At 42.8% G+C, this 144,179-nt stretch overlaps 1 protein-coding gene across 1 annotated transcript; it reads right to left on the bottom strand.

Annotated features, from left to right (window-relative positions):
- Positions 1-46,334: 46,334 nt before the first annotated feature.
- Positions 46,335-122,834, bottom strand: LOC147881421 (transcription factor jumonji (jmjC) domain-containing protein). Its single transcript, XM_087370167.1, has 33 exons — positions 120,326-122,834; positions 112,007-112,064; positions 111,770-111,892; positions 111,338-111,395; positions 110,944-111,080; positions 110,015-110,173; positions 109,702-109,788; positions 109,414-109,608; positions 107,608-107,760; positions 107,300-107,494; positions 107,112-107,183; positions 106,518-106,613; positions 95,371-95,478; positions 95,068-95,184; positions 94,757-94,964; positions 94,574-94,638; positions 87,896-87,954; positions 87,252-87,383; positions 86,973-87,120; positions 86,504-86,866; positions 86,192-86,377; positions 86,029-86,090; positions 85,842-85,920; positions 64,958-65,110; positions 64,659-64,798; positions 64,392-64,515; positions 64,153-64,226; positions 50,025-50,166; positions 49,787-49,933; positions 48,579-48,674; positions 48,386-48,481; positions 47,880-48,136; positions 46,335-46,833 (listed from the first exon to the last, which is right to left on the bottom strand). The coding sequence occupies exons 1-33, from the start codon at positions 121,672-121,674 to the stop codon at positions 46,551-46,553; spliced, it is 5,721 nt and encodes a 1,906-aa protein (XP_087226293.1). The 5' UTR covers positions 121,675-122,834; the 3' UTR covers positions 46,335-46,550.
- Between the last annotated feature and the right edge of the window lie 21,345 nt (positions 122,835-144,179).

Here is a 144,179-nt window from a genome sequence, read left to right as displayed (position 1 = left end):
TTTCCCCTCTTCCTTCTCTTCTTTTTCCCTCTCTTATTTCATCTCTTTTTCTCTTCTTTTCTCTTTTTTCCTCTCCTCTCTTCTTTTCATCTCTCTTTTTTCCTCTCTTTGCTTATTTTCATCTCTTAGGTAGATACTTTGTAGGGACTTTTGGGAAATGATGAGTTGAAGTGTGGGTGCACCAGTTCACTCTAGAGTTTTGTGGTATCCATATCACTTGTGTTGGTTTTAGGATGACATGCCCTCCCTCTATTGCCATCCATTGTTATATGATGATGTTTTCCCACATGGGTTGTTTTATGTGTGGTTATATGTGGGCATTTATGCATTGAATGCCTTGTATGAAGCTTGTATGAAAAGGTGGTGCCTAAGATCTAGAATTTGGGATTACTTGTCTAGGCCTAAGTTTTGTGAAGGGATGGGAGAGTGGTAAAAATGCATATGATGACGTGGAGAATTAAAAAAGGCATACATGAATTATGGCTACATGAGGATGAAGGCGAGGAGCTTTTGGATGGCGAGGTGGCGACTGGGAGTTTCGGGACTTGGCTAGGGATCTCTACTAAGCTGGAGAAGGAGGGAAGTTGGGGGGGGGGGGGATCACAGTGTGAAGGAGATAGGCAATGGAGGTGGTGAGCTTCTGAGAGCGGAAGGGTGACGTGCGTGTTTCAGGAGCAGGAATTTATTGTTGTATGTGAAGAGGAGAGCTCTATGATCAAAGGCACGCTGTGGAGTTGGGAGCTTTGGGACAGAGATAGATTCTCTATAGGAAGCTTGAAATTCATGGCAACACGGGTGATACGTGAGCTCAAAGGCTAGAGAGAGGAGTCCAGGTAATCGACCATGGCATTGGGTACGCAATGATCAGGAAGCTATCTTAGTGTGAAGGTGGTAATTCGACGATGAGAGCTCAGTGGGCTCTCTGAGTAAACAGTGCAGGACTGTGGCTAGTGCGTGACGGGTTGCAGGCAGTTAGTACTTGCTAGGAGCTTCTTGCACAGAGAGGTTGACGATGTCCTATGAGGGAGTTTTTTTTTTTGGCGGGCTGGGGCGTCACTACTATGGAAGGTTTGGAGAACATTGGGTGGTGGAAGGCTGCGACCTCCGTGAGGAGGAGAGGGACCTTTGGCTAGGCGGCTACTTGATTATAGCTGTAGAGACCTTGATTGTGGGAAGCACTATCTAAAATGTTGGCCTGTTGGTTGAGGCAATAACGAGATGAAGGTAATGTTGATCTGCATTGATTGAATTTTGCTATGCAATACGTATGTAAACTTGTGTGATTGTGAGGCAATATGCTCTGCATGGTGATGAGGTGTTTGAAGGAATCCAGCTTCTGTATCAATTCAAGCACGACTGTGTGGTTGATGGAAATATCGAGGTGGTGTGCTCTCCATAGTAGCTCCCATGACTCTTCAATAGCATAGTGTGCAAGTTTGTGATTGTTTGCTCGAATAGGCTCAAGTGCATCGTCTCTTCCAAGATTGTGAACAAAGTGAGCATGTTCTACAATTGCATGTGTTTGGTGGCTGGCTGTAGCAAATTGCTCGTTGTTAAACAAGGGAAAAGGCCTTGGTTGAGGTAATAAGACTATGGACTGCATAATGGATAAGGAATTTTGATGCTTTAATAGAGGAGACCGTAATGCATCAGAGCAAGGCGGATGGTGTCTTGCATTTACTTTGAGTTTATTGTAATTCTCTAAGGCAATGGGATGTTGATAGAAGTTATTTGAGTCCTTATGGGCAGTGGTGTGTGAGTGGAAGGGGAAGTGCAATTATGGGTGATCATGTAAAGGAGATGGGTTGCATCATTTCTAGTGCTTGATTTATAATCTTGGGAAAGATAAAATAATATTTCTAACCATGGTCACTTTGTGGGTAGTTGTCTTGTGAGTTGTGGAATTTTCAATATGACGTGCACTTCTCAGTTGTGTCAGGAGATACATGGCATCTAATATTGCATGTAAATGATGAAGAGTGGATTGATATGAGTTTGCCAGCTCAGGAGGATATTCCAGAGGAAATTTTATTTGGGATTATGTAAAGATGAGGATTTGGAATAAAAGTACATTTTGTATGTTGTCGAGTGGCTTCAATAAATGTGAACTGTGGATGTGATAGACTATAAAGGTATATATAGCTCTATTGTGTTTTTTTGCATCCAGCGGCCCAACTAATGATAGTGGTTTGGGAAGTTCTTAGGTGAGTTTTGGAAGTGGCCTCCCACCCAGAATCACTAGTTCAATCCAGTACTACATTTATTAACTAAGTATGGAACCTAAGGTAAGATGGGTTTTGGTGGGTGTCTAGTTCTAAGCATTATAGAGTCCTAGACGTGTTGCTCTACAGGTAGAATAATGCCTTGAGCCAACGCAATCTTGTGGGGACTATGTACCAAATCTTTGTTACATGAGCAGCTTTGCAACTACATCTAGTTGTACAGGCTCGAAGTAATCATACTGTTTTGAACTTCAATTGTTCTTGAATATACAAGTACTTGACCTTCATACTTGACTCTCATTTTTGGTATTCCTTGCAATACTTGTATTAATTCACTCAATCTCAATCACCCATCTCCAAGCTCTATCCACACCTACATAGCCCCTTGCATGCTCATGTTTGCATCCAAGCAAATGTTGCATGCCAAGCATACCCTAGAGTCCAAGAGAGGGCATATTCCACACCAAGCACTCTGATGATCACTAAGCACCATGCACATACCAAGCATTCAAGGGTACATTGGTCAACTGAGGGTTAAGGGGACAAGACCAAGGTAACGTGCACACACCAAGCATTGGATACATTGGTCAACCGAGGGGTGAGAGGACAAGACCACCATCAATATTTGGTGATCTTGTTGGGGCATGTGTTGTAAGAACAGGTGGAACGATTGAGTGGATTGAGCAATAGCAATAATATGCAGGTATGATTGCACAATCATTGAGAGAAATAGGTCATGCAAAGAACTTCAATCTTTAACTAATGCCTAACACATGCTTCGAAAGGTAGAATAGCTACACTACTAGGCAAGAGGAACAATGTTAACATAGGGGAACTTTATACCAAGGGCCTAAGGGTGGGGCATTAGCCCCCTCCTCCAACTTGGTGCGCGTGCAACAGGTCAGCCCAAGGCTACCTATTGCACACCCAACGGATTGGGGGAGGGGGATAATGCCGCCCCTTAATGTGGCCCCAAGGCCATTGCTAGCACAGCCCTGCTCGCCCATCATCACCACCTCTTGCAATGCCACGCATCCCCGCTCGCCTGCCATCGCTACCTCGCACTTGCGCGGAGAGAGAGAGAGGGGGGGGGAGATCGTGAGCGTAGCAGGGAGGGAGGAGTGGGGAGAGGGAGCGGAGCGGGAGGAAGGGGAGAGACAACGTGAACGGAGGGGAGAGGGAGGGGAGGGGAGGGGAGGGGAGAGGGAGCGGAGCGGGAGGGGAGGGGGAGAGGGAGGGAGGGAGACGGGGCAGAGCGAGAGGGAGCGGAAGGGGGAGGGAGAGGGGAGGGAGCGGAAGGGAGAGGGAGAGGGAGAGGGAGAGGGAGAGGAGACGGGGGCAGAGCGGGAGGGAGGAGAGAGGGAGAAGAGAGGAGGAAGAAAGGGAGAGGGAGGGAGGGAGAGGAGAGGAGGTAGGGAGAGGGAGGGAGGGAGGGAGAGGAGAGAAGGAAGGGAAGGGGAAGGCGGGAGGGAGGGAGAGAGTAGAGGAGAGGAGGGGAAGGGGAAGGCGAGAGGGAGGGAGAGAGTAGAAGAGAGGAGGGGAAGGCGGGAGGCAGGAGGTGGCAGAGGGAGGAGGAGAGGAGGGCGGAGAGGGAACACCAGAGAGGAGGAGGTGGAGTCGTTTGCCAATGGAGGAGGAGAAGGATGGAGAACTAGAGAATGAGGAGGGAGGTTGAGGCTACTAATGGCTACTAAAATTCATTTCACATGGGATTACACACACACACACACAATTTTTAGTGAAATCGTGCCACACGCAAGCATGCGCATGCGCATGCGCATGCGCGTTAAATGGTGAAAATGTCAAGCCATAAATGCATATGTTGGAATATGAAATATGCATACGATGCAAAAGCCTAACGGAGCTCCTTTTCAAGGGGGAGAGGGCAATTGACTTAATGCTCTGACATTTAGCATGACTATCTAAGAGCGTGTTTCCGCATTAAGGCATGGTTGCACAGAAATCAGGGTTTGAGTTTCTTTTTAGTTCACACGAAGGTGTTTGCAAGGAATTGTCTGCGGGCGTTCAGAGTCTGCATGTCAAAAATCTTATGTGTCGCAAGGGGATGCTGGTTTTTTCTTAAGCCCGTCCTTGGAGAGGCTCGTCAGAAAACTCAGAAATGCAATCATTGTTAAAACTTCACACCGTGAGAACGTTCGAAGTAGCAACCAAGTTTTAAAAAATTAAAAACCCAGAACTTTGCATGAACAGGCTGTAAAAAAGCAAACTATTTTATTAAGTACGAACCACAATGGTGCACAGTTGTATGTAGTCGCATTCGATGGCAATTCAGTACCAAGATCAGAAATGAAACCTGGGATGTAAGCTAATGCGATAACAACGCTATAATGCTATGACATTTAGCATGAACGAAGCACAATGGTATACAGTGTCTGCAAGATGGCAATTCACTACAAAAAATATTACTCTTCCTCCTCGCCAGCTTTTCGGAAACGATGCTGGGGGTGTAATTTTATACGACCCCAACGCTTGGTTCCTCTCTCTGTAAAAGGCCAATATCCCTTCAAAGGGAGCTCTCCGGGAAGTGGCTGCACCCACGCAAAAATCCACAGCTAAGTGATTCAATCTAATGGTAGATATACAATCCACGTTAGTGCAAAAGAAGATCGCATTATGTAACGTAGCTCCAAATAAGTTGAGCTTCCATCTAGAACGACACACGCTGCACCTACATAAAATACCATCTCCAATGTGATTTCGTTCAATTCTAGTAACATATCAGTCCGTAAATCATCAAATATTCCGTTGTCAGTAAGTAGCTGGCAGTGGACTACCATTACATTTGGGAACGTCCAATTTCGCTGCGATTCGTGTTTTCCTTCCTACAACAAGAGGGGATTCGTGTCAACAAGAACCTTGCATGACAGGTGGCTTTGTGGCCGATTCTATAATATCTATCTATTGTGTCCCTACTCGACCGAGCCTCCTCGACTGTTCAAGTGTTGGCAGTCCTCAGCAAATCTATTGACCCAAGCACATGAATCCGTGGAATGCTCAAGCTAGTCCGAGTCTCCTACGTCCATGCTTATAGGATCCATCGTCCATGAGTAAGAGTTTGTGGTGAGTTTGACTGATACAAGTTTTACGCAGGGTCCTGAGGCTTGTGCTGTGTCTAAAGGCTAAGTCCTTCACAATCTATCTATCTGATTCCATGGCCTAACCTTGTTTGAATGATTTTATCTGCAACGTCCTTGCTCTCGTCGCAGCACGGTGCACTATTCAGCTTCTCCCTGACATCAGAAGCTAGCTAGACCCACTGCCAACCCAAGACGAAAAGAGTGTCTCAGATCTTCATTTCTGGTTGCACATTTTGCCCGTTCCTTGCCTTTGAGGTACTGACAACACATGTGAATCGAGGCGCTGTAATCAATGAATACATTGCTGCAAATCTCCTCATTGCATGCCAGGGGGGTGCATACGACAAATGCACCCCGCATCGATCTATCCTGAGCCTTAAGGAGGACTAACACAACTGTCGCTGGGCACGAGCTCGACCAAACATGACACAGCACAGCTGAAATTTTCTGATCATAGATTAAGCAGCTAGCACCAGATTTGTAGAGGAAGAGCATAAATTCAACAGAGTGCGGATGTAAATAAGGTAGAAACAAAGGAGAGGACCTGAATGAGCCAGTAGACTCCGAAGGCAAAAGTCACACCCCAAAAAATCCCATTGAAAATACTGGTGGGATCGGGACGAAGCTTGGTGGAGATGAGATCTACGGGGGAAGCTTCAAGGGTTCTCACAGCCAAAGAGGGGATGATAGGCCGGACAGACGAGGAGGCAGCCATTTTGTCGCAATCCTAAAGCCAAGCCCACCTTTCTTTTCACGTATGTTAGGATGATGAAGAGGCATTGTCGCAATCCTAAAGCCAAGCCCACCTTTCTTTTCACGTATGTTAGGATGATGAAGACTAATTGGTCATCTATTTTAAGTATGGTTGCTTCCAGATAATGGGGGCTTCCTAGAAACGAGCAAGGTGGACGACTAAGTTCTTCTCGCTTGGCTGTGGATTTCACAGAGAAGCAATCTCGTTTGGCTGTTAGTTTCTCTATTTTAGAGACGCTCTGTTTCTTGTTTGAGGGAGCCAGGAGACAGGGACGGGAAAGAGGAAGAAGATCGGGAAGGCTCTGGAGCGTGAAGAAGGGAAGGAGAAAGCTCCGAGCTCTAGAGGAGCCCTTTGGCTCGTCCTCACTTTCCTTTAGGTCGGCCTCCAGATGATAGCCTTTTTCCTTTCCTCCAGGTGATTCTCGCCCTGTTCGTGGTCCTCGTCAATACCACCAACCTCTTCCACGATTGACCACTGGCTCAGAAGCTGAAGGGTGCGATCGATGAAGGAAGAGCTAGAAAATGCATTGGAGATGTATGGCGAGGGCATCGTAAAAGTTGTAGGAACTAGTCGTCTATAAAACCCTGCAATCAGGTAAAACGGAAACCGTGAAGACTAGATTTGGCATCTTAAATTTGGCATGATCTAGATTTCTCTCTATCGCCTCCAGAGGTATACTGGCGTCTGAGGCTGCCCGCACTCAAGGTCGTTCGTGTGAGAACGTAAAGAAAGACTGCGAAGCAAGAGAAACTCTGCGAGAGAGAGAGAGAGAGAGAAACGACGAAGAAGAGAAACGATTCGGTTACATTTATGGAACCTTGGGGGTTGCAAATCCGTTGCTTAGGACTGATCGATTCACATCTCACGTGTGTGAATGACTTGTAACCTCAAGACTTTGGTCTTAGATGTTCCGACACTCCCCCCTAAGACTAAAAGTCGAACTGAGCAATAAAGTCTAAATATAAGGCACAAGCACAAGCAGAAAGAAATGCAACATAATCTGTAACCACAGAAAGGACCACAGAATTATGGTCGATGACAAGGTAAACCTTAGAATCATCTGACTCTGGGCTGTTCACAAGTGGAGCCCAATGAGAGTTGCTGCCACTATAAGACCTCTTTTTATCAAAGGAGGGTGGCCTCATAAGATAGCTATGATAAGACTTTGGTGGAGATTGGAGAGGTGAGAGACCAGTCGATAAGCCGAATCACCAAGCTTGATCCAAGCTTGATCGTTGCTTGAAAAGCAGTCTGCACGGAATGTGTGATGGAACTCTTGACATTTGCCTGAACAAATTGCTGGACACGATTCTTTGCGCAATGCTCGACGGAGTTTTGGGAGTCTGCATGGGGCTCTTAGCCGCAAGTAGGCCATTAAATGGGCGTGCATTGCAGAGCAGTCGGAAAAGGACTTCGGCCAGAGCATCTGCAGCAAGGATGTCTGCCTGGGTGCGGGCCGCAAGGATCGAATGGTTGATGAGCACGGCGATGTTGTGATCGGCGAAACCAAATTGATCAACAAGGCTAATATGGATTCTGTGTCCATCGTGCATTATGCAACCATGGAGCTTCGCCTTGGTGCCAATGGAGTTACAGTCGACGAGGATAGCTTTCTTGGGACGACCGATACTTCTCAACAGAGCCGCTATTGATTTGACGCTAAGAAGCGAAGGATGACCATGGAGCAGAGAGGCCTGAGGGGTCTCCATCAAGGGAATCTTGTCAACACGATGAGTGTTTGGCGTGGCTACTTGAATTCGAACGTCATGGCCGAGTCGTTCTTGATAGAAGAAGGAAACAGAGTGTGCTCCTTGACGGAATGAGCACATTCATTGCGGGTTGGGCTGACTTGGAAGGATGCAGAGATGTTGGCGGCCTTCGATACTAAATTCGAGACACTAACCAAACCTTCCATTTGCCGCAGGAAGTAGACGCCATGGATGGGAGAGAAGAAGCTATCACAAAGGCCGTCTGGCTACCGTTGCAACATTGAGCAGGGGGATGTTGCTGAGCAAGGCTGTCAAGGAATCCTTTGTTGTCCAACATAACAGAAGCGGGGCGAGCAAGTAAGCTTGGAGGGAGGTCGCGGTACTGCAGAATGGAGGTAGCGCCATGCTTGTTGTAAGCAATGCAGGCTCATTAAGACAAACGACTGGTTCGATGAAGGCAGCAAGAGGCACAGGCCTGCTTGCAGGAGAATAGAATTGCGAAGCAGTCGGTGGGCAATCCCAAAGATTTTGGTCCATTAAGTCTGATACCATGTGAGAACATTGCGAAGCAAGAGAAACTGCGCGAGAGAGAGAGATGACGAAGGAGAGATCAGAAAATGAATTGGATGCGATTGCTCATGGACATGGTGGCATTTATGGAACCTTGGCGGTTGCAAGTGGGTGCTTAGGAGCGATCGATTCACATCTCACGTGTCTGAATGACTTGTAACCACACGACTTTGGTCTTAGATGTTCCAACAATTCATGCAACCTCTGTTTGTAGATTCAGGGTGTGGGGATTGCCAAATTCGCCGAATCAACATTGGAGAAATACTTTTCTCCGAAAGATCGACATTCGTTCCCTATCCGAAGTTGCTGTGGAGATTCGTTGAAAGCCTACAAAACGACGAGAGAAGCGCGCAATTGCTCGAGAAATGAGGGAGACAAACGAGCAAGAGAAAAGTCGAGGGCAAAAACAAGGATCGAATGCATAGAGAACATTTCACGTTCTCATGTGATCTATCAGCCGCGCATAATTGGCAGCTGCATGTCCACTGCGTTTAAACATCAGACTTGACTTTTTTCTGCGACCCATGGATAGATACAGAGCCCGCGATGCGCTCTGCGCTACGCCTTCAGAAGAAACATCCGTGCCCAAGCTCAATTTTGTACGTAGACAACAGTCTTCCTCGTAAGTTCGTGACTTCTTGAATAAAATCATTCATTTCCTAAACAACAACAACGGAAGCCTATCTGGTTGTCCCAGTAGGCCTTTCACATGTACACAATTATACCATCGCGACCCATTACTCTCTCAATCTTTTCCCTTTGATATTTTCTTTTCACTCAAGCAATCGAGTTCCTCCTAGAGGGTGAAGTTCTTTCTGAGGCGCACAGAGATTTGATTGCCCGTCCCTTTTCACAGGAAGAGTTTAAGGGATGCTTTGAGGGTCAAGAAACAGGACAAGTCCCCTGGTCCGATGGACTACCAGCCATTATTTTTGTGGAGTTTTGGGATGTGTTGGGCGGAGACCCAACATTGATGGCAAATGATGTTATGGGGAAAGGTCACCTCTCACAAGATGTGAACAATGGGCTTATCCGAATAGTCTATGCATTGGGGATTGGAGGCCAATATCAATGTTGAACACCTCATATAAGGTGATAACCAAAGCCCTCTCGTTACGGATTAGGGATATCTGTTTAAAGGTGGTTGACAAAGAGCAATGTGGGTTTGTGAAGAACAGGGATATATTCGATAATATTCTAAATATCAGCCTTGCTTTGGATTATGCTGAGAAGTCCAAGCAAAAGTGCCTGCTGGTTGGCTTAGACCTTGACAAAGCATAAGATTGAATTCGCTTGGATTACATCTTGAGGGTCCTAGACTGGCTTGGGTTTGCGCATTCGATGGGCTGACGCTACCGAATGGAGATCAACTTGTCACATAATTATTCGCAGATCACTTGATGGCCATATGTCAAGAGGAGATTGGCTCAGCCAAAGTATTGAAGCAAACCGTATCATCTGTATGCTAGGTATCAGGTTCTGTGTGTAGCTGGACGAAGTCCTTTGCAATGAGAATTGCTGAAGACGCCTCCCCTAAGTGGCTAAGAATAATGCCGATTAACTGGGTACAGGCCATGGAGGTAGTAAGATACCTGGGGGTGCCTATTGGGCTGGGCATCACTTAAAACAATGCTTTCAGTGGTTCAAGGACAGAATTAAACTAAATGAAAACATTGGCATGGGCTAAGCCTAGGATGGAATGCTAGACTGCTAATTGTGAAACACATTTTATCTACATCAATCACTCATGTAGCCATAGTCTGGAACTTCAAGGCAACACACTAGAAGGATGTAGAGAAACTACTACGGGATTTTCTACGGGCTGAAGTGGAAGGGAAGGGACAGATGCACTACATAGCTTGGGATGCCTTAAAGAACCAAAAACAGGAGGGGGGATTTGGGTTGCCAGATATTGCCTGCAAGAACATGTCACTGGTTGGGAAATGGCTCCCACGAATGTTCTCTGAGACAGCCCCATGGGTGATGATGGCTCGGTGGTTCATTGAGCAAGGGAGAGGGTTGAAGGTGGGAGTATGGAGAGGGCTACTATGGTATGAAAGACTGTTTTCAGACTTCCCCTCAAGAATCGTTGGGTCAGATATGGTGCAGGGGTAAGGGTTGTGTGAACAAACTAATGTGGAAGGGAATGGGCGGCTTGAGGGGCGATGCTAGCCTAAATGAATCAATCTAGTAGAGTAATGCAGTGAAAATAGATGGCTAGGCGATTTCCAAACAAGATATCCAAAAGGCTCGGAGCATACGCAGGAAAGGGCTGAGATACTAGTCACAGATTTGGATTCCGTCGAAGGGGGGTTGGGTGCCTCTAGGAGAGATCAGCTGCTCCTTTTCTCCGTCTGTCCAAGAGACTTCCCTGATGCACAGGATTCTCAAGGAGATTCCAGAACACTGACCATCGAATTGCATAGAGCAGAAAAGTCTAAGGGTTTCCCAGTGGTATATGGGTAAAACCTGCTTTAAAAATCTCTCAGCAGTAATATATAGAAATCTGCTGATCCAACAGCCTCTATATTTAGAGCTGAACAAAAAATGGCGTCTTCGCCCATACAACCGCTTGGTGGAAAAAAAGACTTAAAGAGATATGGAAGGGGTGCATGCTTGGCAAACTTAGCTTTATGGTGTGGAAAGTGCTACACCAATGGGTCCCCGTACTTGCAAAATTGGCCAAAAGTTTTGAGGTTAATCCCATATGCCCATTGTGCAATAGAGAAATAGAATCATTAGTCCACCTGATGTGGAGATGTACTTTGGTTCGCCGTGTTTGGGTACGAGTCGAAGCAGCTGTGAGGAAGAGTGGCCTGATGGGGAGGTTTCATGTGGGTTAAAACTGGAGAATGGGTTTTTTCAAGGACTGCTGACCCCCCCTTGCAATACAAGTTAATTTTATCTTAATTTTGTAAACAATGGCAGAAGCATAATACGGTCACAGTCCAGCGTTGTACCAACACCTTTTGTTGTAGCACAAAAAACTGAGAAAATTAGAATCGAAGATTGAGGTTCAAGGAACATGGACGTTTCTCTGAGGAAATAACTACCGATATAATTTTGGACAAATCGGGAGGGGGAAACCGTTGGACGCAATGAGACCTCAGAAGAGGAGCATGGTACAGGAGTGTGTTTTTAACAAATTGATCCAACTATGGACAAGGAATTCGACTGAAGCTGGGAGAGAGATGGGAAGAGGAAGAGGAGGTTGCCTATGGCCAAGAGGAGTCCGCATCCAAGCAATATTGAATCGCAAGACCTTGCACTTGATCAAAGCCGTGGCTATGTAGAAAGAATCCCGACATCACCATAACATCGTTTGGCTTTACACCGGCGAAGCTGACGATCTTCTCTCGTTGGCGTGAGTCTTTGGCTTGACTAAACTGAGCGAATGCGAAGCCTGCTCAGAATGCTCAGCTATGGCGCCATGAGCTCCTCTTTGCTTCCTTCATACACCTCTTCCCCCATCGTCATCGTTTTTCTCCCGTTTATGCTACGTGTGTGGCTTCTTCTTCAATTCCTTGATTCCATGCATCCTCTAATCAGTCGACCCTACAATGATTCTGTGAGAGAAAACTCCATATGCCTCGCATCATGTTGAATCAGTTGTTTCTTCGTGGCCTGTGTCTCTTCTAGGCTTAGTTTTGGAATCCATACCACAGGCGATGCAATTTGGTGCCTTACAGCAGTGAGCGATGTGACATGAATCAACTTTGGTTCTAGTCTTCTCAAGCGCCGTGCCTCTTGTTTTCATTTGAATTTTTATGATTGGGCTAAAGTTCTAGTTGCTATTTGTACTCCCTTTAAATCCTATGTCTTCCTATTTGTACCCCCATCTCTCTCTCTCTCTCCTCCTCCTCATCCTCTTCATCTCTCTCTCTTATCTTCCAATTCACTGCCTTTTCTACGCATCATCTCTGGGAGGCTACATGAATGAAATTCACTTTCTTGTAACTTTTAATCGAGAGATATTGGAAGCTTTATGCACTTGAGTTGTAGCTCCATTGTAAAAGATATTGTAAGCTTATGAACTTGAGTCGTATCTCCTTTGTAAGAGATTCAAAAATCTGCTACATTGCACCTATGTCGCACAATACTTAGATCTTCATCAATTAGCATCAACGAGTAGCATGACCCGTCTACGACGGGTTACAGACCCGCTTCGCTAGGTCTCAAAGTTGAGACCATAAGTTGCCTTTAATTTCGAGGAATTAAATTTAAGATTTTAACTATAACTTTAAGAAATTTTCAAATTGTATCTCCATTCTCTCTCTCTCTCTCTCTCTCTCACACACACACACACACACACCCACACACACACATACAAATCTCAACATTTGTAAGCTTTTTATTAAATTTTCTAATCAAATCCAAATGAATCCCTAGGAGTGCCTTTATTAATAATATGATCTAAATTAATTGAATTAAATTGACCGACTATAATCAATCATCACATTAATTATTATATATTGATTTTTCATTTGAAGGTATAAATAAAATATATATTATTTATTTCACACACACACACACACACACATGAAGAATTTTTATTTGAACGTTAAAATGACGTTAATTAAAGTCAAGTCCTAAAATTGAAGAAATGCAATTGTGGAGAAGCTTGTTTTTAAAGAAGAGGTGTGTGTATGATGATAATGTTTGTATGTTTGCTTAGGAGTGTGTGGGTTTTTTTGTGCATTGTGGATGATTGCATGTGTGTCTATGTGTAGGCCAATGCAAGTATATGTCCATGTGCAATCCAATATGATTGTGTACTCATGTACATGTGTGCTTGTGTCCCTATAAGTGTCTACATATGTTCATGTGATGTATGTGCACCTTTGAATGCACATGGCTAGAATATTTGCACCCATGCACATAAGTGTGTCAATTCCATCGATCTTGCACCATGTCTCTATCTGTATAAACATACATATATACACACGTACGTACATACATACGTATGTACATTTGTATGTACGTATAAATGTACATACGTGTGTGTGTTCACACGCACGTGTGCGGGTATGGCTAGAGGCTTGAAGGTGGTAGCTTGTTGCACAAAGGCCACGTGTCATTTCATGGCAATAACTCATCGCATGCCCACTCCACACACATGGTTGTCAAGCTTGTGTCTTAGCCTCTCTTGTTACATGTGGAGTCGTTTGAGCCTATCTTCTAGAGCCCTCACAATGTGCCACATATTTGAAAATAAAGCATAAACCCACCCTATTGCCTTGTTACCCACATGTGTGTGTGTGTGTGTGTGTGTGTGTGTGTGTGTGTTTGTGTGCGCGTATGTTTACTCTATCTCTTTCTCTCTAAACATGAAATGTATAAATATAAATAAATATCATATATATAATATTCTCTCTCTCATGCCTCCAAAAAGCGATAAAAATTAAATGAAAAGCATTTAAAAAAGGATTAATTTAAAAGGCAATTTATATATGTGTATATATATAAAAATTAAACATGAAATGTAAATATTGTATACATAATATGAAGTCTCTCTCTCTCTCTCTCTCTCTCTCTCTCTCTCTCTCTCTCTCTCTCTCTCGCCTTCAAAAAGAAATAAAAATTAAATGAAAAGCATTTGACAAAGGATTATTGAAAGGTTTTAAAAATGTTATGTGTGTGTGTGTGAATATATAAACTAAGCACAAAATTTTGAAAAAAAAATCTCATTTAAACCGCTCACTGCCGTGGCATCGCACGTTAGCAACTCGCCTCGTGGCTGTCTGACAGACAATGTGCATCCATGTGGACCGACATGTGCCTGCCTCGCAACCCCTCATCCAGACTATGCTTCCCCTTCTACTATTGATAAAACAGCAAAAGAGGTCAATCACTGTGCTCTGTCTATTGTGTTGCCAACTATGCTCTTCTGCGTTGCCATCCACTCTATCAGTGTGTAGCCAATCCTTCAGCTCCACTGTTCCAATCTGCGTGATTGTTCTTTGCTATGCACACTCCATCACTCGTTAGCTGTGAAGACCAGTCACCATGACACCAATCTATTCTCACATCTCTGGTTAGTCCCATTGCCAAAGTTCCCAACTCATATCTGCTTGCTGTCTACAGTCATGACTTGCCGCCTCTGAGTCCTCATTCGTGTTAGTAGATGGCTTCTCTCTTCTGCCTTGCTCCTACACAGTGATGCCCAAGTGCCTCTGCTATGGCGTGTCAAGATGGAAAGGGCACCATAACAACACATGGCTCCTAGCTCTCCCTCCACTCCACCTCTTATTGCCAAAGATATTTCTGTCCAACCACAGAAGGACACAATACAAAAGAGAGGCTTAGAGTCCCACCAATACATGTTCCTCTGACCTTACCAAAATGTTGTACTACTATCTTCTTGCTGTCACTCTCTGTCAGTGATCCCTTCCACCTTGCTATCTGGGTAGCCAGCCTAGGTGGCCAGCACCTTGAGCTAAGACTACAGCCCTTGTACGTCTCCTTCAGCTCCTATGTATAGGCCCAAGGATGGACCTATTGCTGCTGCTCCTTGCTACTGCATTGCCGCTCCTTCCTACTCCTGGATTGGTGCTCTAAGTGATGCCTTATGAGCCCTAGAAGGGGCCCTTTTATAAGGCCCAAAACCAACCGACCCAGTAGGGGGAAATGGGCCGACGCAGCAACCCCCCCTATTGGCTGACTTGCCTACTGGGCTGAGCCAGTAGGGCTCTATTTAAGGCCCCACGGCTAGCCCTTTTACTGCTGCTCTCGGCCACCTGGGTGCCTAGCATATCTGCCCTATCCCAGGGCCTATTGTAGGCCTGCCACTTGCCCTATCCTAGGGCCTATTACAGGCCTTTCTACTCTTGGATTGCTGCTCCAAGTGATGCCTTATGAGCCCTAGAAGGGGCCCTTTTATAAGGCCCAAAACCAACCGATCCACTAGGGGGAAATGGGCCAATCCAGCAGCCCCCCTATTGGCTGATCTACCCACTGGGCCAACCCAGTAGGGCTCTATCTAAGGCCCCATGGCCAGCCCTTTTACTGCTGCTCTTGGCCACCTGGGTGCCTAGCATATCTGCCCTATCCCAGGGCCTATCTGCCCATAACCCTCACCTATCTGCTCCATCTTCCCTGCCATTTGTCCAGGGCCTTTCCTACCCCAAACCGTGGTCCAATGCAAGCCCTAAGGGTTTGCCAGACACCTATAGATCTGCACCACAGCTGCACCTCCTTCCTGCCTTGGATCTGCCTTTTGTCAAGCCACGTGGACCTCTATATAGTCTGCTCCAAGCATCGGTACCAAGTTGTACCCATGCTGACAACATCGTGGTCTTTCTCAGTCTCTTTACGCAGCTTTACGCAGCCTGTTGTTGTCCATCTTGGTGCCAGGTACTCATTTCTTGTGTTGCACACATGGCTACCCATGTGTTGCCCATGTGGTAGTCCCCTTGCTCTGCTGTGAGGTGCTTGCCCATGTGGCACCCCCCTCTCTTTCCTTTTCCCGTGGGGCATGCTGCCCACAAAGGCATCCAATCAAATGCTCATGTGGTAGCCCTGGCCCTAGGTCCACCTCCCCCACGCTCTCCTCATTTGGGAGCTTACAGATGGGGAGATGGCCAACATAAATGTATTCCCAATAGGGCTGAATACAACTCAAAGAATAAGTATTGTATGGAGGGATGAACCCTCACTGTAGATAAGCAGAAGAGGGATGCTTTGATGCAGACCCTAATACTGCTGCTGCTGTCCAAAATGAAGGGGCCTGGAAGATGTCCTGGGCCTGGAAGACGCCAAGGATGAACCAGATTCGCTGCTCCTAATCCTAGCCTGTCCTTAGCTGCAAAATACTACTGTTGGCTGCACTCTTCAACCCTGGAAGTGAATGACGAAAGAGGCCAAGGCGGCTACCTTTTATAGGCTTCCTTGGGCCTTAGAAATGACTGACCAAGGCAAGCAACCCCTTGACCAAATCTGTCCCGACCAAGCTGGTCGGGCTGCATCTGCTCCAATCACCGACTGCCACGTTGCTGATGTGGCTATTGTGCACTAATGTGGTGCTGTCTGTATGATTGTCTGATGTCGTTGACTACCTATGTGACAGCCGACTTGGCTACCTATGTGGCAGCTAATGTGGTTGCTTGCATGGCAAAATGTGTGCTGGCTGTAGCCAGCATGGCCACGGGCTCTGCAGACTTCCATCACTCTCTCCTTTCCTCACTGCTTCCATCACTCTCTCCTTCTCTCTTTCTCTCTACATCTCCCACTCTTTCAAGGCACACCCACAGATCACTGCATCCAAAGGGCCACCCTCGTGTTGCATGCATTCAAAATAGGGTGAGAGAGAGAGAGAGAGAGAGAGAGGCTTTCAATGCATTCCAAGAGACAAATTTCGCGAAGGCAGCTCCTCAAGCACACATTATATTTTGCACGATAATATTTTGCAGATAGCTCTCTCTCGCAACTACCACAGGCTTTAGAGATGCAAGCATAGGTCATTGCATTTGGAGGGATGCCTTCATGCTGAATGCTTTCAAAACAATCCAGTGCTTGCTTACCTTGACCTTGTCAATGCATTCCAAGAGAGAACATTCTGAGCTGGAAGCTCCTCAAGCACACGCTTGGCATACATGTCCAAAAGATCATTGCCAAAAGACCATGGGCTTGGTCCTATTGTGTTGTTCCTGTGAGATCAATGCATTCCAAGACAACGAAAATTCCAAGAAGGGACCTGCGCACTGAGGGGGAGAGAGAGAGAGAGAGAGCATGACATTTGCCATACATGTCCAAAAGAGCAATGCCCATCACAGTATTATATCATAGCCCTCATGTTGCATAAGTTCAAAAACAGTCCAGTGCTTGCTCACCAGTGCTTGCTCACCCTATCTCTGTTATACGTATCCTGTAATGTATACATGTCCATAAGAGCAACACAATATGATATCATAGCTCTCATGATGCATGCGTCCATTGCCTGCTCACCTTGGCCCTGTTATGTGTATCCTGCGAGATCAATGCATTCCAAGAGAGAACATCCGAGAAGGGCGAGATTTCCAAATTCCAAGACACAATGCCCTAATCTTAAAATGCAAGCAAAAGCTTGCTGACCCAAATAAAATGAACATACTATGGATCAATATGAAACAAAAATATCCCCATGAATCTATACAAAAAGAAAATAACCTTCCTTAAATGAATATACTATACATCTCACTCTTGACTCCATACAAAACAAATATACTGGCTTCAACTCTATATAAAATGAATTTACTCCAAAGTCTACACAAAATGAATATATTGGCTCCTGGATCTATATAAAATGAATTTGGTAAGCAAGTAGGATTGCTAAGGAAGCGAATAGTTCTTTCAAAAACCTTCTTCAACCCAAGAATCAGCCCACGGCTAGTGATACTCATTGCTCTGCAAATCTTCCAACACTGGCTTTGGAGGCACCTCCCTTGATCCCATTGCTAATTTGTAGAGCTCAAAGGATGGTTCATTTGCCTCCTCAATGTTGGTGTAATAGGCAATGATGACTGTTATTTGCTTGCCTCCTACACCAAGGATGCAGCGTTGTCGATATGATCGCACCCATGCCTCCAACTATTGCAACCATCTTCTCCTTGCTAGAGAAGAGAAGCAACTTCACTTGGCTGACTGTATCATCAAGACCTACCACAAACTCAAGTACTAGCTATACATTTGCTCCAACTTGCCTCTAGACGTGATCATTACCTGTAGCAGCATGGTCTCTAGTTCTATCAGCTTGACTAACCCACTCCATGAGAAGAGATGTATTTTGATCACTGGCGCCCTGTAAGTGGGTCGTTGGATCGACTGATTCTCACAGCTTCTATTGCTATTGTAGACTGCTGGTATTCATGTAGATGCTGCAAACGTAGCATGCCTAAAGCCGTCTCAACTTCGAGATGGCTTTGTTGTAGGGAAGTTTCTGAATGGGGTGCTAGACAGTGAGCTACATGCAGTTGTGCACCAGCGATCTCCCCACCTCAAGCTTTTCCTAGAAATCGACCAAGGAGTTTCCCAGTCATTGGTGTTGAAATATCGAGGCAGATTTCAGAGAAGATGGGGTGATGGGTATCAAGGTCCTTGGCCAACGCCCTGAGTGTTTCTTGCGCCACACCATCTTTTGCAGCTACAGTGGAGGGCTCATTGTAGACTTGAGTGACTCCACCATGCCCTCCTTGTGTCTCCATCGCTAGCTCCTTAGATCCATCAATAGCCTTGCTCACAAATCTGCCACCTCCCTATTTGTGAGCAATGGAGAATTCGGCATTTTTGCAGTCGTTCGAGGGGTCTACAGAGAGATCTTCTTGTTGGTCGAGCCTCAGTTGCAGGGGTACGTGGTGATGAATAATTCTCAAGCTCGGCCGGTGGGCTAGGTGCTACTGAGATATGTGAGGTGACTATGAAGGGAGAGGCAGATCTCTTGCCGATAGCAGGACTTGTCTCTAGCAGCATTCTTGCAAGCTTTTTGAGGTTCGCTCGGCACTTGTGTTCTTCCCAATCTTCTCCCTCCCCATGAACGTTAGAGAACGCAGCACCCATCGAGCACTGGAATCACTCCTTGACTTTGCTTTGGTAGGAAGAAAAACCCTCAGGAGATAACCGCTACAACTTCATCAGCAAATCATAAAACTGTTATTTCTTTGCATTTCGACAAAACCTGTGAGCAAACTTGGAAATGACGTTGCTGCACACAAACGTCCGTGGATCCATCCATGGTCTTGATTCTGGCACCTCTGATCAGATCTCCTGGACTGCAAGATGTTCTCGATAACGGTAGATAGAGGTTGAAGTTTGATAGCGCTTTCCAATATGTGATTCTCTTCCACTGCAAGGTTGGCAAAGATCGGCTGCATCCATTACGTGACTTTGATTCGCCATGGGTTGGCCACGTGGTTCTTATTTGCTTTTGTCATGTGGAGCTTGCGTGAGTTGCTTTGTCTACCTTGGCTGAGGGAGACTTCACAGCTTGGATTGGAAATTTCAGGTGCGACTTGCAACTTGTGATCAAATGCGTAGCTGCAAATCCTACACATCACAACAATGGCGAACCTCCCACGTCCGTCTCATCCCCCAGCTCCACCACCCTCGGAAGCTCCCTGTCCCCATTGTTCTCGCTCCCACCGTCAGTAGCCATGGCGCCGTATCCACCACCGTTCCAACCTCCAGACCTCCGTTCCCCGCTGCTGTTGATTACCCCCCCCCTCACCATCACTCTGAACCTTCCCACTGCTACCACATTTTCAAACCAACGGGGAGAAAAATGGATAGATAGTTACCCTGCAATCCCTCGCACCGTTAAGGAGAGATATCATGTGCTCAAAAACTTCGCCCTTGTTCTTTGCTTGCAAGCTGTCGTTCAGATTAACTGGGCAAGGGGAGAAATCACTAAAGCCTTTCTCTTGTAGGAGTCGTGGGCTGCAAGGCAATGGAGGGCAAGTGGTCAACCGAGAAGAAAGAGCGCCAAATTCAAATTTCAAAATGTGCCTACCTCCTTTCTACTTCTTCCCAAGCTCCCCTTCAACTCCCTCTCCACATGACACGTGGCACATTCTTGCAACTCCCTCTCCACACGACACGTGGGACATTCTTGCCTCCCTCCCTCCTTAAGAAATAGTATAGAGGAGGGATTCAAAACCCAACATTTTAGACTTAGATAGGAAGTTAATTGAGCTCAAGGACAAAGACTGCTCCCTGCGAAATCTAGTAGAAAACAAGTGATTCATTAATTTTGGAAATTTTTTTGTGTTTTTGGATAGATCGCAAAAGTCCTTCCCAAACCAAAAATTGCTTTAGAGACACCTTAATTTTGTATTGATAAGGGAAAAATCATGCTATGAAATGAAACACTATTGTTCCTAATGAAGGCTCCAAAAAAAATACAAGTAATTAAAACTAGCATGACCATGCCCATTTGTTAATATTTTACATATTAAACTCCCAAAGATTCATAAGGGTTTGCATTATAGAATGACAGAATATTTTATGTGAAAAGCATTATGAAATCCTTCTTTACAATTTCTTACTTGCATTTAACTTGAACATTAAAACAATATTCGCAAAATACATAAATTCACATGAACTTGGAAGCCTCTTTCGTATTCCAAAGAATAGAAAGTGCCTTGTAGTTATACATCATATGCCTGTAAGACATATTAAGATTCTTTGATTCAAATTACATGTAGGATAAGATCATGAAAATGTTTCTCAAGAGAGGGCATATTCTACGCCAAGCACTCTCATGATAACTAAGCACCATGCACACACCAAGCATTGGGTACATTGGTCAACTGAGGGGTGAGAGGACAAGACCATCAATATATGGTGACGTGCACACACCAAGCATTGGGTACAGTGATCAACCGAGGGGTGAGAGGACAAGACCACCATCAATATTTGGTGACCTTGTTGGGGCATGTGTTGTAAGAATAGGTGGAACAATTGAGTGGATTGAGCAATAGCAATATGTAGGTATGATTGCACAATGATTAAGAGGAATAGGTCATGCTGACAAGTAATGAGCTATGGCATTTGCTTGGTTTGGCATATTATTGGGTGGAAGCACATTAACCCGCTCAAAAAAGCATGTCCATGGACGATGCTAAGAAGCACAATTGAATAGCACTTTTCGCTTTTTTTGTAAGTGAGCATAACGTTAATTGGCAGTTATACTCAGCCCATACGTGGAGTTGTCTCTCTCTTTTGAATTTGAATTACAATTACAGCCCTCAATCTTCCCCCCCCCTCCCCGTCTCTCTCTCTCTCTCTCTCTCTCTCTCTCACTCACTCACTCACACACACACACGCATGCACAGAGGCACAGTCTTCGTCTTACCTGCTCCATCACCAGCTCTCTCTCTAACAGAGGTGCAATCTTCCTTCTACTTGTTCCATCGCCAAGAATTGTCCTCCTCCCTCTCACTCACTCGGATGTTGCTACAGGAGACATTGTAGTGCCTGCAGCTCTCTCTCACACACACTCACACACAGGTGCAAGCTTCCTCCTCCCTGCTCCATCACCAAGAATTCTTGTTGAGGCAGAGTATTCTCTCATGTGGACTCTCTCTCTCTCCAAAGACACTTGGGTCATTGTTTGCTTAGGTGTATCCATTTTTGGTGAGGTTCAGGGACTTTTCTGTGTATAGGTATCTTGCATGACCCATAACTTATGCATTTCTCAATGGAATTCGGCAAACTTTGTCTTCAAGTTGTACACATTCCAAACTTGAACATGAGAGCAAAAAATTATGGATTAAAAATTTAGAAGGAGACCGTTAAAACATTACAAGTGCTATGTTGCATGTGAAGCATGCATCCTGAAGACCATTGTGAAGCATGCATCCTGAAGACTATTGTGAAGCATGCATCCTGAAGACTATAGGATATAGCAATTTATTCAAAATCATCAAAATTTTGTTCTACGCATACATGCAACCAAGTAATCATTCAAAAGTACACTACGTGAGCTTCTCCTCAACCCAAGGACACAACTAAATGAGAACATTAGGCATGGGTTAACGGGCCTCCAATGTTGTGCTAAAGTGATGCATACCCATTTGAGGGCATGCTCCATAACTTTTTTTTTATTTGTTGAAAACCAAAAAAAATTGAAAATACTAGCGGGACTATTGCATGGTGGTCTTAAAACATTGATAGTTGTTAGTATTGGTATTTACATTCACCCTAAAATGAAAGAAGTTGGAAAAGTGCAATTTGTGCATGTGAAAAGATCTTTTAATAAATCCAACACTATTTATAATTTTGAATTGTTTCTTTTTCCATGCACTTGCTTGCTATATGGCTCATAAGCATGTCAGAGGTCATTGCATTTAATAATACATAGCATCAAACTTGATAGCGTGCCCTTTGGCCTATTTGTGTTTTGAAGCATTTTAGGCCACATTACACTTGTTTGGGATATCCAATTCTGTTGACGTGTATCGCCAGAGGGGGAAAAACCGACAGTTGACATTTTGTTACTCCCTCGAATTTTGAATTTTCAAAGCTCCCGCCCATCAAATCTTAAAAGATTAAGTACCTGCAGTGGCCTAAGTGTAGAAGTCATTGCTATAGTGTGACGATGTTTTGGCATGAAAATACGAGAGTTTCTCCAAATAGAAAGGACATCTGTAAGAAGCAAATAGGATGCAAGGTGTTTCAGGAGCACATCATACACATGCTAGATACAATATGCTAGATACAATGTAGGTTAGTGGTGCCTAAACCAGTCCAATGGTTGTTTGTGATTGAGCTTTGGGATAGTTTACTTGTTTCATCTCTTAAACCAGGTCTTAAATGTGATTGTCCTAAACCAGCCCGGTGGTTGGAACATGATGCAACCATAGGTTGGTTCAGCTCAATCACCAGTTATTATGTGATTGTCATGAACCAGCGTGGTTGAACATATATTAGTTATTGTCCACCCAATGTCATGGTTGAGCAAAAATTAACATCAATATATTTTGCAATATATTGTTATTTTACTAAACCAACCTGATGGTTGGAACATCATGCAACCGTGGTGGCTGCTTCAACTCAATCACCAATTATGTGATTGTTTTGAACCAGCGTGCTTGAACAGACATTAGTAATTGGCCAACCTGGTGGTTGAAATTATTGTGTTTCTTAGTACCTAAATTCATTAAATTTAATTTCCTGCTATTCGGGTCATATGCCATTGTTAAATTGTGGAATTCAGAAATGAAAAACAATATATTGTTATTTCTAATGGTGGAATTCAGAAATGAAAATCAATATATTGTTATTTCTAATGGTGAAATTCAGAAATAAAATAATAACAATATACTTGTTATTGTCTAATATGTGAAGTTGAGACTGTCAGGCTAAACCATCTCGGTGGTTGAAATTGTGACAGTGTCCTAAACCATCCCGGTGGTTGAAATTGTGACTATCCTACGGTGGTTGAGTATCCTAAACATGTCCTAAACTAGTCTGGTGATTGAAATTGTGACTGTCCTAAACCAAAGAGGTGGTTGAAAATTATTTTGCTTCATTATATACATTAATTAGACTGTGTTTTGTCTTCTTTTAGTAGTAGCAAAAGGGGGCTCACTGTTCTATTGTTCCCGCATGTTGGGTTAGTAGACGGAGTTGTATCTTAAGTTTATGGATCAGAGTCCGGACATTTCAATTGGGTAGAGGAGACATGATGTGGAATTTCTTTGGGTCTAGCCATGGCAAGGGTGAACATGATGGATGCGGTGTTGTTATTCAGCAAGATCTGTTTAAACAACAATTACCATGCTCTCAAGAAAAACTCAATGATGCCCATGATGCTGCAACATGGCTTATAGCCAACCTCTCTACAGGTGCGCATTCAACATATAGTAAACAAAGCCTTAAGAATACTGTAGTACGCAAAGTGTTCCATGAAGTGAAAGTGGATGAAGTGCAAAAGAGAAGCCAGTACAATTGCGAGAAAATTAAAGGAGTTCGTGGTCTGCAAAGCATATGGGGCTTTTCAAATAACCAAGTGATTAAAACAAGAAAGCTTTCTTGTTTTTGCAGTGCGTGCATCATAGGGGATCATGATGATTGTGAGAACATTGCAACTGTGAAGGCATGGGAACGAGTTCAAGTTTTCCCTCTACATTCTAATGGAGTGACAAACAATGGAAAGACAAACGACTCACTGACTGTCTGGAAGTTTTGATGACCTCACCGACTATCTAGAAGAGGGGGATAACTTTGCAGTCGTCGCAACATCTAGGGAGAACGAGGAAGATGACCCATACTTTCTATTGCAGTGCACAAAACCTAAGTACAAGGTTTAGGAAACCTTTAAGGATAATTGGGAAACAACCTATGAGAAGTGGGATGTTGGAGTTGGAGCTTTTGGTACAAAAAAACATCCAAGAAAAGCCACAATTACGAACTGCTACATAAGAGTCCACAAACATGTGTGTACTCTCATCTAGTAAGAGCTATTAAGTTCCAAATGCAACTTATGCCACAATGAAAGAAGGGCAAGAGTGTCTTCAAATTGCAGGATTTAGACACACATGAGCATATCCTGGGGTTTCTTGGACCGATGGATGAAGACAACTGAGATAGTACTAAGAAAATGTATGTAGTTTGAAACAATACGTCCACTTGTCCTAGAAAATGGAATTTGTATTTGAGACTATGCTTCTTTTTAGTATATCCCAAACAACCACCGTGCTGGTTTTATTAAATTATTTTTCTAAATCCCAAATGGTAAATCCCATGCTTGTTTTTAGTATATCCCAACAACCACCACACTTGGTTCCCATAACAAATCCACACATCCTACAAATCCATTCATCTTGTAATAATAGAAGTAAACCACCGTGATGGTGGCTCTTAATATCCTAGTAGCAACCAATCATCGTGCTAGTGATAACTTATCCTGCACTACTATCGTGCTATCCGTACACTACTGTTGTGCTATCCTAAAATTTGTTGCGCAGTGCTATACTAAAATAGCCCCCTTTAGACTGTTTATTATTTTGTTAACCATCAGATTTCATTCCATGCTTGTTTTTAGTATATCCCAACAACCACCGCACTGGTTTCCCATAATGAATCCACACATCCTACAAATCCATTCATCTTGTAATAATAGAAGCAAACCACCGCACTGGTGGCTGTTAATATACTAGTGCAACCAACCACCGTGGTGGCCATGACTTACCCTGCACTACTACCATGCTATCCCTACAATACTACTGTGCTATTTTAAAATTTATTACACAGTGCTATACTAAAATAATGCCCTTTAGACTGTTTATCATTTCCTTAACCCCATCAGATTTCATCCCATGCTTGTTTTTAGTAGATCCCAACAACCACCACGTTGATTTCCCATAACGAATCTACACATCCTACAAATTCATTCATCTTGTAATAATAGAAGCAAATCACCATGCTGGTGGCTGTTAATATCCTAGTGCCACCAACCACCGTGCTGGGAGATAACTTATCTTGCATCACTACTGTGCTATCCCTACACTACTATTGTGCTATCCTAAAATTTGTTGCATGGTTCTATACTAAAACATTGCCCTTTAGACTGGTTATCGCTAATCGTCAAATTTCTCCATCGGGCTACTTAAAATATTTAAGTACTAACATGGAAGCAGGTCGATACAAAATCAGGTATTATGAGCACCATGAGAAAGTTGACAAGTCCAAGAAATGTCAACAAGATTTTTATTTTTCCAAAATACGATGACATTTTGTGGCTCAAGGAAATTCCAGACTCCCAACTATCTTATCAGCCTCTCTATAGCAAGCATCTCCCAACTCTTTAGGCCAGTGTGATGCACAATGGCAGACCTCTTCACACACTCGGATTACACACTGCTTGCTTGACTCTGCCAACTTATACGCCCAAAGTACTTAGCTCCTCCTTTTGCTAGGGGTCCTCTTCATCCTGGTCTTTGCACTCTATACATCTTCGTACCTTTAGCATATCCTACCAAAAGAAACCTACATCATGAGCTTGACAAGTACCTTAAAGAAGCAGGAAAAACAATAGCCACGGAAATTAATATTCACCGTCTCTGCCGACTCCAAGTAATACACCCACCACCAAAGTATGTCTCCTTATAGCTATTTTCCTCCTTCTTCCGGTCTGTTTCTGTGAGGTTGCCGTCCAACATCATTTTCAGATAGAACAAAAGCATTCCAAAGTTATTTGGGTATTGTGACATGAAGTTGGGGCTAATGAAACTTCACACACCTCTTAGCTTCCTACTCTTCCCAATCTTAATAATAGAGACCCTTATCACTTGCAAAGCGAGATGAAGAAAATATTTTCATGCAAAGAAAACCACAACATATCTTTCTCCTTGCTTCCCTTAGAGGAGAATGAATATGGTAACATCCCAAGTGGTATTGTAATCCAGCATCAGGAGAAGAAAAGGATCCACAGTGGCCATTATCTCACCAAGCCGGTTGGCGCCAAAGAGAAGAGTGATGCATTGTTGGAAGAAGATCTTTTGGCTCAACATGACATGAACTGATATATATCTAGGGGCTGATTTGGCTGGATGGGTAAATTTCAGGGAACATGGCACCTCCTTCATAGAAGCCTCTAGAAATGGCTCAAAATCATTCTACAAACTACTAGAAAACACAGAGGTCTATAACTTCCACCAAAAAACTAATATAAAAAATGAAAGTACATATAGGGATGTGTCTTGAAGTGAGATTTATACTGATATAAGTTTCATTGAAAATAGATAACCGGTTGAAGAGATATGGACATTTTACTGAAAGGGGGTAAAAACTACCATAGAAATAAATAGTCATACAAAGAGACTCGTAACTTCTTGTCTTAGACCTAATGCAAAAAATTGATTATATGGGAGGGAGACCCCTAAAGAGAATATATAAGTTTCATTGAAAACAGATAATTGGTTGAAGAGATATGGACACTTTATTGAAAGGGGGTAAAAACTGCCATAGACATAAATAGTCATACACAGAGACTCATAACTTCTTGTCCTGGACCCAATGCAAGAAACTAATTAGATGGAGGGAGATTATTAAAGAGAGCTTCGCGCTGATATAAGTTTCATTGAAATCGGACCATCGAGGAGAAAGTTATAGGCCAAATACTGATAGGGGGTTTAACTGCTATATTAACTGCCATCTGCCCATGCAGATTTCGCCTAAGCAAACTACTCCCTCAAGGCTCCATAATTATCGACGATCCAATACCCCTAGAATTTGCCTAAAAGAGAGGAAGAAGCTTGCATGGTGGCTCGGGAAACGGATGGACCATGTGTGCACAGTGAGCAATCGAACAAGAACTACTTTAGAGACTTGAATAGAGAGAGAAAAGAACATAGGAATGGAGACTCAAGGAAAATGATAAGAAGTGACTTTCATTGCCATGAGAGTAATATTCCACTCAAATATACTTAAAATACTACAAACACAAGGGAGAAGAAGAGGTTGCATACATACAAGAGGGAGCAAAAACTCCAAGACTACTCATAGAGAGAGAATAAACTAGAGAGAGATGGACTCAAGAGTCTACATAAGAGAATATCTACACAAGGGAGAGAATGCTCATGGAAGGGGCTTGAGGAGACTAGAGCTACAGCAACATGAGGCCTAATGGTGGGAGAGATGATGAACAAGGGAGAAGAGGACTCCTTTTATAGAGATTTTATCACCCTTCTTCACCCATTTACAATTGCTGCCTGTAGATTCTTTTCCCCATCAATCACATAAGCCCCTATGTCACCATCCATGTCCTTTTTGGCTACTCTTGCCATGTGTCCTAGCCCATAGGGACCCTCTCTTTTCCATATGTCCACATCCTCCTTATTCCACATGGGAATTCTAGAAGGATTCCTCTTGACTCCACACTCCTCCACATGCCTTCCACACGCTTGGCATGTGGCCTCTCTTATATTATTGGAACACATGGACATGAGTCCACCTCTTTATATGATTCACTCTTCCTATTTTCTAAAAACCCCATAATATCCCATACACAAATAACTCTCACCCCATACCAAGGTATTTATAATTCATACCTATAGTATTTACGATGATCCATTCCACTCATCCTCTCAATCCCATATAATTTCTTAGAAAATAGAAATAAGTGAGAGCCACTAGGCTATCTCTTGATACTCAAACTCTTATCAAACATAGAGAAAAACAATACGAATGCCAAATTAAATTAATCAATTTTTGGCGTCACATCTTTATACTCATTGGTGTGTCCAGGTATCACCATGCCATCAACATCCTCAAGCTGATAGGTTCCATTCATGAACTTCTTTTTGAGTTGATATGGTCCCTCCTATCGACCGATAAGCTTTTTGTCTAGCCAGTTGTCTAGACGGCTATCAAATCTCATTACCAAATCTCCTTCTGCAATATCTTTCTTCTTGCGTAATTTGGTGTCAAAACGGGCCTTGTACGTTTTTTAAGAAGCTTCCAAGTTTTGTAAGGCTTGTAATCTTCATTCATCCAAAGCTTCTAGCTGTACCAAGCATTGAGCATAGGCATCCTCCTATCCTTCTTTTCTTGCAACAGTATCCAAGTTTTGTAAGGCTTGTAATCTTCATTCATCCAAAGCTTCTAGCTGTACCAAGCATTGAGCATAGGCATCCTCCTATCCTTCTTTTCTTGCAACAGTAGTGTGAAGACTATGTATCTCCAATTCAATGGGCGAAATGGCTTCTATTCCATACACTAGTTGGAATGATGTAAACCCAATAGCTAGCTTGTGTGTGATTCTGTAAGCCCATGAAACTTTTGCCAAGTGCCTATCCCAATGCCTTTTCTTGGCATCTACAAGCAAATAAGGCTTCGCTTCTAAAATCATTTTGTTTCTCGGAACCAATGAACTCATCCACTCCAGATAAGATGTCACTTCTATAATTGAGTATATTGAAATCATCCACATTTGAAGTGATAGAGCCTGGCACATGGGCATGCTTTTTAGGTCCTTTGATATTGTAGTATACCTTGTCTTTATCATTGAAAACCACATGCCTCTTTCTCATGTTTAAAAATTGCATGCTTCATCTCATATTCTTGCCTACCTCATAGTAGGCCATACCATCATCAGTGACTTTTAGAATCCTCATCTGTGCAAATGACCATTGCTTCACTTGTTCAAATCCCAATACTTCACCTTCTGCTATAGTCTTATTTGCAAATGATCTAATTTGTAAAATGTCCCCTATAGTAAAATCCAAGGCGAAGCACTTTGTATTCTTGATAATGTCTGTTGCATAAGTCTCATCTTTTTCCCATGCTATAAATGATTTGTTGGATGTATTGTAGGGCATAACATCTCCAAGTGTTTCCATATCGCCACATTTATACTTTAGCTCAACATGTGCGCTAAGAATCTTTGATACAGTAAATGCCACCTTATCTTCGCCAAGTCTTCGAAAGTGGCAAACTGAATTGGGATCACTATCATGGATTGTAGGAAATGCAACTACTTCTCTTTTGCTACATAAAATCACATCCATCCCTGGAACAAAATCTATAGCCATCTCCTTTGTGAGAGTCCTATTATTGGTGGGAGAAGTTATCCGATCAAGTACTCATCAAATGGACATGCCAAGTTATCCTTTGCATGGTCGATCGAGCATTAAATATATTTTTGCTCTAGTGTCATGCACATCCATAAAAAAACACGAGCCTGCTAGGTATGTTATCCAATCAAGCACTTATGGGATGGGTGTGCCACTTTGCATGTAAGTCAATTCCACCTAGTTGAAGGTGTGTGCAAAGTATTGTGCCCATCGGATATGCTTTGCATTGTCGATCAAGCATAAAACACCGTTTCTGCCTTAGTGTCATGCACAACCATGAAAAAACACGGTCCTAAGTGTGTTAATCAAACAAGTACTTATTGGATGGGGGCTCCACTTTTCACGCAAGTCCATTTCAACTAGGTTGAGATGCGTGCAAAGTATTGTCACCATCAGATATGCTCTGCATGATCAATTACGCATTATACAATGTTCTTCCCATAGCGATATCCACATCTGCAAAAAAACACACCCTTAGGTATGTTATCTGACCAAGTACTTATCGGATGGGTGTGCCTCTTTGAAAAAATTTCAATACCACCTAGGTTAAGGCGTAGGAAAAGTATTGTTCCCATCGGATATGCTTTGCCTTGTCGATCAAGCATTAAATACTATTTTTGCTCTAGTGTCATGCACATCCATTAAAAAAACACGCTGCTAGGTGTGTTATCCGATCAAGTACTTATGCGATGGGAATGCCACTTTGCATGTAAGTCAATTCCACCTGGTTGAAGGTGTGTGTAAAGTATTGTGCCCATAGGATATGCTTTGCATTGTGGATCAAACATAAAACACCGTTTTTGCCTTAGTGTCATGCACAACCATATAAAAACACATTCCTAAGTGTGTTATTCAAACAAGTACTTATCAGATGGGGGCTCCACTTTGCACGCAAGACCATTTCAACTACGTTGAGGTGCGTGCAAAGTATTGTCACCATCGAATATGCTTTGCATGGTCGATCACGCATTATACACCATTTTTTCCCGAGTGATATGCACATCCGCAAAAAAACACACCCTTAGGTGTGTTATCTGACCAAGTACTTATCGGATGGGTGTGCCTCTTTGAGAACATTCCAATACCACCTAGGTTGAGGCGTACGAAAAGTTTTGTGCCCATCGGATATCCTTTGCATGATCGATCGAGCAATAAATACTATTTTTGCTCTAGTGTCATGCACATCCGTAAAAAAACATGCTGCTAGGTATGTTATCCGATCAAGCACTTATGGGATGGGAGTGCCACTTTTCATGTAAGTCAATTCCACCTTGTTGAAGGTGTTTGCAAAGTATTGTGCCCATCGAATATGCTTTGCATTGTCGATCAAGCATAAAACAACGTTTTTGCCTTAGTGTCATGCACAACCATGAAAAAACACGGTCCTAGGTGTGTTAATCAAACAAGTACTTATAAGATGGGGGCTTCACTTTGCACGCAAGTCCGTTTCAACTACGAAAAGTGTTGTGCCCATCGAATATCCTTTGCATGGTCAATCGAGCATTAAATACTATTTTTGCTCTAGTGTCATGCACATCCGTAAAAAAACACGCTACTAGGTATGTTATCCGATCAAGCACTTATGGGATGGGCATCCATTACCTTGGGGATAGTATGGCGTGGACATGCTATGATTTATCTTTAGCTTATGCACCACATCTTCAATTAGTTCATTTCTAGAAGAGGTTCCTCCACCAGTGAGAGATTCCAAAGGACAACCAAAGCGTGAACAAATTTGATCAAAGAGAAATTTTGCAACTGTGCTTACCTTGCTATTGACTGTGGCCTTGGCCTCTACCCACCGAGTCGCATAATCTGTGGCCACCAATAAATAATGCTTGCCCTGAGATGAGCGAGGGAGTGGTCCCACAACATCCAACACCCACCTCTCAAATGGTCCATATGCTGGAATAGGCTTCAAGGGCCCAGGAATCAACTGTCGCCTTCCAAACTTTTGGCATACTTTACAACTTTGACACCATTCATATACATCCTTATGGAGGCATGGCCAAAAGTAACCTGCATTAAGAATTCTCCTAGCCAGGTGCTCGCTGAAGCAAAAAGACCAGAGCATTCATGACACATTTCTAGGATTCTCCTAGTCTCCATGGGATGGACCACCCAATGGAGCACCTTGTATTTTCCCAATTTATAAAGAATGTCATCAACAAAGGTATAGGGACAAGCCTTCCTTACAAATCTCTGCTTTTGTTGTGGAGTTAACCCTCGAGGAAACATGCCTTCTTTCACATATTGTTGAACATCTTGCAGTTCTGTCCATCTAGTGTCTACCAAAGAAACCACCCCCCGGTCTTGTACTACAATGGCTTGAGTAGCTAACTCATCTGCCCGTTGATGTTCTTTTCTGTTAAAATGAACAAACTTGCAAAAATCAAACTGACTACATAGTGCCATAGCCTTTTGATTAAGCTCCTTCAAATGAGGACTTCTTGTCTTGTAATGCCCTTGCATTTGCTTTAAAATAAGCTGAGAATTTCCTCTTACTTCCAATTCTTTAACTTGACTTTGAAGACAACCCTCCAAACCAAGAATCAAAGCATTATACTCAGCTGCATTATTAGTTGTGATACCTGGAAGCTCTTGTCTTTTTGCCCACACCTCTTGACCTTCAGAATTCATCAAGACTATCCCCCTAGCTCCTTGTTGGCATGAAGGACTAAAAGCCCCATCAAAATATAAGACAAAAGCTATTGGTAGTGTCTCCCTTTCATCCTTAATGTCCTCCTTATATTTCTTTTCTTATCTGAGATTCTGCCCAAATCTGCCATAGTCCATGGACCTAGTGGTATTTTCAGTGACAAAAGAGAAAGAGAACTCTTGAAGCTCTGACAACCATTTTGCAAATCTCCCACCAAGATTAGCTTGCGAACTAGATATGCTAATACAAACTAAGAGGTAAGGAAGAAAAATGGCCAAGGTAAGAAATAGGAGCGAAACTTTCTGACTAAAAACACCAAAGAGAGGGCTTGCTACTCCATTTCTTCATACCTTGTTTCCACCTCTAAAAGCTATCCGCTGGCATAATAGATGGATTGCATTCTACCTGCCTCTCCTTTTTGTAGCAATACAACACCAACTGAATGCAAAGATACACTTGGATTTACATAAAAGTCTTGAGACCAATCAGGGGGCTTCAATATTGGGCCCTTACTCATGGCCTCCTTAAGTTGCAAGACTTGGCAATGCCATGATTGCTTAAAGCTTGTCAGGATCCATTTTCAGGCCTTCTTTAAACACAATATGCCCCAACAAGACTACTTTTGTTTGAGCCAAATGACACTTGCTAGGATTTAGACACCCTTTTGCATCATCAAACCTAGCTAAGGCCATCTTTAACTTCTCCATGTGATCTATGCACCGAGAATAAATGCAAAAATCATCCAAAAACACCCTTATGAACTTTCCCAAGTAAGGCTCGAGCACTTGACTCATGAACCTTTGAAATGTAGCTGGTGCATTGGTCAACCCAAAAGGCATCACTTTGTAAGCAAAAACTCCCCAAGGTGTGACAAATGATGTTTTCTTTTGATCTTCCTCCTGAATACAAATTTGAAAATACCCAGAATACCCATCACATACAGAATGCATCTCATGCCCTACTACTTGGTCTATTTCATCTTGGAATGGCAAAGGAAAACGATCCCTCTTAGTGCATGCATTCAAAGGACGAAAGTCCACACAAACCTGCCACTTATTTCCTTTCTTTGGTGTGACAACTACAGGAGATATCCATTCTAAATCATCAACAAGAAAGATGAATCCCACCTCAAGTAGTTGTGTACCTCTTTCTATAGTGCCTCAACTTGGATCACCCCCAATCGCCTTAAGCGTTGCACAACTGGCTTGTTTTCTAGCTTCAACTCAATCTTGTGCTATTAACAAATCAATAGATTACATCTCAAAGACTCCTTTTCTTCAGATTACATCTCAAGGACTCCTTGTTGAGCTCCCTGATTGTAGGCTCGGCCCTCCTTGCTCCTTTCCAAAATGGGACTGGTTCCTTCTTCTAGGGGCCCGACCCCTCCCTTCATGCCGCTTCCTCTTTCCTTGATTTGAGCTTCTTGGTTGCACGCTTGGCGCTTCTTGCTCCTTTCCTAAAGGGGGGTGTTTCCTCCCTTCACGCTCCTTTTCCTCGCAGTCATTGGCCTTCTTCAATTTGAGCTCCTTGTCTTTTGTATCTTGTACCCAAATGGCAAATTGAGCTGCAGCATGTACTTTCTCATCATAGATAGCTATAGGAGGTAAGCACATTTGATTTTTCCATGACCTGGGCAATGGCAAATGGCATTCTTTACATAGCGATTTTGTATGCACAAACACTCCAAAGCAAAAAACATGCACAAGGTGGTAGCACGTAGGCCATCAGATACAATAATCATCTATGATTGGGGTATGGCAGACCATGCATTTTGTACACTACTGCATAGCAGAATAGACATCTGATTTAACTATCGCAGTTGTCTATACCACAGTCTTGCTCTGCACATGATGAAGTTGCTTCTTGATTCCTTCCTCCCTCATCCTAAGGTTGGAGATGTTCTCCATCTCTTCCACTTTTTGCTCACTCTATGCAATAGCTTCATCTGAATCCCTCAACATCTGTTGAAGCTACTTAAATTGCTCAAAAACATCTTCATGGGCCGTTTCCAAGACTTCCACTCTAGTTTGGAAATCTCTCAGGATGACGGACTGCTTTTCATAATTGTTGAAAGCCACAGCAAGCTCGTGCATAGCCCTATCATAATCTTCTTGCAAGGTCTTGTAGCTTACTCTTTGGACTTCCAACAGTGTTTAGGAAAAACAACCCTCACTATGGTTGTTGCTTAAAATTGTTCCACCGTGGCTACCTCAACTTGCTCCACCATGGCTGCTCTCTACATCCTTCTCTCTACATCCTTCCTAGCCTAGAGAGCTGCCTCGTTGTCTTCACCCCAGCTGCTCTCTACCCCATCCTTCCTTGCCTTGAAGCTCTCTCGCAATTCCTGCATCACCTTTTTTGTTTTTGCATTTGCTCCTCCATCATCTGGTATTTTTCAATGTTCAATTCATTCTGCATGTTGCAAAGCCATTTCTAAATACCCTCCTTTTTGACTCTCTGATCTTTAAGATCCTTTCGCATATTTTCTAGCTCCTTGTCCACCATGTCCCCATCATTTCTCACTCCTTTGAGCCCATCTCATATCTCCTTCATGCGCTTCTCTACTTCTTCTCTTCTATGCCTTTCCATGTTGACCATTTTTATAGTGGCCTCAGCTTGCTCTTGTGCCTACAAGGCCCTCGCTTGTGCCTCCTCTATCTTGGCTTTTGCACCTTCCTTGAGACTTTTCTCAAGTTACGCTACCTTTGCTGCATCAGTGGCTTTCTCTTGTAGAAAAGTCACATTTGAGACATTTGCTTATTGTATTGGTCGAAAATTCCTTTGAGGGTAGATGCCATCAGGTGCGTTGCAACTCTAGCTGACTGAGATGACAATTGGGATTTTCCATCCATGTAATTCTTCAGGTTGGTTAACACGCTCTTAGAGATCGCCCTTGAGAAATATACATCATGTCCTTTTAGTTGCTCTACTCTTACTTGAACCTGCCAGAACTTACAAGTTCCTCTCGTATTAGGAAAGAAGTGAATGGTCTTCTTTAGCACATCTTGGAGATTTGTTGGCAAGCTCAAAATCTTGACTCCACCATGTTTACTAACCTGAGCATTGGGGTATACATCTAGAATATCCTCTCTCTTCCACTGCTTCTCAAGAAAGTGTGCTTGCAAACTACGTCTAGAAATTCCTAGAGCATTTTAAATCACACTTTTAAATCTTCTGACCTTGATAGACTAGTTGCCCCTCCTTCATGTGCACCTCCTATACCAACCTGGTGAAGTTTTGGAGAGCATCCGAATTGGGCTTTTGAAGAGTGACAGAGGAGCTCCCATATGTCACGATTTTAAGATTAGGGGAATTGTGCTATGTGAGGAGCTCCCAGATTGTTGTGCAGGGTCCATTACGAGAGGGGATAGAAGTTGTAGGAAGAGTGCAAGGGAGATAGAAATGGTCGAGAGGGATAGAAGATGAAACAGTGAAGGAAATGGAATAGTGGAGGTTCGAGTTTGCAGTCCGATTGCAAGGGAGAATGAAATGGTCAAGAGGGATAGAAGGGGGATAGAAGACAAAATGGTTAAGGGAACGGAATAGCGATTTGTAGCCTAACCACACTATCAAGGTGAGAGCCACCATGGTGGTTGTAGCCCACGACTACACTGTCAAGGTGAGCCACTGTGGTGGTTGGCCCAAATTTTGATTTATTCAAGGCGAAAGTACTGAGTTGTATGGTAATGAGTGATTAGAGGGGGTGGCATCTAAGATTCCCAACCACGTCTATGGTGGCGGGGCTAAGACCCACCGAGCTGGCACTTAATTACCAACCACCGTAGTGGCCCACAATTACTCATCTTCTAGTTACCACCACCAGGCTTGCATGCATGATTACTATGAGTGCAGTGAATTACCAGTCAATAAGCTTGCATGCTCAGGAGAGTACTAGAGTGCATGGTAATGAGGGATTAGAGTGATTAGGCTTCATGATTTACTTTTGTGGGAATTACTGCGCAATGGTGGTCGTTGCCATCAGCCACTTCTATCGTGGCTATGATTCAACTGGGTTGGTAGTTAAAATTACCAGCCACCACCGCTCACACACCACTGCGATTAAGCATGCATGATCACTACAAGTGCAGTAAAAATTACTAGTCGTGGGCTCGCATGCTCAGTAAAGTACTAGAGTGCATGGTAATGATTGATTACAACCATGTCTGTCGTGGCTACAATTCCACCAGGCTAGTAGTTAAAATTACCGGCCATTGCTCACCCACCACTGAGCTTAAGCATGCATGATCACTAGGAGTGCAATAAAAATTACTAGTGATCGGGATCTCATGCTCAGTAGAGAACTAGAGTGCACCATAATGAGTGATTGAAGCTTCATGATTTACCTTTGTGGGAATTATTACCCAGTGGTGGTGGCTCTGAGTAGCCATGTCTATCATGACTAAGATTCCATCGAGCTGGCAGTTAATTACCAACCACCGGAGTGGCTTGCTCACCCACTACATGGCATCTACTTCATGATTACCAGGGGGTGGTGCCTAAGATTCCATCGTAGTGGTCTACAATTAATATGGATGAAACCTTGGGCTCATATCTAATCCAAATACACAATCTAATTCAACAACTAAACTGGATCCAATACTGCCATAGCCTTCAAAAGGAATAGTGAATCCAGTAGCCCTGAAAGTGCCAACAAATCAACTAGCTCCACCATCCAATCCAATGAATTTGAATGCAGCTAGTTTGAAGTGTAAGTTCACAGAGTTTAAGGGTCACAAGAAGGACAATCCCAATAACCATGTGGCACAGTTTAAAGCCCACTGGTAGGTGAGTGGTTTTGATACTATGTTTGGAGATGCAAAAACACTATAGCAATTTGTGAGCACCTTGAGTTGTAGTTCCGTGAGCTGATTCAACTCGTATGGATTAGCCCGATTTGCTGATTATTATGAGGAATTGAAGACAACATTCCTACATAGGTTCTGTAAGCAGAAAAATCTGAATGATATTTGAAGGAATTTATGAGAATTGCACCAAAAAAAAATGATGGTGGAGGATTACGCACAGTTCTAAAATCTCATTGCACAGTTAGATGTGGCAAAAAGACCCACAACTAAGACCTTGGCAGAATACTTCAGTAATGGTTTATGGATAGAATTTTGCAATGCAGTGTGCTCATTAGAAACCGGTGGCCAAAATGGTTTCAATAACCTGGTAGATGCTATGAAAAGAGCTGAAAGGAGGAGAAAACTGTTCAAAAGTAGATCCAAGGAGGATGACTCTAATAGTGGGTCAGACTTGGATACAGATGAATCTAGTATTGATATGGATGAAGAGATGGAATCAGATAGTGAAGAATCCAACAGTGATTTGGAGGATGAAGACAATAAATCAAAGAAAAAGAGAAAACACAAGAAGCAAAATTTGACCAAGAAAGAGTCAAAGAAATATAAAAAGGACAGAAGAAGATCATTGGAATGGAGAAATTACTAGAAGAGAAACTAAAAAGTTTAGGAGCGAGTATAGCAAGTACCTTGCACTAACCAAAATTGATTACTTATAGCACAAATTAACTTTTATTAAATCGAATGGATTTATTTGATAAAATATAAAGTAGTAGAATAACGAGGGAATAACAAGATCAAATAAACAAAAATGTAATAAATTCCCTCACGTGATTTGAAGGCATGGTCAAGATCTTGAACTATACTTTCTCCATTCTAAGAGCAATTTTTCTTCTTATATAAGAACATCAAATTCAAAGAACTAATAAATACAACACCTATAATGGTAAATATTTCAATAAGCGGATAGAACTATCACATGATTCCATAGCATAATCAACACCTAGGCCTTGAATTGTAGACTGCTTAGAGTACTAACTCTTCTAATATAGGAATTTTATCTTAAAAATAATCTATAAGCAAAATACTCAAAATGAAAAATATTTCAATATGATTATAAGTTGCGTAAAACATGTCATAGATTACTTCATGCGACTTCATGGTAGGATTTAGGCCTAAAGCTTGCATTGATGTTTCTACATGATCAAAATTCTCAAAATTATTACTATCCTAAGATAATAATATTTAATTAATAAGAAACAAGAGTAGAACACTCACTTTTAATAAATCCATCGACTTAAGACATGTTGGTCTATTTAACATATAAAATAAGATCACGAGCCAATTCTTTAGCTACCTCATTAAATTATAAGCTCATCTTGGAGTTGAAATATGTTCTTTTTTTTTTTTTCTCTTGGACATTGACATCTACAATGAGACAATAATTTATTGAGTATATTTGTTCAATGCAATATATGACAATGAAAATAATTCATATCATGACATGGAAGATTGAAAAAGAGTGTAGCATCTATTTCAATAAATACAAGGTGTATCACTTTTATTCTCTTACATATAATTGAAGCAAATAACATAATTCCATTAAAATATTAAACACTTTACAAAAAATAAAATAAAATAAAAAATAAACATTTTAACCCCTTGTCCTGAGACATTTTGCTCTCCCATTCGTGCTCTTCAATGTGCACCACAAGATCACAACCCATAACACAGCATGAGATGTTACTTGCAAGATGGTACTAGATGGAGTGCCAAACATTCACTTGAACGCACTTGATTGCAATAGAAAGTATTTACAAGCAAGAGGGAGCAAGAATAGCCATTGACGTTTTCCTCATGGAACACACCTCCCATGAGAGAGACTCTCTCTCTCTCTCTCTCTCTCTATATATATATATATATATCTTTTAGCAACTTGTCTCTCTTTCAAGCTCCCTCACAGTGAAACTCCCTTATCTCATTGTGCTGACATCACAACATCTTCGAAAATTATTAAAGGGCGTGGGAGAGTATTAAAATCTCCTCTTCTTAGTAGTATTAGTGACCATTAAAACCTTGTCCTCAACTCAGATACAAGGACCAATGATACCCATGAGCCCACAGGTGAGTCTAAGAGCTTGAGATGGAAATTTTTATTTGAGATCTTCTAAGAAAATCTTTTTCGACACAGTGACCGTCATGTTGCAGGGAGTGGTGCCACCGTCCCCTTGTGTCTCCCCATCCCTTACATCTTTTGAGATATCTTTCCAAAGAATATATGACCTTCGTGCGTGGCTATGCAATCGGTAACCTTCATGACAAGTCACGATCTCTGAAGAGCAAAGGGATAGTGAAGCACAAGTCATAGTTTGATTCTTTAAGAGTCATCCTTTACTAGCACTATTTTTCAAAGACCATGAGAATGCCATGGATGGTTTCTCATGAAAAATTAGTAGGATGGCTATGGCAATCTATGGCCTCTCATTGCTGCACAATCAGTCACGTTCATGAAAGGGGGATCTTAGAGAAAATGTTTGACATGGTTTGGTTAGCCACTATCAAATCTTTTGTTTTCTATAAGGGCTGATGATTCCATGCACTCGAGTTGTTTTTGTTGGTTTTGGAGGTAAATCTTTGCCATCAGATGGAAATTAGACACCACAATGTGTCAAGAAGACTCTAATTCATACAATTTCTTGGATGCCTACCTCACTACTACTAATAGGGCTACAACAATTCTTTGACACAATTTGGTCAGCTACTACTGCTATCAAGTCTTTTGGCTTTTGCAATGTTTGATGAGTCCATGCAAGCCTCTACACTAGGCTAGATGCAGTACAATTTGTGCTTCAATGTGTGTAACACAAATTTTGTTAATGCATTCCTAACATGGAATATGGCAATATATATCCTTCTTTGGCATGTAATTTGTTAGATTCAAAATATAAACATGGCTATAATTCTTTGCCATGTAATACATATTTTGTTATATTTAGAACATAAACATGGTTGTATATATTCTACTTTGGCATGTAGTACAGATTTTTTCAAAACTTTCCTCACATAGATGGTGTTCGCATCAAATGTATTTTAACATAATCATTTTAGTATCGAGAGTAAAACAACGAATCTTTTTACACATTTCTCTTTTTAAAAACATGGACAATGTTGCATGACTATAAAATTGATAGTGGTGCTTACACCTGTTGTTTTCATAATCACAACACATGCAAAAATGAACTACTTTAAAATATAATGGCATACTACTAAATATTACAATATTGTCAAAAAATAGGATTTCTCCCGAGCCCACTAATCAATTTATAGGCACAAAAAGTATGAGACAAGAAGTTAAATGCATGGTGGATATCCCACATTCTTCCATCTGACTTTTGTGACCTGCAGCCTCTCCCACAACCCTCACCTATGTGACCTTCTTGTTTGATAGTCCCTCCAACATGGTATTCTACTAGTTCAAAGTCCTATTAGGTTTTTCAAATTTGTGAGCTCCACTGCCTTGGATTTTTCTTCCAATATGGTACTCTGTTGATCCCAAGTCCTGTCATGTTTTTCATACTTGTGAGCTCTTCTCTCCAAAGAAATTCAAAGCCAGTAATTATATACTGTGATAATCAATCAGCTCAAGCATTGGCCAAGAATCCAATATATCACTCCAGCACCAAGCGCATTGATGTCAGAGAGCACTTCATCAAAGAAAGAGTGTTACTTGGTGACATCACACTAGAGCATTGTAATAGCAAAGAGAATGTTGCAGACATATTTACCAAACCACTTGGTAAAGAGATTTTTGAGAAGCACCGACAAGCTCTTGGTTTGATGGATGTGCTTGTGGGGCGTTGTGTGAGGTATCAACTATGTGCACATGCAGTGTACACACTGTGCCTACCACAAGGAGTAATTGTGTCTGGCAAGGGATTGTGCCACGTGGTAGGGATGAGGTGGCAGTGCCCACATGGCAGATGACATGACACATCCTGACTATATCTGATGATGTGGTAGGTGACTTGGAATGGATAACATGGCAGCTGACTGTGCAAGGCAACATGGCACTGAAGGTGATGTGGCAGTCGGTGATGACTTGGCAATCTAATTGGATGCTTATGTGGCAAGTGGATCCACATGTCAATTGGATGATGTGGTAGAGGATAGGTCGTTGCTGATGTGGCAATTATGCCATGTGGAGGATATGGATGGCGTGGTAGCTTCAGGGCCAATGATGATGTGGTGGATTGAGAGTGACATGACAGTTGACGGAGGTGCTAATGTGGCAAAAGTGCCACATGGAAGATATCATGCCACGTGTCACTGGATTGACCAAGCCCTCCTATGTAAAAGGATTCTTCGAAATCTTTTGGTTACGTTCGAAATCTTCAAGATTCCATTCTCTCCTGTGATTGTTTGGAGGTCCTCTCACTGTTGTCAGACGAGTCATTGCTCGTGGCATTAGAAGTTGCTTGTCATCAAGAGCCTATCTGCCAGCGTTTCCTTTGCTATTTAAAGGATTCTGAAGCTTGAGGGCTACAAGGCCGTGTCTATGTGGGTTCGTTGAAGGAACTTGGTTGGTCCTTGACAACGTGTTGATGGAGTGGTGCTTAGGTCATCGTTTGGTGCCAGGAGCACTAGAGATGTCGTTAGAGGCTGATTGTGTCTCGTTGAGGGAGCCTCACCATTTTTTGTGATATCGCTTGGAACTCAGAGTCAGTAGGAGGCAGTAATCATGCATGGGCTGGCTGAGCGCTGGTGTAGTTCGCTCGCATCATTACACTTGTTGGTAAGGAAGCGTTGTGCTTGGAGTTGATAGTCATCTGTGAATACGAGCTCAGGTCGTCAATTAAAACTTCTTGATTTTTTGGCATGTCGTCGGGTCGTGAGAGTTGCTAATATGAGCCTGCTTGTAGAGTAGGCTTGCTAGTTATAGTCGATGAAGGGAGCTATTGTTGTGTTGATGGCATCTTCGACTGTTGGAGTAGTTGTAGGAGCCGTCAAGATTCGTTTGTCGATTGGAATGAATTCTTTCTCACGGGAGAAATCTGTCACAAAATACACAAGACTCTCCCTATTTCTGCCCCTCTCCGATCTCACACAAAGTAGACTCATCTCTCTCACAAAACAGAAATTCTCACTCAACGGAAGAGGGCTACCAATCGAAGAACACTCAAGAACTCTTAATCACTCAATCTCTCACACTCTTTGACACAAATCACAATGCCTCAGCGAAAGGCAAGAATGCTCTGATACCATGAACAAATATGGAGAGAGGAGAGGAGAAGAGTGGAGATGAGGAGAGAGGGCACAGCTAGAGAGCACACCACAAATGACTAATTGTACACTAGTATTAGTTGAAAATGATGAATATATACACACACCTTTAGGGCTAGGGTTAGGGTTTCCAACCCTTTCCTTTTTAGCATCCTTTTGGGTTAGTGCTATGCACATATGATAACATGATGTTGAGATTAATCCTCAACAAGGGGGCCCCTCCAAATTGTGGATAGGTCACAAAGGATACAATGGGACTTTACCTAGGGCATGGCATCTTGGTGACAGAGGGGGGAACATGCCTTCTTGATCAATGAAGTCACGCATGCATATGAGATTCATTGTTGATAGATGGTCCATCTAAATCACATGTTGCGATTTGGTGATGGATGGCCAAACTACCACCCTCATTGCCATGTGGTAGGATATCATTTATACCTTGGACACCATATAGGAGTGAGCGATGATGAGATTTTGGGAAACTATCATATATTTGTTTGTATGAATAAATTGTGTACAAATAAATATTTTAATGCAAATACTTAGAGATAAAAAATCCACAGAAGTTGTAATGTAGCAAGGTGTCATTTATAAAAAAATTAGGCCTTTCGTATTATTCATCCACTCTTTCTAATTTAGTCAGAATTAAATAGATAAGCTCAAAGCTCCATTAGCTAAGTCAGTGAGATCAAGTCTATAATTGTAAGCTTCACACTAATGATACTGTGGGAGCAAGAGTTCGATAGAACGAGGAAAAAAGGGGCTTTAGTGCAGCAAAAAGGAGTGATGTTGGTGGGATCACTCTTGACTGATAAAGAAATAGTAACAGGTGCAATATAAGAACCACTTGATGAAGGACCTTAGATTCTTGTTTTCTTTTCCTACACATCATCAGTGACTCATTTGTTGCCTAAATCATTATGACACCCTTGCTAACAAGCTAGTTTTGGATTGTGAGCCCTGCTAACCTATTCATTATCAATGATGATGCAGAGATGTAATGCTCCCTCTTGAAAAGTCTCTAGCTATGACATGACCTTATGCCGGTGACCTCACTAGCATGGTTTGAATTGGTACCTATCAAAATTGGACTTATGATCCATTATCATTCCTCTGTTTAAGTTAATTAACCCAAACCTTACCACTCATCATTCCACTCTAAAGAGGTTTAATTTTCAAGCCTCAATCACATGTTATCCCAAAATAGATCCTTTCCTCCTATTCTTTTTATAAGGAGGTTAAATTTATCAACATCTAGCAACACCTATGAGACTAGGTCATCTAGGGCTACAAACCCAAACTAAAACATATACGGCAAAAAAAAAAAATGTACTCACACCTCTTGCAAACAATTCATTTACCTTTATTAGATTATGTTTACTTTTGGAAATTCGTTGTGCAAGAGTGTATGCTCAACAAATGGCTGTCCCTCTATTGAGTGAGGTATCTAAAGCAAGTAATCATTGTTTTCAGTGCTTCATAAATGTCCTAATGAGGAAAAGCACCCCATCCATGCCTTACAATGGAACTACATTATTGTTATAAACCTTCTCGATAACCACTGGTCCTAGTCACATATGTAAATGCTTAGCTTAATATTTCATGGAGGGTATCATAATTTAGAACTAATTGTTTCCCTTTCAATTGATATAGGTGCTTTTTTATTTCCTTGTTAGAGCTACCTACATCAAATTGATCTTTGATCTCTATAATCATTCAAGGAATCAAAGCGAGTAGGATTCAAATTCCACCCACCAATGCTCTAAGGCAGTATGTAAGGCATTTATTTGACTTCAATAGGAATGATAAATTCCATGCCATAATGGCAAGTGTGAGGTGTAAACATTGCCGTCCATCTATAGAAGTATCATACATCTACACAACTACATAACTTCTTACCTCAATGTCAAAGATATAAACTTGTAGGGTTTTCTTTTTCAATGAAAAGACTTCCATTATGAAAAAATCCCCAAGAGCAATGCTCATGCCAAAAGTACATCATGCATGACATGAAAAACAAAATACCCTGAGTGGGTAAACAACTTGCTATCAAAAAGAGCTCCTCCACTCCCTGAGGAAGACAATCCTCCTGGGCAAAGGCCGCTCGAAAAGACCCCTGTATGATTGACCAAATAGCCATCAAATTATGTACATTGTCTGTCGAAATACTGGTCACTTGTGTAAGAAGGTGGACCTGGGAGCCATCGCTTGCCTATGTGCATCTAGATCTTCAAATGTGCCACACAAAAATGGACATGTGCAATCTCCAAAGAGAAACAACCAAGCGTCATTGAAGCAAAAAAGCCTAAGAGAAGCCATTGTGCCCCAAGTAAAAATAAGGGAGAGGAAACAAAAGTACTCTAAATTCTAGCAACCCCATTCTAGATTAACTTCCCATGTTTGCAATCCCGTAAACAATTCTAAATGGACTCCTCAACAAAAAGTCTCCCTACACGTGTATATTTTCACTCTTAAAATTGTGACACTCCAATAACTCTACATATATAAAATACATTAAGTTGCTATTTTATAAATCCTCTCATGCACATAAATGCATGTAAGTCCCCCCATTAAAGAAATACCCCTTGGTGCACTAAAGTGCTACGTTACATGTTTATGAGTGACCCCTTGGGGTAATTGCCAAACCCAAATGGGGTCACATTGAAATACTCCTTAACTTTGGACTAGTCAACCCCCCTTTTGAATACTTTCCACGTCAAGCAATTACTTTATGGGACACTTAGATTCTTTCTTTGCTTGCTTGATTTTCCTACCACTTCAATAATTTGTCTCACTCTTTTTTGGGCTCACTCACTTTTTCCTACTCGCTCTATGGACTGCTACCTCTCATGCTACAAAATTTGGATCGATAATATTGAGGCCCCCTTCTTGTGTGTGGAGGAATCAAGGTCTCTCAAGCCACTATGGCATCTGCAGAACCATCAAGCCTAATCTATAAGGAATTCCTTACGGCCTTATCCCTAGAGTGGCACCAACAAGAACAAATAAACATAGGCGCGTCAGGATCTGTAGAAAGGAGGGAGGCATAAAAATTAGAAGCAATGCATAAGAGGCATCGGGATCTGTTTGTAAATCCCCGTCTAAGTAGCCGAGGAACACTCTTTATTATGTCTTGGACCAAGAGTGACCCACCCTCCCATCTGAGTCCAAAACGACTCCCGTGCATGAACTGCTCTCACCAAAGGACCTATTGGTGAGCCCTTGCTGCAGCAAGGCGCTCCTGAACCCAAGCATCTACAAGCCGCATTTGCTCTCTGAAAATCTCATGCCTCCTAGTAGTAGCAATAGAAAGTCGCTAATTACAGAGACAGATGTTGCCACAAATGAAGGGGAAGACACCCTGTCCTATTTATGAGAGACTCAAATCTGTAAAACTGCCTCTGTAGGGCCCTCATATAAAGAATCTGGAATCTTAATACTAGCAGAACGGGCTCTTAAGCAAGGCTCAGAAACCATCAAAACCACTGGAAGGTGATCCGAGTGGAAACCATAGGTGAAATGCAAACAGAGCCACCTCTATCTAATGCCCAATCATCAAACCAACAATTTTGAATGTCTATATCCCTAAGGGATTTTAACCACATTAGGCGATGAGCCTCTAAGACAGGGTAAATGCTCACTTAGAGCATATGAAACATGACAGTCCTGCTCATCCGAAATTCCTACAGAAAAATATTGCAAATTTGAGAGCAGCCATGTAGAGGATGGCTGACTATCTACAAGAACCACACCCAAAGAGAGAGAGAGAGAGAAAGCTCGTCAAAGTTACAAGTTATGATTATCAATTTTATTTATAATGCTTGAACCCTTCCAAATTTTAAGAATACAAATTTTATTTATTTAGTTACCAGAATAGAAGATTTTATTTTAAGAATACAAACTTCCCTTCCAAATTTTTTTTAAAAAGCATTTGATAAGATCATTCATGTTCTGACTAACAGAACATAAAAAAGACTTGGGATGCCATCAATGCACATTCTCATGAATCCAATATCCACCTACTGTTGGTTTCCTACTGAGACTGATGTTTTCCTTTGCAAAGAGAATTGTGTGTTGCGACAGTTTTGTGGGGTCACCATCCTTATATTATGATATAGGCATCACCTTTTTGACAACATGTGGCTAAAACATTGCGATCTTTGGTTTCGACAGAGACTATATTCACAGAAAAAGACATCAAAATCAAACCAGGAAACACGAAATATGATCATAATGACTTAGAATTTGATATACAGGCACAAATTTGAAGCACAGCTTCAAAGTTCTGAGATTTTCATCATGTGGGACCAGCAAGGTGACCGGATTTTGCTATGTAATCTTCAAAGCTGCTGTTTGACTTATTAGATTATGACAAAGAATTTATGCTGAAATAAATTAATAGAAGATACTTAACCAGAATGCATCAGTAACACAAAACTCTCAAATCTGCTGTGCTGACCAGCAGTTCTTCTGCAAGGTCTACCACTGGCACTGAGGCATGTCTGACTACAGTCTGTCCCCTTTGGAATGCCTTTTGAACAATATGATAAACTACTGTGGCTATGCCATCTTTCCTGCAGATCTGCTTTAACTTTCACTGCGGTCCTACTGCTTCTTTTGCCCCTTGCATACCAAAAAGGGGGAGTGTACAATGGTGTGTGTACAGCATCTTCATCCTTTGGGGGTTCACCACTGTTTGCAACACACCAACCGCAGATCCATTAAAAAATGCAGGAAGCCATGGCAGAAAGATAGAAGGCAGACAGCTTTCATTCACATTACATTTCTGCCCATTACAATTGCAACAGAGCAATTAGATTGACCAAAGGCACAGCCGGCAACTGAGTGCCATGTCTTAGCTCATAGCAAGTTAAGAATCTCTTTGACACTCTTCTTTGTTCTCATATGGGGCACACATGCATTCATAACCATATGCCTTTTATATCAAGCTGCACTCCTTGGACAATGAAGAAAAGAAGGAACTAGAAATTTATCCGGGCTGAAGAGTAGTAGGAGCCTGCCGCTAACACGGCTCGGCTCTCTGGACGGTTAGTTTGTAGGCAACAAGATACTGGGACCTGAGTGGTAGGTCTAAACATCATGACTTTTTAAAAGCACAGGACATGCCAAAGGTCTAAAAGCGTGCTCTCCAAGGTATAATGTAAAGGTGAGTGAAGACATTGTATGGATAGGGGTAAGGAATACAGAAAGTCCCAGCAGAAAAGAGGAAAGCACACCTAAGAAATGCAAGAGCAGTGGTGCAAGGGACAGAAAACACAGAAAAGGGTCCCATCTAGATTTCCAGGTAAATATAAATTTGTAACTTGTTTCAACATTTGTGAACATAACATGGCCAGATAGTGCATGTAAAGGACATGGAGAATATAGATTGTAGAATAAGAAAGATTACATCGGTGAAAAGGCTATTGAACAGATACATGGCACGACAACAAGTAGATGACAAAGCAACATGAATAGCTGAGAGTACTTCAAAAGTGCTCCAAAACATACAACTAGCTCTAAGCTACTTTGTGCCCCCACAATGGTTTATGACTTGTGTAAGACACCCAGAGCTCTGCGAGTCAGAGTTCTGCAAAATGGCAGACTGGGGGCTAGCCTAGCAGCCACAACGGTGGTAGAAAATCACCTAATGAAATCACAGGTGATGGTAAGCATCTGCTGCGTTTATGGAATAACTATCTAGATAAGAATGTGCATTTGAAGAGTTGGGGCAATACCTGTCTTGAACAAATTCAGTGATAAAACTTGATGTGTCCCTGGTTTCAAGATTTTTACAATTTGGGCACACGAATTCCCCAGCCGAGCCATATCTCTGCAGCATATCCTCACATTCGTCATCGCTGCTGTCAGGCTCTGGCAGATTAACACAGTCAAAGTGGTACCAATCACGGCAATAATCACAAGCTATCATTGCCCTTTCCTTATCATAGGGTTTTCTGCAGATGCAATATAGGACTGTCCTTGATCTCAAAGCCTGCCACAAAACAATGCAAATATGAATTCAAAATTGCACAGGGTGTCAGGACAAAAAGACTGAATTTGTAGCAATAAAGCAATTCCTTTGGCAAAGAGAAGTGCAAAAGAAATTATTACCTGAAATCAAGACAAAGTTGACAGTTAATGAGTGTTATTGAAATAATAGCAATAATTATTAAGCAGTGTTGTAGCATGCAACCTCAGAAACTGAGACATCGAGTACATCAAAAGTTTCAAAGTCCATTACCTTCAGCTCCTTGCCAAAGGCCACAGGAAGCATTTCACCTTCCATTATCAGCTTGAAGACATCGTCAATTGGCATAACCCCATTGTCTTCTACTGCCTGTAAGCATCACCACATTACTTAATCATCATACATCTTCCTGTAAAATGGCTGCATGACAAATCGAGCACAAGCCAAAGCATAAAAAAATTCTCACCTTTTTTGCCTGATTCACCCACTCAGAAGCCAGGCTTTCCCAAACCTTTAAATCCTTCAAAAAACAATCATGCAGGAGTGCTGGCATTGCCATACCCTGGCATCCCAACAATATCAGACTATTAGTGAATAGTACAAGTAGCAATCAGAGTCATCGAGATCATGAATAACAGCAAAATTTCTTTCGTCCTCCTTGTGTATATGCAATTTTACATCCATTTTCTCTCCCATGAGTAAAGAGGGCTCATCACATCATTTTGATGTTGAAGACTGGGGCCACCTAGGATCATTGCTCATTACCCAATCACATGAACTCAATTTTGAAAAATTAACAGGGACAAAATTACCAATGTCTTTTGAAAGGACAACATGCAGATAAAAACAGCATTTCTTAAATCCTTCAAAAAACAATCATGCAGGAATGCTGGCATCGCCATACCCTGGCATCCCAACGATATCAGACTATTAGTGAATAGTACAAGTAGCAATCAGAGTCATCAAGATCATGAATAACAGCAAGATTTCTTTCGTCCTCCTTGTGTATATGCAATTTTACATCCATTTTCTCTCCCATGAGTAAAGAGGGCTCATCACATCATTTTGATGTTGAAGACTGGGACCACCTAGGATCATTGCTCATTACCCAATCACATGAACTCAATTTTGAAAAATTAACAGGAACAAAATTACCAATGTCTTTTGCAAGGACAACATGCAGATAAAAACAGCACTTCATACAGCATGCAGACGTAAGTTTTATACTCCAGGTCCAACAAATGGAGAAAATGGCATTCAGTCTGTTTATGGCTCTTACACAAAGGATTCAAAAGAAAGAGAAGTACTTTTGCAGTTTACTCTGCATAATTTCATTTGATAACAAGTATAAAACATCATATGATTGCCTGGTCATGAACTATGGTCAACAATATTCAACAGACAAGATTGCTACTGTAATAAGCAGTAAAAACACATCACATTAAGAGTCATCAGGACACTGTTCAATATAATTTGAATAATCTCTTCCTTCTCACCTCACATGCTGTAGCAAACTGAACCACATGAAATAGACTGCAGTACATTGTAGTCCCTCATAGATCAAAATTTTTCCTTGCCTTCACTCTCTTAACAGAAAAACTGCCATTTTAAACACTAAAAACTGCTCGCTTAGTTGTGATTCCAACGTGTCACAACCAGGATTCTGGTACTTACCTCTTTCACTATTCGACAGACAGTCCGATAGGAAGGTTTGGTTAAGCTCTCCAATACACTTTTGCCTTGCATACGCCATGCATTTACAGATATCGCTAGACCCAACTTGGAGTTTTCATCCTCTTGAACTTCCATTGTTACTGCGATCTATTTGCAACATATACAACATCAAACAATAATTACATTCAATGGCAGATGAAACCTGGTTCAATGTCCTACTCATAAAAAACCATAATACCTTCAATGCAGACAACAAGGATGCAGAGGAACGATTGGGATCTGTATTCAAATGCAGGATTGGTTCCACGATTTTGTTCAAACAGGCATGCCATGCCTGTACCCTCAGGATAAGGCCTTCTAACAGCTCTCTTTCTTCCATTCTGTAAATCACAATATTGAAACAATTATAAAATTAATCGATTCCCTTTATTGAATGGTAATCATGTACGCACGCATGCTAAGAACAAAAAGGCCCATCCCAATCCAATGCTTAACAGAACGCAACGCATTGATTGGATTTGTTTCACCTCTTTTGAGCCTTCCAATGAGCAAAATTACACTATGGACCACCTCAAAAGAAAAGGCCAAAAGGAAGCAGAAGAAAACAAGGTGTCTGACATTACACTGGCATTACCTCCAAACCAAACACCATCTAACTTTTCCTCAGCAAGCGGATGGAAATAGTTCAAACTAAGCCCTTACATGTGTAGCTTGCAAATATATGTCAGAACATCAATGCTCAGCTAACAATGTATTTCAGCACATTTCTTTGGTGTCAGAATTCAAACGAGTTTGGAAAGTGTCAAGACAAGAACAGCAAACTTTGTTTCAGGTGCTGTTACATTCTTATTAAACACATCCATATTATTTGTTTAGTTTTTTGGCAGGTTACTCTGTTCCCCGTCCTTATTGTCCTTAGATCCATTTCAACTGTCTGTATTCATGTGTAAGCCTACTGTTGCTCAATTAAAACTCACATTGCCATCCTTCATGCCTCCTTTACCTCTGTTTCATATACCATGGCCAGTCCTTCATGCTCGGTGGTGGTATAGTCCCAACCTTAGCTTCTTCCAAACCCCAAGTTAGATCAGTCCCTACCCCAAATCCAATCCTAGATCTAAGGTTAGCCCAAACTTGACTCTAGACATTCCAATCTTGATTAGGCCCTAGTTAGCCCAATTATGTACATAACATTCTCCCCCATTTAAAATAGGTTTATGCTGGCATAAATCAGCATAAGAAAACTAATCAACCATTCTCAGACTACACTTCTCATCCAAAATCAGATTCCAATAGTTGTGTCTATAATGTAGTATCTGTGAAGCTTTTGGAATTCATACAATTACCATACAAAGTCTAGAGTCCTCTCAATAAACTTAGAAATTGAGTATGGCTTGCTTACTCGATTCTCATCTTGACGGTTGAGTAAGGGCTTTATCATCACAGGAGAACTCTCACAAAAACCACCCTTTCCTACATCACTCAGTCTCTAAGTCAATGACCTACTGATTACAACTCATTCCCACAAATTAATTCAAGTACTTAGGAATTTGCATTGTTCTCACAAGCTACCAACCTTCCCATGACTCAATTTGGTTTTTCAGTCACTAGCGAAGCATGTCGGGACATCAAGGGTGCACTCAAGCTTAACAAGAAAAGCCTAAGGAGACCTATGGGACAGATACGATCAACAGGGAAAGAGGACAGATGCCCTAGAGAAATCATTCCACAAAGAGTTTTGTTGATCCTGTCAAACTCATATGCTTCCAATCCCACCCATGCCCGAGAACAACAGTGTCTTGTAGAAAGCTTTAAACGGTAGGATCTCCTAGGCAAAAATTTCTGCAAACACTATCTCTCTCCCTCTCTCTACAAATACACTAGGGCCCAAGACAACAGTCGGGCTGGACCCCCCCGAAGGATTTTATTACTTGAGAGAAGAAGGAATACATAGTTCAGCGTGGAAGCTGTTCATACCAAATCCAAACGTAAAAAAATGAATCATTACATGAGCTCTTGGGCTCCCTTTCTTGGCAACAAGCCACTTGTCAATTTCTACATTACTTTCCTAATTACATGCCACTAAGGGCAACTCTAGAGTCTTCAAAGCACTTGGTCACGCGAACCGCCTCCTAGACTCTTGTTAGCCCCAAAGCATTCACTACTGCCTGAATTCTTGGACTGAGACTTGCTCTGTACTTTCTCATTTGGGTTCCTTTGGAGATCTTTTTGAAAGATGCAACCTGCAAATAAGCATCCCAAAACCTTTGGTTGTACACATCCACTGTATCTCCTGTATCCATATGCAAACTGTCCCAATCTTAAAGAACATGATCTCTAAACTATTTAGGCATAAACTGCTGGTAGAAGGCTTTCTTCAAGTCCTTCCACCTCTTTGGGGCTGACCCGTCTGTGGTCTGTGCACTCCACCATGCACTAGCTGTCGCTGTCAAGTGCAAACTGACCATTCTTAACTTGGAGGATTCTAAAAACTTTTATGTACCGAATGCAGCATCAAACTGCCTAATGAACTGTCACCACAATGTAAATATCATAAGTCAAAGTACAGTTGACCATTTATTTGATCATAATTAAAGAGTTTTATATGTGTTAATTATGGTCAAAGAATTCTTTTAATGGTCAAAGGATTGACTACAGTCAAAGATACTTGACTCTAGTCAAGTAAAACTGACCTCGGTCAAGGAGACTTGGTTTATTACCAAGAGGGTTAACTGCGGTTAACCAGAGAACTACAGAGCTGACTACGGTCAGAGAGTGTTGACTTCGGTCAACGAGACTTGGCATGCGCCAAAAGGGTTAACCACGGTTAACCAAGATGCGCCAACTTCGGTTGGAGAGACTTGGCTATAATTAAGGCGCCTCGACCCTTGGTCAAAGCTCCTTAATTATAATCAAGAGTGTTGACTCCGGTCAACCAGAGAATAAATATATATTTTTATATTTGTTAGGTGTGCACATGTATTCAGTGGGGACGCCCACCGTGACTAGAATTAGTCCACAGTGTGTTATTTGCATGCAAAGCACTAACAATTGATGGGTGCCATGGTAGTGCGCTTTGATTAATTGTTGCAGGTACTAGGAAGAGTTATTTTCCTAAGCGCTACGGGAGCCTAACAAGCATCTAGGAGGCAGTTCGTATGACCAAGTGCTTTGAAGACTCCAGAATGGCCCTTAGTGGCATGTAATAGGACTTAGTCTAGATTTTAGACAAGTGGCATATTGCCAATTTAAAATGAGCTTGAAGCTCTTGTAAGGATTCACGTTTTGGATTTATGTATGTGTATCAGACAGCTCTACGCTGAACTCTTGTAACAGATTCTCTTCAAGAAATAAAATACCTTCGGGGGGGTCCAGCACGACATGTTGTCCTGGGCCTTAGTGTCTCTGTTGAGAGAGGGAGAGAGGGAGAGCAAATGAGAGTGTCTTTGCTGTCTTTTACGAGAACTAGTATTGCATTGGTATCAGAGCATGGCTTCACACGTTTCTGAAGCTGTGACGATCAAGTAGTAGGTTCGGGAAAAATCCAAGTGGCCAACGTAGGACACCTCTGACGAGAGTTTCTATTGGTAGAGAGACCACAGAAGAGAAAGGGCCAACGCAAATTTAGATTGGCAGGCGTGAAGGATTTCATCATTTGAGTCCTGACGAAGACAGTTGTGGAAGCGTTCCTGTTTCTTGCGTGGGTAATAATTGGCCTGACAGGGGTGCATTGATGAAGCTTTGGAGAAGTGTTCACAGGCTTTGAGGGAGCGCACGGGCTCTGAGTGTAATTTGTGACGGACAACGTAAGCTCTTCTGTGTGCCTAGCCCATTGTGATGCAAAAGTTCATGTAGTTGGAACTCTTCCAGGCGTGAATTGAGGAGAAGCGATAGCAAGAGACGTGAACGTAAATTTAGTTGGGCCAGTATTCCGTCACGCTCCCTGTGTGGTGACGACGCCTTCAAGCGTAGCGATGCCTTCACAGGCAAGTTCGTGTTTGACGGAGGTTCTTACGCGATGCGAAACGCCCGACGTTGATCAACAGCCAAGGTCTAGAACCTTAGGCTAATGTGGCAGCCAGCGTGATGTGGCAGGCAAGGCACCAGCTGACGTGGCACACGTGGCAGAGGCAGACTTGCCAGGTCAGCAGACACGTGGCACACAGGTGACGTGGCATCCGCACGTGCAAGCTGACGTGGCAGCTAGGTGGCATGCTTGTGCAGTAGATGACATGGCACTGACACGTGGCAGACAGCGCACAAGATGACGTGGCACTGACACGTAGCAGATAGGCAGCTGCTGATGTGGCAGCCAGTTGGACTGCTGAGATGGCAAACCAATGGTTAGACTAACCCTGGTACAGTTAATCTTGGATGGTTGACCCGTGGTTAGTGAAACCCTGGTTAAGTTAACTACAGCTAGTTAACTCTGGTTAGTTGAACCAGTACCTAGTTAGTTCAACATTGGTCCAGTTAATCTGGCCTAACCAGACCAGTCTGGTTGGTGTAACTAGACTGTGATCAGTCTAGTTAGTCTAGTTGCAGACTAACCAGACTAGAACCAGTCAGTCTGGTTAGAGTAACCAGCCAGTTACTCCATCTGGTTACTGTTCACCCAAAAAAAAAAAAAGGACAGTTGCAGAGACTGTTTCTGCTAGCAGATTTCACCTGCATGTCAGACTTTTACTATCAGAAAAGCAGCAGAAAAGCAGAGAAAACAGAGATTTGCAGAAAAAGAGTATGCATGCCTTTGAGCAGTGAAAAGAGGGAAAAACATATGCTTTTTGAAGTCATTTGCAGTAGCCAGAAAAGGGGCAATATAGTTGTTGATGCTTTGGCAACTGTGTGGGTATATGCCTTGAATTGACAGCCAGTACTGGCATAGATTGTGAATGCAAGACACCTCTTGTTGAGGTAAATTATCTCTTTGAAAAGCGATGGCAGCGTGCATCAGTTGCATACACTGTGTGTGTGCGAGAAATTTGCAGATCTCAGACGAGTTGTATAAGATGGCTCAATCACCTATCCAGTGGGATTCACAAGATAGGGATGCGCATCCAAATTAGAGAAGTGTGCAACAAAATCAGCAAGAATTTGAGCAGATGGTACGCACTCGTATACAAGAGATGGAAAATCTCAGAAAGGATCCAAGGGCTCAGCATTTGTTTCAAGCAGAAGCTATGCCTAATGCAGTATATGACGTGCCAATGCCACAGGCACACTCTCATGTACAGATCTCATAGGGGACGGTCCCATAGCAGGAAGAGATCGAGGCATCATCACCGATCTCCTAGTCCATCACCGTCTACCTCGAGTTCGACTTCTCTATCTTCTTCTTCTTTATCACATAAACCATCCAGGAAAAGAAGGAAACACAAGAAGTCTAGGAAGAGAAAGTCTTCCAGAGAGACCAAGGAATTCAAAGAGGGAGGTAAATCTGTCAAGTTTATGACCTACAATGGACAGTATGATCATACAGACAAAGCATTGCAGTTCATCAGGCAATTTGATGCTGCATTCGGTACAGAAAAGTTTTCAGAATCCAAGTTAAGAATGGTCAGTTTGCACTTGACAGCAACAGCTAGTGCATGGTGGAGTGCACAGACCATAGATGGGTCAGCCCCAAGGAAGTGGAAGGACTTCAAGGAAGCCTTCTAGCAGTTTATGCCTAAACACTTTAGAGACCATGTTCTTTAAGATTGGGACAGTTTGCATATGGATGCAGGAGATACATTGGATGTGTACAACCAAAAGTTTTGGGATGCTTATTTGTACGTTGCACCTTTCAAAAAGATCTCCAAAGGAACCCAAATGAGAAAGTATAGAGCAGGTCTCACTCCAAGAATCCAGGCAGTAGTGAATGCTTTGGGGGCAAAGAACATTCAAGACCTTATGCATTCAGCTTCAGTAGCTAGTCTTGTGCCGTTACAAGATCCATCCACGGTACTATCCTTGCATGCAGGACGTGCCGAAAGAAAGAAAACTGATTTTTCAAAATCAAAAAAAAAAGAGTATCCCAAGGTTGAAAAGAAAGGGTTTCAGCCTCAGAAACCGAGGGGTACTCAGTTTTCAAAGGCTTATAAAGGCAAATCTCTGTTCACCCCTAAACAGATAGCTGAATTCCGTAGAGATGGGAAATGCTTCAAGTGCGGCAAAGAGGGGAATGTGGCTGCCCAGTACCCAGAAAAGCCTTCAACTTCGAAGGGAAAAGAGGCAGAGAAGCCACGAAGACCGCAAAAGCCAATGGCAGAAGGAACTCCTGACATATTGGGTCATGTTTCAAACCCAGAAGAACGAGAATTGCTGCTATCATGGGGCAAAGTCAGAGACCAGCAAGCGCTAATTTTATTTGATCCAGGGGCTACTGATAATTTCATATCAGAGGACCTAGCCCTGAAGCTGGGAATAAAGACGGAGGAATTGGGCAGGGCTTTGGATGCCGATCAGATGTTCTGTGGAAATCCTGTGCCAGTCACTCCCTTGATAGGGAAGCTCCGTCTTCATGTTCAGAGTTATGTGGATCAGGAAGACTTCTTCATTTGTCCACTGAAACATCATGATGTAGTCTTGGGAATGCCTTGGTTTCATCGCAAGGCAGTGAAGTTGACTCTTCATGAAAGAATGCTGGAGTTTGTGCATAGGGGGAAAAATCAGCGTTTAGTTGCCAGGAATAAAGGGGAGACTATCCCCATTGTATCTGATGTTACATGTGGTAAAGCAATAAAGTCTGCAATTTCCGCGTACATGGTTTTTGTAAAAGAAAAAGAGAATGATATGCATGCGGAAATGAATGATGCAAACAAAGATAAGTTTTAGTTCCTTATAAACTTTAAAGATTGTTTTTCCGATGCTTTGCCAGGGGAGTTACCCCCAGAGAGACCATAAGATCATCAGATAGAATTAATGCCTGGTAGTGAACCACCAATCAGACTCCCTTATAGAGTCAGTGCGACTCAAAGAGAGGAGATTATGGCTCAAGTACAGGACTTGCTATCCAAAGGGTTGATTCAGCCCAGCTCGTCTCCTTTTTGTTCCCCTATACTGCTAGTACAGAAGAAAGATGGTTCATTCCGTATGTGCATCGATTACCGCGCATTGAACAAAATGACCATCAAGAATAGATTCCCTATTCCGCGCATTGATGATGTGCTGGATTAGTTAAATGGAGCTTCAGTTTTCAGCAGGATAGACTTATAGAGTGGCTATCACCAAGTGAGGATACAGCCTCAGGATGTGCACAAGACAGCATTCCGCACTACATTCGGGTTGTATGCATACTTAGTGATGCCTTTTGGGTTGACAAATGCTCCAGCCACATTCAATAGAATGATGGATCGCATCTTCTGAAAGTACAGACATTTCACGGGTACTTTCTTTGATGATATCTTAGTCTTTTCAAAGACAGAGGAAGAGCACAGGGAACATCTTGCTATAGTGTTTCAAGAGCTGAGAAATCATCACCTCTATGTAAACAGCAAGAAAAGTGAATTCTTCTTGGAAGAAATCCATTATCTGGGGCATATAATATCCAAGAATGGGATACAGATGGATCCAGCAAAGATCCGTGCCATTCAGGAATGGCCAAAGCTGAAAACTGTGCATGAAGTTCGAAGTTTCCTAGGCCTGTGTTCTTACTATAGAAGATTTATCAGGCATTTTGCTGATATCGCAGCTCCATTACATGACCTTACTAAGAAAAATGCAGCCTTCACATGGGGAATATCACAGAAGAAAGCATTCCATACACTCAAGGAGAAGTTGACTACAGAGCCTATTCTTGTAGTCCCAGATCTTTATCAACCTTTTGATGTTGATTGCGATGCTTGTGGAGAGTGTGTTGGGGCTGCATTACATCAGAATGGACATGTAGTAGCCTACGAGAGCCGAAGATTGTGTGATGCAGAAAGATATCTGGGAATCTATGAGAAAGAGTTATTGGCTGTAATTCATGCCATCCATACACGGAAGCACTATCTTTTGGGTGCAGATTTTACTGTTAAAACAGACCACCAAAGTCTGAGATACTTTTTGACTCAGACCAAGCTTTCCGAGAAGCATATGAAATGGGCAAACATGCTGTCAATGTATCATTTTCAGATTGTCCATACCCCAAGAATTCGGAACAGAGTGGCAGATGCCTTGTCCCGAAGACCCCAGGTCAATAATGTGACTATTGCTCATCATCAAGACCTAGAAGGCATGAGGGAGCAATATGCTAGTGATGCAGATTTTGGTGAAATTTTACAGCAAATGCAAGAGGGGCAATCCACCAGTCACTATTCCCTGAAAGATGGGTATCTTATGAAAGACGATTGCCTATGCATCACCCAGGAGATGAGGAAAAAGATTTTGGAGGAATGCCATGCACCTCCCTATGCTGGACACAGAGGAATTACAGCAACAACTCTAGCACTAGAGAGGTATTTCTTTTGGCCAGGGATGCCGAAAGATATACATCAGTTTGTTACTGAATGCCTTACGTGTCAGAAAGTGAAGTATGATAGACGGAAGGCACCTGGCCTACTTATGCCTCTTCCCGTGCCTCAGGCACCATGGGAAAGTATTACAATGGACTTTATTTTTGATTTGCCAAGATCAAAGTCAGGGAATGGTGGGATTTGGACTATCATTGATAGATTCAGCAAGCAAGCTCCTTTCATTCCGGTTCGCAAAACCATAAAGGCAGATCATAGGGCTAAGCTTTTCATGGCACAGATCTTTAAGCATCATGGTATGCCTAAGTCCATTGATAGTGATCGAGATCCCAAAATGACCAGTCTATTCTGGAGAGCTTTATTTGATAACATGGGGACGAATTTGAATTTTTCTTCTTCTTTCCATCCTCAGACAGATGGTCAAAGTGAAGTAGCAAATTCTACAGCATTAGATATGCTGAAATGCTACGTGGGTGACCAAGATTCAGACTGGGAAAAGTACCTACCATTGGTAGAGTTTGCTTACAATAATACAGTGCCTCCACTCGTGATATGCTAGGGTGACTGTTGTGCATTTAAGTCACCGACTTATTAGCTGCAGATGTGACTGGTACACTGCCCATGAATAATAGTTGGATGATAGCTATCTTTATGTACTCTAGTTAGTGGCTCAGTTAGTATGCCACCTAGGTTAGCTGAGTTTGGTTTGAGACGCACATATAGGGATCACCTATTCTTTTGTACTTAGAGTTCTTTTGGATTTCACAACTAAGAAGAGGAAAACTGTTTTCAGCCTTCACCTTTGTGTGTATTCCCCCATTGTGTATGTCCCCCTTTGAGGTCATATATGGGAAGGTGATTTTGCCACCTATACTGAGGACCAAAGATGAAATATTTGCAGCTGATCAGTTTGTGAGAGACCTCCAAACAGCTTACACTTCCGGACAGCAATCGAAAGGTCTCAAGAGAAACATAAAAGAGCTGCAGATAAGCATAGGAGACAGTTAGATCTCAAGGAAGGGGATTGGGTACTTTTGAAGCTTGAAAAAAGCTAGGCAAGTTTAAAGGCTCCGCAAGTTTAAAGGCAAACAAAAAGTGTATGCAAAGTTATCTCCCAGATACTATGGCCCTTTCAGGGTTACAGAAAGAATAAATGAGGTTGCATACAGGTTAGCATTGCCAGAGCATTGGAGGATTCACAATGCATTCCATGTGAGTCTTCTAAAGAAATTCCACGGGCCAGAGCCTACTAGGGGTATGTGGGTCTCTCTACAGCAAACGTAACTTCATTAATTGTGAAAAACCAAAGAAAGAGTGAAATGAAATGGGTTTTTTTTCTTTTCACTTCAAGTTTCTACTCTTCGGAGAAATTCCTTACGATTACAAGGGTGATGGAGTATTTTGAGGCGGAAGGTCTTAAGGAACTTGTGGCTGCAAAGAAACGCCTTGTGTTACAATAATGAACACGCTGATGCATCACAACTAGCACATACATGGTTGTTGGATACAGGAAAGAAGTGCTGCAATCAAGAAATGTGCCTTCATCATCAACTGTATGATGGACTCAAATCAGAGATTGATCTTGCCAAAGAGCCCTACCTTGAGGTGTCCCGACAGCTGTCTTTCTTACTGGCAAAGATTTCAGGAGCAGCTTGGGGCTGATCTCTTATCCTGTGGAAGGTGATCACATCAGGCCCAAGGTGCCAATTGATCCCATGCTCAAGATTGTAGGACATGACCTACTTTGTATATAGTACTTATGTATTTCAGCTGGTTAATAGCTTATGTTTTTTGTGATAATGATCTGGGTCCCATTGCTGTCAGTCATTTTGGTACAGCTGAAATAGGTGTAATGAATTTGTTACTTTCACTAAAGTAAACCATCTAATCTCTCCCAAATTTTAAAAAATTTAAAAAAATCACAAGCTCAATGGAGTCATCAAAGACCTCATCAAAAAAGCTGCTCATTCTTTCAGACAATATTGAGCAACTGTGAAGTGGTGCAGATTGCATCAGATTTCTCTTGAGCCAATAAATAGCATTGCCATGTTAGAGATATCATAGTCAAAGAGTGTGTTGGTGTGAAGTGTTAGTGTGTAGTACTAGGTGATCTAGTACTAGTTTATGTGTGTCTCTCTTGTGTGAGTGCCACGTGTCATCATGGGACTTATCCCATATGAACTAGGTGCTAGAGTGTGTGTGAGTAGCCTATATAAAGGCTTGTACTTCACTTGTTCATGATACACTTGATGAATGAATGAGAGCCTTTCATTATGTCTTCATTGGAGCATTATTTCCTCACACCCTAACTCTCTCTCTCTCTCTCTCTCTCTTCACCATGTTTCTAACATGGTATCAAAGCCAGGTTAGCCCTGCCATAGCCATAGCTGCCACGTCCTCATAGACCTAACCCTAATTCAAAATCCTAAATCTGCTTCAACCTCTTCTACAGCCTGCTGCCGCCTAGGGTTTCTGCACCACAGCTCTCCATTGTCTCTCATTCTGCATTATTTTTACATTATGCATTGGTGTGGATGCTCATTTAGTAGCTCCATCCTCACAGCTTGATTTTACCAGGGTTTCACAGTCTCATAGACCCATCGGTCTTCCGAAGACTTTAATAAACTTTCTTTCTTTCTTTCTTTCTTTCTTTCTCCTCTTGCAGCCGCCTCTATTATCATATCTTCCTTCCTGTTTTTCACCCTGTTTCGCCTTCATTCCCTGCTGTTTGCAGCTGTTTAGAGCCTCTCCATAAGCCGCCTCTGCCTCGCCTTTTCTTGCCTGCTTAGCTGCCTCTATTCCGCCTCCTTTTTCAGCCATTTGCTTATGTTTTTCCCTCCATAGCCTGCCGCCTCTACCCGGACTGTCTAGAAGCTGTCCTCGAGTTGCTCTAGGTGGTCTTGGCACCCTGTTAGCTTGCTGGTCAGCTCATTTCCCAAGAGGCGCCTGTACACGTGGACCTTCAGAGCTGTTTTGGAGCATTCCAAAAACAGGGTGTTATGAGCTGCTGCAACATAGCTGTCTACAACAGAGCTCCCTCCGAGGTGTTCGTCAGCCTCTAGCACACCTATACCAGCCACATTTCGGACTGTCTTGCTGAGCCACCTTGCAGTGTTCGAACCTGCGTGTGGAGTTTTCAAGGGCTTCAAAGCTTCGACCAGCTGCTGCACTCTAGCACACCTATACCAGCCGATTTTTAGTTTGGTGAGCTGGTACAACATTTCAGACTGCCTTGCTGAGCCACCTTGCAGTGTTCGGACCTGCGTGTGTAGTTTTCAAGGGCTTCAAAGCTTCGACCAGCTGCTGCAGCTATCAATACAACCACTTCCTCAGCCGACTTGCACACGTGAGGCCTGCAATTGTGTTTTGAAGCCTTAGGCCAGCCGCCATACTTGCTGGTCCCCTCAGCTTATTGCACGCCTTCTGGAATCCCTCTTCCATCATGACTTCCTTCTCTTCAAGTTCCCTACTCGTGGAGAAGTTCAAGGGGGAAGGCTTTCCCACGTGGCAAACCAAGATGCAATTATTACTGATGCATAAAGGAGTTTGGGATGTTGTTGAGGAAGAGCGTCTTGAGACAACTGATCAACAACAACGCAAATTATGGAAGCAGCACAATGCCAAGGCCATTGCTCTTATTGGTCTTTGCTTGGCTGACTCTCTCATTCATCATGTGGACTTCAAGTCAACTGCTAATTTGGGATCGCCTTGAGAAATTCTTTGGTAATAAAATCACCAACTCTAAAGTCTTCTTGAAGCTCAAATTTATGATCTAAAAATGGAAGAGAGTGATGAGCTGAGTGATCATCTAGCCCAATTTCAATCTCTTGTTCAACAACTCTCAAGTTTGAAGAGTGTTCCTGATGATGAAGATAAGATAGCCGTCTTTATGAAGAGTATGCATGGCATTTCTCGCTTTGAGTACACTCTTGAGATCCTTCGCCTTGCCACTACCATGTTTGATGATATGGTGGCCCTCCTCATTGAGAACGATCGTCGCAATAAGGAAGCTGCTCTTGCCTCTCCTACTGATCATGCATTTGCTTCCACAAGCAAATGGAAGACCAACAAGAACATTTTGCAAAAGGAAAGGACACATTGTAAGCCCATTGCTTCAAGAAGAAAGCACAAGAACAAGAGAAGCATCATGCCAATCTTCTGATTGAAGATGAAGCTGAACCTGAAGCACCCCCAAAGGAGATACATGCAGCTACAGCAAAGGTTCATGGCCTCTCTCTTGACGACGAGGATCCATTTGACCAGGGTTGGGCTTTCTAGGCCCTTATGCTATGTGTGTTTGTGTTGAGTCACATAAAGGTTCTCAGCCTTGAGTTGTCCCTCTAAATTGAATGTATTTGGGGTCAATAAGAGGTCCTCTGCCCTGGGTTGTCCCCCAAAAATGATTGTATTGTGTTTTACTTTGGTTGATGGTATCGACCACCCAGTTCAGAGTAAGGGAGGATGACGAGTGATGGTTTGCCCTTGCCAGTCACGAGCTGACTAAGAAGTCGCTATCACACGGGAGGTGTTGGATAGTTGGACTTGCGCTTTGCATTATTGCGGTGGAGGGGAGATCGGTCTACTCTTGCGTGTTGGGTCTCACACCTCTTTGCTCTAAAGGGGGGTGTTGGCGATATCATAGTCAAAGAGTGTGTTGGTGTGAAGTCTTAGTGTGTAGTACTAAGTGATCTAGTACTAGTTTATGTGTGTGAGTCTTGTGTGAGTGCCATGTGTCATCATGGGACTTATCCCATATGCACTAGGTGCTAGAGTGTGTGTGAGTAGCCTATATAAAGGCTTGTACTTCACTTGTCATGATACACTTGATGAATGAATGAGAGCCTTTCATTGTGTCTTCATTGGAGCATTATTTCCTCACGCTGGGGATGATGATGATATTGATGATGATGCTGAGATTGATATATAGTCCACCATCGACATGACTATGTTGTACTTAGGACTTAGTACTGCCATTCTGCATTTTTGCATTTTTTGCATTTTGCATTGGTATGGACGCTCGTTTAGTAGCTCCACTACCGCAGCTCGTTGTATTAGGATTTTCACAGTCTCATAGACCCATCGGTCTTCCGAAGACTTAAATAAACTTTCTTTCTTTCTTTCTTTCTCTCTCTCTCTCTCTCTCCCTTCACCATGTTTCTAACATGCCATGGGACAACTACAAACTGATATTAACATTGAAGTTGCACTGACTCTCACAGATGCATTTTATTTACAAAGAGTGACATGTCCACCAGTTTGAATATAGTCATCCCATTGGATTTCACAGCCACCTGACAACGATTAGCCATCAGTGTCTCATATATTTATTAGTTTATGTTTACATTATATTAATTTATTTTCTTGTTTGTTTATTCATTTAGAGAGAGAGAGAGAGAGAGAGAGAGAGAGAGAGAGATGACAGGATATGATATGATATGATTGTAATTAAAGTCTGCTTGAGACCCTTCAAGATCTATTTAAATAATAGTGGTTCTTTTACATCCACAATTTGAGAAGAAACATTTACAAAACTGCTATGTTGTGAAAGAAAGACAGAAAGAAAGTTCATTAAAGTCTTGAAAGACCAAAGGGTCTATAAGACATAAAAAACCAGAACAATGAGCAGAATTGGGAGGGGGGTGCAGGGGGGTGGAGCCTCTAAGCTGGCATATGCACCCAAGATAAATACAACATAAGCATCAACAATAGTACAAAGTGTCTGAGCCCATGGAGAGGATGGGACCTAAGGTGTGGCATCACCATGGTGGTCCCTTGTATGCTGTTTGAGGAACCACGTCAACTTGGCGGCTGAGAATGGATAAGAGGGTCTCAGCAAAGAGGCTCCAGTGTATGGGGCTGTGGCAGCATACAACCCATGACAATTGGTGTAGCTAGAGAGAGAGAGAGAGAGAGAGAGAGAGAGAGAGGTACCTGAACTTTATACATTTGGCAGCCTCTAAAAGCTCTTGTAACCCACCAATTGTAGGCCTTTTCGTTATACAAGCCTATAAAGTCCAGCACTTCAATTAACATAAAAATCACATGGCTTCTCACTTTACACACAACATGGCCTCAAATCTTGCTAAATGGCAATAACTTTTATGAAGAAAGATACGCTATTTCACTTTAAAATCAGCTCTAGAATAACTCATGGGCTATCTGCGGTATACCTTTGACAAAAACTCTCCATCAAACCGAAGATTCCCTGTAGTAAAGGCCTTACAGGCGGTGCACACAAATTGTTTTTGAGCCCTCGCTTGGGACTGCTCTATTTCTACACATGAGTAGTGGTACCTGTCTTGCAGTAATGACATAGGTTTTACTTCACATTATACACCTTCTGATGCAACAAGCAACAACTTGCCTGTCCTTTACATAGCACATTAATGGTACTCATGAAAAAGATCACAAAATAATCACAACAAAAGCTTGTCCACCTGTCCTTGCAATTATCACACTCTAGCATGGTAATGCTTTCAGAGTCCAAAGAAAGTCCACAAAACTGGCACAACTCTTCTGTCTCAAGGCATGTGTTGCCCTGCATCTTCTGCAAAGCCTTGTCCACAGATGTTTGGACCTGGACAAGCACCAGCATTTATGAAACAGCCATATTTAATATAGCAATCTGCCACATGAGGCTGTTCACTCTTATATGTCCTTAAATTAACAACCAGTTGAAACATCAGGATTTGTTGTAAAAATAAAGCAGAGCAGTCTTTAAACAAGTAAACCACACCTTTGAAAAAATTTCTGTAAGCCTGATGTAAGTTGTGTCTGATGGGCCGAGTAGTTTTGTGTGGCATTTTGATATCCATTCTTCAACAAGTTGGACTTCCTTTGCTAGTACCTCAGCATCATCACAGTGTATTGGGCTCCTCTTCCCCATTTCCTGATGCACTCAAAAGTAAGGAAGTGAAAAGGAAGAAAATGGATGTAAGCTAAACTAGACTTCTCAAAATCAGTTATATAGTCAGATGTTACAAAGAGGACGACCGATGCAACCCAGCCAAGTCAAGTAATAAGAAACACGGTATGAGCACCAGAAATTGAAAAAACATATGCTTGCTATATGAACAATAATGATCAAATTTACGTCAGACTAGTTAGACACTCCTCCCACATAAAAACTAGCACAAGAGTTTTATGAGCTACAATTGTCAGAATCAAAAAGGCAGCCAAACATAAAGCAACTGCTGTCCAAACTATATGCCATACGAAAATGAACACTGTTGAAATGATAACTTTATTTACTTGGGGAGCCATTAGCAATATCTTGTTGGGCTATACTCAAATATATGTATAGCCTCCCGTAACGGCAGCTATTGATGCCCTTAAGGTCGTGAAATGCATTATCTTTTGCATAGCACCCACTGGAATACTAAAGGCCTTCAATGGCATACTGTCCCAGCAGATCAAACCTCTTGAGCCCTTGGACATATAGTTGAAGTCAAACCTCTTGAGAAATACTCTTGGACATGTAGTTCAAGCCACAAAACCTAACAAAGAATATATTAACTGCAAATCCATCCTTTCGAAACTACTTCCCTACTTTGCCTTAATTTCTTCCATGAAATCTAGCATGCACGTTAACTAAGCTCAACCACATTTAAAAAGGTAAAGACCAAGCAATCCCCATGCAGCACCACAAAAAAATATGGGTCAGCGTTACAAAGCTCATTCTTGAATGAAGATCAGAGCCAACATTCCCCTGCTCTAGTGGTTCGTTTCAATGCAAAATGAGCCAGTTTAAACACCCACAAAAAATTTACCTTTTGCCTTCTTCTCCAAAACTCTCAAGCTACATCATATATGTTTCCTTTCCTCCAAAAGAAATCCTAGTTCACATCCATCTATTTAAACTTCAGACTATTGGAAGTAGCAAGTGCAACAACAACTCGAATGGCTCCTACTTAGAAAGAGATCTAAAGCATTTACCTAGATGAATCCAGGAACATTCCCAAACTCATCCGCTAAAACACAACATAGTGCAGTTTCAATCTCACGATAGTCACTCATAAGATTGAAAACCATAAACTCCATCACGCATAGCATGGACTAGCTACTATGACATACCCACTAACGTCATCAGCGCCCAACAGTGGGTGTAGACCATAGTATAAAAATATGCTCTCACACATACAAGTCCACACACCCACACATACTTAAGCATCCTTTCATACAAAGTCTTCGTACTGGGTTTCTGTCGGCACTCCAGAGGTGAAGGGCAAACTCAGCCATGATGAAGGCTAGCACTAAAGGAGAAGGCTAATCAAAAAGTAGTCCAAAATCTCTTCATTCAAGCTACAACTGCTTGTGAATTCTAAACGATTTCATTTTAGTCTCTCCCCAAAGAGATCTAAAGCATTCATTGAATTCATTGCCATTCTTACATTCATCCCCATCAAAGAAGCATTTGTTTATGGAGTCGAGATGGTAGAGGTACCATAAGTGTACTCTTCTTTCATTTATACACTAGTTGACGTGATGATTGTTCATCTATCGACACTTTGTACCTTGCACTCTCTCTTTCGTTTAACGATCCAATTCCTCCAATGCATCAAAAAATACAGCAGATAAGTCAAAGAAGAAAAGATGCAACTATTGCCGTAAGCCTAGACATGACATTTCAAAATGCAGGCAGTGCATTGCTTTGGAGAAAAAGAAAGCAAGATTGATAGTTAATGCCTCACATGCAATTGAATCCCATGAGCCAGCAGATGCTTCACATGCACATGCTCTCCAGGATGATTGGGCATGGGCTATCCATCGCTCATTTGATCCCTCCAAAGTTGATGCACTCTTTACATGCACCTCGTGGGGGAACTGTCACATGCGCTAACAATGCCTCCTATGCTGTAAAAGGAATTGGAGATGTTCAGCTCAAATCCATTTCAAGCCATCCTGTCACTTTGACAAATGTTCTCTTTGTGCCTAGAATTGAATTCAACTTGATTTCAATTTCAGCAATTGCCACTTCAGATTTCAGAGTGATTTTTGATGGATACAGATGCCTAGTATATTATCTTCGTGATGACAATGCCATAGTTCTCACTGGCACTTTGCAAATAGGGACTTTATCACCTTAATCATCACTCAGCTGCACTTTCTGTTGAAGCATTTACTATTTCAGATTCACAGCTTGCTGAAACTCATCTTTGGCATGAGAGAATGGGTCATCTCAATTATAGAGCTCTTGCAAAGCTACATTCACAACAGATGGCAGATGATGTACCTCAAACTCACACAGTTTCCAAACATGTGTGTAAGGGTTGGCTTTTGGGTAAGATGCATAGGTTTCCTTTTCAAAAGAATTGTCCAAAATTCTCACAAAGGAAATTGCAGCTAGTACACATTGATGTTTGCGGCCCAATGAAGACAACTTCCATTGGAGGGTACAAATATTTCATGACTCTCATTGATGACTTCACAAGATATTGCTGGGTATATCCTTTAAAAGCCAAATCTAAAGTATTCTTATGCTTTCAGAGGTGGCTGAATATGGTTGAAAATGAATCAGGATGCAAGCTTATCACCCTCAACACAGATAGGGAGGGAGAGTATATGTCAAAATAGTTTGATGCATTTTTGTCTTCACGGGGCATTCTTCACTCCTGCACTACTCCTTACACTCCTCAGCATAATCCTGTTCCTGAAAGAAAAAACAGGTCTACTATGGAGATGGCCAGATGCATGCTTAAGGCCAAGTCTTTGCCTAATAAATTTTGGCTTGATGCAGTGATGTGTGCCAACTATGTGCTGAATAGATCACCTACAAGAACCTTGAAGACTGTTATACCTTATGAAGCATGGAAAGGCAGGAAGCCTTCACTTTCACATATGAGAGTTTTTGGGTCTCTTGCATATGTTCATGTACCATCTCAGCTGAGACATAAGCTTGATGACAAGGCAATCAAATGCATATTTATTGGTTACAGTCAGGAAAGAAGAGGGTATCGGTTATACCAACCAAATACTGGGAAGATTATTGTCAGTAGAGATGTCATCTTTGCTGAATATTCGGCTTCAAAGCTAAGCCAAAAGTTGACATGTTTGATGCCTTTGAATCTTGGTTACCTCTGCCATCCTCAGAAGAGGACTTTGACCAGCAACATGAGCCTCCTACAGGCCCTCCAACAAGCAATGATCAGCCAGTACCCCATGCTGATTTGCAGATTTCTCTTCAAGCACAAAATGATCCCACTATTCATGATGCAATGATTGAAGAAAGAGCTATCAATAGACAGCAAGGGCAAGTTCCCACATGGCTTCTTGATACATTGAGGGACAGCAAACAAGATCAGCCTTTTGCTGCCTGGACAAGATCAGGGAATAGACAGATGCATGGTCATTTTCTTGAGTTTGCACTCCTTGCTACAGCTTGCAATGAAGAGCCTTTGTGCCATAAAGATGCTTTTGACAGCAAAGAGTGGATGGATGCAATGAGAGCTGAGTTACAATCCATTGCCAAAAATGACACATGGGAATTAGTAGATCTCCCCCCCGGCAAGCATGCCATTGGCACCCGGTGGGTGTACGAATTAAAAAGGAAATCTGATGGCAGTATAGATCGACACAAAGTCCATCTTGTTGCAAAAGGGTATGCCCAACAACACGGCATTGACTTTGAAGAGACATTTGCTCCCATATCCAGGATTACTACCATTAGATGTGTCATTACCATTGCAGCCCATCATCATTGGCAAGTGCACCAACTTGACATCAAGACTGCTTTTCTTCATGGGGATCTACAAGAAGAAGTTTGTCACACAACCTCCAAGCTTTGAGGTTGTTAATTCTGAAAACAAGGTATGTCGGCTTAGAAAAGCCTTTTATGGTTTGAAGCAGGCACCCAGGGCATGGTATGCCAAAATTCATGCACACTTACTATCCCTTGGTTTTCAGAATAGCCCCACAAAACCCACTCTTTATGTCCGTGGGAGTGGATCTGATTTTTTAGTGCTGATTTTATATGTTGATGATATGCTCATCACGGGCCCAGATACTCAGCATATTCCAGCTTTCAAGGTTGATTTGCACCAGTTTTTTGAAATGTAAGACATGGGACAGCTCCACTATTATTTGGGCATTCAGTTCACTCATGTTCATTTTGAATAGATGTCCCGCAAAGGCATTGCATGGCTATCACACCTCATGAGGTTTGAACAGGTCATAAGCCTCGCATTTCTCACATGAGGACATTTGGATGCTTGGCATATGCCGATGTCCCTTCTCAGACACACACCAAGTTGGATGTTAAAGCTGTCAAGTGCATTTTTATTGGGTATAGCTCCAAGAGCAAGGGCTATAAGCTCTACCAGCCCCGCACGCGCAAGTGTTTTGTCAGCCGGGATGTTTTGTTTGATGAATCTTCCACTATGCCTTTACTGGACTGTCAAAAACAGCTCATTGTTGATGCCCCAAATATCTTTGACAGCTTGATGCCTTTGTTTCCATCACATGCTCATGATGATGTTCCTCTGAGCTTGTACCTCCTCTATCTGTTGGTCATTTCCAGCCACATGTGCAGCCAGATATTCAGCATGATATTCAGCCTGATGTGCCTCCGATTGATCAAGACAATGTGCACCCGGCTATTGACTAGGCAAGAGTTGAAATCCTGAAGCCCATAAAGGTCCCCTGTTGGCTCCTTGACACATTAAAAGACAGCAAACAAGATACTCCTCTGCCAGACCGTACTAGAGCAGCTGTCCGGAAAGAGCATGCTAGTTTTGTCGCTTATGCTTTGGTTGCTACAGCATGCAATGAAAAGCCATGCCATAAAGATGCCTTTCAGAATGATTGTTGGTTTAAGGCTGTGCAAGCTGAATTGGATTCTATCCATCAGAATAACACTTGGAAATTGTGTGATTTGCCTCCTGGCAAGAATGCCATTGGAACTAAGTGGGTTTATGAAATTAAACGGAAAGTTGATGGTTCAATGGACCGTTACAAAGCCCATCTTGTTGGTAAGGGCTATGCTCAACAGCATGGCATTGACTTTGAGGAGACTTTTGCTCCCACTGGTAAACCAAGCAGTATGCCACACAGCCTAGAAACATCACAGGGCTATACAGCTGCCACACAAGCAGTCTAGACTAGAGTGGCACAATTCTAGTCCCTGCTATGCGTGATGGAGTTTATGGTTTTCAACCTTATGAGTGACTCATGAGATTGAAACTGCACTATGTTGTGTTTTTAGAGGATGAGTTTGGGCATGTTCCTGGCTTTGATGCAGGGAGGCATTCCCATCACAATGGTATAAAAATATTTCAAATCTGACAACATTGAAATTTCAACCTTCTAGCAGGCTGACACGTGGCAACCAAAGATTGTGACTACTTCCTGCGACCAATTTTTGTGCAGAGGTGTATCACAAGCTCAAGAACACATGCTCCAAATTTCAAAAGAAATGGTACAACTGAAACAGAACTACTTCGAACTAATGCTGGCCCTTACACCTAGACCAGACTAACACCCAAACCAAGAGCAGAAATCACACCAAATTAAGCAAGAAAAGTTTAGGGTAGAACGGGGTACCTTTTAGCAACTAGGGGAACGTGTAAGTCATGGGGGCTGGATTTACCATAGCGACACAGAAAAGGATTATTCCTTCTGAATTCCCAACTGACCAATTAGCCCTGCTCTACATTCCAATTTCATTGAATGAATGGAAGTATAATCATAAGATCAGTGCATGTGGGATAGCCAGGCCTTTTATAGAAATTAGGGCAGGCTGTTTTACAACTGTGCATGTGGGATAATTTTCCAAACTGGTCACATGGTATCTCCTAGCAGGCTATAGTACATAGTATTAACTACAAAGTCAATTAAAAGGCTACTAAACTAGCCAAATTTGTTACAGCCCAGGCCAACAATGGTACAGCCCCCACCCCATTGGACCCCACACTGTTCCTGCACAGCTGCCCACCCTGCTTGCATGGCAATGCCTGCTCTCCAGCTGTGCCACCCTATACCTAGATGAGTTCAAGCTGTCACATGAAATACTACGACTCAACATGCTGCTAAATGTAGTTGCATGACCACCTCATTCACCACTGTAGCTATAAGGAAAGGTCCATGTCTCCTATGGAGCGCTCCATGCACCTCCTTCCTACCTACTTGAGACATTTGTCTGCAATCTATGCTCCTAAGGAAAATCTTACAATTTATTAAAAATTCCTTCACTTAAGGGAGCCCATTGGTTTGCTCTGCTTGAGCCTCTGCTACCTGGTCTTTGATTGACTCCATCACCTGCTCAAAGGTCTCAAAAACTTTGTTGGTTTAATAAACCTTTCCTCGCGTACATAAAGTGTGACTTGAAATTTTCCTAAAAGCCTCTTTGTTACGGTCGCATCCTTGCGATAGATGACATAGTTTCATTCAAGATACCCTGCACCAACGTAAGATACTGATCCCAAGATTGTGCATCACTAACACAACACTTAAGCAGAGCAAATGCAAGTTGATTATGAATCTTTTATTTTTTCTCCTAACGTGGGTAGAAAACTGCTACGGAATTTCAGCTTTCTGCCAAAATGATCTCCAAACACCCTCGTGAACTTGGAGTCTCTGAGACGAATTCCGCCATCGGATACCAAAAAAGAATATACAAATTTCCCATGGATGGCAGTGACAAGTTGACAGTTCATGATACTTCAGCTTTTGTGGATAGCTTTACAAATGCAGACTGAGCAGGTTCAGTGGATGACACGATCTATCGCAGGGCATATGATTTCTCTTGGCTCAAGTGCCATGACGTGGAGCAGTAAAACGAAACAGATTTTGCATTAGCTTTTGAGGCAGATTACAAAGCAGTCACGTGGCAGTGTATGAAGCCACATGGTTGAGGTGCACTTAATTTTATCAAGGAGAAGCTTGCATCACAGGATAAGGATCTCATCTTCTGCACCACAAATCAGCAGATAGGTGATATTTTCACTGGCAAGAAGTTTCAATTGTGAAGGGATATGTTGGGGCTGTAGGAGTTAAATTCACCATTAAGGGAGAGAGTTAGAAGTTAATGCTCAATTTTGGTATGCGGGTGTTATTTCTACACCAACTACTGGGAGTTTTTAAAATCTGACACCGGTTAAGCCCAACTAGGGCAACTTGTCTAGAATTTGAGCCAATTTTTGGATTGCCACATGGCACCACCAATTCATCATGGGACCTAAAAACCCTAATTTTGTAAGTACATCAATTTGTTATGTTTATTTTTGTGAGTACTTCTCACACACATCTCTTTGTTTGTAAGCTTCCTCTCTCATTGTCAGTGTTTGCAATACAAGCTGGCCAATTTCTCCATCCCACTTGCTTCCTGCCATTCCGATACTAGGGCCAGAGGGTGAGCAACCCTACAACCCATCCACAAAGGCAACAATAATGAGCAAAACAATGTTTTCCAAAAACAAGACCAGTAAGAAGAGGTCAAAACAACCAACACTAAAGGATATTAGCTATGAAGATGAGCTGGAGAAGAATGAATTTCAGAAGACAGACTCCCTACTATCTTGAAGACGCAACCCCTGCAACCTCCAGTGAAGAACAACCACCTTCCCCAATGGTACATGGAGAGTGTGGAGGAGTTTGGTACATCATTTGATTTTGAAGGAGTTTGGTATATGATGACCCCTAGCCAAGCGTGGATGCTCTGAGCAAATCAAATGAGAAGACTTCACTCTACAAGAGTGAAACGACTTGGAGGATTATGCCACTAATTACCTATATGAGCCCCACACTCTGATTCAAATTGGGCACATGATACAGATACTAGAAAGCCTACATCAGACTATTGCTTCATGGAAGTTTCATTTCTTGGCTAAGCAAGGATTAACCAAAAACTAGCACTTTTATTGACAGATGTAGAGTATCAATCTGCTTGTCACGGGGGCGTGAAATTCTAAGTACTTTAATGTACTACAAGACCATGACAACTTTGGTTTTAAAAGTCCAAGCGTGGGCTTAATAATGTGTAATTAAACGCGGCATGGTGCCTAGCACATAAGCGTAATTAATCCCTAGGCCCAAAGGCATTCCAAGGAATTAAAAGAGTAGTTGTTGGGAAATGATGATGTGGCATTTTTAATGGGCCCCCTAGAGGGCCATGTACCTTCAGTGGCCCTCCTAGAGTTCCAGGTGACTCTAGTGCCTTCTACATGCTCCTTTGCCATTCCTGAACCTTCCTGGGCCTTCTAAACTTCACATGTGTGGTTTTCTCTCTCATCTTCTCCCTTTGTTGAGATTTTGGACTGGTTTTTCAGCCTCCTTCAGCTGAATTCCGTTTTTCTTCATAACTCCTCACCCGTTTGGATTCCCCGACTTCCGTTTGGCCCGATGGCTTCCCCTCTGCCTCCCCTTCGTAGTGATATGCTTTTCCCTCCGTGCATTTGGTAGAACGGGCAGAGCTGAGCACTTCTTTTGCTGGTCGAATTTGCAAAAGTGGCTTTTTCTGGACCTTTTTTCTTCTACTGCCTCCTGGGCCACTCCTGTTGCAAAGCTACAGCTTTCTGTTGAATTTCGAGTGGTCCCACACGGTGGTTGACTGGTTTTTCTCAGTTTTGGAGGACTTTCCGATGATGAAACTTCTCCAAAACCTTCTCAATGCATTCCTCTCTGAAGCACGCTTCTTTTGAGCCCAAGAACTCCCACTTCTTCGCGACAGAAGTGCTTCTTTTCGCATTTTTCAGTGGCATTCTTGCTGGTCAGCTCTTGTAAATGCTCTTTCTTCATGCCTTTGCACTCCTCTTTAGCTGAGAATGCAATTGGGCATTGGCTACTATGTCCTCTTGGCGATTGAGGACTTGGTTCGAGTTTTCAGGGCTTGGTGAGTTGTGATTAAGCTACTGCAATTTCTTTTTGCCATAAGCTATTGGTTGGCCTCGTGTGCCGCCTCTTTCTTGGCTCACAGGTGCCCAGGCAGTGCTACATGAGTCATTCTTTGGTTGGGTACTTTGCTGATTTTATTTTGGAGCTTTGAAAAGCTTTGTGAATGCCATCTGGAAACCACTCAAAGAGAGTGCAGCTGGGGGTGCAGTGTGATTGCATCTGGACAGCCAATGGAATTGCACTCAGAAAAGAGAATGCCTTTGGGTTGAGCCTATGGGTTAAGTGCACTTATGTGATGGCGTTCTATGCTTGAAAGCCTTGCGAAGGCTTAGTGAATTGGGGCTGCGTGCTCAGTTGCAAGGAAGGTCTCCCAGATGCAACTTGTAATCATTTCACTGTGAAATATAAAGAAATACTGAAAGGGACGCCACGGTGTTTGGGGCCAATCGGGTGCACTTGTCTATGTCCGTTGAACAGGGGCATTCTAGCCTCCATCCCTTTTTCAGTGGTTTTGTTTGTGAACAAATGGGTAAATGCCAAATGGTGATCATGCAATAGTTAATGGTTGTGATATATGCTTTGTGAGCTGTAAATAAGTGCTGAAGTGATTAAAGGTTTAGTTCCACTGCCCTCTGAGTGATTAGAGGCCGGTTTCATTGGTTCCATTGCCGGGGATACCACACACTCTTTCTCAAGAGGTGGACCTCGGTAGTTTGGTGGAAGGATATCTTTGCTGCACTTTTTGACAGCTGAATATTACAACCATAAACATGGTGAGTACCCATGAGCAAGAGAGCTCCACAACTCCTCAAAGGAGAAGGCAGGAAAGCCTTAATGATCCAGCTAGTGTGTACAGCTGCAGGGAGCACAACAAATGCCTTTTGAGCAGGCCACACATGAAGCTACAACTGAGCTCAACGGTGATACTAGTTCTAGCAGTGAGTCAGATGATGCTACTATGTTGAATGCACAGCTTGCAAATGCAGTGACTGCTTTGACTCAGCTGGCTCAAAATTTGGCTCAGATTATGCAAACAAATGCCAAGAAGAAGAAGAAATCAAGAAAGCACAAGCACGGAAAGAGTGAGTACACACATGCATCAGCTTCTCATGGCGGACCGCACACTCATGCATCAGTTTCCCATGAGGGACATCCATCAAAAATGACTCGAAAGTGACTTCCAAGAGAGAGGAATCACCCAAAAGAGCACTTGAGAAAGAGGTACAAAAAGTACAGCCAGTGCAACAGTATGAGCAGCCAGCACAAGGCCTTGGTTTGGGTACTCAAAATAATAATGTGCAGTCCATAAATGTGGCTCAACCACCTCACCCATATTTAAGGCAGCAACCTGAATATTTTGGTACAGATTCTATCTTTGATGCTATGTTGATTTCACCACCAATTGGGCATAGAAAGCAAGCCAGGTATGACAAAACGGGAATGCAGCCAGGCATGCAAGCCACAGCATATGCTCCCATGCCTAATGTTCAGCCAAGCATGGCTCTCCCTAGTGGAGGGAATGCTGCAAATATACAGCCATCCTTGGGATAGCCAATATCAAATGTATATAAAGAATTTAAGGATGGTGGTTCTCATGTCAAGTTTGATACATATAATGGAGTACAGGACAGGTACAAAGCCCTCACATTCCTTCAACAGTTTGATGCTGCATTTCTTGGGGGTTTGTTTACAGAAGCATCCAAGATGAGGAAGGTTGCCACATTTTTGAAAGGCAATGCACTTAAGTGGTACACCAACCTTATGCTTCATGGAGATGCACCTGCTACTTGGCTGGAATTTAAGCAAGTATTCTCTTCTACTTGGCTTACTCCAACTTTTGAAGTTGAAGTACTTTCACACTGGCATGACTTGTCATACAAACTTTGCAAGAATCTTGATGATTACACCAAGAGGTTTTGGGTTGTTTTGCTGCAATTGAGCTCTTACAGGCATGTTTCTTTGAAAGAGCAAATAGAGAGGTACTGTTGTGGATTGCCTAGTGAGCTACGTGATTATTGCATCAAAACCAAGGTGGGTTCTATGACTCAATTAATTGAGAATGCAAGGACAGCATATGCATGGATGCAGGAGAAGAATTTGGGCTTTATGGACAGCAAAAAAGAAGACAACAAACGGGCTGCCAAACACCAGGATAAGGACATCAAATCTGAAAATAAAAATTATGGCAAACGACCGTTTCAAAAGGGAGGAAAAGCCCAATTCAAAGCTGGTCAAAGGCGTGGACAGCCTAATAAACAGCCCCATACCAAGTTATCTGATGAAGAGAAAAAGTCACTCATGGAGCAAAACAAATGTTTTATATGCAAAGGAGAGGGACACCGCTCTTATGATTGCCCATTCAAGAAAAGAGACAGGTCAGATGATGATAAGAATGGTGATAAACAGGCTGATCGGAAGGGCAAAAAGCCTAAACCTTCCGCAGGACTTCTTCCAGATGTGATTGGGAGTTTGCCACATGCACATGATGAAGAGGAAATGAAAAAGACTGAGATGTGCAGAGCATGGGGAAAAATCAAAAATCAGAATTGTTTGTTTTTCTTTGATTCTGGGGCAAAGGCAAATTTCATAACTCCTGATATGGCAGGAAGGCTTGGCATCAAGCCTGAGGAAATGGGGCCATCCGGCATGTGTGATATGGCCAACCCTGAACTCAACACACCTATCACTCCTATCATTGGCAAGTTGAGGATGCATATCCAGGGATATCAGGATGCAGAGGACTTCTACATTATGCCTTTGCCAGAGTGTGATGCTTTGCTTGGGATGCCTTTGATGTACAGGGTGGGGGCTGATGTGCAGATGAGAAACAAGAAGATTTCTTTAACTCATAGAGGCAAAAATCATGTACTTATGTAAAGTTGAAAGGGGAGTCCATCCCTGTAGTTTCAGCTTCTTGTATTTCCAATGTAATAAAGCGTCATATTTCAGCGTACTTGATTTTTGTCAAAGAGGACAGCCAACCAGTTCAGGAAAACTCTACTCTTTCTGCTTTAGATACAGAAAGGGCTGCTTTTATTTTAGATTTTCAGGATTGTTTCTCAACAGGATGAACTTCTGGTCCCAGAGCAGATTCTGGCACACAGGGATAGAAAGCTCAAGGGTAAAGTTATCCGTCGCTACTTGGTAAATTTTCAAAATTACCCATCACTTGATGCGAAATGGATGGAGGAAGGTGAACTGGCAGATTCACCTGGGATATTGCAGCTTTACCTTGATGCTTTCCAATTAGAGCCAACTGCGGTCCAGGCTCCTACAGGTAGTTCAGCAGAGCGAGCGTCTAGAGCATTACCTGGTGTTCGAGAGGGGGGTAGCACCTCCACTCCCTCAGTACAGACGGGCTCACTGTGATTTCATGAGGTCGCTTGATGACACTATATGTTTCATCCGAGATATTGAGCTGACAGTATTTCTGCTGTGAGACTTCATGATATTGATGCATCTTGACTATTGATCGCCGAGGATCACATAGATTTTGAGCAGTGTATATGGATGGATGCATGCCTCTCCTAGCCATATTTTCACTGTCTCTGTATACTATAGCTGCGGCTTTCTTGTATACTCTTTTATGCTATATTTCATGCTCGCTCCTATGTTTTGGGGCAGCAAACTATGGTTTGCTGTTTCCAGAGAGGGGTATGTCACGGGGGCGTGAAATTCTAAGTACTTTAATGTACTACAAGACCGTGACAACTTTGGTTTTAAAAGTCCAAGCGTGGGCTTAATAATGTGTAATTAAACGCGGCATGGTGCCTAGCACATAAGCGTAATTTTTGCTGGTCGAATTTGCAAAAGTGGCTTTTTCTGGACCTTTTTGCTTCTACCGCCTCATGGGCCTCTCCTCTTGCAAAGCTACAGCTTTCTGTTGAATTTCGAGTGGTCCCACGCGCTGGTTGACTGGTTTTTCTCAGTTTTGGAGGACTTTCCGGCAATGAAACTTCTCCAAAACCTTCTCAATGCATTCCTCTCTGAAGCACACTTCTTTTGAGCCCAAGAACTCCCACTTCTTCGCGACAGAAGTGCTTCTTTTCGCATTTTTTAGTGAAATTCTTACTAGTCGGCTCTTGTAAATGCTCTTTCTTCATGCCTTTGCACTCCTCTTTGGTTGAGAATGCAATTGGGCATTGGCTACTATGTCCTCTTGGCAATTGAGGACTTGGTTCGAGTTTTCGGGGCTTGGTGAGTTGTGATTTTGCTACAACAATTTCTTTTTGCCATAAGCTATTGGTTGGCCTCGTGTGCCGCCTCTTTCTTGGCTCACAGGTGCCCAGGCAGTGCTACATGAGTCATTCTTTGGTTGGGTACTTTGCTGATTTTATTTTGGAGCTTTGAAAAGCTTTGCGAATGCCCTCTGGAAACCACTCAAACAGAGTGCAGCTGGGGTGCAGTGTGATTGCATCTGGACAGCCAATGGAATTGTGCTCGAAAAAGAGAATGCCTTTGGGTTGAGCCTATGGGTTAAGTGCACTTATTGTAGGCCATCTTTTGGTGGTTCTAGTGATGCCCTATAGGCCATGGTATGTGCCTTGTAGACATAAGTGTAGGCACTTATAGTGTTAGTGCCTTCTATGCCACATAGGACACCTAGTCCTACGTGACACCTAGGATACTTAGTCCTAGGCCCAGATACAAGTACTTTGTACTTGCGTTTAGGAACCTTATCTATCTATCTAAGTTTGACGTGACTTCTCTTCGACTCGTCCTGTACCTGCACTCTCACTCTCTCTCTTCGTTTCGCATCTACAGTGGTATCAGAGCAGGTTTTGCTCTAGCCCTCCAGCGCTCCTCAGCCCCGAGTCCTCCATTTCTCATTGGAGATTTTTCTGCCCCGCTGGTCGACAAGCAGGCATCTTACAGATCTGCGTACCTTCCAGCCTGTTCGAGGCCCTTCAGCGCTATCTGCTCCATACTCTGCGTAGTTGCCGTACTGCACGTCCGTGCACATCCGTACATGCGCGTCGATGTGCTGTACTGCACGTCCATGCACTTCGCCGTACCTGCGCCATCGCTGTCTGTACTGCACGTAGCCGTACCTACGTGTTGCATCACTGTACTAAAAAAGTACATCGCTATACTCTGCACTTGTACGTGTACCGTACACTGCGCCATACCTACAGTACTATCTGCATCGTACTCTGCGTCGTCGTACTCTGCGCCGTACCTTTCGTACGTATACCGTATACTGCGCCGTACTTCGTCCGTACATTGTGCTATTCCGTACGTCGCACCGTACAGGGTCAGATCAGTCGTACAGCGACCTTACTTCATACCATCAGTCTGAAATTTGGGGCTTTTGCTAATCTGTAGGACATTGAAAAATTTGGGGTTTTTCAATTCTTTACACCTCCTTTGATTGCAAGTTCTTGCAAGAATATTGGAGTTTTGGGACTTGTTCTGCAATTTCTTGTTTAGATTGTAGTACTTTGGGTCTGATTGCAGGACATTAAGTTACATTTGCAGGACATTGGGTCACATTATCATACATTGGGTCACATTTGCAAAATTTCAGCAAAATTTGGGGCTTTTCTACATTTGCCCTCTTTTTGGCCTATTTGCCCTCAATAAATTTGGGGCTTTTGCCAAATTTGCTGTTTTTGCAGTGAACATTGCCTGTCACAGTCACATTTGGGTCAGATCTGCATTTGCCCTTTGATTTGGGTCAAAAATTTGCAGATATTTGCTGTCATTTTTGGGACAGCCAGCTTTTTGCAGTGATAGCCTTGAGGCTTTTGGGTTTTCAGGTCTTTTACAGGTTATCACAGTTGCTATGGCTGGGAACAATCAAGATTTATTTGGAGTTCTTCGTGAAGATGATAAGTTGGATGGCACTAACTATCCGATGTGTTCTTATCTCATGAAACATATTCTTGTTGCAAAGCATTTGTGGAATATTGTTTCTGGGGCTGATCTGAGGCCAGCCAATGCTACGGTGGTTGGTTCTACTGCTGCACCTTTTGCAGGTGGTACTCCTCCTGATGCCTCTTCCTCTAGCACTCCTGCTGCTGCTCTTCCAACTAAAGAACAGTCAAGATGTGATGCAAGAGATGCAAATGCACATTCATGCATTGCTTTATCATGCAAGAGAATCATTATTCCACACATCCGGTTTTGCAGGACAAAGGATGCTTGGGATAAATTGGCTTCTCTATATCAGATTCGCAATGAAGCTCGTGTTGCATATTTGAGAAGGCAATTACAGGAAGTGAATATGAATGAAGGTGAGTCAATGGATGCATATTTGACAAAGGTCAAGGACCTCATGGAACAACTTGCCGACATTGATGAGGTGGTGCCAAATTCACAGCTTGTCAGTACTACATTGAATGGACTACCAGATACATATCAAGGGTTTGCTACAACCCTTCGATTAGTGGCCATGGGTAATCCAGACCACTATTCTTTTGATCAGCTAGTTACTTTGCTTTTGCAGGAAGAGCAAAGTAGAGCTAACAGACAAGCCATTATTCCTGATTATGCATTTGCTTAGCAGCAGAGAAGAAGAGGCAAGGCTTCCAAGCCTATGGGCAAGCGAAAATCTGCGCACAGCAGCTGCAATTCCTCTACGCATAGCAGCTGCAATTCCTCCCGTGCATCTAAAAATACAGCAGATAAGGGAAAGAAGAAAAGATGCAACTATTGTCGCAAGCCTAGACATGACATTTCAGAATGCAGGAAGCGCATTGCTTCGGAGAAAAATAAAGCAGGATTGACAGTGAATGCCTCACACGCCCTTGAATCCCATGAGCCAGCAGATGCTTCACATGCACATGCTCTTCAAGATGATTGGGCATGGGCTGTCCATTGCTCATTTGATCCCTCCAAAGCTGATGCACTCTTTGCTGCTAATGATGCTCAGTCCTGGTAATTTGATAGTGGAGCTTCCAAGCATGTCACATCTTGCAGACAGTTGTTTCATTCTCTAGCTAATGCACCTCGAGGGGGGACTGTTACATGTGTCAATAATGCTTCATATGCTGTAAAAGGAGTTGGAGATGTGCAGCTCACATCCATTTCCAGCCATCCTGTCACTCTGACAAACGTTCTTTTTGTGCCTGAAATTGAAGTCAACTTGATTTCAATTTCAGGAATTGCTACTTCAGGTTTCAGAGTAATTTTTGATGGCTACAGATGCCTAGTATATGATCTTCGTGATGACAATGCCATAGTTCTCACTGACACTTTGCAAAAAGGGCTTTATCACCTTGACCATCATTCAGCTGCACTTTCTACTGAAGCATTAGCTATTTCAGATTCACAGCTTGCTAAAACTCATCTTTGGCATGAGAGAATGGGCCATCTCAATTATAGAGCTCTTGCAAAGCTACATTCACAGCACATGGCAAATGATGTACCTCAGACTCACACAGTTTCTAAACATGTGTGTGAGGGTTGTCTTTTGGGTAAGATGCATCGATTTCCTTTTCAAAAGAATTGTCCAAAACTCTCACAAAGGAAATTGCAGCTAGTACACAGCGATGTCTATGGCCCAATGAGGACAAATGCCATTGGAGGATACAAGTATTTCATGACTCTCATTGATGATTTCACAAGGTATTGCTGGGTATATCCTTTAAAGGCCAAATCTGAAGTTTTCTTATGCTTTCAGAGATGGCTGAATATGGTTGAGAATGAATCAGGATGCAAGCTTGTCACCCTCAACACAGATACGGGGAGTGAGTATATGTCAAAGGAGTTTGATGCATTTCTATCCTCACGGGGCATTATTCACTCATGCACTACTCCTTACACTCCTCAGCAGAATCCTGTTTCTGAAAGGAAAAACAGGTCCACAATGGAGATGGCCAGATGCATGCTTAAGGCCAAGTCTTTGCCCAATAAATTTTGGCTTGATGCAGTAATGTGTGCCAACTATGTGCTGAATAGATCACCTACACGGGCATTAAAGACTATTACACCTTATGAAGCATGGAAAGGCAGGAAGCCTTCACTTTCACACATGAAAGTTTTTGGGTCTCTTGCATATGTTCATGTACCATCTCAGCTGAGCCATAAGCTTGATGACAAGGCAATCAAATGCATATTCATTTGTTACAGCCAGGAGAGCTAAGGGTATCGGTTATATCAACCAAATACTGGGAAGATTATTGTCAGTAAAGATGTGATCTTTGCTGAACATTCAGCTTCTCCTCTTGTGGACTGCAAAGCAAAGCTAGATATTGACATGTTTGATGCCTTTGAATCTTGGTTACCTCTACCATCATCAGAAGAGGATTTTGAGCAACAACATGCGCCTCCTGCAGGCCCTCCACAAAGCAATAATCAGCCTCAACCTCATGCTGATATGCAGGTTTCTCTTCCGGCACAAAATGATCCCACTACTCATGATGCAGTCATTGAAGAAAGAGCTGTCAATAGACAGCAAAGGCAAGTTCCCAGATGGCTTCTTGACACATTGAGGGACAGCAAACAAGATCAGCCTTTTGCTGCCCGGACAAGATCAGGGAATAGACAGCATGGTCACTTTCTTGAGTTTGCACTCCTTGCTACAGCTTGCAATGAAGAGCCTTTGTGCCATTAAGATGCTTTTGACAGCAAAGAGTGGATGGATGCAATGAAAGCTGAGTTACAATCTATTGCCAAAAATGACACTTGGGAATTAGTAGATCTCCCATCTGGCAAGCATGCCATTGGAACGCGGTGGGTCTACAAATTAAAAAGGAAATCTGATGGCAGCATAGATCGATACAAAGCCCGTCTTGTTGCAAAAGGGTATGCCCAACAACAAGGCATTGACTTTGAGGAGACATTTGCTCCCACATCCAGGATTACTACCATTCGATATGTCATTGCCATTGCAGCCCATCATCATTGGCAAGTGCACCAACTTGACATCAACACTGCCTTTCTTCATGGGGATCTGCAGGAAGAAGTCTATGTCACACAACCTCCTGGCTTTGAGGTTGTTAATTCTGAAAATAAGGTCTGCCGGCTTAGAAAAGCCCTTTATGGTTTAAAGCAAGCACCCAGGGCATGGTATGCCAAAATTCATGCACACTTACTATCCCTTGGTTTTCAGAATAGTCCCACAGAACCCACTCTTTATTTCCGTGGGAGTGGATCTGATTTTTTAGTGCTGATTTTATATGTGAATGATATGCTTATCACGGGCCCAGATACTCATCAAAATGCAGCTTTCAAGGCTGATTTGCAGCAGATTTTTGACATGTCAGACACGGGACAGCTCCATTATTATTTGGGCATTCAGTTTGCTCATGTTGAGGGGGGTATCATGATGTCTCAGTCCAAGTATATTGGACAGCTCCTTGATCGTTTTCAGTTTGAGGATTGCAAGCCAATCTCTACTCCAGTGGACCCTGGCTTCAAATTCTCAGCTCATGATGGGAGCCCACCATGTGATATCACTCTTTATCAGTAGGCTGTTGGATGCCTTATTTATTTATGTCACACCAGACCTGACTTGCAGTATGCAGTATCTCAGCTCAGCAGATTCATGCACATGCCCAATTCACAGCATTGGCAGGCAGTGAAGAGAGTCTTCAAATATCTCAAAGGCACTCAGGATTTAGCCCTCTTCTATGGTGATCAGGGTTCACTTACCATGTATGCTTACACGGATAGTGACTGGGCAGGATGTTCCGACACCACAGTGTCACATACTGGCAATTGTTTTTTGCTTGGCAATTCATGTATTTCTTGGCTCAGCAAGAAGCAACCGACAATTGCCACATCTAGTTGTGAGGCTGAGTACAAGGCAGCCTTCACTGCTACAGTAGAGTGTGTTTCGCTTCGACAGTTACTTACAGATCTTGGTATTTGCCAGACATCCTCCACTATTGTCTACACTGACAGCCAGAGTGCTTTGGCCATTGTGCGTGACCCAGTGTTTCATGCGCGTACCACGCATATTGAAGTTCACTATCATTATGTTCGGGAGTGGTTGTCAGCAGGAGACATAGAGTTGTCCTATCTTCCCACAGAGGACAACATCGCAGATATGTTTACAAAGGCACTTCCTCGTCCGAGGTTCGAAGTCTTCCGATAGGCTTTACACTTGGTTCCCTTTGTTACATGATCTGACATTCCTTGTACATTCATAGGTGGCTATATCCTTTTGGATGAACATGTGCCACCATGACCAGAAACTACCAGGTATTCTGAGACATTTACAGAGTACTTCAGCCCATCCCATGGAGGGGGTTTTATAGGCCATCTTTTGGTGGTTCTACTGATGCCCTATAGGCCATGGTATGTGCCTTGTAGGCATAAGTGTAGGCACTTATAGTGTTAGTGCCTTCTATGCCACATAGGACACCTAGTCCTATGTGACACCTAGGACACTTAGTCCTAGGCCTAGATACAAGTACTTTATACTTGTGTTTAGGAACCTTATCTATCTATCTAAGTTTGACATGACTTCTCTTTGACTCGTCCTGTACCTACACTCTCACTCTCTCTCTTCGTTTCGCATCTACACTTATGTGATGGTATTCTATGCTTGAAAGCCTTGCGAAGGCTTAGTGAATTGGGGCTGCGTGCTCAATTGCAGGGAAGGTCTCCCAGATGCAACTTGTAATCATTTCACTGTGAAATATAAAGAAATACCAAAAGGGGCGCCACGGTGTTTGGGGCCAATCGGGTGCACTTGTCTATGTCTGTTGAGCAGGGGCATTCTAGCCTCCATCCCTTTTTCAATGGTTTTGTTTGTGAACAAATGGGTAAATGCCAAATGGTGATCATGCAATGGTTAATGGTTGTGATATATGCTTTGTGAGCTGTAAATAAGTGCTGAAGTGATTAAAGGTTTAGTTCCACTGCCCTCTGAGTGATTAGAGGCCGGTTTCACTGCTTGTGTTTTGACAAATCTAACTCATGTCATCCAAAATGCTCTCAACCAAACTGTCCCCCCAACCTTGAGCTGAGACAACCAGAGTTGCATATTCATAGCCAAGGATCCAATGTTGCTTGAACAAAGCCCATTGAGGTTCAGTGCCATTTTGTTGAGAGAAAAAGAGCAAAACACTAAGTCTTTTCACTTCCAAGTTAACGTTTTGGTAGAAAAGGTGCCACATACACCCCTTATACCCATCAGCCCTAAAAATGCAAAAACATGGCATGTAAGAGACTGAAACATGTAAAAAGGCATGCTTGTAGGTTGAAACTTCATTGAAATCGAAACTCCAAAATGTTTCTAAACATTTCAGAAGGTTTCATTGTCAAAGAAACACGGATCTGCTCCTGAACTTGCCAAGTCTCAACAAGTTCGAACTTTCTATTTCAAGCGATCTTTTTTGTTTCTATGCAAAGACACAGCATATAACTTTAAGAAAAATATTCAATCGAGAGCTTCAAGAGTACCTGCTTGCCTCAGACCGAATGCATGTTGTTCTATGTTTTTACAAATTTTGTTTCTGTTAGACAAGTTTGTTCTTGCGGAGACTTCTATCCCACTGCCCTGTCTCAAACCTGAGGCAGTGAGACCCTGCCCAAATGCAGGTGATTATTCGCTTTACTTTACAAAGCTTCACTTAACAATTATGAACAGAAGAAATTCAAAATAAAGCTGTACAAAATAATGAAACCAAAGCCATCAAAGTAGTAATCTGAAGTAAGTCGCAAGAGCCATTTTTGAGTTGTAAACTTGCCAAAGGCTCAAGTGGGATATTTCTCATTGCATTCCCATCAAGTCTTCCTTACAAACCATTATTGCCAAGTTATTTTGAGATACATCAATTACAACTCATGGGATACATAGAAACGCTAACTATGGCTAATTAAAAAATCGTGAAATGTATTACCTGCAGATGCTGCAACTCTTCCCATGATACAGGCTGATCTTGGGAGTACAAGTACTTTGAAATCTGCTTTTGCCAGGCTCTGCAAATACACTTACTCTTTTCATCTACATATCTAATATACTTAAATCCAAACAACCGTGTTGTATTTATGATAACACCAATAAGACAACTGTCGGGAACAGCATACCTGTGCGTTGTTAATAGCTCTTCCAGATAAGCAATGTCTGAGAAGACGGAGATTTGTAGACCCTGTATTATCAAAATAACGGCAAACAATTAACACTCGGAAGCAAGCAGCTGTGATTGACATACAGTAAGTTGTAGTTTCACTAAATCCTTGTCATGAGTACCTTGGCTTCAGTAAGTAGTTCCTCCAGTTCCCTCACAGTGCATCTGTTTTCTGAATCCCTTCCTTGCAAAGCACTTTTAACTTTCTTAAACCATTCTTTTGCCTTGCTCAGAGCACACTGAAGCAATTGGAACTGGCCGACATAGCTTGAAAAGGTGCTTGCCTCTTGAACAAGGCTCTCTAACTCCTGCACATAAGAAGTGTTACTGCGAGACATCCTTCACACACACCCTTAGAGATATATATATTCCAAACATCCCTTTCAAGACTTTAACCCTCAAAGTGACGCTCAAGATATCATGTTTTTAATCACCTGCATACTTGGACATCCTGAAATCAACTTCGATGCTTTCACGTTCCATTTAGTTGCTGTAATTAGAATTTGCAACTCTTCCATCTCCTGAAGTTCAAATCCAACAGCCTGCCCTTCGTCGACCACATTCTTGAGATTTGTGAGTAATTGATCACTTTCCAAAATTATCCTTCCATTCACTTCCTGTACTGCCAAATCTGTGTTAAAACAATCATTCAGCTGAGATGCCTGAAGGACATGTTTGGCAGACTGTATTAATATCATAGCCCTCTCTCTCCACGCTCCAACATTGTCATGAAGAGCATGAATACGATGTATTTCGGGCAAGTTTACTTTTAGGTCATGGGATTCAATGACCAACTCCTGCATCAAATAGCAAAAAATTTCACCGTGATGAGCTGAGAGAAACCTTGTAGAGCAAGTTAAACACATCCTAACAATGGTCACGTGAGAATGCTTGCTCAGAAACCTGAAGTGCGTCAAGATAGAGAGCAGAATCCACATATAGACTTCGATTTAAAAAAGGCTGAGCACAATGCAAAAAAGACTCCGCTCGCATTATCCTGATATTGATGTCAACCCATCCAGATAAGGATGCATATATCTTGCCAGAGTCCCTGATATTGCATAGGGCATTAATAGTTCAGATACTCAAAAATCATGGCAGAAACTGGGAAAGTATCGAAATAAGATGGTTCTAGGAAACACACAGCAGTTATGCATTACACCAAAACAATAGCAAACTTACCTGCGGAGTGTTCTGTAGTCATCCAACGAAGCTCCATTTTCCAAATATTGTGCAGCTTTGCTTTCCCACTTTTGTGCAGCCTCGACAACATGACGCAGTTCTAAATATATTTTCTCATTCTGCAAAGACAACCTGCATTCACACTGGCTTTCAACCTTGTCTGTAATCTATACACTCTCACAATACATGCAAGGTTTGAGCATCAACTATGTCGCTTTATGAACTTAAACAAATAAAGCTTATCTCCGTATAAAGCCCATTCTTCAGCATTCATATCCACAAACTGCATCATTATTAGCACTGATTACATTATACAAATTATGGTTTCTTGAACCTTCAGTGCTGCTGAGTATTGCAGTTCACACACATAGAAAAACATCCAGCGGAATATTCGTAGATGTAGAAGCAGAAACCAATGACAAAGGGCAGTCTCTAGGAAAAGGGAATAACTAAAACACCAAGTCTAATCATGCAATTCTTATAGAACAAAAAGATGTGATTAGCATGCACACTTTAGAGCTGATACTACTGAGTTCCATTTCTTCACTCCTGAGTCCTCCAAAAATTCTCAAAACAGGCCCAAAATTAAACGATCAGTGTTAAGTTTACAAAACAGGCCAACTAAACTAAAATTTGGAACACACCTTTCAGCCTCCTCTAAGATGTCCATTAAGTCCTTGCTTGTCGACTGACTCTGTAATACCTGAGGGAAGGAGAAACAACAAAGAAAGAAAGTCAGACACAAGCTGGGTTCAATAGGTACATCCTAACAAAGCAGTAAATAGCACAAAAGGCTCTAGAAGCTTCACCCTTCAACGACAAAACAAACATGCAATCAATGCGGATTGGAATTTCTTCTTCAACAGATATCCTCAAGGCAGAAGCTCTAGCGTTAAACACAAAGATCATTTCTTGCTTACCCAACACCTTGTGAAGCTTAACTAATATACAAGGCTTTGAGTAAACTAAGCCAGCGTTAGTTCTTTAAAGAATCTGAATAGTGAAGGGTACATCTTTTAGCTAGCTGTTGCACGTACCCTTGGAATGTGCCTGTTGGTTTTGATTCACAGATAAAACCATAAAATGTGAATGAAACAAGAGAACAGATTGTTTGATGGGCCACCATATGCAAGTGAAGGTTAACCTTAGCCATTCCTCCAAAGCACAAGTAGGGGTTTCCCTGCCTTCCCGTACAAATATATTTGAGGAGGGCAAGATCTCCTGCTGCAATGCCTCTTCTAGGCTAATCACTGCTGCAGCAACCTTGGCCAGCCCTGAGGCTACATGCCACAACCTTTCCGTTAAATCTCAACCATTCCACGCATCCTCCCACCTAGCCGTGATAACCCTTTGAATTCCGGTTTTTTATTGAAGCCATAATTCTACTCTCCCTTCATTGGTAGATGTCCCTGCCCTTTGTTTGAAGTCTTATCTTCTTATCCACTGGCTTGCCTCCTGATGCCTTCAGATACGCTGGGAGGCTTCACCGTCTTTAGGTGATGTTTTGGATTTTGCACCTGAACCAACTCTTTGGCCGTGTCATAACTCCTCCATGTGGAGAATGGCATCCATTTGTAGAATCTTTCCAGGATTCCCTACAGCCCATTCGTTGTCACAGACACCACCACTTTTGTGACCTCCATCCTTGGGGATAGGACCCCGGGATTGAGGGGGCCTCGCATCTCAGACCCACCAGAGACCAGCCCCTAGAGATACGCTTCAGAGATACCCAGGCTCGACTAGCGACACTAGCATGCAGCACTTCTTAATCATCTAGAAGTCTATATGGATGAGGACCTCAATCCCCTACAAGTAAAGGTAGGTCAAACCCCATGGAGGACTACCAAGGCACCAAGGTTATAGTCAATCACATCTCCTACTAGTTTTGAGTTCTAGCTAGTTTCTTTTTAGTTTCTTAGTATAGAACTCAGCAAGGGCCCTAGCGACCTAGTTACCAGGGCTGAGAATGTCAAATGCTAGAACAGAAACATTTCGGAAAGGGGGGATAGGGAATGGGAACTGGAACGCCACATAATATGACACATCATCAAATTACATAAAAGTACATCAAAATATGAAAAGAAAACCACTTTTAGCACCTCTAAAATCTCCATTTCATCTTTAAACTTTTAAACACACATAAAAACCCATAGAAAACTGAGATGTAAGACGATTACTAAGTGCATAATGCCATAACGTGCAAAATACTATAGATTAGCAAGCATATAATATGCAAAACACAAGAAAAAGAGGCCATGCCACTAGGCCCCAACATCATCCTCATGCTCAAGAGCATGCTCTGTTGCATCACTATTTGAGTCCTTTCCTTGCCTAATATGGCAGTTCCTCCCGCATTTTCCTCCTATCAACTGCATTTCAGACAAGTCGTCTCAATACTACCTCCCATCCTTGCACCACCTCTATATCCATTTCTTGCCCCTCCCCTTGAAATTCTAGGTCCAAGACAAAGGCTCCATTCTCTAAAGGTGAATGATATTCTATATCCATCAAGAGGTTGCAAGTCCTTCAACTCCTTCCTCCAAGGATACAAAGCATCTAGACTTTGAATTGTCTCAATCATCCTATCCAATCCTTCATACACTTTCCCAATACAAGGATTATCCCCATCAAGAAGCCTCAACATCATGAGAATAAGCTTTGTACGTGAAGCAATAGGCCAACATCATCCCAGTCATCCAAAACAATGGACTCAAGTCTCTGAGCCCCTACACAATTAAGTTCACACCATGCATCCCACTCAGAAGAAACAAGCAACTGCCTCAAATGGGTTTTCATCTTTAAAAGCCATTTCACATGATGAAATTATATCAAGAGATTCTTTAGGGATTTCTTGCGAAAAATAGCAAAAATATAGTGGTGGCAAGTGATGGAAGAGATAATAAGATTAACCATATCAATGGTAGGATATCCACCCAATCCAACTTACCAATGTCCTTCAATAGATGATTCAGCCCATGTACCATTGCAAGAAGTGAAAGTAAGCTGAGGGTGGGCCTTCTCTTTAAGAATCTCCATGTGCACTGTTGGACATTGGAAACAAACTAAATCACTTTATTTGCCCCCACGTACTCAATGGACTCCATCCAAAAGCTAGCCAACCTCTCAGGGGCTGACTTCCCCCCCCCCCCTAAATTGTCAATAACTTTAATGAAAAACCCAGCCCTCTAGAGTATGCAATGATGTCCTGAATAGAGCGGCTCCTAGTGTCACGCCATCCATCTCTTATCAATGTGACACCACATCTCAGCCATATGTTCTTGATGAGAGTCAAAGCCTGCTGTATGGCAGACTTCGCTATCACCGAAATTGTGGTGCACAAGGCCTCACATGAGCGAGGTGTAAGATGGTCCAAAGGCTGCAATCTCCTTCATCATATCAATGAAGTAAGAATTGCATGCTTTTACCGTGGGTACATCTACTCCATTAAAAAAATAGTCCACCGCTACAACTATCTGTGCACTCTCCCAAGATGCCATGAGACCACAAGGCTAGCTTGCACGACTCTCGGGGCTGACGAAGTGAGAGCCCCATTGTATGTGCACATGAAGCTGTACTCCCAAACAAGGAGAAGCGGACACAAAAGCACATGTGCTACCAAGCTGCTATTGCACATGGGGCTAGCGATGCTCGGCCTTGTGAATCAAGAAGGACAGGTTGTGATGCACTCCTATCCAATATCTCTACAAGTGCCTGCATACATGTGAGTTATATTGCTAGAAGTAAAGGGCAAATGCTAACACTTTGCCCCTTCACTCCTACTAAATGAGCCCGTGCTTAGGGTGAGCCTCCACTTTCTGGTGCTTTACAAAAGCGACAAACCCACTTGCATACCTTTCAAAGGAGCCGTTGAGAGAATGGACTCAAAGAAGCGAGGTCCTGAGAGAAGGAGGGAGAATGGAGAGGAGTAGTTGAGAGAAGGGGAAGAAAGTGGAGAGAAGGGGATAGAGAATGGGCCAGGGGGGACGCTCGCATCGTCCGCCATTTCTCTAAGGCCTGCTCATCCATCCTATCTGGCTGAAAAACTCGATGGTCATGCTCTGAGTGGAGTCTGGCTATACACCTTGATCTTGCCTACGTGTCCTAAGCAAATGCTCCCTATGTCAGACAGCCTCATGAATGAAAGTCGCCAGGTATCATTGCTCTGGATAGACAAGAAATAGATAGGGTTCAAAGCCATCCCAAAGAGACATGGATAGCAACCTCAGATCTCACAGTATACAAGCACCTGCAAGCAAAATGTCCTTGCAACTCTCCTACTAATCACATAAAGTATAGATGCGACTCTCTTTGGGTATGCCCTTAGCCCCGTCCACTCTCAATGCAAAGTTGGTGTGATGAGACGCAAACTTGCCCGATCAATACCCTCGAGCACCTCGCGATATGTGAGCGGGACAGAGGAGGCCTCAATGCTATAGTAAAAGGGGGAGAATCTATGTAGCATAGGCCCGCTAATAGGCTTGCTAATTAAGCCCTAATCCTCTACTAAACTAGCTAAAAGATTGCAATTAGGAAAAAATGGACTCAACAGCAAGTATCAAAGTGCACAATCAATGACAGAAATACCAATCCATAGGTTTGTGATGGGTTGCACAAGCAACAGTCTAGGAGAAGATTCCTAGTTCAGCAAATAGGGCTCACTTGTAGTGGCTGTTATTAAATCTCATTCAAAATTATGAGGACAAGGTACAACAGGAGCCCTTTTGTAGATATAGGCCTGCACACATGGCTGTCCTAAGATGCCACGTGGCAATAGCAGACCATTCAGCTAAAACTACTAATATTACAAAGCCAATGAAACGCGTTGATTAAACCAAAAACTATTAAGTAAATTGGCCCACCCTGCCCAAGGAAAACTAGTCTTCAAATTTGCAATGGTGCTGTAACAAGGAATTAAAACAATGGAATGAAGAAATAAAGTTCATAACTGGCCACAACATGCATGTAACTGTGAATCCCGTGATTGTTCTCTGTTGTAGCTGTCAACAGTCCTATGGGGTAGAGTAGATGAGGTTCCAACGGCATCACATAGCTAAATAATGGCCATATCAGTCCAAGGCATTGACTGGGGAATATTGGTCGACGATTGAAGATGGTTGCCAAGATGATTCATCATCAGGTAGATCTTCCCATTTCATGTAATACTCGCCATAGGACTTATTTCTGAGAATATGATCTTGAAAGCCAATCTGATGATGGGAGCAGCTCCAACCTATATGCCACATTTCCAATTTCCTGCAGCACCTTATAAGGTCCATAATACCTGTGGTGCCAACTTAGTATTGGTGTTCCCTTTCAATGAAGCATACCTAGACTTATGGAGTATGAGGAAAACGTAATCTCCCTCTACATATACCTTTATAAGACTAGAATAAGTCCAATCATACAAATTTAGATTTTTTGTTGTTCTAAAGATCAAAAAACTACACAGAAAATAAAAGAGAAAATGAAAGAGAAGAAAAAAGAGGTGAACAAAAACATTTATGAAAAACGAAAGGAAGACATACTTAGCAAGCAAAGCAACACTTATGTCATCATCAGTGCCCAAGCATAAGCAGCTATACTAGGTTTCTACAAATGAAAGCTCTCAACAAATGAAAACTCTCTACGATGATCATCTGCAGATGCCACCATACGTGCTTGAGCTTTCAAATGAAAGCTCTCTACGATGATCAAATGAAAACGTAATCTCCCTCTACAAATGAAAGCTCTCTACGATGGTCATCTGCAGATGCCTTCATACGTGCTTTTGCTTTCACCATGTGATCCTTACATTGCTGATGTAAGCAGTCATATGTGCCAAATCATCAATCGCTTGCTGGTTAGACATACCTCCATCTAAAACAGCAGAGGGAACATGAAGTTTATAACCATACACTGCCTCAAATGGGCTCATCTCTTAAAAGGCGTGCTTGGTGTTATTATAGCAAAACTCCGCCAAATGCAACCACTTCTCAAACTGGCCATCAGTTTGGGGGTGGTCAATTGTACTTGGAGTCTTGAATAGCTCTTGCCAAAACTGGCCCGTGAACTTGGCGCTTCGGTCACTTACTATCTCTTGTGGCATTCCATGTAGCTTAACACATTCTCCATGAATTGTGGTTGCTGAAGCAACCATAGAGGCTGAATATTGTGTCCTAGTGGGGATAAAATGTGCTGCCTTAGTGAGCCTATCCACAACAACTTACAGCCCTTAGCTGTCACAGTCAGTCCAATTATAAATCCATTGAAATTTCATAACTGGAATTTGGAAATGGGTTCTTGAGCCTCAGGCCTACCACTGTGCAAAAATTTGCCGCAATCAAACGCTCCAGTCATCAAATGACATGTGTTAGCCTCTGAGACGTTAACAAGGCCAAAGCGCATTCCTAGAATGGGGGACACATTCCCAGGATGCTCCGCCTCTGCTAGACATTCCAGCCATGTTCTGGACGTTCTAATGTAGCAACGGTTCATGGGATGCCATTCCGCACATTCCGAAAGGGGGAGCGCCTAGCGAGCCCTGCTTCAGCCCATCGTGGCTTGTATGAGATACAATTTTGGCTATACTTTGTCCCATAGGCCCATAGGCCCATAAAGACGTCTCTCTCTCTCTCTCTCTCTCTCTCTCTCTCTCTCTCTCTCTCTCTCTCTCTCTCATGGGCCTCTAAAGACGTCTCTCTCTCTCTCTCTCTCTCTCTCTCTCTCTCTCTCATAGGCCCATAGGCCCATGAGGCCTCTAAAGACGTCTCTCTCTCTCTCTCTCTCTCTAGTTGGTACGCTGAAGCATGCAAAGCGTTTACGTAATGTTGGCACTCATGGGCAAAGGAATACCAACTTTGGGCCTTGCAAGAAACGATAGTTTCACATATACCAGAGAGTAAGAACTTCTGAGCATACTATAAAGCAGTAATTTCAAATAATTTTGGATTTACTCTTCATTTCCTATCCAAGATTCTAGTCTTTGTAAGGCTTATGCCAATACATTATACGATGTCAGAAACAAGCCTAGGGACTATCTGAGAAGATGAGTAACGATATTGGAGTGAAACAAGGATCCACCAAGCCCCACCCTTTTTGGGCTTTACATTGATGAGCTGGGCTCTTTTACAGATGCTTTGGGTATACACAGGTCGATACTAGCATATGCCATAGACTCTCATTCTTATGTTGCTCTATTCTGATGATGTAGAGTTGACTTAAAAACACAGCAAAGGATCACAGAGCTCTACACTTGCTACTATCTAAATATAAGGTGCTATACCAACTTTTGCAGACAATTTGATTTGCCTCTACAGTCTCTAAAAAGAGGGGTTTGACTTTACCTTTGCAGCTCTTTCAAGCCAGGAGACTTTTTTTAGCTCTGCCTTAACCAAGTCAACCTGCTGCACTGTCGAAATGAAGAGATTTGTCAGAATAGCAGATAGTACAGCAACCAGAATGCCTGCCAAAAGTGCAGGTTTTCTGATATTCAGAACTGCACTAGGTTATTCTCATATAACATTGACCTTGTATGTTCAAGGACTCCCCAGTTCTCAAGAGGGCAGACAGAAGTTCAATGGATGCATTATAATATGTCTGCTGCTGAACATCAGCCAGCACTTTGCAAGCACATTTTAACCATTCATTCGCCTCATATCTTCTTTGTTCTAAAATTTCTGCCTCAGGAAAATATACTGGTACGTTTTCGATCTCCGAAAGGAACTCTTCAACAACCTGATACACCAAGCATAGCCATGCTGGAATTAAAGCATTGAAATAGACAAAGAAACATGATAAGAGAGAAAGGTGACGTTACAGTTAAGAATTGTGGAAACACCTGCAAAGGTACAGCAGTTTCAAGCAACTTCTTGGCCTGCTCCTGCCAGCTTTCCAGCTTTGTGATAAATGCATCAAGAATTTTCATTTCTGGCAGTAAAATTGATAGCTTGTCTGCCTGCTTCACCAGTCAGATGTAACTGTTACTGTTCAAAGATATATAAGAATGCGATCACAAATAAAAGGAGACCCCGCTACATTCTTGCTTTTCTGATCAACTGTGCTATAAAAGAGCTATTACAGCAATAAGCTTTTTATGAGACCTTCAACTACCCCACAAACATATGCTAGACTTATACAGCACCTCCAACTGTAGCAGGCGAAGTTTGCCAATATCTGTAGCATTTCTTTGTCCAGAACTCCAGCACATCCGAGGCTGCAGTAGCAAACTTTGTACCTCTTCTGCCCATACCTGCAATGACCAGAAGGCACGACATTTTGAATAAAGTCAAACTAGATGACATAATACATTAATAGAATTAAAGCGTGCACCAAGAAACTTTTTGTTATACATAGATATACCGTCATTAGACTAGAACATATCCTTTTTAATTCTCTAAACCAACATGCATAAAAGGAGAATGCAGGACATTATGGAAATGATGTTGTGAGTATTCACGAAATTGTCACGGTAGAATTGTAATCTCATCTTGCGGGATCGACTCAGGGGGTGCCAAAAAAGAGTGATCACTACATCTAAGAACCAGAGACTCGAGCGAGTGCACAAGGCATTTGAGTACCAGAGAGTCGAGGGAGTGCACAAGGCATTTGAGTACCAGAAAGTCGAGGGAGTGCATAAGGCATCTCCTAATCTAATGCTAAGATAGACAGCCTTCATTTACATCAGTGTAAGACTGAGAGTCTTTGGGTATAGGATTCAATCTAGGGAATTTTTATCTTAATGAGATCAATATTTTTTGCCGTGCATCCATCTCCGGCATACCAACCCTCAGGCAACCCCCCTATGTGTAGACTCAAGGTATTGGAAGCCCTAGTTTCCTCTTCTTTTACCTCCCCATACACGTCCAATGTAGTGATTTTACTATAAACTGCTTCTGTAATTTCATGCTTCATGGACTTGAGCTGGGTGATAACCATATCTTGAACCGTGGATTCCAACTATGCTGCAAGTACCGCTGCATTGTAGTTCTGTGTTACCTCCTGGTTTACCTCCTATTTCCCATTGTTTTCCATATGCAAGGACGTCAAAGCTTGACCTCTCTAAGCTTCTACTGTAGGAAGTGGATCTGTTCTTGTGGGTCTAATCCCACTGCAGGTTCGCTCCGGTATCTCTAGTAGGTCATTGCATAGAGGGTGGATGTCGAGGCAAATTTGGGATTGCGAACTTCCAATTCGTCAGCGAGTTCTCTCCTTGGGGTTCTTCCGTTTAGACAGATATTGGCTCGCAGTCACGTTGCTCCTGCTACTTGTGCCAATGTCTATCCTTGCGGGTGTCACAATGACGTGAAATTATGGGACTTTTGATTTGCGACTCCCATAATTTGCGCGTCACTGCCTTAAGCCTCTAGGCGCAAGGGTCCGGCCATGTGTGCGGGACTTGGGGAATTGAAATTCCCTAGTGGGCCCTTGGTAATTGTGAATGTGCGCCCAGTTACAAGGCAATTAATTCCTAGGGCCAAAAGAGAGGTGCAATTAAAATTTTCTATTTTTAGCACAGGAGCCTTCTTTTGGATCTGGAAGGCCAGAAACAGCCCTAGAAGGAGCCAGAGCAGATTTCAAGGTGCCAGAGCCTACTAGAGCTGCCAGAGGAATTTGCCACTTGCTAGAGCCTGCCAGGAGTTGCCGGGGAGCGTCGCCACCTCCTAGGAGCTACCTAGGAGCCTGCTTGGTGCTGCTACAGGTGTCGTGATCTGCCTTCAGGCTGTCCAGGAGCTGCTACCAGGTGCTGTGAATTGTTTCTAGCTGAACAGGAGCTGTATACAAAGATTTTGACCTGTTTTCTGCTTGCTTTTTGGGCTGTTGTTGCTGATTTTTCTATTCTCCAGGCTTGGAAGACTTCTCCTAAGCTATTTCAAGGTCTAGCCAGCTGTTGTTGCTGGTTTTGCTATTCTCCAGGCCTGGAAGACTTCTCCTATGCTGTTTCAAGGCCTGGCTAGAGCTGGATCTACTGTTTCTTGCTGGATTTAGGGTTTTCCAGCCCTGGTGACCTATTTTTAGGGGACTCTTGGCGAAGGAAGGCTTCTCTTTTCTTGCTTTTTCCATTCCTGGACTTGTTGCTGGCTGGTTATTGCATTTAAAATTGGTTCCTCGCGGCTGGGAAGGTGGATTTATGCAGTGGTTTGTGGCCAGGAAGGCTCCAAGTTGATTTCGACCTGTTTTGGGATAGCGATTTGGTTTGATTGCACCAGAATCTAGCTGTGGGAGTTGTCTTGCAGTTGTGCAGCCGTGTCTGGCTGGTTGGGCACTTGGTTGTGTGCAATTGCAAGTGTGGCACAGACAGTGGAAGCTTTTGGGGTCTCTGTTGCATTCTTTGGTTGGCTGAGGACACAGCGTTGTCTACTTGGCTTCAAATGAATGTTAAATAAATACCGCAAGGGGCACCAACGTTTGGGGCCAATCGGTGTCCTTGTATCTGAGTAGGAGCGCTCTAGCTCCCTTGTGATTTAATCTATGGTGCATAATTATTTGTCAATTTACTGTGTATGCTGTAATTAAGTGGATCCTACCACCCTTTACGTTGTTAAGGTTGGTTTCAGCGGGAATCGATGCCTCACTTGTTTTGGCATTGCCCTGATTCTCACGATTTCTTGCTTATGCTTCAGCAACTACTTACTGCTCATTTTCGTATAGCTAATGTTGGCAAGCTATTCTAGATCTTCGGTGTTCATCTTGTCAGGCAAGGATTTGATCTTTTCTTTCATTGGGTTGATGCTTGGGCACTATGGACTCATGGAAGGACCGTAATCATAGAGTCTTTGGTGACCCTTCCATGTCTAAGTATCATTTCTTCCATGCTTCCCTACGGCAATCATTCTTTGATAGCCTGCAAGCACGGGATATGCATTATCCTACCTTTTTGTCCTATAATGGGATCTTTTCATGTTGTAACTACTTGTCCCTTCTTTTTTGGGGGACAGGTTCACAGTTTCTTGTAACAAAATACAAATGGCTTTCACCCCCAAAAAAAAGTGGGTGTCAAGGCAGAGGTGACGACAAAGAGAGAAAGAAAGAAGTAAAGTTTATTGAAAGCCTTCTAAAGACCAAAGGGGCTTCTGACCGTAGTTAAACAACCCTAGCCTAGCTACAATTAAAGACTAGATAGCACAGAGAGATAGAAGAGATAAGGGAATGCAAATCTGACACAAGACATGCAAGTTGATATGCAATGTAATGTGCAGTTATTAATATGAATGTTGCAAATGTCTTAATACAAAAATTGGGCTATGACTGACTCCTGCCACGGTGCTATTGGGGACTAAATGCTTATGTAGACGCTATAGGGAATACTCATGTAGATGATGTAACCTATCCTGAGGCAGATCTGAACTGTGGAAGGCCTTCTGTAGCTGAGCTGGCACCTCTCAAGAATTGCTTGGAATTGAGGCGCAACTGCCACTGTATATTGAACTGATGCTGACTTTGCTGCATAATAATGAGGCTAAATGCTGAGACTTGCTGCTAGAATTGAGGGCCCGACTGCCTGGAATGGACCCTAAAATGCATGAATGGAAGGATGGGCAAGCACCTAATTTTATAAGCTTTTAGGGCAGATTGGCTGACCATGGTCGGATGGTCAACGCTGACAGTTGACCTTGGCCAACAGGTCAACACTTTCACTTTTTGACTAAAGAGTCAACTCTGTGTGCTTTGATGTTGTATTCTTCTGCCCAAAACCATGCAAATTTGTTGCTAATTGATGATGGAAAATGATGAATGTGCGGCCACATGTCAATGCCGCCTCCCTGGTGCATGTGACATTCGTCTCTATTGAACTCGTTGCTAGGTGGAGACCTTGCAACTCTTTGCCCTGGCGACCCAAACTGCTCCGCCCTGGCCTTTGACTTTGGGGATCTGTTGACCTGATGTAAACTCTCACACTAATGACCTGATGGAAGAAACCTTTCATCCACCTTCGTTGGGAACGCATGAACTTCCTTCTCCACCAAGGCAATTGCTGAAGTCCACTTCTTGTGCCATGAGCAAAACCCAAAGCCGAGGGTATGCGCTACTAATGGGTGATGCTGAGCACATCATGGATGAGTGCAAAATCCAATTGCCATGGTGTGGCTACCCTTTTCGTGCGTTTTGATTCGTGAAGTCAAAATCAACCTATATGCCAAAGACTGTACAAACCTCCTTGAACTCCTTTTGATGAACGAAAGTCAAACAACTCCACAAGGTGTCTGCAAGTATACACCTAGATGAATCCAGGAACATTCCCAAACTCATCCTCTATATACACAACATAGTGCAGTTTCAATCTCACAATAGTCACTCATAAGATTGAAAACCATAAACTCCATCACGCATACCAAGGACTAGCTACTATGACATCCCCACTGACGTAATTAGCACCCATGTAGACCATAGTATAAAAATATGCTCTCACACATACAAATCCACACACCCACACATACTTGAGCATCCATTTATACAAAGGCTTTGTACTAAGTATCTGTCGGCACTTAGGAGGTGAAGGGCAAACTCAACCATGACGAAGGCTAGCACTAACGGAGAAGGCTAATCGAAAAGTAGTCCAAAATCTCTTCATTCAAGCTACAGCTGCTTGTAAAGTCTAAACGATGTCATTTTAGTCTCTCCCAAACGAGCATCTAAATCTAGCTAAAGGTGAAATTTGCATATCCGCTAATACCGCACAAGCATATACCTAGATGAATCTAGAACATTCCCAAACTCATCCTCTAAAAACACACGTCTCCAAAGCTTAGATTGACTAAAATGACTAAGCTAACTGAACTTACTGCGAAAACTGAGTGACCACCTCAGGTGGTAAACCCGACTCACTCAATGGCTGCGACTGTTGAGTGGTTCTCAGGGATGGAAGACCCTGGGAGATGTTGGTGAAAGCTGAGAGCCTTTCTTGGGTAGTAGACCCAAGTGAGACCCATAGCTGAGCTACTTGAAGTGTAGCTATAAAAACTGTTGCACAGTATTCCACCGAGTTGTGCTCTAGAAATCTAAAGCAAATGAAGGGCTATCTACGGATGAAGAACAAAGACTACGTTGCGAGACTGACTACACTTTGACTAGACTGGGTGGCAAGACAGACTATGCTTTGACTGGATTGATTGACTAGAATGCCTATATGGTGATGCAATATGCTCTTACATGCTGATGCAAGAAGAACATGTATATACCTAGATAAATCCAGGAACATTCCCAAACACATACTTGAGCATCCATTTATACAAAGTCTTCGTACTGAGTTTCTGTCGGCACTCCGGAGGTGAAGGGCAGACTCAGCCATGATGAAGGCTAGCACTAAAGGAGAAGGCTAATCAAAAGGTAGTCCAAAATCTCTTCATTCAAGCTACAACTGCTTGTGAAGTCTAAACATTTTCATTTTAGTCTCTCCCCAACGAGCATCTAAATCTATATCTAGCTGATAGGGCAACGCACCAATTAAGATAGAAAGAATTATCACAATACCAGCAGGCCGCAACTTGGACGAAAACTTCACAAGGTGAAATTTGCATGTCCGCTAATACAGTAGAAGCATATACCTAGATGAATCCAAGAACATTCCCAAACTCATCCTCTAAAAACACAACATGGTGCAGTTTCAATCTCATGATAGTCACTCACAAGGTTGAAAACCATAAACTCCATCATGCATAGCAGGGACTAGCTACTATGACATCCCCACTCACGTCATCAGCGCCCAACAGTGGGTGTAGACCATAGTATAAAAATATGCTCTCACACATACAAATCCACACACCCACACATACTTGAGCATCCATTTATACAAAGTCTTCGTACTGAGTTTCTGTTGGCACTCCGGAGGTGAAGGGCAAACTCGGCCATGATGAAGGCTAGCACTAAAGGAGAAGGCTAATCAAAAGGTAGTCCAAAATCTCTTCATTCAAGCTACAACTACTTGTGAAGTCTAAACATTTTCATTTTAGTCTCTCCCCAACGAGCATCTAAATCTATATCTAGCTGATAGGGCAACGCACCATTTAAGATAGAAAGAATTATCACAATACCAACAGGCCGCAACTTGGACAAAAACTTCACAAGGTGAAATTTGCATGTCCGCTAATACAATAGAAGCATATACCTAGATGAATCCAGGAACATTCCCAAACTCATCCTCTAAAAACACGACATGGTGCAGTTTCAATCTCATGATAGTCACTCACAAGGTTGAAAACCATAAACTCCATCATGCATAGCAGGGACTAGGTACTATGACATCCCCACTGACGTCATCAGCGCCCAACAGTGGGTGTAGACCATAGTATAAAAATATGCTCTCACACATACAAATCCACACACCCACACATACTTGAGCATCCAATACAAAGTCTTCGTACTGAGTTTCTGTTGGCACTCCAGAGGTGAAGGGCAGACTTAGCCATGATGAAGGCTAGCACTAAAAGAGAAGGCTAATCAAAAGGTAGTCCAAAATCTCTTCATTCAAGCTACAACTGCTTGTGAAGTCTAAACATTTTCATTTTAGTCTCTCCCCAACGAGCATCTAAATCTATATCTAGCTGATAGGGCAACGCACCATTTAAGATAGAAAGAATTATCACAATACCAGCAGGCCGCAACTTGGACGAAAACTTCACAAGGTGAAATTTGCATGTCCGCTAATACGGTAGAAGCATATACCTAGACGAATCCAGGAACATTCCCAAACTCATCCTCTACAAACACAACATGGTGCAGTTTCGATCTCATGATAGTCACTCACAAGGTTGAAAACCATAAACTCCATCATGCATAGCAGGGACTAGCTACTATGACATCCCCACTCACGTCATCAGCGCCCAACAGTGGGTGTAGACCATAGTATAAAAATATGCTCTCACACATACAAATCCACACACCCACACATACTTGAGCATCCATTTATACAAAGTCTTCGTACTGAGTTTCTGTTGGCACTCCGGAGGTGAAGGGCAGACTCAGCCATGATGAAGGCTAGCACTAAAGGAGAAGGCTAATCAAAAGGTAGTCCAAAATCTCTTCATTCAAGCTACAACTGCTTGTGAAGTCTATTTAGTCTCTCCCCAACGAGCATCTAAATCTATATCTAGAACATGACTTGCAATAAGATCTTCAAGATGGATTGATCTGAACAAAAGCGAATAAGCTATCTGGTGGCATGGCTATCATCATGCTCCTAAGGTTGTCCACCTAGGCTTTGATAACACAACCCTAGACTAACTACAATTAAAGACTAGATAGCACAAAGAATTAGATAGAGATAAAAGAATGCAAATCTGACACAAGACACGCAAGTTGATATGCAATGCAATGTGCAACCGCTAATATGAACACTGCGAATGTCCAAATACAAAAATGAGCCCCTTTAGATGCTGGGCTATGACTGACTCATGATGCTAAAGGGGCAATGAGGACTAAATGCTGATGTAGAGGCTATGGAAAACGCTGATGTAGAGGATGTAACCTATGCTAGGGTAGATTCGAATTGTGGAAGGCCTGTTGTAGCTAAGTTAGCGCCTCCCAAGAATTGCTCCGAACTAAGGCGGGACTGCAACTGCATGCTGAAATGATGTTGACTTTGGTATGCTAGACTCCTACATAATGCTGAGGCTCAATGCTCGTCCTTGCAGCTAGGATTGAGGGCCTGGTTGCCAAGGATGGACCATGGAATGCATGAATGGAAGGATGGGCACGCACCTACTTTTATAGGCTTTTAGGGCAGATTGACCAACCTTGGTCAGATAGTCAATGCTGATTGTTGAACTTGGTCGACTAGTCAACGCCAACAGTCAACCAAGTGGTCAAAAGTCAACATTGATCCAAAAAGTCAACATGTTGAATTTTTTGATTGAAAAGTCAACTCTACGTGTTTTGACTTGCCTTGTCTTTTTCTGCCCAAAACCATGCGAATTTGCTGCTAATTGAAGATGGAAAATGATGACTATGCAACCACGTGTCACTGCCACCTGGGCTTGACCCTAGTGCATGTGACATTTCCCTCTATTGAACTTGTTGCTAGGTGGACACCTTGCAACTCTTGGCCCTAACGACCTGAACTGCTCCGCCTTGGCCTTTGGCTTTGAGACTTGTCACCTAATGGAAGAAACCTTTCATCCACCTTCTCTGGAACTTTCGTCTACACCTGAAGTGCCCTTCCTGTGCCATAACGGAAAACCCAAGGCTGAGGGTACACGCAGCTGATGGCGATGATGAGGAGAAACTCCTACATGCCAAAGCCTGTACGAAACTCCTTGAACTCCTTTTGATGGTCTTGTCTGCAAAGCTTGGACTAACTAAAATTACTGAGTTGACTGAACTTACTGCGAGAAGTGAGAGGTGGTAGACCCAAGACACTCCCTGGCTGCGACCGCTGAGCTGTTATCACACTGATGGTGGAAGCTGAGAGCCTTCCTTGGGTGGTAGACCCACGTGAGACCCATGACTGAGCTGCTTGAACTGTTACTGTAAAAACTGCTGCACAGTAGTCCAAAGAGTTGTGCTCGGAAAACTCCAAAGAGGATAAGAGCTACCTGCGGATGAAGCACGGATGAGTACTATGCTTTGAATAGACTCGGTAGCGAGACTAACTATTCTTTGACTAGACTAACTGACTAGAATGCCAATATGCTGATGCAGGCCTAATCTACATGCTCTTACATGCTCATGCAAGAAGCAGATGACTTGCAACAAGCTTTTCAAGACTTGATTGATCTGAGTGGAGGTAAATGAACTGTCTGGCGGCATGGCTATCATCATGCTCCTAAGGTTGTCCACCTAGGCTCTGACACCAATGTGTTAGAAATCACAGTACAGCAGAAGCAAAAGAGATTAATACTTGCTGGAAAACAACTCAACAAAAGTGCAGCAACAAAGTAACAAAGGAGATGGCAAAACTGAACAAGTTCTTCCTTCTAGAATGAAGGGCAAAAGGCTGCAAGAGGAGCAGCTACAAAGGGCAGCAGTTGCTGCAATCTTCTTCCACCAACGGTGGGCTAGACAAGTCGCCTTCTCCCTACTAAGTGCACGCTGCTGGATTAGCTTCAGTGCTGAGAGGCTGAAGGCTTGAGTGCTATGTGATAGTGAGGGGGAAGGGGGCTTTATATAATAGAGAAGAGAGGCCACAAAGGGGTGGTGGATTGACCACCGACCATTCACCTTGACCACCGACCATTGACATTGGCCACCGGCCATTGACTTGGCCACCGACCATTGACCTTGACCATCGACCATTGACTTTGACCTTGGCCACCGACCATTGACTTTGACCGGTCGACGACCCCCTCTCAATCACTCCCCCTTCTAACCACCTAAGCCCCTTGCCCTTCACCTCATAAATGGGGGGGCAAAACATGTGGGGCATTAACCAAGAATTCTAACACCCGCTCTTTGGTTGGGTAGAGAAAAGTTCTTGACTTGGGCTATTCTGTCCTCGTGATTCCCGATGAGCACGAGATCATCCACATACAAAATGATAACCAGCATCATCCCTCCCTCAATGAAGAAGTAGAGGTTGGGATCAGAAGGACTCCTCCCTGGCAAGTCATTACTAATCCATCCAATTAGAAACAAAGTCCCTTCTCAATCGACCAGACTCTCCACTCCCCAGCACCAATGCACCCATCGCTCATCTACAAATTTTTCAGCACTAATCTAAGGATGCCAAACATCAACCAAGTCGAGCCTCAATGCTATGATACAAATTGTCACAAACCAATCCTTCTATCAAACCAAAATGGGGTATCCAAGAACTTTTCTCTACCCAACCAAACCATTCTTTTCCAAATCATGCACACAAGGTACCCCAAAGCCCTAGAACGCTCCTTGCTAAACTATGCCACCTGCTAACGTTCCAATCCCCTTCCCATACATTATTCATTTTGGCCCTTTGGTTCTTTTTTTAATTCACTAACCATAGCATTGCCCCTAGGCACTTACCTCGAGGAGATGAATTAACCCATCCTAATATGCATGGGAGCCTCGAAACCTTCGAGTCACAAACCAATCCTTCCATCCAACTTACGGGTATCCAAGATTTTTCTCCACCCAGCCAAACCATTCTTTTTCAGATCATGTACACAAGGTACCCCAAAGCCCTAGAACGCTCCTTGCTAAACTATGCCACCTGCTAACGTTCCAATCCCCTTCCCATACATTATTCATTTTGGCCCTTTGGTTCTTTTTCTAATTCACTAACCATAGCATTGCCCCTAGGCATTTACCCCAAGGAGATGAATTAACCCATCCTAATATGCATGGGAGCCTCGGAACCTTCTAGTCATCTCGGACCCCAATCCCAAAGACCTTGATGGCATCAAAACAATAAGCTATTTACACTTTTATACATTATCATTGGTCTTTCTAAGGACTTTTTGTCACCGACCCATCGGAGGTCATGCTACATTCTAACTGGAACATAACATACGCAGTTGAAAACTTATATCTGAGATCAAGAACACTTCCTTACTAGCAGGATACAATGCATTACATTGCCTGTTCTGTTGAAACTCAATGGATATAGCTCAAAGCACTGTTATTCACCGAAACGTTTCACCCAGAAACGTTTCGGCGAAACACCCAAAACATGGGTGTCTTGGGAAAACCGCCCTGGTACAAAAAAGCCCGTACACGATTTTTCGACGCTCTGTTTTGCATTGTTTTGGCTGCTGATTTGCTGCTCCTGCTCCATGTTTTGCTTGCAAATCACTCCCTACATAAAAATTATGCATAGGCTGTTTAAAGTTTAAACTCCCTTTGCCTATGTAGTATGGCCCTGTAGGCTGTAGGCAGCACTGAGCAGACTGTAGGCTGTCACCTGTCACCTGTAGGCTGTAACAGTGTATTTGAGAGAGAGAGAGAGAGAGAGAGAGAGAGAGAGAGAGAGAATCTAGAGGTAAATATTTATAAAGTATATATAATTTATGAAAAAACTGCAATCTCTACCACGTTTCTAGGCGAAATGCCTGTCAAAATTTAGAAACGCATTTCTAGAAACGTTTCTTGTGACACTGGCTTGACCACTGAGAAGTTGATACTATGGTTGCAACAGCATAACTATTTTCCTGCACAGTCTTAACATGGTTGCACATTGCATCATTTCTATGCTACCCATCTACTTATCATAACCCTTGAAGTAGAAAGCCTCTAAAGGTCTAGAACAAAAACAAAGCACAAATACATTATTCAGTCTAAGTACATTATTCAGTCTAAGTATCTACAGTCAGGCAGACCATCAGTCCAGAGATTCTGTCCTTCTGTCTTCCTTAATAAATTACAAGAAAGTTCTATTGGTACCCGAGCAGAAGTTAGGGCATCTTCCAGTTCCTCAGCCTCTGGGAATTTAAATGGTGACTCTAGGAGCTTCTGCTGGAGGCTCTCCAACTCCATCAGCTGCACCACAAGACAATCATCAAAACCCTCTTTAATGGATGCTACCGGATGACCCAATGATACAATTCTATATCTAGAATTATGAGCATCCCAATACTTGATAGGATATAATTACGCCAGGCATAAAAAGCAAGGTGCTTAGAGTGTGTCACTCAAACAACTTTTCTGTTTCTTTTTCATTTCGTTTCTGAAATTCAAGGGATAAATTATGTCCTCTGCTCTGTAGTAGTTAGAAGCAAGTATTCAAAACCATTACGAAATGAGATGACATTTTTTAAAAGATAGCTGTATACATCAGCACCTCTATAAACACTCTACAATCGCTAACAATCACCACATCAATTTAAATCAGAACTAAAATGCATGACTTAAGATACCTATCGCTCAGAGTGACACACAGAAACCTAGACTTTGCATCCCCACAACGAGGCTTGGTAGTTTTACGAGCTTAAAACATGAAGATGAAATTTGTGTTAAAGACACCAGCACAGGAATTACCTGCCATGGAGGACTAGTCGAGAGCAAGGCTTTAACTTGCTCCTGCAGGTTGATGGCAAGCTCCACTGAGCCCTGCATGGATGAAGCCCTCTAAATAAGATAGAGCTGGAAAGTGGGATCAGTAAACCATAACCACATTAGAAAACAAACACAAGCTTTCACCTGTTGCCATTGCCTTTCACATTTACCTTGAGCTTCGAAATGACATCCTGCATATCACATGGAGCAGGATTTACTGCTAAAAGCTGTTGTGCCGACGATAATGCAATCTTTTCAATATTCATCTTTTGAGCTTCAAGATCCATTTCTGCAGCAGTGACACACCCTACCACACCTTGGGCCCAACTCTGTGTGGATCGAAGATCTCTCTCCACAGTCCTAACCTGAAATTAGCCAATAACAACAAGACATAAACCAAGGAAAAAATGACGTACAAATTCAAATCCATCATCAAATTTTCATCATCAACTGAGAACATAACAATTCATATGCTCACAGGATCCATTTCATGACCAGCCCACAGGAACTGTTCCGCTTTCTCAAGTAAACTCTCGATACTTGAAAGCTTGGGGGTTGTACGAAGGATACTTTGTACATCCATAAGCCAAAGCTCTGCTAGCTTGGTGTGTGAAACCATGCTACCATCAACCTGCAATTAAGAAGAGGTTAGAAAGTAGCAAACGTTTTCATTAACCTAAAGGCCATCTGCTATTACGTCAGCAACTGTATTCATTAAGATACTCCATGACAACATCAAGTTTAACAAAAGAAATCTATTTAAAAACTCAAACTTTTCCCTTCATCTCTCACACTCACGCAGCTCTGCTGCATGCCCGGGGACAGCACATGCCTCTTCAATAGCCTTGCACAGTGGTCCACATCTTCCATGTGGGCAGCATGGTCTTGGTCGAGATTTGGGTTGCTTCTCAAGCATTTGTGGGTCAGCTCTCTGTATCGAAGGGTCATTCCTCTCAAGCTCTCTGAAGGAGTGTCAGTTGTATTCTTTTGCAGTTCTCCAAGATATAAAGCAAACTCTTCCCCATTGGGGAGGGGGGCCCTCAATGGGTACAGGGACCCAGTCTAGTGTCGTCTACATTCTCTCTCTAATCCCTACTCTCTCTATATCTCTTATGGTGCACACGCATACATCTCGCGCAAAGGTTCAAAGATGGTCTTGCTGCCATTACACGATCATTCACCTTTGCATGTTCCATTGGAGTTTTCAAAACCTCTACATGTGCCCTTTGAACCTTCCAAACAAAGGCCCAACAAATTGTGCCATCGAAGACCCCTTCAAAGAGTCACAAGTCAAGCTCAAATTTTATCATGTGCATTGTGCAGTAAGCATAATGCACGCAATTTGTGGTCACTGGCATCATGCATTATGCTTGTGCAACATTGTGCAATCTGGAACGTAGTCTAGATCTCATCCGATCAGGAGTCAGGACCAAGATAACATGTATGTCAATGCCTTAGCACCAAACATTTTGAGCAGACATTGGGATAAGTGACCAAATGGGTCTGTTGTACCTAGATCCAGAATCAGACCGAGATTAAAAAGCATTGCCTCAGCAAAATTGCATGTACCTCTAGGCCATCTTCAGACAAACTCATAAATTAGATTGAGACAAGCAAGTTGGTGAAATCACATAACCATACAAATCTCCCCTATATCATGTCATCAAGTTACAACAAAGAGATATGGAGAGACACCAATAAGTTGTAATTACTCCACAACAGTCACCACTCTTTACATGGAGTGTGTCTCCCCTTGAAGTGGATGGACACAATCCCTTCACAAGGGATTGTGTCCATCCAACATCAAAAGGCCCATCTGATTTATTCAGCACACTTGACACAATCAAGCTTCTTAAGCATAGACACAATGCTGCCATGGTCAAAGGTTGTATAAAACATTGAAGCACTTTCCTCTAGAATTTAAAGAGATTCCAGCCTTCCTTCTGTTAACAGTCCCACCCCCAATGCCCCCTTTTAATTTTTAAGTCACAGAGGCAGGCGAAGGGCCTGGAATACAAATGGTTTGGGAGGCTTTACACAGGTGGCAATACTTTAGCATATGGTGTGTTACATGCGTACAGAGCCTCAAGCCAACCTTTAGAATGAATGAATGCTTAGGTCAAGCATCTGTCTTCTAAAGACATTATCAAAACTCTTGTGTGAATCCATGTAAAAGAAGTGAATATGAAACAGTTCGTGATTTTGTGGATCTTCAATCTAACACCTTAAGAAAAGACAACTGAAAACCTTCATAAAATAACAAGCTAATTCAGGTAAAGGTCACCTTTTTTGTGACCATAGTTGCATCAGATTGCCTGGAACGTCTCCTTTGTTTTCCATTGAAACCTCCAGATGGTAAGCTGGAATTATTGTTACCAGAAGGCTGAATATCCAGCAGTAAATCATCCAGCTCTGCAAGACTATATCTGTACAGAAATTGCTGCTGATCCGTACTACACTCACAAAGTTGCTCAGAGTGCTGCACCATTGCAAACAGAAATATCACTATAGCGGAACAGCAGCAAAATGTCTTTTAAAGATTTGCCAGAACTGAAAGTTAGAATACACGCACCTGTAAACAGACAGCCCTTCCAGGGCAGCAGCTACAAGTTATAGCAGAGAAAAATAAATAATATTGGCATATAATGCACCCTGGATCCTGTGAGAAATAGGACAAGAGGGTCAGCTAGCTTGAAATGACAGGAAAGCCCAATATATCTATAATGTATAGTGAATTCTGAAGTCCCATCAGCAACAGTAGAGCACAAGAAGCAATAGCCAAGACCCCTGCAAAGGGAGATTTTTTATTATTATCAACCATAGTCTCCAGCTGATGTCCCCAAATTCACAACCACTTTTCAATAAAGCCAGGGAGTTTCCACCACCTCTTCAGTTCCAATGACTTCTGGAAATTTCCGAGGAATCATCCGGGAACTCCGAATGATCCCATTTTTCCACAAGCGCATTCTTTGCTTCCTTTCTGCCGTAATCATGTGATTCAACTCCTCTATTACCCATGGGGACGTCTCGCAGCCTCTAATATCCTAGTATAATGAAACAAAATCAAATAAAGTATTAGATACAATAGAAGATAAACTTTCCTCATGCACGCATAAAATTTGGTTTATTCATTTTCTTATGTTGTTCCTTTCAACTTATCTATTGCTATATGCTAGTTAGCATTAAATGGATATCATTAATTGTGTTTTTGAAAAAAGCATCGAGCTATCGCAGACAGGGAATTTCAGTCAGAGAACAACTGGAAACATAAAGATCTCCCATATCTTCTCTGACTCTTGCCCCAAGGTTGTGAATTAACTCCTCTTCTTAGAATCCTTTATGAGAAAGGGAAGCCAATTTTAGGAACAGCAGCTCTCCAAAACATAGCCAGTGTCCTGGTGTTGTTATAGCAGTAGATGTTTGGCAGATTCTAGCAGTCCACAATCACAGCCCAGACAGAACTATTCTAGCAAGATGAACTATCAAGTCATGAGGAGAAAAGGAAAAAGAATTGGAAGCTCCCACTTTCAAATAGGCTTGACTTAACAGTCCAACTATGACAAGAAACCAGAAAAACGTTCTAGATTTCAAGGAGGCTTAACTTCAAAACTCAGCAACCCAACCTTCACATAAACAAGCATCCAAATCCAGTAAAATGCACCCTCAAAACAAGCACCCCAACCTTCACATAAACAAGCATCCAAATCCAGTAAAACGGCACCCTCAAACCATTAGTACACCAGATATCCCATGAAATCGATGGATCTTACAAAAAGAACTTTCATAGGATCATTTTCCATGAGCAAAATATAACCTTTGATACAACATAAAGTAGCTCCTCATGAGATATGACAGCTGCCTTGTGATAAAGCCGCGCTCTTTCCACCCCAAATCTGCCAAATGGTAACCAATCTGCAGTTGCAAAGTTCACAGCTTCTGCACAATTGAAGCCTGAATGCCATATGCCATGAAAATTTAATCACTATAATGGCCACATAACTATTCACGAAATTATCGCAATCAAAAAATTCAAATGAAAACCTGTCAATAGAAAAAGTTTATGCTATTCACAGGTACAACCTATTGAACAATTAAGACTCTAAGAGTTAAAAAATCAAAATACAATAATGTAAACTACAAAGTACAACAAAATTACAACATGAAGAAATGTCAATTTTCAGTGCATCAAAAAAGCCCTCAAAACTCACCGTGGTTAAAGCCACCATGGTAAGACCTTGGGAAGGTAATCACAAAATTTCCACGCTCCTAGAGATTAAAGATCCACCACACAAGAGTAAGAAAACCAATACACATCAAGGCTCAAACAGAAACCTCGAATTCTGACCATGACAAAAAGTTCAGGAAAAGATAATTTGACAGAGGCTGCCTGCATACAACACTATTAACATTACATTACTTGCCAATTCATATCGAAGCTGCTGTCAAAAAGACATACATGTAAAATCCGCAAACAAGTTTTGGGAATAAACACAATCTAATGCAATATAAACTTTCATACTAACAAGAAAAAGCTGTTGAAATACAAACGTAAATCACAAAAAAATGAAGCTTTCTTGACTAGAAGTATGAACCATTCCAACTTAATATCATGAAGATGTTAAAAACTATGGTACACATACCTGAACAGTAGTACAAACTGGAACATTATTTTCATGTAGCACCTTTGGATTTAGCATTGTAACCAGCTGAAACAGCAAGTCAGGCTGTGTTTCAAACAGATCAGGGAATGTTTTGTGCATGACCTGTATCAAGTAAGCCACACAAACTTCATTAACAATAAGCATCACCTTTAGTGTATGGGACAACCATATATTTTATTTTTTACAGATTCCCAATTATGTAGAATAGCAGCAAACCTGTTCAAAAGCATTCACAGCACTGCCAGGAACACCATACCAGCATTTTGGAGCTCCCCTGAAAAATCCCAACCATGTGGTGGAATTTAGATAGATAAACCAAAGGGATGGGTCATTCTATTTCACCTAGAAAACTTGAAGATCCCTGAGTCGACATAGATTATTTAGACAAGAAAGTTTTAGTTTATACTATATAGCCTATTATCTTTTATTGTTACTTAATTAGATAGCACATTTACAATCATTTTTGCAAGGCTGTCTCTTATAAGTGGATACCTATGAGAAGTGAACCTTCCAACTCTTAGGTTTGCCTATAATGAATTGCATTTATTGACGGACTATAGTGCATTCATGTTGATGTTTAGATTTGAGCATGGTGCAATTGCGTGGGTTAAACTAAGCCACCAGGTACTGTGTTAAGAGGTTGCTTGCTTGCGGCCAACACTCCTACGCAGCGGAAAGATTCACCCTAACACCACAAATGTGGAACACAGCTCAAATACATGTGCTTACTTAGCTTAAAGAGGGCAAGTCAGATCCGAAAGAGAACTCAGACGTAAAGCCAAAACAGAATAGATATACAGGTAAATCTCAAGTACTAAAACTTGCGAACATATGTACCAACGCCACTAGAAACAATCCCTGAGGTCAGGCATCAAAACAAGGCTCTGTTTTGCTGCACTCTCTGACGGAAACTATTCTTCTCTGCCACGCGTCTCTGTGATATGCTTCAGTAGCTGCTCAAGGCTGAGCACTCTTGCAAATGTATGCTCCATTGGTGTACTGCAGACAAAACTCCCTTTGCTGCATGCACCCTTATGCTCTCCTACAGTTAGTTGGTATGCAACTGGCTGTGCTGAACTTCCGCCCTGCAAGTAACAGTGCTGTCAATCTCTGGTTCTTCCGCTCCTCACTCAGAATAGTGACCTGCAGACAAGGGTCCAAGAATGCCTGGACCCCTGCATATGGGCCCCTATTTACAGGTTGAATGCCTCCTGAAACCAGCCGACTGGTTGGCTGGTCTGTTGGTTTCACAGACTGCCTGAGCAGTCAAGTCTGCTCACCTGCTGCTGTTTCCTACTGCCTAGATAAGGCCTTCCTTGGAGGCGTCGTGATGCACCTACAGGTCTATCTACCCTCAAGTATGCTGAGGTGTAAACCCCTTGAGCTGGGGGCCCAAAGGTGGGGAATTGACCCTATTCTCCAACACCCCTTCTCAATGACACGCTGTGGCCCAACACCAACTCTGTGAAAGAACTCCTCCATCAGCTTCTTTGCAGTAGCTCTCAGAAACATGTCAAGGATATCTTCTTTATCCGATCCTGAATCCCATACTTCTCCACATCACCCTTGAACAACCAGATCCAGTCTGGAACACCAGTACAACATCTAGTCCACGTCATGAACCCTCAGGTGTATTCAATATCCCAAAGCACCAACAGAACCATCCAATCATCCCCTCAGAAGATAAGGACAGACCAGACCCTGCAAGGTACCAAAAATATTGGGTCTGTTTCACCCCGAAATACAACCGGTGCCGTGCACGTCCTGGTCTTTGGTTCCCTGTTGTCATATGGTCCCTCTAGTATCACGCAACAACTGGGCCTGTCTGAAGAAGCCTCCTAATCACCTTCGTTGATCAGCAACTCGAACTTGTCGAAGTCTTCTTGCTAATCTTCTTCCAACACGTGTCGAAAGTCTCCACAATGAGAGATCCCCCCGGGTCTATGGGGAAGGCTTTCACCCTCCACTCTTGAGAGCACCTCTACAAACAGTGATCCCAAAGCAATCTGCTGAAATCTTCAAAAAAACATAAGGGAAACAAATACCCTGGAATTTCAGTCCGGTGAGGCTTGCCATAGGAGCAATCCAGGTACCTCCCACAACTGCATCCATGCCTTAGTGTTCTGGAATCTGAGCACATGCTCCCCTTGGTGACTTCAAGTTCCATCTCTGAGCTAGCCATTTCATCTATACCTGTGCTACTGGATAGGTCCTCACCATCCTTTCTCCACCACAAAGTCTAGCTCAATGCTCCACTCCTCAATCTCTCTCATGAACACTATCTTGGGTCTGCAAACTCTATCTCAGTGGGACATCATCTTGTCACTAAGAGTAAAGTTCTTCTCTTACCACATCAGCTAATGCCGGCTCAGACTAGTCCTCCCTCTTCCCTTAATCGCCTTCTTCTTTTTGCAAACTTTAGCAAATTGTCCAAGGGTTTCACACAATAGAAACACTTCTTTTGGATCTCTCTCTCTTTCTTTCTTCTTGTCAATTATAGAGGCATCCCTGTCAATACTCTTAGCATCCTTTTTTTGTGGCTTCCATTTGCCACCTTTCTTGACTATAAGAGCCTTGCACCGCCATTGTACATGTAAGCTTTTAGATTACACAAAAAATATACTTGGACTTGTGAGAGTCGTCACCAACACTCGGTAGCTCCTCGAAAGCTTACTAACCAGAAGCATGGCTAACCGGTTATTGTCCACCTTGTGAGTTTATTCTTGAGAATGGTCACCTTCACTAGGAAGTCACGGGATGACTCCCCTTCATCTATGTTCAAGTTGAGTGATTCGATTTGAAGCATGATGATCCTCCTTGTGTTCTTGGTCTCATAGAGATCCTGCAACATCTTCCATGCCTCCTACGCTATGTCCACCGGCCGGATGTGAAGTATCACCAAATCCGCAGGCGTATCTGATGATCATGGAAAGAGCGACTGCATTTCTTGTGTTCCACTCTTTCACCTACTAGAATCATGATCTTACCCGAGGCATCTAGCACATCAATAGATTCTGGCTCCATGCCTTCCATCATCTCCCAAATCTCCCTGCTAATTGATGAGACTATGAAGCTTCACTTTCCAAATTGGATGGTTGGTTCCATCCACTTCTCAGTTTCTCTAAATTTCGGAATGAGTGGGTTGGATTCCATGGCTCAGCGTAGATGATCTGAAGTCTACTAACCTATTTTGCACTAACTAAAGGCCATATAAGCTCCTTCCTTCTCAGCAAGAACTCCACCTTCAGTTTAAAGAAGGTTCCCAATCTTGGATCTCCTAGGCTTTGTATCACGAGCAAGGGTATCCCTAGATGAGCCTTTGGCACTAATACCATGTTAGAAAAGTCTTGAGGCTAGTACTCGGATGCAGCAAAGTAGTGTTGGCCTCAAGCAAGCAACCTTCCTCTATTTTTCTAACATGGTATTAGAGCCAAAGGCTCATCCAAGCATATCCTTGCTTGTGATACTGTAGAAAAGGGGGTAGGGGCAGATTTAGAGAAAGGGGGATAGACTAGTAGAAGGGGAGAGAGATAGGGGAAGAAGGGAGGAGAAGGGGTGGGAGAGAGAGAATGAGGTAGGAAGAGAATGAGAGGGAGTAGGGAAGAGAGAGAGAGAGAGAGAGTGAGTGAGCGTAGGCAGCAAGGAGGAAGGGAGAGTAGATAGGATTAGATGTCACATCAAAATGTACATTGTAGGGGGTGGATGGAGACTTATATAGTCCCTCTACATTTTCCACCTAAAGAACCTCTAACTTGGCTCCCTTTTCCCCCTTCATTACAGCCATCCCTTCCCATAGAATTTTGCCCTCAAAATTTCACAGCTTGGCTGTCCAAAGTGCAGCAACAGCAAGTACTAAGCAATCCGGTAGGAGATAGGGGTGGTCCTGGACAATGCTTTCTAGCTGCCATGAATTTACATCCTCAGGGAGTCCCCTCCACTTGATAAGATACTCTACGTAGGCCTTGTTCTAGAGTACATGGTCTCTGAAACCCACAATGCACTCTGGGACATAGAGGATGTGGCCCTCTTCATCCATAGGTGGCAACTCTGGAAGAACATGGACATGCTGTCCAACATGTGGTTTCAGCAAAGACACATGGAAAACATCATGGATCTTGGAGGTACGGGGTAGCTCCAGCTGATATGCTACCTCTCCAACCTTGCGGATGATCCTGTAAGGACCGTAATACCTATGAGCAAGCTTTGTGTTGGTATTACCTTTCAGCGAGGCATTACGGTTCTTATGGAGACGCAAATGCACATAATCTCCCTCTATGAAAGACAAATATCTCCTGCGTTCATCCGCATATTTCTTCTTCTTGGCTTGGGCATCCTGCATATTCCTTTTTGCCAACTGCGGAAGGGCATCCATCCTCTCCAAGTCATTCTGTGCTTGCTGATTTTTCACAGCCATGTCACCAATTGAAGAAGGCACCCCAACCTTGCATCCGTACATTGCCTCAAACGGGCTCATGCCAATGGAGAGATGCTTGGTACTGTTGTAGCAAAATTCAGCAAGTGACAACCATTTATCCCAAGACTTCCAAGTATCATGGCAAAAATGCCTCAAATATTCCTCCACCCATTTGTTCACCCTTTCCGACTGTCCATCAGTCTCAGGATGGTAAGCAGTGCTAGGTGTGAGTAAAGTACCCACTGCTATAAATATCTCCTGCCTCAAGTGACCCATAAACTTTGCATCTCTGTCACTAACAATTTCCTAAGGGAAACCATGATGCTTAAAGACATGTTCAATGAATTGCCAAGCAACCTGCAATGCTGAATACCGGGTCTTAGTGGGTATGAAATGGGCCTGTTTTGTCATTCTATCCACCACAACAAAGATGCTGTCCAATCCCCTCTCTGTAGAAGGCAATCTTGTGATGAAATCCATTGCTATGTGCGTCCATTTGCCCTCTGGAATGGGTAATGGTTGCAAGAGGCCTACGGGTAACTTGCCGTCCACTTTATTTTGTTGGCAAGGCAAGCACGTTTAGGTGATTAGTTTGGGGGCTTTTACCAGGGCACATTGCCAAGGTTAAGGGCTGGTAGAGGACTGGATTTACAGAGGGTATATTTTAAGGGCGAATTTTCACCCAATGGCGAATCTAGAAGCTTCTCCAAGTTTAAGGGGCTAATATTCAACGCTTGAATTTTGATAAATTTGCCCAAAAATAGATATAAATTCCTCATATGAGGTCCAAATTTAACCTTTCAAGTACTCAAATCAATCGGCATAAGTCATCTAGAGTCATATATAAGGTTAGAATTCTCAAATTCTAGCTTACCAAAAACATGTGTATGAACTTTAAGTATACTTAAACCCATTGAAGCCTTAAAAATGGTAATATTTGTAACTCTACCCTAGAAAAGATTCGCCCAATGAACTACATTTTCCTAGCTCTATATGGAAAAGATTCGCCCAATGACCTACACTTCCATAACTATGCTCCCCTCTTAAAAATTACCCTCGATTTACATCCTATTTTAGGTTGGCTAGCTGCCAACTGGCTGGGGCTAACCAGGCCAGTAAGACACACACTCACTCCAAGATGCCTAATGTTGATGAAAATCACAATCAAAGGAGACGGGGCCAAATGGGTGGCTGTTCAAATGTTGACCAAAGTCAGGTCAGCCAACCTGGCTTGGGTCAAGTCAGCCAACCTGGCCTGGGTCAAGTCAACCAACCTGACTAGGTCGGGTCAGGCAGACTAGCCAACCACACCAAGTCGAGTCAGGTCCGCTATCTGCAGCCCTCCCCGCCTACTATAAATAGGGCCATTTGGCCCTACCTCTGTACATTGATTCGACGCAGTCTACAGCCTATTTTTCGAGCTCAATTCAAACTCAATGATCCAGAGGCACAACTCGGCCCTTAGATTGTACCAAGTTTGTGGAGATTTTCTCAATCAAAAGCCAGAGTTTTTCTTGATGTTTGTTGCGCAATTCCATCTCTTTTGCGTTCGCATTTCTTGCTATCTCAATTCGCATATTTGCTCTCTCCTCTGTTCGCATATTCCGCTGCACTTTGACAACTCTTTCACCTTATCTGGGACTACCGGAATTATGAACTTCCCGTGTTAGAAAACATAATGGAGGTTGCTTGCTACAGCCAACACTCCTCGCCAGCAGCGGAAGATAATGAAAGCGTATGTCCAACAACTAGACAATGCCAATTCAAATCATTCTTTCCTTACTGTGTACTAGTGTAGAGAGAGAGAGAGAGAGATGCAAACAATAATTAAACAATGCTCAAGAGAGAATAGAAACAGTAATATGTATTTTGTCCCAAAGATGGACCAAACCATGTACAAAAGGTGTGCACAGTGTGCCACCATCTAGCAGAAGGGTGCTACCTAGATACGGACCCGTGTGAATCCTAGACTATTCTCCTACCTCCTCTTGGCACCTCCAAAACACTCTCAGCCTGCATGCTCTCCTAGAGCTTCAGAGGGCTGCGTAGTGATGCCCGACAAACATGTATTCTTGCTGCTCTAATGGACAGCGAATGGTAAGGCAGTGTTTGCTTCTTGATCCTTGACCCCCTTGCTGCTTCCGTCTGCAGCCAATGGTGAGGCACAAGTCTCCCTTGATTCCTGTCCTTCCTACTACTGTGCAGGCAGCTGCTGGTCTTCAATATCCTCAATCGCCCTTCAAGTTCTTGCACTCCGTGAAAGATATTAATACTAAAGGTGGAGGAATCCAGCTAGGTGACATGGGCTTCTCGTTGCGGTCTAAACCAGCCTTGTGTCTCATAAACTTTTGCGAAAACATAAGGGCCAAGGGATCCTCTTCGTTAGCATCCAATTCTCGTGAGTAGAATCTCCACATCCCATGCTTTGCATCTTCTTTGATTTCAATTCCCCCCTTTCTGCAAGGAAAGTAAAGGACTTGCCCCTTTGAATATCAAGAGCAAGCTTTTGGAGAAGGTTCCACAATCTCGCTCTCGTTCAAGTAAACTAAATGGGGCTTGTAGTTATTTGGGCCCCTGGTTACATCCCCATACCCATGACTCACCCTTAATGTCCTCTTTTGGAGAATCAGGATGGTTGTTGCCCATTTTTTCCACAAGGTATTTCATGGCTGCAAGGAATCGGGCAGAAATATGGCCACAAAGACAATCATGCTGCCAATAGCATCAAGTCTCGTCACAATTACAATGCACTGATCAGGACAATTGAAGCTTCCATTCACTGCAGATGGTAATTATTCTACTCTCAAGATCTCGCTCTCTCACGTGTGCACACAAGTAGAACAAGACACATGATTATGGGCAGATTCAAAATTGTCACAAGTACTCACGGGTGCTCCATTGGACGGCAGGGTGCTGAACCACCTATAGCCCAAGAGCTTCAGCACAGATCTCCTACTGTACTCCCTCCACTATTCTCTGTTAAATGCCTTCTTATGACCTCTTACCACACTCACAATAAGAACAAGATTCATGTATTGGTGTGGTGAATTATCAGGCAAGAGTCAGAATTAACCAAGTGGCAAGACCATTATCAAAGACAATCATAATCAATGCCACCAACAAGATTAGATACACTTTATGAGCCGGCTTTGACTAAGTACATGCATACCCGACCCTAAGTCTCGCAATTTTAAAACATTAAAAAAACTCAAAAGGAAAAATAAAACATAGAACCAAAAAAAACGTCATCTTGTCTATGAGATAAGGCCAAACATAACCGTTCAAACAAGGTACATTTAATTTGAACTCATTTTTTCATACTATCTACTTTTTCCAAACAACTTAAAAGACTATGTTATGAGCTCGTGGAAAGATAAAGATATACAACCATGCTCATGATTCTTCTTTGAAATTTCAGCAACCAGCAATTTGTAACTCAAACTTGTTATTAAGAGTCTTCTTTAATAACAGAGAAGAACTGAACAAAAGCATGCATCCTTGTATGTGCATTGTGAACTGCCATGAATGGATTTGCAGTGCCTGAAAAGAGACTTTAAAAATTGAGTCTAGCTCATTACATTATTCTTCTTAGCCATTAATTTTTCAATTTTAAAAATATAATGTATAGATAGATAGATATAGGTATAGGTATATCTAATACCTATACCTATATCTATCTATCTATACATTATATTTTTTATTGAAAAATTAATGGCTAATCTATATCTATTATCTATGGGTAATAGAGACAGATAAAGGTATAGATATGTACACACATAATACATATGTACCTATATCTATATCTATATCTATTATCTATAGGTAATAGAGACAGATAAAGGTATAGATATGTACACTCATAATACATATGTGCAAGAGTGTCTGTGTGTGTGTGTTTTGCTTGTGTACATGTACGTGTGCGTGCATGCATGCAGCTCTTAGTCTGGCCCTTCATCACTGGAGTTCCATAACTTGCCCATTTTAGAAACATTTTTCCCAGAATGCTTTTGATTAACAAACAATCAAGGGGAGTACTTCCTTCAAATCATATTGACTGTTGCACAAAAACCAACTGCTAATTTATTACAATATCTGTTGGTTTTTTTTAAAACAACTCTTACCAGTGTAGGTAGTTGATGGAGTAAAAACACTGATCTTCATAATGCCAGCAAAAAGATGAGAACAGCATCCCCACATACACCCAAGGTACCGTGACACCAGGAATGTTCTCCTGCACATGCTGTAACAAAGACCCTCTGAGCTTTGCAAAGTTGTTCAAATTCCAGGGGCTTGCAGCATACTCTTTCCATAATGTGTCGTCAGCACATTTTGCATCTGAAGACCTTGGGAAACCACTCCCATACACTTCAGTGGCTAAGTCATTGCCGTACAAAACCTCTACAGCGCCCTTACACCTTTCCACTGCACTCCAGAACTCTTCTTCAATTTCAGAAGTGTTAGGCTCTTTTGTACCAAACCACTTTTTCTTGAAACGATCAGCAAAACGCCTGAATGAGTCAAAATTATGAACAAGACCAGGGATGAACCCAAAACTTTCAGCTTCAGAGGCAAGGCAATCAAAACAGTACCAATTCCCAGAGGGCACCGCAGAGAGCGGTGGTGTTAAGCAATAGAGGTGCCAGCCACGATCACACCTGTCACAAAGCAGCATTAACTGCTCATGGGCCCCACTATGGCATTGCTCGCACACTTGGTCTGCTCTTATATCTACTTCTTCTACATAGTATTCCTCGACTTTCTCAACTCCTGAACAAGAATTGGTGGCTGTTGCTTTCAAATCTCCTGCACTCTGTCTCCCAGTCTTCCTTCCTTTGGACTTACCCTTCTCCTCCTGGACATTAGAAGGTCTATACCTTTTGCCGCAAGAAATACTTGATTGGTAAACCTCGTAGGCATACAGGTGAGTCTCATACATCTGAGATAACGATGACCGAAGCGAACTTGACTGGAGTGCTGGTATGCAAGAAGGGTCCAATATTTGTAATACGTCTCCCCATTTCCTGTCTTTCTTTACTCTCTGATACCCTCCATGTCGCTTTACCGCGCTAAATAGCTTACACAAGTCCAATTCCTTACCGAGGAAGACTGGCCAGCTCTCTAGCTTACGTCCCTCTTTTTCAAGGAACCTGCTATACTCTAACTTAAACGTTTCACCATCACAAGCCGCAGGTCTCATTTGTAGATGATGGATGGCCTGCAGTTTTGTTGGAAAAGAAAATGATTTTGTATCTATAGCAAAAGGTGGGTTCCATGCTTTTGGAGGTACAATCTGGCATATACCATAAGGCTCTGCTTGTTGCCTTATTTTTTCAATGTATAATAATGGATCTGTAAATTCCTCTTCAGTTGGATGAAATACAGGGGCTTCTGGCAGACCTAGAAATCCAACGCTTGACGGTTCTTTCTTCGTCTCCTGAAGGGTTTCTTCATTTCCTCCGTCACGTCCCATCTGTGCGATAGTAGCTAATCGAGTCAGTAAAACCTGTCAAGTTCCTTTCCTCTGTAAACAATGCAAGAGAGAGCTTCTCCTCATGTTTGGCTCCCGTCACAATGCCATAGCGACAAGACCTAAGGATACAGCGTATATTTGTATGTACAATGTGATCTTGGAGCCCAAATGATGGACATATGTGTAGAACCGTCTATGGCATTGACGCAACTTTGCCCAATCGGACTGTTAGAGAGAGAGAGAGAGAAAGAGACAGAGACAGAGATAGAGACAGAGGAAGGTGGGAGTCAGAGAGAATACGGTCCGATCAGAAAGCCGTGATCATCTCGCAGAAGGAAAGGCACTCATGTGAACTATGATGTTCCTACAAAACCCTGCAAGTTCCTGTGTATGGGAATTCAGATGGTTGTCACAGCCACTCAATGCAGCAAGCTCCATATAAACATGTCTGGCGGAAGGACACTCACCATACATACATCAATCTGATACGAATGTAGAATTCGCTCTGATGTGCAATCTCACCATAGCAGAAAGGGGGGGATGGGTCGAGAATCTGGATATGGTCTGGGGAACATGAAAAAGCCACCGTGTTCGCTCAGTCTGCAAACTGAAATCGTCCTCCGAGTGGCTGAATCAGAGATTGAGAGGTGATACGATCTCAACGAGGCTGTGTCTGCTCTCTCGCACCAGCCAGGGTCTGTTCTGCTGCAATTTGTGATGTGGGTATGTGATGTGGGCAGCAAAGCTTCCTGCTAAAAGCCAGGAATCTGGGTTCTGCTGAAGGTTGGGATGTGTACGGGTGTTAAACTGGCATGGAAGCATGAGCAAGAGATGGAGGAGGAGGAGGATAAAGATGGGTTGGATGTGAAAAAAGCAAGGTGATGGCAGAGCAAGGCATCCTGTTACTATTGAGGGGAGGGCGTAGGTTGAGATAAACAGCAACGAGGCTCGACTCTTCTTCAAGACCCTTCACACCATACCGCCATCATCATCACCGAGGGTTTGTCCTAACACTATGTAGGTCATCTTGCAGTCCCATACTTAACCTCAGTCGTCGGCAAGGATGCCGTCCTAAGGGGTTGCAACTCTTACCCTCCAGGCAGTGCCTCTTGAGGTTTTAAATCTGCATCAGCACAAACCCTTCTCCTTAAGGTGTTACAACTTACACTCCACTCCGTCTTACCCTTTCTATAACCTTGAGAACTCTTTCGAGGTTTTAAATCTCCATGAACCGTTCTTTCAGATCTTTCGTCCCCCTTTTTCTCCCACTATGTCATTTATTTCCTCGTTCGTAGCCTATTTACATAGTACCTTCGATGTAAGTATCTTTCATATTATCCATAGGTATGTAGGCAGATGCTAGTCACATGTTTATGATCTGGTAATGTTGGCCATGTTTATGATCAAGAGATGCTGGCCATCCTACATGCCTTCAAAAAATGGTATCACTATCTGTAAGAGAGTACAATCAACATCAAAAATGATCATAGGACACTCAGATTCTTCCTCGCACAGCCCAAAAAGAGATGGTAAGCTTTAGTAAAGTCCAATGATTTTGACATTGAATACAAGAAGGGGAAAGAAAACGTGGTTGCAGATGCCTTGTCCAGGATGTGGATTTGCACATTGTTTGCGGTTTCGACCATTTATCAGGCATTGAGTACATGGCATTCAAGAAGAGTACACGCTGAATTCAAGGACAGCAGCCATCTTTTCAAAATTGCACAAGAACCCATGACAGGATCATCCTGACTTTAAATTGCATGTGATCGTGGTTCCCAAATGGTACTAGTGATAACAAGGATGCAGAAGGGAGCAGCACGGCAAAAACTAATTTTTGCTCAGAAAGCAAAAAGCCCAAAGGCCACACAAGCTTTTCCAACAAAGTGCCGCAATGCCAAGTACAACTCCCCCCAATTTTCTTCAAGAAGCAAAGGAAGTCTACCCCAACACCAAAGTGGAGAAAGCTCGGTATCAAGCCTTGATGGAATGGGTAAGACATGAACAGGAAAAATTCAAGGCAAACTAAAGAGCAACAGTCAAGGACAAGGAACCAACACCGCACAACATTGACACGGTGATTGAAGCCATCACTAACCCAAGAGTAATGGATCTACATGCAACTCACCCCCAACAGGATGGAGCCACCCTAGCCAACTTAATTAGCTGCCCCTCACAGTGCCAATTGGAACCTTATCAAGAAATTTTCCCACAATGTGGGAGAATTTCAAGATCGGCACAGTGTTTCCCACCTCCTAAAGAGGAAGAAAATGATATATCAGTGAAATTTTGTGCTAGGGATGACATAAAAAATGTAACCATCCCCCTAGAGCATAAATTCTTTGGCCAATACCTTGCAATAGTGGATGGTGGGATATGTGTCAACATTCTCACAAAGGATCTATATGAAGAATGGGACCCGCCACCAATTGGGAATGCCACATTCAACATATGCCTTGCTAACCACACCAAAATGAAGCCACTAATAATTGTTGGCAATAACAAAGATTGTGGGTTTTAAGTTCACCATACAACTGGATCTTCCCTAAGGGAAGATCTAGTATGGTGAAGATTTTGATTGGGATCTAGAAACGAAAGTGGAGAATCCCACATTAGAAGGTCAAATCTTCGATAACGACTTGGCCATCCTTCACGCATTGATGGTGGGGGTAGAGTATCCCAAGTTAGATCCTTCAATAGAGATAAACAACAGACGGTCGTGCAATGCCAAAAGTCCAAGATGGAGCACTTCAATGAGTTTGAAACGATGAAACGAAAGTGGTGGAACTATACTTAACCAAGCCCACCCAAGTGCAGGAACCACCAAAATTACAATGGGACTCCAAGGGCCTTGAGGGTGTATGCACGGTAGAGGAACCACTCTTTGAAAACAAAATGCCCATTGAGAATCCATCGCTAGTCTCCCAAAGCAAGAAGTTTCATAAGTTCAAACCTAATGTGGTGATGAAGACTGAGCTGGATAGGACATACAAAAAAGAAAAGCAATTGGGTATTAATTCAATATATCAAGACTCCTCCATTGCAAGCGATAACACGAATAGTCAATCTAGCACCTCACAATGTTATGAAAGCTTTAGGGAAGTACCTAACTATTTTAAAAATTATACAAGGGGAAATGCAACACTAGCCATGCCTAGACCAATCAGGGAATCAAAGATCAAGGAAACAAAAGGACTAGGGGAAACCCAAGTTTATGAGGGACCAAGACCCAAAAATTGAATCTTGCCTTGGAAGGAGAAGAGGAAAAGCCTGTGTACATCGACGAGCAACTCACTAAAGAGGAAGAAAAAGAACTACAGCAATGCTAATGGAATATAGGGATTGCATGGCTTGGTCATATAAAGACATGAAAGGGATCTCCCTTGAAGTCGTAGTACACACCATACCAATTAGCAAAGGATCCAAGCCTAAGGTATATGGACCCTATAGGACAAATCCAAAGTATGGCACCCATGTCTATGAAGAACTAGAAAAATTATTGGATACCAGTTCATTTATGAGATCAAGCACATTGGCTAGGTGTCACCAATTGTGATTGTCCCAAGAAAAATAAGAAGCTAAGAATATGTGTGAATCTCAAAAACGTTAATGTAGCCACAATCAGAGATCACAAGCTTCTTGGATGGGTTCAACGGGTACAACCAAGTACAAATTTCTCCTCAAGATCAGGCAAAGACAACCTTTTCCATAGAATGGGGCATTTTTGCATACAGAGTCATGCCATTTGGCTTATGCAATGCCCCATCCACTTTAAGTAATTTCTCAACAAATTCCTACAACTCTTCCTTGATGATTTATGCATACACTCTCGAGCACCCATCAAGTGTTTTGGATGTGGACAAAACCATCGGATTGTTGAGTGCCCTCACAAAGGTAGCCCAAATACTTTCCAACCTTTATAAAAGATTGTGGAGTTGGGCATACATGCATGGATTGCCCACTCAGAGTAAAGCCTCAATCGCCCCATGAAGCAAAGACGGATGTACCCCTTGGAATCATTGGCATTTAGAGTCATGGTGTGGCAATGCCAGTGTTGAGGAGGAATTTTTGGGAATTTTCTTGCCAAATAGCCCCTCCATCTTGGTCGGGAGCACTAATGGACATTTCTTGTGCAAAAGATGCTATCTGTTTTAGCATGGATAGGAGTTGTGTTCCAGGGTAGCATCACTGCCTCACACTGTCGTGTAGTCTATAGCCATTCCTTGATGGAAGCTTGTTCGGTGTTGAAACCTGTGAAAAGTTCTTAGGTCACCATGGCATTTCTATAGAAATGTGAGGGAGAAGAGGTAATTCCAAAGAGAGTGAGTGAGCCTAAGAGGGAGCCTCAGGGAGGTGGCGGAAGCGGGTGGAAGTGAGCACACAAGCAACAAGAACAGAAGGGCAAGCATGTTAACATCCCATGCTTTTACTTCTTCTTGGAGCTCCTGTGGTTCCAGAATAAAACTAAGAACATTGTAGTAGCATCGATGGGATGGATCCTCCAGGAAGAGGTAGGGAAGCTGATGGCCTGATTAAAACTTCTTTCTCAACTAGTTTCAAAATGAGACAAGGAGAACGTGCACAACCAAGTGGGACAAATCTTCTCCATTCTTTTTCATTTGAGGGAACAACTGTCTGGCACTGCTATCGTGCACAAGGAGAACTTGCACACCTAGGTGGGACTAATCTTCTCCATTCTTTTTCCATTATAGGGAACAACCGATTACCCATTACCATTCTTTTTCCATTATAGGGAACAACCGATTACCCACTACCATTCTTTTTTCATTATAGGGAACAACCGATTACCCACTACCATTCTTTTTCCATTATAAGGAACAATCATCCTTGGCCATAATTGTTCATCGGGATCATATCATGGATCCTCCTTCCAATGCCTTCACAATCTGGCTCCCATGGGTCCCTAGCATCCCATATAGCTTGCAAGTGCGCTTGGTGCCTATCAAAATTCCTTAAAGCAATGAGATTGACTGACTCTAGTAGGACCTTGACAAGGTGCATGGTACCCTAGACAATACAAGGAGGCAACGGCCTAGTGGGAGTAGCTTGAGCACGGAGTCAAGTAGTTGGAAAAAGAAGTCACCTCACTCCACCAGGTGTAGCAAGAAGCTAGAGCCCAAGCACATTCACATGCTACAGAGCCTCCACAAGTAGCATGTTGACACTAGGCATGGTCACTGCTCTTGGACACGTAGGTCTAAACCCTCACCAACCCAATCCCCATGGACCCCACAAGTTTGTTAGAGCTCTCTGAGCTTATGATGTAGGAGAAATTGTGGTGCTTGGTTGCAAGAAAATGGCCATCCTTTGCTAAGGATGAGCTAGAGCTGAATGGTGATGCAGGGTGGATGCAAGGAGTGTGTCCATCATGGCATCACAAAGGACCATCCATATTACTATGCAACAATTTGAGCATGGAGAAGGCACCCCAATTGGCAACATGATAGTGGCCAATAACTAGCTTGTAGCTAGAGACCTCAAAGAAAGGCAAAGCATCATGTTAACCCTGTGGCAACAAGGACCAGAAGATCTAGAGCAATGATGATGAGATCAATGAGATCATTGTGCATGTAGAGTAGCGGCAAAGCTCCGCTTTAATATCTTGAGCCTAAAATATGGTATGATGAATGAATAAAATATGGAATGATGAATCTTAAATATGGTGTAATATCTTGAGCCTAAAATATGGTAGGATGAATCTTAAAAGATGAGTAGCCAAAATCCTCTCTAAAAAAGATCCAATCATATTTGCAAAATCAGGATCAAGAGATAGAAAGACTAAAACTAGAGAGAGACAGACTAAAAGCCTACTGTTTTTGAGGTCCCCCCACTTTGGGTAGGGATTCAAAAGGTTACCCCACTTTGTGTAGGGACTCATGAGGTTCCTCACTTTGTGTAGAGACCCAAGAGGTCCCCCCAAAAAGTGGAGGGACTCTTGTCCAAGAGGTCCCACCCTGGACGTACCTACAGATTGCGTAGAGACGAATATGTATAAATCCCTCTCAATGGAATGAAGCTCTCACTCTTTGGGGTTAGCTCACTATTGTGTTCATGTGATTTATGTCCATTGTGTCCATGGTTCCTTACACTATCGTGTTCTAGCATGCCCTTACCCTTGCACTCCCTACCCTTGTACTCCCTCCTCCTTCCTCCTCTTCTCTCCTCCTTCCTTCTCCTCCTCCCTTCTTCCTTCTTCTCCTCCCTCCTCCTCCTTCTCCTCCCTTCTTCCTCCTTCTCCCTTCCTCCTCCTCCTCCCTTCTTCCTCCTTCTCCTCCCCCTTCCTCCCTCCCCCTGCTCCTTCCTCCTCCTCAACCCTTTACCCCTTGAAGTCACGAAGGAGACTAGCTCTTCACTCCTCAACCTTGGACTCCTCCTAAACCCTGCAACTTTCTCTGAACACTGAAACTCCTAGATAGCTCTCTCAACCCTGTCCCCCTTCTAAACCTTGCAACCCCCTTCTAAACCCTTAAGGTCCTATGGAGGTGAGAGCCTCCATCCATCGTTGTGATCAAGCCCTCTTTCTCACCCATGCGGGCATGAGCTTTCCACGCTTTAGCCTATACCTCTCACTGGAATACAACCCAAGGACCTATGCTACACTTCTGAGCACCTATGCTACAATGAGCAACAACACGATTGCAACACCCTTAGAACCTGGACTTGGAAGATTATAGTGACAACATTTTGGCATCGTTGTCAGGGAGGTTAATGTTTGCATGTTGAAAAAGAACCCCCTTTGAAAAACTATTCAAGACACAACCCTCACAGCAAAGGACTGAAAAAATGCTTCCAATTGGTGAAAAAAGATGAGATTTACATCCTAAGCACTGTTGACTTACATAAGCACATCAATACACTAATCACAAAAAATTAACCCTTAAACCCCCCCCCCCATCCTACTATAAAAGCAACAACCCCCCCCCCCCCCCCTTTACCTCTTTCCCCTCACTTTTGCAAGCCACTTCCACTCCTCCATCTCCAAGTTCCATCAAGCCTCCATATTTTTTGTCTACCTTCATTTTCCATCCTCCACCATCTCCACCACTAGTTGTTCAGTCTAGCTCCTCCCCTATCTCCTCCACTTTCCTTCCACCTTCTCCCTCCCCTCCACCACCAGTTTTTCCATCAAACTTTTCCCCTCCACCATCACTTCCGTCATCCATCCCCTCCACCTCCCACTCACCACCTCCACCACCACTTTTTCCCTCCATCTTTATCTCCACCACCTCCATCTCCATCTCCACCTCCCTTCATTCCCCTCCCCCCACCACCTCCACTTTTTTTGTCCATCCAACCCCTCCACCACGTCATAACTCCCCGCCCCCTACCATCATCACCTCCACCTCCACCACTCCAAGTAATCCCCCTCGCCATCCCCCTTTCTCTCTCCACTCCACCATCCCCCTACCTCTCTCCACCCTCTTCCTCTATCCACCTCCACCATCTATCTACCTCTCTTCACACCCCCTTCCTATCTCCACCCCACCATCCCCTTCCCCCCACCACTCCCTTCCTCTCTCCACCACCCCCACCCATCTCTCTCTACTCCCCTCATCCCTAACCTCTCTCCACTACCACCTCACCTCTCGCTACTACCCCTACCCCTAACCTCTCTCTACCCTTCGCCCTCTTTCTAACTCTTCTCCTCTAACCACCACTCCCTAACCCCCCTCTACGCCCCCTTATTCTGCTCCCATGCCCCCTACTGATCGTCGAGCATCGCACGTTGCGGCTTCACCAGGCACTGAGAGCGCACCAGCGCCTTGCATCGCGGGTAATTTGAGCATCATGGCATCTTGGCTGCATAGAGCAACATGTGCCAGTCGGCATTGACATTGCCACCATTGCCGCGGGCCACCCTCGAGTGCCGCACATGGTTAGGCGTTGTCCATGCCACTAAAGGGTTACGAATTCTTGTTTGCATACTTCTATCGAGATGAAATTCACGAGTAGCTTATAGAGGGGTCTTGTAATCATGGCATAACTAAGTATGAACCTTCTATAGTATCCGACATGGCCCATGAATACTTGGACACTTTTAGCATTTGGGGGGGGAGAAAGCTCCATGATGATCTTGATTTCGTCCATGTCAAGAGACTATGTGTACCAAGACTACTCCATGTGTGACCAAGAATTGACATTTGAGAGGGTTTAAGGAGATTCCATACTCCTTGCGTTTCTTTAGTACATCTTTAAGGCATTTTAAGTGATCCTTTTTGGTTGGTCTTACTTGATTTGCATACACTCAAATGAGTCCTTCGACACCATCAATGTAGTACATGAGGTATTCTGTTTCATACTCATATTGTGGCTCTAGTTCTTTAGGTTGGAGTTGTTGCACTGGGATTGCTAGATCAAGATCGGGGCTCAAGGATAGTGCGGAGGATTGGGGTTTCTCAATAGTTGAGGCACTTGTGTCCTCACAGGGATGGGATTGAGTTGTGGCACTTGTGTATTGGGTGCTAGTGCTGGCTATATATACTGGGATTGATGCTTGTTGGTATTGTTGGGGTTGGGGTTGTGCAAACCTCATATTGTAGAAGCATGTGTTTACATCACGGCCTACAACATTGCAAATGGCACACCATAATCTTGGGGGTTGGGCCACTTCTGGTGGGTTGAGTCTGTTCCTCAAGATTGGGTACTCATTGGACGTGTGGTTGGCCATACAGTGTGGGCACTAGGCACTCTCTCTTCTTGGGTACTGTGGTGGCTGAGAGACAGGCAACTTCTACTCTATGGCCTGCATTATATCTTCCTTCACCACAGCTAAAAACCATGGCTTCCACTTGGTCTTCAGTGATGGTGCGATCTTTTGTGGAAGTGCTTCCCTTCTTGGAAGATTTGTTTACACAACGACTTGATTTATAGTCATCACCATCACTATCAGAGTCGGTCATGCCATCCTCAATGTCAATTGCAGCTTCATGAATGTCGCTGAAATCACATAGCTATGCTGACTTTTTTCATGTCTTTGCGAATGGACTTTTTAAGTCTAGAGATGAACCATGCAATGAGGTACTTGTTGTCAGGACTAGGAGAACACTTGGCAATTAATCTTTTCATTCTTCCTAAGTATATTTTGTCCTTTTCTTTCTTTCATATTTCATATTTACCAATTGGAGGGTGGGGTCATCTTGTTGCCTTTTGATTTGGAACCTTCTTCTGAATTGCTCCAATAGCAGAGCCCATGTGGCTCTTTCTTCTAAGAGAAGTTCTAGGTACCATTCCAAGGCCTCATTAGTCTAGGCCATGGGAAACCAGGTGGCTTTGGTTTCATTTGATTGGTCGCCCTCCTCTCTAGCACAACATGCTACGTCGAAGAGTTGAAGGAATCTGGCAAGATCCCCTCGTCCACTGTACTTTGGCATTTCTAATTTACCAAAGTGTCTTCTTCCACTATTGTTATTGTTGTTACATTGTTCATTGAAGAAATCTTTGGGATGTAGAGCGTTATTTACTATTTCTTCTTCAAACCTTCAGTCCTCCATGGTGCTTATCAATGGTGAGAGGACGATTTCTTGAAAAGCATCGAGGGTAGAAGAAAGTTCTCAAAAGTAGGCAAGTGCTAGCCTTTTTCTTGATCTCAGGTGCATACACAATGCTTAATTGTGTCCTTTAAGTGAGGGCATTTGACTTATGAAGTTTGCAACTAATTTCAAACTTCATAGCCTGAAAATGGCAAAACAGATGCGATCGAAGGTTCAAAATCAGTGGCTACATGGTGGTGACTATTGGGATCCAGTGGGAGGAGTGGGAGATGATGAGAAGCTTTGCTTATTGACAAGGATTTTTCAAAAGGACAAGTTCTTTCACTTCTAAGACTCCATTTGTTTCTCCATTATTTGGAAGGATTTGCAGAATAGAGAGCTCAAACAAGTAGTTAAATTAAACAAGAAAAGGATCCAACTCTAGGAAGACCTGTGGGATAAGAAAAAGCAACACTGGCTACAGAATAGGGATTCACTTAAAGGTTCAAATTGAACATGTTTGACCTATATCTCCTCAAAACCAAGATGCATATGGGTCCTGGGATAGGGAAGCCTTGGGATGGATGGGAGGTAGATATACTAATTTTGTTAATGAATTCCACCAAACGGGCTACCAAAGTTTAACCCCTATACCCATCTTCTTTGTCTTGACACTCTAAATAGAGGAAAGGTCTAGAAAACTAGTTTTAAGAGGATTTGGGACAAGAGTATTCTAGAAAAATAGTTTTCCCTATTATGGTTAGTTTTACACAAGGCTCTATGGACAAGATGCAAGGTAGCACCAATATGCAAAGGCCCTTCCACTTGCCAACATTGTATCAGGGCTCTGGAAGACACAACCCACCTTTTCCTTAACTATAGGTTCTCCAAATATGTATGGTCTAGAGTACCTCAATTGAGTAGTTTCCCAACTCTTAGCTACAGTATGGTTTTATTGTTGGACTATTCCACCTAGATGGCAGTGAAACTCCATCTAGATGGTAGGGAAACTAACTACTGTGTGAAGTCAATTATTATAGTGCATATGCTACAAAGAATTTAATAAATCCTTCCTTGATACTATACTTCTAATCCTGCATTTATAGTTGACTATAGGAGTAGGAAAAGATAATAAAAGATTTGATGACTGCATTGATCAACTCATCAAGAAACTCAAATTAGACATGGCTTTGGCTTGTGCATGCCTGCTAGTCATTAAAGATATTTAAACCTATTCAAGGGCATCCATGCTTCATAAAAAAGCATCTAGAGAACATCTTCAAATCCCTACCTAAATAGGATTGATGTTGTTAGAACATGTGACTCATTGTTGATAATTCTTTGTCTACTTGAATCTTTGATCATCAAACCACGTACCTTCATACTATTATTATATTTGGTTATTATTGTTGTTTTAGATTTTGGTATCTCTTCAAAGACTAGCAAACAGTGCCTCTACACTGACTTTTGTGTTATCTTTATAAGTCATAAATAAATATTCCCTCTTCCCCCCCCCAAAAAAAGCATTGGAAATGGTCTCTTACCAATTAGGGAAACGTTGGGCTCAAAAAAGGCCTCATAAGGGGATGATTAAGGAATGGGTAATCCCCCAAATTCTAGGGGAAATTTTGGGTGGTAAGGTGTATTTAATTCTTGGTTTCACTATTCGGATGACGTGACCAATTTAAATAGTAGATGGTCTTGTTCTAAATTGGATGGTGGATTAAGGGCTAGCATGCAACAGATTTTTTGAATCATTGATCACGTTCCTCATCTAATGGCCCATATGAGCCCCCCATTTTAAGCCATTAGATTTACACAACTCTAATGGTCCAAAAATAAACTTTGGGTGGCTTTGGCATAGCTAGATGGGCATTCAATTCATGGTGAGTGACGAATCTATGCCATAGGATCAACACAACATCCCATGGCAGGATCTTCAAAGGAAGAACCAGGATCTTCATGATAAAGCCAAAGCATTGGACTTGGAGCAACATAAATTAGAAAAGTCACTCTGTAAGCTAGCTGAGTCCAAAAAAGGCTTGGAAAGATCTATATACAATCAAGTTCAATGAGCCGTAGAAAAGGAACGAGAAAAGGCAGAAGAACAAGTGAAAAAGATGAAAGAAACACCTTTGGGATTGAAGGAGAGGAAAAGAAGGTACTTACATAACATGGATGCATTGGCACCCACTGGTGGTGCTAGAAAGAGGAGAGTCTGGGCTACAAGGTTGGTTATCAAATGTTCCAATGAAATTATACTCTTTTGTGTTACACTGTTTGTGACTAAGTTTTTATTGTGTTTTTCTTTAGGAACTTCATGAAAGATGTGATGGGAAGAACGGATGGGGATGATATTGACTGTTCATATGCTCTAGCTAGTTTATTGAAGTCAAGCAATGTCATTGGGATACTAAGGGACCCAAGACACAAGCACCTACATGTGCAAGTTACTGAAGAAGTGATGAAGGACTTCAAGGATATTGTGGATGCAAAGGAGATGCTTGCAGCTTGTGATACTACCAGTGTAAGTCATGAAACTTACACATTTGTTTTCAAAATTTTCAAGTCTACTATTTTGGGAAAGTATAAGAAGTCTATAGTGCCCCTACCCACACCTTGGTCTCTGAGATGTGCATGGCAAGAAACAAACCAACGTGCAAGAGAAATGCTTGGAGGGTGCCATTGAATAAGGGGCACAATGACTTGGAAGAGTAAAAAGAAATCTAGCTTGCAAACCTTTGAGATGAATGCTATCAACAATGTCTACTTAGATGTTGAGAAACTGCAACAAGCAATGGTCAAATTCTATGGCATGAGAGAAGATGGTAAGAGGAAATCCATTATAGCATTGCACTTTACTTAGTTCATTTCCTATATCATGTTTATCCTAATGATTTCTCTCTTTTGTTGTACAGATTGCAATGGAAAGCCCATATTTGTCATCAAAATGGATGAAGCTCAATTGTGAAAGAACACAAGTTATAGAGAGTCAGCATCTGCATTATGAATAAAGCCTTAGCCTTTGTTCAAGGGAACGAAGAAGTAGAGCAAGATTTCTCAATGCAATTAGAGAAAGGTATATGGTGGCTTATAGCATTTGAGACTCCGAAAGAGTGCCATGACACATTGAAGTGGGTTCTAAATAGAATAGGAATCCCATCGACGATCCAAAGACAAGAGGAAGGGCAAACATTGACAGTCGACGGCCATGGAACCTTTCAAGTTGAATGGCATCTTGCTGATGATTTGAAAACCCTCAAGTGCTTGCATGGTTGTGATATAGGGGCAAATGCACTAAACACATGCCTTTATTGCATGTGTTCGCAACATAAGCAAAAGGCTAGCTTACAATGGAAGAATGGCATTCTATCTTGCAGCCAAACGCAAGTTCCCAATCGCCACAAGAAGGATCCAAAGTGGGATCCCATCTTGCCCATCCCACTTGAGAGAGTACACATATGTACTTTACATGCAGAACTGTGCGTACTTGATAAGTTATTGTATTTGCATCGTGTTTATGCTTGGAATTTAATCCTGCAAGAAGTATCTGCACGGTGCATTGCAGAAGCTGAGAAGTTGCTGTCAGAGATGGGATTCATCTTCCAGCAAAAGTGTCCATGGGTGGAGGGAAGGCAAGGAGATTCCTATCGAGCCACAATCTCGATAAAGACAAACATACATTGTCTCAAAGTAGTTTGGGCTGGGAATACTGGAAAGCATTGTGTGAATGCACGACCAATAAGGCTTCTCATCCTCAAGTAGCAACTTTGAGAGCTAAAGTATGGACAAAGTTAGATGCATTGATGAAATTCCTTCACTAGGTTCAAATCGATGAGATGTATTATGAAAGGTTCAAGATGGCTGTGAAAGAGTTTATGCAATTAATGGTGAAAGCATGGGAGGGTTCGCACATTACACATTACATGGTAATCTTGGCACCATCGTAATATCTAGCACTTGCTTTATAAATAGTTTTTGTTGCTGAAACGATTCTCATCATGTTTGCAACATATTCTCTATGCACACGGACCATGGTTTGTACAAAATTGGGGCCCTTTGTCCATTTGGAATACTCAGGCATGGAGAAGTCGCACCATAGAGCCAAGGTAGCCTACTTCAAGAACTCAAGGCATGGTGGTGGTGTCACTCACAGCAATGCATTGCATGAGATGTTCGACTGGTTTTTTAGATGTTTACTAGGAAGGACTTTGAAGTCTGAAAAGTCAAAGGCATCAGAACTTGCAAAAGCAGTTCAAATTGTATCAAAGAATAGAAGGCATAGTGCTTGGAAAGCATCCATAGGGAGTTGAGGAGTCGCACATTGGTTGCAAGCTAGAGTGAGAGAAGGGAGCAGATGGGTCCAACCATCAATAGAAGCTATGGTGTAATTGTATACAAATATGAAATAAATATTTGGGGAAAGTGGGGACATAGTGAAGGAGGGGGGAGAGAAGGGAGGGGCACGAGGCAGGGCAAGGGAAGGGGTGGAGTGGTAGCAAGGGTGGGGGGAGGGGGGGATGGGGGGTATGGGGGAGGGCAATGGGTGTGGGCGGGCCAAGTAGGGGGAGGGCAATGGGAGGGGAGGGCGATGAGGGTGGGGGGGTTAGGGGGAGGGCACGGGGCACGATGAAAGCCTAAACGTTATTAAAAGGGATGTCAAAACATGATGGGCCTATATAAAACATTAAAAAAAACCCTAACTCTCATTATTTAATGGCAAGAGTGAAGAACATTGCTAGACCCACGGGACTCTGCCTCCACCCTTCCTCCTCTAGCTCCACCACCTCCATGGCATTTGCGCACACGAACCTACCCGAGTGGTGCCTCCCCCAACTCTCATGAGCCCTCCCCTAACTCTTGTGAGGTCTCCCAGGGCTCTTGTGAGACCTCCCCCAACTCTCGTGAGCCCTCCCAAGTCCCGTGAGCCCACTCCCCAATCTTGTGAGCCTTCTCCTACTCCCCAAGTCCTGTGAGCCCACTCCCCAATCTTGTGAGCCCACTCCCAAGCCCCAAGAACATGAGCCTTCCCCTCAACCTTCCCCTCAACCTTCCCCTTTGCCTTCCCCTCAGCCTCAGCCTCATCCAGACCCTCAACCTTCCCCTCAGCCTCAGCCTTAGCCTTCCCCTCAACCTTCCCCTTAGCCTCAGCCTCAGCATGATCCTCAGCCTTCCCCTCAGCCTTCTCCTCAACCTTCCCTTCAGCCTTCCCCTCAGGCTTCCCCTTCCCATGAGAGCACTCCCCCGATCGAGCAAAATGTATTCGATAACCTCCCGCACATAGACAGGCTTCTTGAGGGCCAACAGACTGCTAGGAAGAGCACAATCTTCCCTCTCCCGATGATACAGCCCATCGTAGAAATGATACTTATGCCCATGAAGAGGGTAAAGCAAACGCCAAGGAAGCCCCATCCCAAAGAAGGACAAAGCTCAAGACATCCGTGAGAGGAGGATTTGGAGGAGGATCAATGCAGCAAGAGCAATGGAAGAAATTCAAGGCAGACAAGAGGCCATGGGATCATGTTCGGGTACTTGTAAAGCCTCCTGGCAAGAGTTAGGAAGTCATACAGAGCAAATCCAGGAGTGCGGGCCCTAAGGGAGATCAAGCAAATGCAGAAGACCACTGACAACCTGATTTCGCGTGCTCCCTTCCAACATGTGGTATGGGAGATAGCACAGGGATACAAGGACGACGTGCGATTTAGCACAGGAGCTATGGGGGCGCTCCAAGAGGTTGCGGAGCAAGTGACCACTACTCTATTGGAGGATGCCAACTTGTGTGCCATCCACGCAAACCGCATCACGGTCATGGACAAGGACATGGCTCTGGCAAAGCGGCTATGGAGTGACCCAAGTTTGAAGCCCTAGATTCTCTTACAACCCACTCTTAGGACTTAGTTCTCTACACTATCACATTGTTGTTTATTCTCCATTTCGATGACTATAGTAACTGATCATTTTAATGCAAGTTTTGAATTCCGTCAAATCCTAAAGGAATTCCATCTTCATGCAGAAGGGAAAAGTGTCCGGGATGTCACCAAGACCCTAGAAAACCCAAAACCTGCCATGGTGTGAATTTGGCTAAATTCGCGCCATGGCGGGTTTTGGGCTTTCTAGGGTCCTAGTTTCTAGGGTCCTGGCGATGTCCTGGACACTTTTCCCTTTTGCACGACGGTGGAATTCCTTCAGGATTTGACAAAACTGAACTTTTGATACCTAGAATTGGTGCAAATGATACTAAATTGGCTAGAAATGTATTAAATTAACACAATTAAAATGATGGAGAAAATATATCATCAATGACTGAAACAAAATACAATGGAATTCATGACAAGCAATGATGACTTAAAACAAATAATAAAGACATGTAGTCATGTATCCATTGAAATATCCATTTAAATATATGTTTATATATACAAAAGGCCTCACAGGCTATCTTTCTTCTTGGCTAGTTCGAGTACATCGAGAATAAGGGTCTTTGAATCCCCTAGTGGATTCCTAGATATAAATCTAGCCGCAACAGCACTAACATCCTTCTCTCCTGCTGCCAAAGACATAGCCATTACCGTCAATGCCCTGCCATGAATGTTCGATCCAAAGGCATTAATAGTAGCCAATCGGTGTACCAAAATGTCTTAGTCGGCATTCCGAGTAATGTTGGAGTATCTGATAGCATGCGACAATGCCTTGCACTTTAGCAACTCCGAAGGACCTCGAGGAGAAAATTTGCTGTGAAAGACCACGATATGCTCTATGACTTTGCCAAGGTAACGGGCCAAAGAATGATCTCGCCCAAATGCATTGCGAACATTACCCCGTCGAGATGAGAATTCATCAAGCTCAAATGCATCTTGAAACAATTCAACAAACATTAGAAGACCGACAAAACAAATTATACTGAAAGAACATCAAAATAAAAAATATTGTTCGAACTTACCACTACAGTGTCGTTGGCTTCTATCTCTTCCTCTCATTTGCAATGTTGATGGAACTAGGTGCTGTGTGATGTTACATTTGGGAGGTGGACGCTTTCTCTTGACCTATGTTAGAGGTGGAAGCTTCTGCATGAGAGGGTTGTGCATCGTATATGGACATGTTTACATCCCTCATTGAAACCATTGTCGTCAAGAGAAAGTCTTCCATTGTCTAGTCTTCGGTACCTAAAACCCTGGGATCTTTGACACTTGCATCAACATTGAGCCCCGATAGGACTCCGAGTGCCTCATCCTCTCATAGTCCAAAAAGAACCTCTATGTCATGGAGGAATACATACTCTTCTCCATCAATGACGAGGGGGGACAAGGACCATAATTCTAAGTCTGGGTCAGCGGTCTCTGATGCAGATTCTTACTCTACTGGGGGCTCTTGAAGTAGGCTCAATGCTTGAGCTGCTCCCATTTCCTGTGTTGGATCCATGTACATGTCTGAGTCTAGTCTAGGGATGACCAGATCAGCAGTTCTACTAGAGGGGGTGCTAGACGATGAGGCTTCTTCCTCTAAATTTCCTTCTTGGAGAAGGAAGATGAATGTCATCTCTCATGAAAGGAATTTGGTGCATGTATTTCCTGTGATCCCTGCATCTAGGATGTCTTGAACTTCGATTGTCCTAAACCCTTCGTCTGTAAGGTTGTCACAAAAGCAGGACAAGCGCTTTACAAACTTGGGTTCCTCTACGAATAGATACTTTATGTAATCTATGGGAACCCATCTCTTTGAAGAGTGGTCAAGTGTATAAGCAAAATTTGAGAAATTATCTTGCATGTAAAGGATGAGATCTAAGAAGTCATCCTTGGCTCGCATATATGTGCCTAGGACATCTAAGTCCTATCAAACACTAAAAATAGCTCTTCCTCATGATCTGCAAATACAATTCATGAGATGAAGTCATGGAAACGCAGTTCTAGCTGAATCCATGGCAAATAGCAACAACAGCTGATGGAGGGAGTACTTTTGAGGACGGAAGTTTCTATGGCTCTCTAAACGTGAAAGTGAGAATGTGATGTAAAAAGGGCTCTTACCCCTTAATATATATATAAACCCTAAAAATTAAAATTAATCATAAAATCCCCAAATTTTTTGAAAAACATTTTCCATGAATTGAAAGGAGAAAACATTAAAAGAAATAACATTTTAATTTAATTGTCCATCATCTTTTGAAGCAATAACTAGGATTTGATAGACAAAAATTTAAATGCTGCACTAGTCAAACACATTGTTAGCAATCTTCAAAGTTGCAAGAGGAATCAAATTGGCACTATGCATGCACTTCTCCACACGGCAGCTGATCTTACCACCATTTAAGGTAAAGTAGAAGGACTCTGACATGCCATCCTCCATGACCAATAGGTGTTCTCGCACATCCCTTAGAGTCCATTGCAATGTGACATTCACATTCTTGACATCTCCCTCTTCAACATCAATAAACAAACTTACCCCTGTATTGCCTTCATCATTAGAGTCTAGGGGAAGCCCCCGGCCATTTGTTTTCTTCCAGCGCCTGTATTGAAAAGCTAAATACAACATTTGGCGTGACAAATGGTATCTAATAACCACATTGTCTTTACATGCATGACATTGAAACACATCACCCTTTTGGTTGTCTGACCTAGTTCCCCAATTCATCCCAAGTAAATCTTCAAGAGAATTTTCATCTACACGCTTGCAAGACCACATAGTTTTTGTTCTATGCATATGAAAATTCTGAAATAAAGAAGCAAAAATGTGCAGAGGCATAAACCAAGATAACCTTGCCCATTTGGATCCAAATGTGAAATTCATGGCCATGCCCACATCCTTTGCAATCTTATCCTTGTACAATTGCAATGTCCTCGAGTCCACATTGCAGCAATCCATGTCTTGAAGTGTGGTGGTGCAATGGTTTGCAGACGGCCATAGCTTGATGATGTTGCTGGAGTGATGTAAGTTGCATTATACCAATACACATTCTTCATTCGCAAGGAGGCCAACTTCTCCCCGACATGCATTTGCTTACCTAAATCCTCATGAATTGCAATGAACTTGCCTATGAATGATTAATTGGTTCCCACTCCTCGAAGTCCGAAGGGAAAACATGTGTCACCATGAATAAGAGCTCTTAGAAACCAAACACAAAATTTCCAAATGGACTCATTACACTTACAGGTGAAAAAGGTACATAGATAGAAAGGCTCATAGTGTGATGGTATCCTAGATTGATTGAATGATGGAGGAAGCCGGATATCTTTTCCCATGTAAACATGTTGCACTTTTGCGAGCCATCCTTTCTTCCCAAACTTGAACTTCAAGATGCGCCCCTTGCACTCATGCAAGATCTCACCTCTCTTGATCTTGGGAAGCTTATGTGGACCTTTGGCCGATCCTCTCATCACTATCCAATCATTTAAGCTATAGGTGCAAGGGATCCATTCATCCAATGCATTTTTGGTGTTGTGTGATCTTGTAGCCTTGCTCCTCACCATGCTTGCAAAGGTTGCAATAGCAAGAATGGGACTCCTACACAGGGCAATGTAGCTCCAATAGAGGCACAAAAGAGGGAGAAGGAGAGGGACAGAGCAGCAGCAACAGAGGCATAGGAGAGAGAGAAGGAGAGGGACAGATTAGCTCCAACAGAGGCACAAAAGAGGGAGAAGGAGAGGGATAGAGCAGCAACAATAAAGGCACAGGAGAGGGAGAAGGAGAGGGACAGAGCAGCTCCAACAGAGGCATAGGGGCGGAAGAGGGGGGAGAGAGAGAGAGAGAGAGAGAGAGAGAGAGAGAGAGAGGAGTTGTAGCAAGCAGGCTAGAGCATGAGGGAGCAGAGAAAGAGGGGGAAGAGGGAAAATGTGTGGGATTTGGTTCAAATGGAGTGATTTGGCAGGCTAGACCAAAACAGTGGGGGGCAGAGGCCCTAGAAAGAGGGAGGGGAGAAGCAAAATTTGCCAGAAGAGCCCTACCATCCCTTTGAAAGCAGTTTTGGGCTCATGTGGGGGAGGTGCACCTGGTAGGAGGGTCAAACATGGGTTAAGAGGGGGGGGATGGTTTGGGTGGTCCCTACTATAAGGGGAGCAACCAATAGGGGCTCTCTATAGGCCTGCCCACCCTCCACCTCAACATACCATTGCCCCACACCTTCTAGCACTCTCATTGGTAGACCTCAAATCACTCTCTAATGCCTTGAAATTAGGAAACATTAATCGGAGGCCCTTTTGAGACCCCAATTCTCCCCTAATGTCCAATGAGCATTGCATGGCGCATGTTGAGTGCCACTTCTCTACCATCAAATCACAGATAGCATCTTATGGTGCTACTTATCCATGGCGCAATGTGATTTTTTGGCCATTAGATCTATTGTAGATCTAATGGTTCTCCTACTCATTGCCTTTAATGATACACCTACCCTATGTAGGCCTCCTCCTATCTACAAATCATTGGATCATATTTGATCCTACCATCTATATAAAACCATGAGGTCTACCAATATTTAGAAACCCTTTTACCTTGGTGATTCAAGTAACTTGATGTTAACCCTGTGGCAACATAAGGACCAGAAGTGCACTCTAGAGCATGATGATGAGATCATTCTGTGTGTAGAGTAGCAGCAAAGCTCTGCTTATAATATCTTGAGCTTGAAAGATGGTATGAGCTGGGATGGCTCCATCCAATTGGGGATGAGTTGCATGTGGATCCATTACCCTTGGGTTGGTGGTGGCTTTAATTATTGTGGTGACACTATGTGGTGTTGGTTCCCTGCTCTCTGTTGTTGCTCTTTGCTCTCCCTCGAACTTCTCTTGTTCATGTCTTACCCACTCCTTCAAGGCTTGATACTGAGATTTCACCACTTCGATGTTGGGGTAGAATTCCTTTGCTTCTTGAAGGGTACTAGGGGCAAATGTACTTGGCATTGCGTGCACACACATACCCATATGCATGCACGTGTGCACATGCGCACACACACACATGCATGCGCACGTGCACACACACACGGCCCCCCCCACACATATAGACAAAGACAGATAGAGACATAGATGTATGCACACATGCATGCATTCATGCATGCATGCAAGTACGCATGCACACAAAGAGGAATTAATGCAATTAATACTAAGGAACTTAAATAGACATAGCACATAATCTCAATAGAATCTCCACCAAGATTGAAAAAAAAACCTAGTAGCTCAAAAGAAGGTTGAGCTGAGCTTTGTTTCCTATGCATTGTGTCTTTACCCATTTGCATGCACAAGATTTCTCCTTAGGAGTGTGTGGTAATGGATCCTTGAAGTGATGGTGCTATGAGGAAAAGATCTGTGAGGTTCCCGAGAATGATCTGATAAGTTTGGCTTGATCGAGGTGGGGGAGGTGGTCTATCATCCTCTTACCAATAGTAATACGAAGAAAGAAGACGATCAGAGCATGTAGCTAGTCTTGAGCAGGGAGGTCTATGGAGGAGATAAAGAGTAGGAAGGAGAAAAAGAAGCTGAATGTGTAGTTGGTGGAGTGCAGATCTAGTTTAAGGGAGGCTATTACACTCAACACCGAGGACCCGTATGTTGCAACTCTTCTGGTTGACTCTGGAAGATGCTATCCAAGAGGTGAAATTGGGAAAAGTCTAAAAAGCTCATTTGCAAAGTAGATCCCTTTGGCTTTCCTTGGGGGACTGCTCGTCAAAATTTTTCTTCCAAGACGTTAAGTTCAAGCACTCGGTGGAGGCCATAGACTGGGTGGAAGACAAAAATGGTAATGTATAATTGATTTTTTGTATGTAGCAGAAGTATTCAGGTCGAAGATCTCTAGTATTGTGGGAAACCTTAGTGAATTGAACCTGGTTTAGATGCATTCTGCGAATGAAGTACTGAATGAAGTCTCCCCTTGTGTTTCTGCAAACCAAAGAGTGGGACTAGAGTGTATTTCTTCTGAGAAAGAATTGCGGGAAGCTTTAGATCAACTGGAATTCGACAGGGCCCTTAGTCCTAATGGTTTAACTATAGAGGTGTATGTTGCCTTTTGGAGTCTCATCAAACATGATTTTGTTGAAATGATTTAAATTGGGCTCTTTCAATTGGCTGGTTGTCTGAAGATGTGAATGTTCACTTGGTTAAGCTTTTTCCTAAGAGAAAAAGTAGGTTGAAAGTGAGAGACTAGAGGCTAATTACAATGCTGAACACATCCTACAAGATTATTCCGAAGGCCTTGGCAGGTAGAATCTGAGAGATTTGCATGGGAGTGGTAGACTATTAGCAAAATGGTTTACAAAAGGCTGTGACATCTATGAAAACATCTTGAATGTCTTATATGTGTTGGATTATGCCTCAACTACTACTGGCCAAAAATGTGTCTTACTGGGATTTGACTTCAATCAGGTATACTTTAGAGTGTATTGGGAATTTATGCTTGTAGTTTTAAATAAGCTTGGCTTTGGTCCCAGATTTGGAAGAATGGTTGGTGCAAATTTTCAAAATGCACCTGCGGTCCTTTGTCTCAATGGAGGAGCAGTTGACCGATTTGTGCTTCGTAGTAGTCGGTGAGGCAAGGGTGACCTTTGGCTCCTCTTCTCTTCGCAGTCTAATAAGGACAACTGTGTCAGAGGGAAAAATCTAGGGAGTGGTGTTGTTGTCAGGAGACCGTTCTATGCTTAGCTGTTTGCTAATGACATGGTGGCCTTATCTATACACTCCTAGGAGAGCATCAAGAATTTATGTGGGGTTTTACAAAGGTCTTGCACTACATCTGTGTCAGTTGGTACAGCTAGACTACAACCTTTGGCTTAAGAATTGGTCCTGGGTTGAGACCTACATGGCTTTATTCCCTTCTGGTGAAATGGGTTGACAAAGGCATACCTTGGTGCCACTCTAGGGTCGACATTACTCTAAGGCATCGGTTCAATTGTTTAGGGAAAGAATTCGGCAAAAAATAAGAGCTTTGCACGATGGTGTTGGGCTAGAATGTGAGGGTGTTAATAGTCAAGCATGTCCTAGCTTGGACAACAACTACCTATCTTGCTAGAATTTGGTAGTTCAAAAAATGATTTTGGATGAAGAT

The sequence above is a fragment of the Dipteris shenzhenensis genome, chromosome 31 (genome assembly GCF_047967505.1).
Source record: "Dipteris shenzhenensis isolate YYH24624 ecotype China chromosome 31, Dip_SZ_1.0, whole genome shotgun sequence".
NCBI lineage: Eukaryota > Viridiplantae > Streptophyta > Polypodiopsida > Gleicheniales > Dipteridaceae > Dipteris > Dipteris shenzhenensis.
The sequence above is the reverse complement of the archived record's forward strand: the minus strand, read 5'-3'. Positions and strand labels throughout refer to the sequence as shown.

What these genes read in the sequence shown, in the direction of transcription:
- LOC147881421 (XM_087370167.1), bottom strand. Translation starts at nt 121,674, where the DNA reads ATGGGACGTGACGGAGGAAATGAAGAAACCCTTCAGGAGACGAAGAAA. An exon ending in TACTTTATGTTGTATCAAAG is followed by an intron (nt 110,174 to 110,943) that starts GTTATATTTTGC and finishes TCATTATACTAG; the next exon opens with GATATTAGAGGCTGCGAGAC. An exon ending in GCCAAATGTATAAAGTTCAG is followed by an intron (nt 50,167 to 64,152) that starts GTACCTCTCTCT and finishes TGTGATTTACAG; the next exon opens with AATGGAAGAAAGAGAGCTGT.